At 37.8% G+C, this 144179-nt stretch overlaps 3 protein-coding genes and 1 long non-coding RNA gene across 11 annotated transcripts; 2 read left to right on the forward strand and 2 right to left on the reverse strand.

Annotated features, from left to right (window-relative positions):
- Positions 1 to 2387: 2387 nt before the first annotated feature.
- On the forward strand, positions 2388 to 19637 carry FAM98B (family with sequence similarity 98 member B). The gene is made up of 8 exons (XM_053979875.1): positions 2388 to 2684; positions 3412 to 3560; positions 4339 to 4473; positions 5173 to 5351; positions 11927 to 12007; positions 12389 to 12505; positions 14848 to 15015; positions 16453 to 19637. Exons 1-8 carry the CDS (start codon positions 2620 to 2622, stop codon positions 16825 to 16827), a joined length of 1269 nt encoding a protein of 422 aa, XP_053835850.1. The 5' UTR covers positions 2388 to 2619; the 3' UTR covers positions 16828 to 19637.
- Positions 19638 to 21297: 1660 nt separating this feature from the next.
- RASGRP1 (RAS guanyl releasing protein 1) lies at positions 21298 to 59025 on the reverse strand. The gene is made up of 17 exons (XM_053981204.1): positions 58992 to 59025; positions 56562 to 56731; positions 43007 to 43112; positions 40826 to 40888; positions 39600 to 39731; positions 38376 to 38529; positions 34817 to 34990; positions 33968 to 34084; positions 31985 to 32260; positions 30710 to 30790; positions 29951 to 30055; positions 28838 to 28947; positions 28045 to 28189; positions 27326 to 27362; positions 26626 to 26772; positions 25072 to 25442; positions 21298 to 23679 (listed from the first exon to the last, which is right to left on the reverse strand). The coding sequence occupies exons 1-17, from the start codon at positions 59021 to 59023 to the stop codon at positions 23542 to 23544; spliced, it is 2358 nt and encodes a 785-aa protein (XP_053837179.1). The 5' UTR covers positions 59024 to 59025; the 3' UTR covers positions 21298 to 23541.
- A 30109-nt stretch (positions 59026 to 89134) lies between these two features.
- On the reverse strand, positions 89135 to 94479 carry LOC128808783 (uncharacterized). Its single transcript, XR_008437531.1, has 3 exons — positions 94164 to 94479; positions 91255 to 91359; positions 89135 to 90452 (listed from the first exon to the last, which is right to left on the reverse strand). It is a non-coding gene; the product is annotated as an uncharacterized LOC128808783 (long non-coding RNA).
- A 406-nt stretch (positions 94480 to 94885) lies between these two features.
- LOC128808781 (neuroendocrine protein 7B2-like) lies at positions 94886 to 136411 on the forward strand. Of its 8 annotated transcripts, XM_053980318.1 has the most exons (14): positions 94886 to 95014; positions 97368 to 97438; positions 97762 to 97858; positions 98393 to 98643; positions 99113 to 99273; positions 99379 to 99525; positions 100549 to 100623; positions 101260 to 101427; positions 102653 to 102788; positions 110107 to 110339; positions 124144 to 124293; positions 127214 to 127326; positions 132028 to 132081; positions 135725 to 136411. In XM_053980318.1, exons 1-14 carry the CDS (start codon positions 94886 to 94888, stop codon positions 135818 to 135820), a joined length of 1881 nt encoding a protein of 626 aa, XP_053836293.1. In that variant the 3' UTR covers positions 135821 to 136411. The 8 variants fall into 8 exon arrangements, with proteins under 8 accessions (XP_053836293.1, XP_053836285.1, XP_053836286.1 ...); XM_053980310.1 differs by lacking the exons at positions 110107 to 110339; positions 124144 to 124293; positions 127214 to 127326; positions 132028 to 132081; positions 135725 to 136411 and adding exons at positions 103103 to 103211; positions 104004 to 104151; positions 104571 to 107248; XM_053980311.1 differs by lacking the exons at positions 100549 to 100623; positions 110107 to 110339; positions 124144 to 124293; ... (1 more) ...; positions 132028 to 132081; positions 135725 to 136411 and adding exons at positions 103103 to 103211; positions 104004 to 104151; positions 104571 to 107248.
- The last annotated feature ends 7768 nt before the right edge of the window (positions 136412 to 144179 follow it).

Genomic DNA, 144179 nt, shown 5'->3' on the forward strand with positions numbered 1-144179 from the left:
TGGCAGTTCAGTGAAAAAGAAATTCTGACAAAAACTGAAAAGCTCTAGGGCACTGGTGAACTAGCTAAAGTCGCATAGGCCTCCTGTTGGAAAATAATGGCTGTGGAGTGGCGAGTCCTCTTCTTTTGGTGTTCTCAATTGTGTGCTTGTGGTTTGATGTTTATGTTTGTATATTGCAAAGGGCATGGGGCAAAGGTAAAATCCACACCCATGGGCATAGATGGTTACAAAATGTGTTTTAGCCAGTGTTCTCATGATTCTTTTTTCCTTCCCCAGAGATAGGAAACTCAGGAATGGATACAGAGAAAGCTGTGGACTGCATGAATGGTAACACTGTGAGAGGAGCATAAGTATACAATCACAACCAAAATCGTCGTTCAATTGTGGGTGTCAAGAGACAGTTTGGGAAACTCAGACTTGTCCTCCCTCATACACAGAACAGCTCTAGTACACAGAAAAGATGATTTTTCAAGAATACCCTGTGGAATTAAAACAGTGACTGATAGACATGCTTGGCTATCATATATATATGTATAAGCAATGCTATCAAAAGACAGTGGGAGAAATTACTAATTTAGGTGTTTTCCTATAACATAATTTAGCACAATACTTTTATTAGGAATATTTACAGCAAAACACACTGCTGCCATCTACTTGTACCACACAGTATCTCTTAAACTACCAGGTTTCTTTTTGGTTTTGATAATGTTTTGCTAGTTTCACTTCCAGTTGTTCCCAGTACTTTGTCTTAGCCTGCATTATTGACTGATATGAAAATTTCCCAGTTTTGGAGAACTGTACAGTGATGAATCACTCTGGGTGACATAGAGGTACAGCTTTAAAAAAGAAAGGAAAAGAGAAGTGGCTATTTCTGTGCAGTTCTGCATATCTTGTTTTCTCATTCTACAAATTGGACGTTAATGTTTAAAAAGGAGCAAGAGTTCATATTCTGAATCTCTGCTCTCAGATGCATGCTCCTTCATTTAGAGAAATTATGTTAGCCCATTGGAAACAAAAGCTAATCAAAGATCTGTCACATGGTACAAGCCAGCTGAGAGCTGTGAAAGAGGTTGCTGAGGTACTGGCACTGATGTACACATATGGTCAACTTAAGTGTGTCAGCCCTCTGTGCGTGTAGGAGGATGTCATAGCTGTCCTGATTCTCGCTTTTTAAAGTTTAGCACTCAATAAAGCCACATTCTGTTAAACAGAAATAATTCAAAATAGTTGCTTCAAAAAATGTAGAGATTTCACACATTAAGAACATCTATGCTGTAATTACTTCCATCCAATTTAATGCCTTTCTGGTCCTCATCACAGATTTAGCCACTGGATTTTTCTGAAGGTCCATATAAGAAAACACTGGTTTAAAAAGGTCAAAAGGGCTGTTGTGGTTTTACATCACCTGGCAACCAAGTAACATGCAACCATTCACTTGCTCCCTCCTTCTCTCCCTCTGGGAAGAGATTCCAAAAAATGGAAAGACACGTAGGTTAAAAAGGAAAGAGCAAAGGCTAGAAAACTTGTGAGTTGAGGTAAAAGACAGTTTAATACCTAAATCAGAAGTTGTGCATGCAAGCAAAGCAAAACAAGGAATTAAGTCACTGCATCCCATGAGCCCACTGGGAATGTTCAGCCATCCCCAGGACAAGAGTTAGTTGGGAAGACAAATGCCATCATCTCCAACTCCAAATACCCCCCCTTTATTCCTTTTTTCCCCAGTTTTATATACTGATCATGATGCCCCATGGCCTGGAATATCCCTTTCATAGTTGGGGTCAGCTGTCCTGGCTGGGCCCCTTTCCAGCACCAGCAGTCCCTTCACAGGTGGGGTACTATGAGAGTACGAGAAGCAGAAAACACCTTGGCTCTGAAAGCACTGCTCAGCAATAACGAAAACATCTCTATATTATCAACACTGCTTTCAGCACTACCCCGAAGCACAGTCCCATACTAGTCACAGTGGAGAGAGCTCCCTCCACCTCAGCCAAAACCAGCGCAGCACGGCTGAGACGCCACCCCACAGTGGAAAAATCTACAGGTGCCCGGGAGATACGGCCTGCACCATCTCAGGCAGAATGGCTCAATTTGAGAGGTCACAGAAATAACGCAGAAGTCCAGGCCTCAAAACCTGCTTTTTGAACCATGTCCCAGAGGGGAGCTTGGGTAAGGGCGGCAGAGCTGGCTGCCCTGGCATGAGCCATGTCCGGAGCCTCAAAGGGTGGCTGTGGTCGCTCCCGATCGTGTATTTCTCCAGGCGGCTGGTACCCGGTGGAGCGGGGTAGGCGACTCCAGCGGCCAGGAGTTTGGGGCCAAATCCGGAGCACAGCCGCAGGGCCAGGACGAGACGAGCCTCGCCGGGGAAGGGTGAGAGAGCCCGGGCGCTCTCCAGCACGGGCGGAAAGGCAGAGCCGGGCTGTACGGAAGGGTCACCCCCAGGCACAGGCTGGGGCTGGCCCCGAGGCGCTCAGCGGCCCCTCGGAGCCGCCGAGGGAGGGGCGGGGGCAGCCCGGGGCCTCCCCCCGGCCGGGGCTGCCGTGCGGCGGCAGCGGAACGCGGCGGCGGGCGCGGGTTGCGGAGGGCCGCTTTGAGGCGGGCACCGCGCGGCGCGGCGCCGGCATGAGGGAGCTGCTGCCGGGCCCGGGGATGGAGAGCGACATCTTGGACGCGCTGGAGGCCTTGGGGTAACCGGGGAGCAACGGCGGCTCCCCCTGCGAGGGGCGAGAGGCCGCCGCAGCCGCGGGCGAAAGGCCTGGCCGGAGGCGGGAGCGAAGGGGAGCGCGGGATCGGCAGAGGAACGGGCCCCGCGTTGCGGTGGGGCCGGGCCTCGGCCGGGAACGGGGTCACGGCGTGGGCGGTGGGCTCGCCCTGGCTGTAGTGCGGGGAGGGCAGAGGAGCCCGGGCGCTCCGTGGGGTGCAGCGGCCGTGGTCGGCACTGGGGCGGCCGCTGGAGGCTGGCGGGGCAGCACCTCGTTCTTTGGTGCCTGGCCACCTCCCGCGATGTGCTTCGGATAGTACGGGACAAAAACTGTGCGAAATTTAATTTTCAGTTATGTTATTCGCAGTAGTCCAGGGCAGCCAGTTGTTACTGGTAGGAGGAAATTTGGCTAAACACTTAATACTTGAGTTCTTCTCTGTCAGGCGTGTTCTGAGAGATCAAAGTCTGTTTTCACATAAACATGTGAAAATGTCTGTCTCATATTTTATGACAAACTGTTTTGTTTATAAATGGTCAATAACTTTTGGTGTGTTTAAAAAAAAGAAGTCTGAATTATTCCTTGACAAAAGTAATATAGAAGGATTAATTCGTTTAAGTGTAGTTACTAACCAGCTTACAGTAAAATAATTTGAAAATACGTATATTTTATGTTATGCTTACTTCTTATTACTAATGTTTATCTATCTGTGCAGGTACACGGGTGCCCTGTTGGAGGAGGAGACTCTGAAAAAAGCAGCAGAAAATGGATTGTCTTCACCTGAATTTTTTGAGCTTTGCATTTGGTTGGGTTCCCAGATAAAGTCACTTTGTAATATGGAAGAAAGCATCACTGCAACAGATGGTATATGAGTGTTAATTTAGTATTTGTTCAGCGGATTTAGACCCATACTGTTCAGCTAATAGTGAAATTACAGTGTTGAAGTTTACAAGAAAGCTGAAAGGTAGCCAAACTCAGGCTGATATTTGTATGTATGTGGCTCTTAGATTAAGGTCTTCTGTTCTGAAGACTGTTTCAAAAGGGGAAAAGAAGGTGATTTGGGGTGGTTTTAGATATACATAAATGTCAAAAGTACATTCATGCCTGCAGTCATACTTTGATGGCAGTGCTGGGTGTTTTCCGCCTGTTGGTCCAACGCAGTGTTCCACTCAGCACCGTGTGTGGATATGTGAAGCGCTTGGTAGCGCTGCCTGATTAGTTCTGTGAGGGCTGGAATTTGGATGAGATTTTATATTACTTAAATTTTCGTCAAAACAGTAGTGGGACTAAAACCGATCATTGAAAATAATGGATTCATGACTCCTGTCACTTCTTCATCAGAAAATTAGTTACATTGACATGCTGTTTAGTGACATAAACTGTTCACTTCCTACTGATGGTCATTTGTGTTCATGTCTTCACAGACTGCTGTAGCATTACCTCATTCAAACCATGAGTACAAAATACTATTAGAAGGCATTATTTTTCTGTATGTAGGACTTTTTTAAGAAAAATGTTACTGGGGCGGTAGGTGGTTAATCTTTGGGCTGTTGAAATCTGCAACAGAAGTGTACGTTAAAAAAATTAGATTGCAGTTTGATGTTTCTGTAAAAAGCCATTAATTGTGCATTTATTTCCATAGGTGTAAAAGATATAGAGAGCTTCCAGCTTGAAATTAGTGGCTTTCTGAGAGAAATGGCTTGTCCATATTCGTCACTGGTGTCTGGAGACATCAAAGACAGATTAAGAGAGAAAGAAGATTGTCTTAAACTCCTTTGTGAGTAATAATAATTTTTCCCATTTATAATGCAGTATTTTATGTGCATGCTTTATCATAACTGAATGATTTACACTGAAGAGTTCTTTATTTGTTTTTAAGTTGATGTGTACAGTCATTACACACTAGCTGAGCATGCATCAGCTCACTTGTGTAAAGTGAAAAATAGAGCAGCATGAGAAGGCTGTTTAGCAGAAACTAAAATTTCTTTTAAAAGTATGGTGCAACCTACTGAAGCCTCCTGATCCCTCTCTTGATCCAGTTGTTCCAGCTCACCTAAACTGAGACCTTGTTTCCTGTGTTTGTGAGAGGTTTCAGGGCAGCTTGAACATAAATGCTGCGCAATTTGAAGGTGCTGAAAGCAGAATTGAGAGAAGGAACATCTAAGTCTAAGTTGGACTTGGAAAAAGGAGTGGTAGCAGGAACCAGTGTGGAAATATGAAATTAGCCAAGGAACTTGGGATCTGATGGCAGAAGGGAGTTGAACAGTTAAATGCAGTGTGTAGACTGAAGATAGGAAGTCAAGTGAGAGGAAATTGAGGTAAATAGGAAGCCTACTGACCTATTCAGGAGAGAACTGAGAAAGTCTCCCTTTATCACAGTTTTCTTACAAATATAAGATATTGTAGTTGTACTGAGAATGTGGATGCAGAAATGCTTGTGTCTTTAAATCTGCTGTTATGATGCTTTTCTCTCTAGTATTTCTAAGTACAGAACTTCAGGCTTTAAAGATACTGCAGAGCAAGAAAATTAAAGGCTCTCATTTGGAAAAGCACAATGAAATTATTCAGGAAGTGCAAGCTATTTGTGATGCACTGGGTCTGCCAAACTCCTCATCTTCTGGTATTCCTCCCTTGTTAACCAGCGTGGAACAAAAGGTATGGGCTTTTACCTCTTCTCACTATTGCTAAACTGTAAACACTGTCTCTGTAAGCGTTCATCATAGAGTTAAGGGCCCAGCAGTCTCACCCATAAAAACCCTCTCTGGCAAGTGCAAAAGAATTTTAATTCTGAAAGCCAGCTTATTGTTTTAAGTTAAACTGTTTTAGTTATGAGGTGAAGTATTTCAGCATTTCCCTGAGGTTGCAATGTACCTGATCAGACATATTTTGCTGTGCAAGTTTAAGGTATAAGTTTTCTTCTTACCCATTCAAGTGTGCTGTAGCAAGCAGAAAACTTTGGGTAATAACTTATTGTGCATTTATATACCTGTAGTCATTTCTGGAATGTATTTAAATTTAATATCCAAAACTTAAATTAGTCATTTTTAGTTTATTAATTTCTTAATTGCATACGTGGATTTGTTGGTGGTATTACCTTAGTTGCAGAAGAGGATGAAAATGCCCGAATTGCCAGTATTCAGTGAATAAGCCAACTTAAACCTTAGTCAGCAAGATAGTTCTTTCTGTTGTGTCCCTCCAGGTTGTAACTCATTTTACTGATGTGATCCTTAATCTGATTTCCTTACTGCAGAATGTAAATAGGCTTTTGGGGTGGAATTTATCTTCTCTGTCAGACAGCTAAAAGTTTTGCTCTTCATCTCTCTCTAGTGTTTGGGGAAAGAATGACTGATCCCCTCTGCAGGGTAGAATAACAACTCCTTCTGCTTCTGAGTCTTTGAATTTAATAGTTTGATATTATTGTGCTTGTTTTTTTCATTCTTCCTCATCAACAAGTGGACAGTTGAACATTCAGAGATTTTGGGGAGAGGGCCTGTTACTTGTGTGATTTTCTTACATCTATCTTCAGTGTAAACAAGACAAAACCTTTAATAGGTTAATTCATAGAAGGCATCACCCAGGTGCAAGTGGAACTGCCTATTCCTACCCTATAACTGTGCTTGATCTGTTTAGTTCAAAGGAAGTCTTTACGTTCAGTAAATATTTTTGAAGGGATGAAGAAACAATTCTAGCACTGTTTTGGGAATGAAAATATTGGAGTTACAGCTGTTGACTAATGGCCTGATTGTGCTGATCTCCCTAAGTGTTAGCTGTGTTTACATCTATGTGTGTTTCATAGGCTGCAGCTATGGCCTGTGACCTTCCTTGCTCAACTCCTTGCTTCACTTCTCAGGTGCAGATTGAGTTTCATCCCATTATAGGGACAGGACTCCAGTTCTGCCATTGTGGGACAGCAAGACCAGACCTGGAGCACCAGTTCCTTCATACACACACAGTGATATAGAACATTTTCTTTGAATTGTTGGACACATGGTATCTGCCACCTTTTGCAAAGTCTGACATTTCCTATCAGACAGCATCACAGGCTTGAATTGTGCATAGTGTTGCCATCCCAATTTGTATAAACTATTACACTTCCAGAAGTACTAAAATGAGCAGAATCTTAAAAGTGTTGTATCTTTGATTTTGGTTGGTTGTTTTCTTTATTAATGCTGCCTGGACTATTTTCCAGTAGTTTTCGGGTCTGTCAGTTCCATAGTGGTTATACCACTTGTACTCACTTCAGAGTGTAGAAAGGTGGCAAAACTAGTTCATTCATCTTCTGTGACTCCAAATAGTGTAATTTGTTCTCTGTGTGTTTCATCCCTTATGAACAAAGGATTTTTTTCTTACTTTGCAGTAGATTTTGTAGAATTTCTGTGATGTGTTTACTTGTCCTTCATCCATTACTTTAATATAGGACAAGTTTGGAGTTATTTTGATAGATGACAGCGTTAGAGACCTAAACTTATAGGTTTAGCTGTTTTAGAAAGGTAGTGCCACCAACTGAAGTTCATTGGCTTTGTAAACATTTTTTTAAGAGCACCATTTTATTACTTTTTTTTAATATGAACACAGAAATTCACTTGAAATTATTTATTTTTCCAAATACTTTTTGGCTTTTGATTTAATTAGATTCTGCATAAAATTGCACTGTTGATGTTTAGTATTATATAATTCGTAATACAGAGTTACATACTGATCTAGTATTTTTATTTAGTGTATCTGCACATGTATCTGCAGCATTTCAACATGTCTACTCTTTGTCTCTGTCTAGCATCTTCAGCATTGTCAGTAGCTGTGGGAGTAGTTCTGAGAATAGTTTGGCTGTGCAGCAGCAACCTACCAAAGGCCAGATCACACACTTTATTTTGGTATGGAACATTAGAACATTTGTTGTTTTAAGTGATTTTCCAGTTTATTTAAGAGATTAGTATAAAATCAGGATTGCTTTCTTCATTCAAAATGAGTTTTATAGTAGCTCCAACTTTGAATGTACAATCATAGCAAGTATTTTTTGCATCTCCTGTAATTACCTAGGGTTGTGGTTATCAATATACCTAAGAAAATGAGAGATAAATTGACAGTATTGCAGCCTTCTATCACTAAGTATATCTTGTTTTATTATACAGTACTGAAAAACTAATAGTAATTTTTAAGTTGTTTAAGATGCTGTTCCCTTGTAAAGTATATTTACAAAAGGGAAATCTAGGAGTCAGTCTGAAATTTAGTGCCAAAACCTCCAAAAATTCTAAATGAACATTGATGAAAGATTCAGAAAAGTTCATGCCAGTGTTGTGCTTTGTAACTGGTGCTTACATCTGGCTGTTTTCCAGTCAAGATAATGTGAATTTCACGTCTCATTACAAAGTGACATTCTAATACTGTTTATTTGAAAAAAACTTTTAATGTGATATTATTCAAAAGACTTCTGAACTTTTTTTGCCCACATTATTAAAAGTACTCTGCTACTTTTCATATATCATTGGAATGAAAAGAAACTACAAAGGGCTTCTGAACAAACTAAGTCAAAATTAAGCTAACAATAACACTTAAGTGAAATGTGAGAAGAATATTTTTTTAAAATATTTGGGTAGAAATCCTAGAATTTATTATTATTTAAATTAATGTGTTTCATTTGTTGATCTGTAGTAATTTTACAGATCTAATGGTGCCTGGACAGTAAGGATTAATGTAACTGCAGGGAGCAAGACTAAAGAGTTGTCCTGTTCACCAGATATCAAGGTCAAACAAAAATGTTTTTAATGTTAGATAAATACTGGATTTATCTGCAGGTATATGAAAGACAGGCTTAAAAATATTTTGTGCTTAAGATTTTAGGTGATCTCTCTACAACTGTACAGTACACCTTACGACTAATTAAGGCAACAGTCTTTCCTCAAAGTGTTGCTATTTTAAATTAATAACATGACACCTTTCCACAGGTCAGATTTTTTCAAAATCTTGAAAAACTCTGGAGGTACATAGTGCATATATGATGTTGTTCTGTGCAAATGGTGTTAAATGTAAAAATTACTGCTCTGTTTTGACAGAAGATGAGGATATCTAATAAATACATTGAACATGGTAATGAAATGGAAGCTATTTTTTTTCCGTTGTACAAAATTACAAAACAAATGAAAAATGTCACTTTCAATAAGGACACACTTTGTTAACAGTAGACTAACTATTAATTTTATGCAGCAGGTTTGAATTTGGTATTTTTGTCTCAGATCCAATGGCTTATTTGTTTTCATTTTATATTTAGAGACTGTATGAACTCCCAAAGCAATCCCATAATTTTTTAGTGTTACCAAGGTCATTGATTACACTGTATGTCAAATAGTCAAATGTACTTGTCTACATCTAGTTTTAATTATTTGGTTTTATTTTTACACCAGAATGTAAAAACATTGGGATAATTTGGCTATTACAATTTGTTTTGTGTGTTTCTTTGAGTGTGTTTTCACTACTCTTTTATCAGGGCACTACAGTTGGTTTTGTTCCCACTTATATGTGCAGACTTCTTTCTGGGTTGTGGTGAGTTTTTTAAACTCCTGCATATGCTTCTCAATCCAGGGCAACTATCATGTGTGGGAATATGGGTTATAGCATAGATTCTCACATCCATTGTGTTCTTATCCTCTGGCAGACTGTTGTGTGTCAGAGTTCCTGTGCTCATACCTCTGTCATCAGTCATGGCTGGACAATGTATTCTGCAGCTGTAAGGCAGCTCAGCTTACTTCACCATTATAGCTGTAGGATTTCCCCATGAGCCCTGCTGATGGGAGTGAGGAGTAAGTAGAGATTCACTAATCTGAATATGACTTTACAGTGTGTCAAAAACATAGACCAGTTCATGAGTGTAGACCAGTTCTTCAGTGAAGAGATTCCTCCTTAACTGTTACTGATTAGTAAAGCTGTGCTGGGTAAAAACTATGTAGGTTGTTCTCTTTAACTTGGAAAGAAAACATTGCAGAAATCTGGGGGCAATTCCTTGTCAGTAAAGGATTATTTCATTTAGCTTCTCTTGTTTCTTCTAGTTTTGATTTTCATTGATTATCTTCCTTAATTTTTCTCTCTAAACTTCCTTTCACTTTACAGTTCATGGAAATCAGGAGTATGCAGCAGTAATTGACTTGTGATGGCAGAATGTCTGGCTTTTGTATATGGAGCCCAGTGTTGTGTTTACCTCCTAGTTGTTCTTACAGCTGCAGACTTAAAATAATTCTAATCTCTAGGTACTATTCAGCATCACTGGCTTTCAGATCTTCTTTCACACTCTAACTGTAAATTACATTGAGGTTTTTGTTTCAGCAGCTGGTCTCATTTTGATAGACTCTCTCTCAAACTTTGAGGTAATATTTCTGACCTCAGTGATATATGAATAGACACTTCCTGCTCAATAGAATTTTTAATTTGTCTGCTGTTCATTCCTTCTTCTATACTAATTACTGATCTGTTTGTCTCTTGTTCTCATACTGATCTTACTCTATTGTTGGTTATAACTTTCGATTTTGATCTTCAAACATTTAGTTAAAGTCAAACACAGTTTGTTCTTAGGTGCATTTCCATTTTGGAGTGGAATACGGCACCCTGTACATGCTCAGTAAAACAAACTGGCTACATGCAGAAGACAGACAACCTTGGAGTGTTTTTTGTAAAGAAAAAGGTTATAGAGAAGCAAGAATTATCAGAGAATGAGGAGTATTGGGGTCAGTATGGTACATGGAACTGAACTTCACCCCTTATTGTAACCTCTTTTGATATGAGTGGAATATAATAACAGGGAATATTACACTAATTAGATTGACACTTTTCAGATACTGCTAGGCTGTCTTTTCTGATAGAGTCAAAACAGTGTTTTCCCTTAATTTGTTCACTGCACAATATATTTACCTCAGTCTTTTTCTCAGATATTGTGGTTTTAACCTGCCAGAATGCTGCCTAGCAGTGATGTAAAAAGAAAGAACAAAAACGTTGGTTTTCACAGAAAATTTGAGATCAGGTATTTTTCTTCATATATGCAAAAAAAAAAATTGAGATAATTATAAAAATCTTGCCATATGAGAGTTGATTTTCTATGTATTTCTTTTAAAAATTAAGTAGGTGCTCCAGAATTTGGTTTTTGACTTACGGAATTTTTTTTCATAGCAGTCATTAGAGATGATATTTCTGTAACATGTGAAGCTCAAAAGTGAGCTTTGAACCATGCCTTTTTGAGAAATGTAATGTAAATGCCTGTGTGCCTGCATGAAGTCTTATAATCCTTGCAAATGTATCTAATGGCTGTTCCCAGTTACAGGTTTTACTGTAGATCATGCACTACCTTAATCCTTCCTTTGACATATAAAAGAAAATAAATTCTAGTTTTACTCATTTTGCTTGGTTCCCCATGGTTACTTACTAAAGCAAATAAAGATGTAGTTCTCTCCATCAGACTGTACAAAACTTGCAGGAACAATAATATGCATGCAGTCAACTCCAGCTGAAAAATCAGTTGGATTATGTTCAAGCTATGTACAAGTGTTGTGGGCATTCATGGTAATGATTTTAGAAGAGCTTTGCCAAAGGAAGTTCACTCAAGAAGAGGAGGTAGAGATTTTTTGTAAGGAGAGAGGAGAATGCAGTGGTGTTTGGAAGGTAGAGAGAGCATATTTCATCTCTAATTATTGAGGGCAAGAACTAGTGGAAAGAAGAATGAGCAAATTTGATTTGGAGTGAATGCAAAAGTTTTAAAAATAATGTTAGCTGGAACCAGGTATAGAATTAGAATAAAATTAGTGAGAAAGAATGACTGCATGCCTGTCATATCTCCTGCCTTACTTAATAACACCCATCACCAGATTTTTTGTAGCCCAGTGTAACATTTGGCAACACAACTCCAAACTTCCAATTGTTGTCATTGCAAAACTTAATAATATCTAAAATTAGTAATTTAGCTAGTCCTACTTCCTGCACTTGATAAATTTGCTATATAACTATTGTTCTGTTAATGGGAGGACAAGTGATGTGCCATAAAATATTTTTGTGTAGAAGCTGGTCATCTTATAAAAATATTCAGGAAATCTTTTGTAGTGGGTCATAAGCTAGAAGTGTTTCTGTTTTCGTGAGTCTGCTAAAACAAATGTGATGTGTTTGATCTTCTGAGTAGCAAAATGAGATTGTAACAAATCTTGCTGAAATAAATCTAAATATTATTTGTATTCTGAGATGTATGTGTTTTTTTTCAGGTGAAGGACATTCTCTCAAAAGTTAAAAATAACCATGTGGGGAAATCACTGCTGACAAAACCTCTGAACTCTGACCAAATGGTAAAGAAAAGTTTCTTAATTTCTTTTCAGTATTTAACAGGATGGTCAAAATAAATGGACATGGCTTCATTTAACTTTGCCTTTTTACAGTCACTGTTCTATTGCTGAATATTAATACTAAAATTCAATTGCTAAATACTAACAGTGATAATCAGATACTTCCAGAATTGACATTATAAAACAGACCTTGTGTTGATTCATCCATTGTTCATTTTCAAATAATTTTGTGCATGCATACTACCATAGCATTGCATAAATGCTATGTAGGTTATAGTGGTCACCTCAGGATAGACATCTTAGTTGATGGATGGGGTTAAGTTTGAATTGACCTCTATAACTTTATATATTTGTCTGTTTGAATTTTGTATTGTAACACTGTAGGAAAGATTGGAAAAAATCAATGATGCTCTTTGTAGTGAGTACGAGTGTCGACGGCGGATGTTGATGAAGAGGCTCGATGTGACTGTGCAGTCTTTTGGCTGGTCTGATAGAGCAAAGGTAAACTTGATGTATTTTTTGCTTCCTGTAGGTGGGAGTCTGCTACTGTTCCCCAAGTCTTCCTACAGAATATGCATGCCATGGAAGTACACAAATACACTTCCATCACTGTTATCTTTTTTCCAGCCTGTTCTCATCTCAAGTTGTAATATTCAAATCCTAGGTATTGAGGAAGGGGATGAATTTAACAAGGTGGCACAGTCCATCCTTTGTGACTGTTACAGCTTCAGAATTAGAAATTCTAGCATCCTTTGTTGGGGTTTCTCACTTTAATTAAAGTTTCCATCTCCCTATTTTCTTTATCTAACACCCTCCAATGAATAAACTAGGAGGGAGCCTCTGCACCTCATGCAGATGCAAAAGTAAGACAAACACTGGGCTTCAACATAGATTGGGTGTTCATAAAGTCTGAGAGGTTACAGTGACTGCCCCCTATCTTGGATTAAGTGCTACTAGATGAAGAGCTGTTTGGTTGAACAGGTTATTTGAATAGTAGCTTGCATGAGAAAATCACACTTGCACAAGTTGCTTGTATTCCTTCAGGTCACTAAAAATTCCAAAGCACTCCTCTGTATTTGTTCTGCTGGTATTGCTTTAATTGTGATAATTTCATTTGCATTTTTTCCTAGAACTCTGTATATTGAAAAAAATAGTCACAGTATTTCCAAGCTGGAAATATATCTTGTTTGTATCCCAAAGAGTAGGAAGATAAGACACACAAAGTTTGTCATTTGATGAAAGCACATGTGAGAAGCTGGAGGCAGATGGTTTTGTTCATTAGCAGCAAGAACAGCTTTGCTTCCAAAGGTTTCTTTAGAAAGCTTAAGACGAATAAATCATAAAACTTGGAAAGCTTACTGAAAGTATGGATTGTTACAAGTCTTTCTGATGTCACAATTTGTCATTGACACATGCAGAATCAACTACATGTAGTTCACTAAGTATCACTGGAGCACGTCAGTCTAGGTGCTGCTGTGCTGCGTTGGAATAGCTCACTGTTTTATTTCTGAAGGGGTTGTGAATGCTTTTATGCTGCAGGAAAGGAAAAGGGGGGCATTTAGCTCAGACAAGCCAGGAGATGTCCCTACTTTAATAACTTCCTTACAGCTGTACCAATACAATTATGTATCTTCAAATTTAAAGTATACTTCTAAAATGTGGTTGATGTGACTGATGACTAACTTAAGCAGACTAAAACTTTGTCACTTGCTATTGTTCCATTCAAACAGTGTGAAAAACAATGAATGCCCTTTTGAAATAGAACAATAGTTTAAAGAGATTTTTGATGATAAAGTGGTCAGATGATTCATTTTCCTGTCTTATAAAGACTGTTGATGTGAAATATATGCAGTTACAGAAATAACCAGGTTACATACTAATTCAAAATAACATACTGTTTTAAATCTCTTTTTTTCCCCCTATTTCTCTTGAAGGATGTTCATAACTTCTTTGAGAATGTTTTGGGGATTGAAAATGTTCTGGCATTGATATAAAGTAGAGATTTTTAATTTTTTTTCGGCCAAGAGACAAGCTGTTATCTCTTTAACATTTGTTTGCTTGCTTTTTTTCCCCCACCATTAAATAGATACTGATACGTTTCTCTGCTTTTGATGGTGTGGCATCTTGGGAATTTTTGGGGGTTTTTTGTAACTTGTTCAGCCTCCAGGAGGGCTAAGTTTGCAGACTGAAATGGGTTCACAGATGATGGAGTAATTACCTAGCAGAACAGTCTTGTAAAGGTTCAGCATGTATTGTCCAGTCTAGCCAATATCAAATGTTTTATTTCACTCTGAAGGTTATTCTAGATTTTCCCTGAAAGTATATTTATTTTTGGAAAAAATGTAATGTTGTCCCCTTCTCAGTCTCACTTTTTCATGACTTGCATAAGTCTTTTGCTGCATTGATATATTTTCAGGTTTTTTCCACAAATTTACCTTATGTTGAAGCTGCTCTGTTTTCATCGTGTTTAGAAGCAATCTGTTGAATATGGTTATGTAAAGCTCTTGAGAGAACAGTGTGGACTCCTTCAGTTTTAGTCTGTAGACATGTTGGAAGGCATTAAAGAATCTGTTTGATGCCAGTGGATAGAGGACTTTCTTTTGTACTGGTGCTAAGTTTCAGCATCAATTAAACATAATTAGCAGCACTTTCTGTGTAATAGCTCCACCAACAGGAAGAGAACTGGTGATAACTGGCACAATGTTTTGTAATATAGTTTGTGTTTTCAGAAGCTACACCTTGTGTTCAGAATGAAACTTACTGAGACCAGCACATGGGTTATAGTAAGTCTGTTAGCGTGTTTGGTACCTGGCAAGTAAGTTGTGTTTGATGTTACCCTTTAGGTAAAAACAGATGAAATAGCACGGATCTATCAGCCCAAGCGCTATGCGCTGTCTCCAAAGTCCACCATCACATTAGCTCATCTTCTTGCTGCTCGCGAGGATTTGTCCAAGATCATAAGAACAAGTAGCGGGTCAACACGGGAGAAGACTGCCTGTGCTATCAACAAGGTACGCTTTTCTGGCATGTGCTAAATGGGCATGGGCATTTCCAGACCTCTCAAAAGCAATTCTGGAATTCCACTGGTTTTGCTTGGTACCTTCATTTCATTTTTTCCATTGAAGAAAGGAAGGTTTGCAGTATTCCAGTAAACATTGCATAAAGTCCTTTTTTTTATCTTCCTAGACAGTCAGTCATGCAACATGATGAAACAGTGTAGATGAGGGGGGAAAGTGGGGCGTGTGTGTGTGTGTAAATGACCTCTTGAGTTCAGTGGAACTGCACGCCTCAAGGATACCTGTAAGTATTTGTGGTATGAGTTCCTGAGCTACCTTGCCAGGATATTACTGTTTGGTTTGTAAACCCACATCTCTAGTTCATCAGTGTGTTATAAATCACAAAAGTTTCTGTAGAAATGTCATTTTACTGCAAAGTAAAATTTTCTGGTTTGGCTGCAGTAATGAATCAACATTGTGCTGCTTTCTTGTATGTGATAAAAGCTCAAGCTTGAGAGTAGTGACATGAGTTTCACCATTCAAAGCGGTGACTAAACCTGATTTTATTGATCCTGTGGTTACAGATTTTTCTAATGCTTTTTGCCTCATTTAGATACCCTTTCATATGTTTTGATCCTTAACACTCTGAAATTTCTTCATTGTAGGATCTCAGAGAAAGGTGTGTTTTTTTTTTTTCTTGAGAGGATTTAGTTGGAATGTCTGGGACTGATCAGGGAATGTTAACATTGATCACACAGAGTTTAGGAAATACAAAAGCAACAACAAAAAGACCTACTTGGCTACATCTTTGCTCTTCAAAGATGTTTGTTTTGTTTGTCCAGTTCAGTTTCTCTTTTTATACACTGAGTAATACCTGCCGTAGTCAAGATGCCTTTTTTTTTCCTTTTCTTGGAAGTGTTACTGCAGCATATTTTGTTTATTCTGGCTCTTTACTGAGTGTCAGTAGTTTCTAATGTTAGGCAAATTGGTGTAACTTTGAGAACTGCACATCAGTTTGTCAGTTGTTTTTATTTGTTGGCTGATTAGGTTTGAACTTGAACTTTGAAATTTAAGTAGAAGAACCACATCATAAGGGGTCTTTTCTGTATGAATATATATGTGTATTTGTATATGTTATATATGAAGTGTATATATTGCTTATTGCAATACTACACGTGTGCAGTGTTCTTCATAAAAAATTCACAAAAGTAGTATGAGCCAGCTAGCTGCAGTTATTTCTGTTTTAGAGATGAAAAATGAGAACATTTTCAGAGTTCTGTTGTGGTGTTACAAGGACAGGAGATAGTGATTCTGCTGTCAAGCACTGCACTGAGGGGCCAAATTTCCTGAAAACAGCAGGCAGCATTTCTCTGTTCCCAGGAGAAAATCCTGTGTCTCTTCAAGTTATTACTACTGTTTTTAACTGTGAAAATGACCTATTTTCCCATACAGGTTCTGATGGGTAGAGTCCCTGACCGTGGAGGCAGACCAACAGAAATTGAACCACCTCCTCCTGAAATGCCTCCATGGCAAAAAAGACAAGAAGGTGGTGGAAGAGGTGGCTGGGGGGGTGGTGGTGGTGGTGGAAGAGGTAACTGGGGGGGTGGAGGGGGTAGAGGAGGAGGAGGTGGAGGTTTCAGAGGTGGTGGAAGAGGTGGGGGTGGCTTCCAGGGTGGGGGTGGCTTCCAAGGTGGAGGTGGCTTCCAAGGTGGAGGTGGCTTCCAAGGTGGAGGTGGCTTCCAAGGTGGCAGGGGAGGTTATGGTGGCAGGGGAGGCTATGGTGATCCCTATGGTGGAAGGGGAGGGGGAGGATACCGAAGATACTAAAGTACTGTACATCTTAACAGAGCAACTGGCAGAATATAGTGGTGGTGTTTACTGGTACTAGGAATTTAGATATGTTGACTTGGGTTTAGGTTAGAATTAAGTATGACCATATGAGTAATTTCATTAGACCAACTGATGTTCTCACTGAGTTCCTTTAGTTAACTGAAGTTTTATATTAAAATCTGATTACTGAAGTCCTTGGTTTTCGTACTGCTTATATGGTGTTTTTTATTATGTCATTTTATTTAAAATAAGTCTCAGAAAACTGAATAAAACCCTTTCTAAACAAACAAAAATATATTAATGGTCAGGCCTCTAATTATTGCATGTTGTATGTCTAACCTCCTCTTCCAAAATGTTGTGTAGAAAAAACAAAGTAGGCTTAAGAACTGAATGAAACCACTTTTAAAAGACTCAAGAATGCTGCTTTCAGGCTTGTTCTCTTCATGTCATTGTTCTTCATTCATAGTTTTCATGAAAATGAATTCATTAATTCATTCATGTAAATGAATTTTAATTTCAAATGTTAAAATCCTTAAGGCTTTGGTCAAAATTATTCAATTAGATTTGATTATTCTTGCAGAATTGCACATTATAGTAATATTATGAATTAATACTCTGCACAAATTAATCAAATCAGGTTGTTTTTTGTGTTCATAATGTATCAGACACTCTTTAATGGTCAGAGCATGTACTGTAGTCATCATAGAGAGTTTTGAGTGTGTCTTATTTTCATTTTACCTGTTTTCCATTGTGGATGTTTCATTAAAAAATTTTAAAATCAGATTGGGCAGAAAAGCTGCAGACATCATTTCTGGTATGAATTCATGTGTATATCCTTATGTATCAGCATTGAGACACAAAGTTTGAATAAGCTGAGCTTTATAAGAAAGAACATGACATTTCTTCTCACCTTTTTTCCTTTCCCCTTGTTTTTTTTTAAATTACTCTCTTCTCCCTTGCCTTTTCTCAGTGATTTCCCTCTCTGCCAACCTAAAAGAAGCCCTGTCTTGACATGGTGTGGGTGCCTTCTCCGTCACATACACTGTTTGTCTAGAAGGAGTTAGCTGACATACCATCATGGCTGTAAATATATGTAGACAGGAATTAAGTCTAGAGCTGTCACTTCAAGAAGTCAGTTCCTGCTGCCCAGTATCTTTTAGATCTCCCACGTTGTGAGGCCGCTCCTGAGAACAGAGGTAGAAAGGGGATGCTGCCTGAGTTGGTTCTCATGACAGCGTTTATCAGGGTCAGGTCACTACAGAGAGATTCAGGAAGGCATCTGATTAACCTGCTGTGTCTGATGATTAAATAGCACAGCAGACTTGAAGTACTTGTAATTGTAGACATAACTGCAGGTTGAACTTTAGGATTTGATTTTGGATTTATGTTCATCAGTTACAAGTTCTTTCTGCACAAATTTCCTATTGGCGTCCATTGATATGCTTTAAAGATGTTTTTTACCTTTGTGCACATACATATCAGGTCTTGTTTCATTGGTAACTTCATGCATGAATGTAAAGTTCTGTTCCAAATCAAATTACTATCTTTCAAAAGTTTTTCTTCTGTTATTTCCTCTCTCATCAGTTTGATTGAGAATGCTGCTTCTAATGTGATATGTATGGCTTTACCTGGGCTTTAGGGTCGCAGCAGGTGCCTGACAAAAAGCAGCAGAAGTTTTGCTTGCTAGAATGTGTTAGCTGGAATGTGAACTTTTGCAATAATGGCTTCATATCACCCAACTGCTAGCACTGTAGTTCCTTTGCCAATTTTTTTCTATGCTTCTTACTAGCCTAAGCTCTTGGCAGCCTCTGCAGTCATTATGGAGAGACCCCTCATGGGTCACGTGGGAGCACAGTACTGGTTCTCTTGATTCTGAGCTTGGTTTTGCATAATGCTCTGGAATAGCTCCCAAACCAATGACATACCAAATGAGACTGCTGGCCTTGGAGCAAAGTGTTGCTCAGCAAAGGAGTAGAGAGCAGCTTTTTAACAACCAAAGCCTTAAGATTAAATTCTGTTTGTTCATCCCAATGTTACTTTTTGCTACAAATAATCAGCAGTCAAGCATGTGGCTTCATCCAGGAACTACACTGGAAAAAACAAATGACTTGCCTATGCTTAAAGGTTTCATTAGTCTTAGGATGCAAGATTGCAGCAGTTTAGTTAGATTGTTGTAACTGCAGATGTGGATGTGCCTTGGTGTTTTTACACTCATCAGTCTATCCTGTTTGTTAATAGGCAGGACAGTTCTGAATGAAGTAAATCATCAAGTGAAGTAGGTACATGCCCCCTTCAATTCTAACAGTTAAATTATTTCAGTGTCATATTTCAGTTATGTGTATGTAGACCATGTAAAATATGGCAATACAAATAGGGTGGAGATTTTCTTTTTTTAATCTGGCCATTTCAGTTTTTCTTAAATAACTTTAAAATGTGAAGCCAGTAGTTAAAAAATAAAGTAAGCACCGCCATATGTCATGGACGTATCCTTTGCTGTCCTTTTGTCAGAATGTATGCTTTTAATTTCTTAAACAATGCAATAACACCATGAAAGTAATTGATTTAAACCTCACGTTTTGTCTTGAAAAAAAAAGTACTTTCGAAAATTCTGTTGTAAGTAAAAGATTTTCATATATATGTTTGTGAGCATTTTTGTGTTTATTCGCACTTAAAGAATACCTAAGTTAATATTGTTTTGTTTGTTGAAGATCTAAAAAAAAAGGTTGGGTATTTTTTTCAGGAATTGAGAGAGACACTTTTGTCAACAGCTGTAAACACTGAGGAATAAAGTACTGTATTTGAAATTATTTGCATCATCTCTGTGTATTGTGATTTGGATCCACTATCATATGTTCCTCCTTTGTTTGTAAGAAAGAATTCCTGCTGGTGATTTACAATAGTGGTGAAACTTACTTTTCATGGTAATGGAAATAACATGTATTTTGACCAAAACGGAGAAGGCAATAGATAACTTTATAGAAAAATTTTAACAGGCAAGGTATGTCACAAGTCTGGGATTTTGTCTGGGATTACTAAGGAATCTCAGTTACATTTTATCTTACTGAAAAAAAAATTTAAAAGCATAGTGATCCATATGGTCACTGCTTTTGTCTTTATGTAAACTAAGGAAATATCCTCCAATTACTTCTCAAGTTTTATTTTATTACTTTCTATAATTATGAGAAAAATCACAACTTGTTTTGCAAGACTGTAGAGCAGATTTGCCATACAAATAGGAGGTTCACCTCTTGTTGTCTTTCCTCACATGACTGAAGATAACTGGATGGATGCCCATTTCCCCATACAAAAACCAATTCAGGATATGGTATTTTGAAGTTTACTATAAGGTAAATAGCAAGTCTTTAGGGAGCTACAGTTACACCTGTGCAATAGGCAGACATTAGCAGATACAACAGAAGCCTTACTTAAACTTGGCTACTGTGCTGTGAAATCTTTTCAGAATTAGCATTCTTAACAAAAGTGAGAGAATATGATAACAAAGACAGGTGCTTTGTAATGCTTGGAATAGTGAGTAGCAACACAGTGTTTGTACAGCGTCAACTAAAATACCAAACAAATAATCTTCAAATTCCTAGCTTACTAAGTTTTCCCAGGTACCATTCCAAGGCTCAGAGAAGGTGAAGCTGGTCTAGACACTGGTACTAGGTTAATGCTGCAGAAGGGTCTTAGATGACAGTCAAGGAAGATGAGTATAGGTTGTATAGATTTCTCTGAGATAAAAAATCAGAGGCAGCATGAAATGCAATTTTAATATTTTTCTATTATAAATATTAAACCAAAGTCTTACTATTTATATAAAATCTTTACAATCTGTACACTTTTTCAATCTTCTCAGATAACATTAAACTTTTCCAAGTTGCCATAGAGATCAGTTACAACAAAACAATAGATGCTGCTAGAACAAAAACATATTTCCAAAACATATATGAGAGAATCTAAAAGCAATTGTATTTAACCTGAATATGAACAGTAGCCCTGCCATGTAAATTATGATACTACTCAATCTATTTACTTTAAACAATCAGAATTCACGCTTAAAAAATAAATGGGGAATGGTGCTTGTTCTTTCTGCCTTCTTGTAAGTAGAGCTGGACCTAGAGAAGGAAGAGGTGAGTGTTTCCATTTGACTTAGCCATGACAAGGTAAATTTCAGTATCACTGTTTGATAATGTGACTTCTAAACAGCACTTTTAATTGTGTCTCTTTTTCCTAACATAAAGGAACTTGAAGATTAACACAAAGGCAAGTGATTCTTTCTGGGTAGCATTGTCAGTTTTAACAGTTTCCCTGTAGTCAGGTTCCACTGTTAAGCCTTTCATGCAAGAAAAAGAAAGTCCCAAAAGAAAAGAAGGGACTAACAGCACTTTAGGGGGGAAAAAAGAAAAGGAAAAAAAAAAGGGGGGGGGGGGGTTGGGTGGGGAGGAAGGAGATAACTTAGGGGCTTTAGGCAAATAGAGAACCTGAAGGTACTTGGAGAGCTCTGAAGTTATCCGGGTATCAGTTGACTTCTTTGAAGCAGGAAGTTTTCAGCACATGTGAAGCACTGCACAGTTGTTCTGAAAGACATTCCTGCAAACAGCTCCCTTTTAAATCTTTCAGATTGAACAAGCAAACTCCACAGAGAAACATTAAGTTAGCACTTAGGACTGTACAAATCTCTATAATTCAGTTTGGAGTATTAAGTACTTAGTTATACAGTAGCTTTTGGGCCAGCTGCTGATATTAGGGAATTTTCCTTTTAACTGTGAGGTTCATGAGTTCCACATTCTGTCATAGACAAAGTATATGTATATACACAAATTCTATTCAATCCAGAGTTTAGACCACCAGTGAGCACTTACCTTAGTTGTACAACAAGATTTATGAGGCTTAGCTGCTCCTCTGGGGTATCTTTTAAATAAGTGAAAATATATTCAACTTTTATCTTGTTTAATAGTTGTAGAAACATTTATTTGCTATATGTCTACTAGAAATACACCTTTCTGTAGTTCCCTGAATAGAGGACAAAATCAGGAAGTTCACAGAAAACGGGCGAACCAAGTTTGCAGACATGACCTAACAGCCATTCTGATTGCTTCACTGACCAAAGTGCAATTCCATGTTACTTGTTAATGATTCAGGTTTAGTGTATGAGTTTAAAAAGCTGCAGAGTCTTCAGAGCTGTTTTTTCTATGCATTTCAGTTATTTACAGTAATGTTACAGAAAATCTACAACTACTACTCTTTCCCTCCATTTGTTTTTTATTATACATGGAGTTGCAAGCACAATCCAATTTCCAAACTAAATTTTGAATCACTAAACTGGCAAGTATGTTCAAATTAACTTTATAAATAAAGCATTTGTATAATTGATAATGACTGTAAATTGTGGATGGAATGTTTATTTATGCCACTTTGAACACAAAGCACATATACTATTGTCATTGACTAAATTTCAATCTGTAATGGAACTGGTAACTTAGAGGTGTTGAGCATTAAGTGGACTTTGTTTATGATGTCTGTATGCGTGATGACAAATATACAACTCTTAAGTGTACAGATTCTCTTGGAATGCAAATGCAATGTTCAAATAGGCTATTTTGACAAATAGATTTATCAGTAACTTGAAAGACTGTTTTATTTTCTGTTAACAATATATACACTTTGTGTCTTTAAGTTACCTCCCTTGCACCTTTTACTATACAAAATTTACAGACATAGGAGCACACTCATCTTGACTCTTTATGTAAAGTGCATGTGAAATCTAGGAGAGAGAAAATGGAGAAATCTTGTTAGGAGCTCTGAAATACAGTAGCTGTTGCACAGGGATTGCTGTACAGTTTCCCTCATAATATGGCTCTAAAGTTTGTGCTCAACAATGGCACCTACTTTGATGTGAGAGAAATATAATCAACCTTGTCCCATATCTACTGTATGGACAACTTGTTTTAAGGATAAGAAGTTACCCTTAAGCCAAATAAGTAGAATTAAATGTTCCAAGTCATGGCATGGAAGCAGTATTCAATGTCAAGTCTCTATAGTCTCACTTCTGTTACTTTAATAAAGGTAAGTGTTTGAGCAGCAGAACTTCTAAAGCTCTGAAAAATGTTTTAAAAATTGTCAGTTTATCTTAAACTGTATGGATCAATCAAATAGCTTAGCTACTTACTTTAATTTTCTTATTAATTTTTGGAATTAAATGTGACCATTCACTTCATGTTTTTAATTGATTTCAGCTCCAAGAAGGAATTGTTTTTCTTAACGTAGTTTTTCTACAGTTTCATTACTCAGCTTTAAGAAACGTTTGTATAAAACTGAGTTTGGGGCAAATTTGAGGTGACCCAGTCTTATGAATAGCTACTTTGTCAGAACATTTGTACAGTAAGGTGTGCTGCTGGCAGCCAAGTCACTGGGAAATCAATATGGTCTTCAACATGAATAGAGACTTCAGCAACACTTTCACTCCTTTTAAAAGCAAACCTAGAAGATACTACTTTCATTTCACAGATAATGCTAAATTTCCTTACAAGGTAGAAATTATTTTATACATTTGGGAGTGCATGTTTAAAAGGGAAATGTGTTGAGTGAAGAGAACATTTCCACTTAATATCCTTCAGATTCTCTCTCCAGTTCACTTCGTAAGCAGCTTTATCACAGTCCCTCTTTCAGTCTTACATTCTTCCATTCCATAGAAGATTTTCCTCTCATCTGCTAGGAGCAGTCTCTGTGTTGTAGACTGTCATCAACTACATGGTTTCTTTTCTGGATTGTGAGAGATTCAATTGTTTTGTGTGCCTGTTCCAGTTGTATCTTTAAACCTTCATTGTCTGCCTTTAGAATATTCCTTTCCTAAACAAACAAGAAAAAAAATAAAGAATTGTATTTTACAGTGCAATTGTTTGGGGACCATCTCGTTGAATATGGTTGGCTGCCATAAAAATAAATTGGTGTAGCTCTCATCAGAACCAGTAACTTATCTGAATATTTCCACAGTCCCTGTTCTACCCTTTGTGTACACTGTGACAACTTTCCATCAGCTGGTATCTGAGTCATGTCCACAACCTGCACTTATCCACCCTCCACTGCACCTCTCATAACAACAGTAGTCTGGGGAAACAAAAACACAGGTCATACATTACCTCTCTACTGCTGCAGAAATTGATGTACCAGAAGCCATTCATTCATAACATCATCTGCTGTTTAGTAATTGAGGTTGGAAAGAGGGAGCAAGGGCAAGTGTAAGTTACAGGGCTCACATGAATGGGGCATTTTAAAAAATGCATTTTTACAAGTTACATCCATGCTTCACATCCTTCTTGTACTGAATTGAAAGGGAAGTGGTTTGTACTGGAAGATTGTCTTAATCTTGGTCTTAATAAACCATTCATCTTTGAGAAAACATGAGTTCACTTTATCAGCACCAAGGGATATTTTGAAAGTGATAGTCATTATTCAAAAATTAGAGTGTGGTTCTGTGGTCTTCACAGAATAGTGATAAATACTGAGTAAAAAGTATGAAAATAAGTCTTTGTTCCTCATAATTATAGCTGGATCCATCCATTAGTTACACCTTTGGAATTGTAATAGTCTCAATTTTAGCTCGATCCGTCCATTAGTTTTACCTTTGGAATTGTAACAGTCTCTTCAATCTCTTTGGAGAGGTGTTTGTACAAACCTGAATTTGCCATGTTTGAGGTGACACAATCCTATGAAAAGCTATTTTGTCAGAACATTCTAGAGTAACTTGAGACACAACAGGGCTGATGCAGGTGAAATCTAGCAAGGAGCATCATGTCTGTTCACAGCAAAATTTCTTGGTGGTGCTTACACTTATCAGTTGAACAAAAGCAGAGCTCCCTACCCTCTCAGCCCCTTATATTCTGTCACTTGGGGGAGCAGAGCCCACCAAAATCAGGAAGAAATTCAGAACTATGTTCCTCATTTTATGAAGTAACATTCTGCCCTGAGTGATTGGATTATGTTCACATTCTAGAACAGACAGGGATCAGTATGATCATAATACCTATAGCCCTATACCAGCACTAAAATTTATCATTTAAATGAAGCATTTCTGGAAATGGCTAAGACTTTATGATGTCATTCATGGATTGTTTAATTGCAATTAAATTGGCAATCACTGGAGTGATTAAAGTGACACCTTTCCACCCAGCCACTCCCCCACACATCAACCACTTGACCGTACTCTTGTGTAAAACAGAATTTGTTCCATCATGTATGTACCTGCTCAAGTTCCTGGTATGAGGGTTTACAGCTGTGATGCTCCTCCTTGATTTTCTGGCTGGAGTCCTTGTTTTCCCATTTAACAAATGCCTTTCTGCGGCCTAGGATTGGGCTTGGAAATGTGGATGCTGGAGCTGCCTGGAGATAAGGATTTTCTGGCATCCTGTGTTCTTTCTTCTCTCTCCGCTTACGAGATACATCACCAGCCAGCAGTACAGGATCAGTCTGTGTACTTTTATGAATCACAGCTGGTTTCAGCCTCACTGAGATTTTCTGAGCTGAGGAACCCATGAGCATAATGGTTCGATCCTTGCTGTCTTCACTGTGCTCCACTACATCTCCATTAGGAAAGGTGAATGATCCTTCTTGTCCTTTAAAATATATATGGTAAATTAAGGTAAGATCTTCTCCAAGAAAAGGAGAAACAGGAGGCATTGTAGTTAAACATGATTTTAATAAATGAAACATTTATTCCTTACTGACTTTGCTCTCCAAAATAGGTGTCATTAGAAGTTTCTCAATGTTGTGGCCCTTGAAACAACTCTTAGCCCTGTTTCAGTAACACAAATATGGATCAGTAAGAAGAAAACAGGTGTGGCATCAAGGTCAGCTTGAGAAAAACTTTGATAGGGGTAAGAGGTGGTTATTATGTAGTGCTGCAGTCATTTCAGACACAGCCACAGAGATGCACATAGTATCAAGAGAAATGGGCTGCACTGAGCTCTACGTGTGTGCTAATAGGAAGCCTAAGGTGGAATCCAGCAGTATGAGTCTTAAATATAACAAAAAGGATTGATAATCAAAGTGGCAGGAAGCAGCTTTGAAGAACATTAAATACAGGCAAAGAGCAGGAAAGAAATTCAAAGAAAGTGAATATGCAAAGAGTTGGAACATCAAAATAAAAACAGAAGTAGCCTGGTGTTTTTCAAGGACAACATTCCTTCTTTGGAAGCCTATACAACAATACACAGTAAGAAAATTTTATACAGTTTGTTTGATATGAGGAGAAAAGAACAGAGAGGTGTAGATTTTTCATTTCCATTTCTGTGGAAGATGGACAGGAGTTAGAGATTCAGCTACTGAAGTGGAAAAAATAAAGACAATTAGCTGTTGGTTTTGCTAGCACACAGATACATAGGAAAATTGTCTTTATAAACTCCACATTAAAATTGGAATTGTAACAGTGCAGTAGTCAATGTTACAGCTTGCTAAAAATCAAGACTTGCTTGTTATAAGGTGAGAGAATTAAGGAAGCCTGTTAGCTCTTCATCTAGCTCTCATGAGAGTCTGGCAGATTTACTCATTTTTTGGTGGAATTTGTGCACTATACATTGTGTAGTGTGACAAGAGATCTCCTGGAAAGGGAGTCCATCCTTAGTCTAGAGCAGGAATGGTGTTACTTGATACAAGCTAATATACACTTGTTTCTAGTTTCTCTGTAGAAAAAAACACTGCAGTTAACTCACAAAACCTAAAAGGATGCTGTACAACAGCTTTAAAAGAAAAAGGAGCAAAGAAAGGAAAGATTATCTGCATATTTTGATCTTTTCTCACCATGGAATTGTTCTTTAACTCCTACTGGGCAGAGGCTTGAAGCAAGAGCAGATGTTGGGCTGCTGTCTGCAACTGAAGTTTTGGGTCTTCTCTTGCACTCTATCACAACCAGGTCTTTGCATTGCTTGTGACAGTTCATCCCACAGTCTGCAAGCAAAACAACATTTATGTGATTCAGTGGCTCTGGTGTAGCATCTAAGGTAGCTCTGCCACTACTGCCTTCCTGGTGTTCTCTACATGCATTACCTGTAACAACATAGATCTGTAAAACAACATCCCTTTGCTATACATGCCTAAAACTCCTTTCCATTATGAAAGTACAAAATGGCACCATTCAGTCACAAAAGTGCTCTGACTATAGGAACTGCAGAGAAAGCCGATACCTGTATGAGGAAGAAAACTGCAAAATAGATGTTAGGAATGTGCTGCACTATAGTCACAGAATGGTGATATTTGTCTCCAAGGGTCTGTTCCCAAACCCTCTGAATTCAGTCATGTATTGCAAAGCATTAGAGCTGTCAGTTACAAGTTCCTTCATCTCTGCATTTCTTCTGTCATACTATTCTTGCATCAGTCTTGTCCTCCCTGGGAGGACCTCAAATGGGTCAGTAGATACAGCCATGGATCTCAGGATGATCACAGGTTTTTGTTATTCCCTATCAATTATGGATTAAAATTAACAAAGTATAAAGTACTTTACCTTTGCATCTGTATCCTTGTTTAATGACTCCCCATAGCTGAAATTCAAACAAACAAAAAGCCTACATATTAATATATTTTTCTGCATGTTTGATAGCCCCAGATAAAAAATACACTAAAAGCTCCACTCTTTTCTAAGATTTGAGCATTTGCAGAATATCTTGTTTTCCTACACTTCTAATCATAATGTCAAAATAGAACTATTTACCCCTTTAGCAGAAGGTAAATAGCATATTTTATGTGTCTCAATGACAAACAAAATATCATGAGCTAGTCTACTGAATACATCAGCAGATGTGGCAGTTTCTCGAGAAGCTGTGGAGCTGGAGTAGATGGAGAATTCCTGTCTCAGCTGAATGGAAGACTGGTAGGACAGTCAGTTTTATTAAACCTTCTGTGCCACAGGCAGAGGCATCTGATGTCTGTATCAGGACATGAATCCTAGCAGCCCCAAGAAGTGGAAGGCTCTGCATTTGGAAGTCTTGCCTGAGACTGTTTTGGGTGACATAACCAAACCCCACAAAGTATGAACCATGTTTAAACATATTGGCACTGCCAAGCAGGGAGTGAAGGGTACCTTAAACATATACAGAGGCAGAAGTCTGGTGTTCACTGATGTTTTATATAGATCCATTTCTGTATATGACACAAGGCAATTATGAGATAAAAAAGGCATAATTCCAAAGAAAGTTAACATAATGTACTAAAAAGTAAGCTTACAAATCCAGCACAGTTGTCGCAGAAAGTGGGCCTTAAGTAAGTGGTCTCTTGGAAGTTGTGAGCAAAGCCAAGTCCTAATTTGGAATAGATTGAGCTAGCCCTCATAAAGTAAGCTGTTATTTCATCCCTGCTAATCAGACCTTCCCTGGAAATAAACAAGAAAAGTTGTTTGTGAGACATAGATTTTGTTAAATGCATAAGGAGAATTAAACATCTTTTTCTTCACATTTTATAATAGCAGAAGTTTAATGCACAAAAAACTACAATGATCTCAGTAATCTTGCCAATTGCTTCCAAAGTATACAGAAGCTTATCTACACATTTAAACTGCAAACTGACAGGAAAAATGGAATATCTGCGTATGTGATGCAACTTCAAAACTATATCATAGTAAACCTCTGAAAAATCACTACTGTACTTTTCCATGCTCTAATATGTTAAGAATAATGTTCCTGATTTTATCAAAATATACATTTTCCAATTCTCTATTTTTAAGGGACAGCTTTATCATAGGAAAATTCTTTAGCAGAATATACTGGATATAATTTGAAAAATTGTTATTTTTCTGTTGTCTGTTTTTCTTTCTAAACTAGCTTGGATACCACTGCTGTAAGCCCAATGAAGATGTCATTCACAACACATTTAGAAGTTGCTTTTGTCAGTTATGTTTTCACTTCTGTCTGTGCCTGAAGAGGATGTTTTTAACACCCTAATGAAAAAATACAATTTAAACACAAAACCCCCTAAATCTCTCCCAAAACAGATGCTACAAAGTTGATAAGCAGGTACTCACCAGTCCTTAGCCATTACACAAAATGAGAATGGGAAACTGGCAGCAATCTTTTCAAATTCTTCCTGGGAAATGTATCCATCCTGATCATGGTCATAATTTTTGAAGACAGACTGCACAAGGGAATAGCATAATAGTTTATAATGAGGATGGTCTGAATTACCACTTCAGAAAGCCTCCACATTATTTATGGATTTCATCACCCATCTTCTCCCAGTGTCTATTAAACAATGCAACAGGCTAATTGCATTTTTTGCTTGAGACTAAAAAAGCATTATGATTTCTTGATTTGCAGCAAAACATAGGTAAGCCAACACAGGCTGGACGAAAAGCTTCACAACACAATGACAGCTGTTTTTAACTTCTGCTTTCAGACCATTCTGTCCAGGCCCACATATACAACTTGTACTAATGCTCTCAATTAGTGCTCTCAATGGTGGTTTCTGTAGCCAAATCAGTGTAGCTGCCTAGATTATTTTATCAGGTCAGTGTTATGAGAAAATCAGTTATAGGACAGAATTGTCAGGCAGACACCTGTTTCCACTTGTGGAACGTATTACTGTTTGTCATTGGCCACAAGGCAAGGAGCACATCCAGAATAAATTTAGAAATATATTCCAAAACAGCGTGTATCAAAGGATACCTCACAATATTAAAAGTCCTTAGAAAGAAAAAAGATGAAGCAGGCAAGCAAAGATGAACTATTTACATCTCTACCTCTATCAGTTTTGGAATCAATCACCTTACTTAGTAGTTTCCCATAAAGCAGGAGACCCAAAAGAAAAAGCAATTGCTGCTTGTAACAAAGCCACTGAAGGCCTCCTGTCAGACTGCATCGGTAATACGATGTTGGAGACCCTGGTAGAAATGGACTCCCTGGCTCCCTGAAAGAGTGACACTGCAAGTACACTAACCAGCATTCACACCTCCTGCTGGCCATTTACCCACTGAAGGAATTTCCATCTGTCCCTCACAGCTGCTGCTGCTGCTGTTTACAGGTAGGCAAAAGTATCTGTTTGTGAGGACAGAAGTCCCATTCCTATATTTCCTCATACCCTGAGATTAAGGCTATAAACATTTACAATAATATGAAGTACACTGGCCAACCTTACTTACATCTACCATCCTCTGAACGTGTTTGCTGATGGTTTTTGGATCAGGTTTTGGGGCCACTCCTGAGGCCCAGTCTGCAACTACTGGTGGTTTGGAAGGTGTCATAGGCTAAAAAAAAAATTGGAAGTACCACATTAGTACCACATGAAAAGATTTTCAGTAGTACACTTCTTCCATTCGTGACAGTGGACTATGTAACACAGGATTGTAGAAATGACCTGTTGGACCCAACATCGTTCTTTGGATAATTACATGGTGCTTAAGCTCTTTCTTGAATTGTTCAAAAGAGCAGTCATTCCTTAAATTGTCACAGTTCACTGACAGCCCTGTAAAATCACCATCTTTTCCATATTAATAAAACAGGAACAAAAATACCACATAACACTCATGGGTTTCATCATTTGAATCATATAAGAATTCTCCATTTGAATAAAGTTGAAAAAAGTATCAACTGCCAAGATTAAGACTGATGTCATGCCTCTACACAGCAACTTCATTTGTCTTTATGTTCATATTATAAAACCTGATATGGTGTAAACTCTGCCATATATTCTATCTTAGATTTTATCATCAACCAAACAATTTGTGCTTTAATAGATTTCACTCAGTGTACAAAGCTAAAGTGTTTTCAATTTAGCATATAATAAAATAAAATAATAAATTGAATGCAGAAGATAAACATTTCTTTTAAAAAATCCTGGTTTTAAAATACAATCACACATAAAAGCCCTCCTTTTGCTAAGAATCTGTAAAGGCCCTTACAGCAGCTCGGTGACTTCGTGGCTCTCGTGCATACGAAAGTTCATAAATTTCATCTTCTGTGTAGTAAAGATCAAGGGACAGCTGAAAACAAACACATTAGTTTAATCCCAGAACAGTCATTACTACTTTATAAACTTGCTGCTGGAGTGTGCTCATATTTTTTGGTGCATTATTTTGTTATTTAGATTACACCTAGAAAAAATGAACTTAAGCTGCACAGGTCTTCACAGTGATTTGAAATGTGTCCAATTCTACATTACAGACTGTTATTGCCATTATTTGGAAACCTGTAACATGGAGTACTGGGAGTTCAGAAGCTCCTGCATTGAAATGAAGTATTTCTTCTCATTTATATCCCGTCATATATTCCTGCATGAAATTATGACAAAGTTCTACATATTTGTAATAGCTGTTTTTATAAAACATTATTTAGAAGAAAAAAATACTCAGAATAATTTCAAACAAAACATTTAAAAGGAATAGCAGGAAGAAGTAAAAAGTTCACCATTTCAATGCATAGCTGTATTTCAGGCTCTGGGCATGTGTGCTTAATCTCACACAAAGGTGCTCCCAGACAGAACAAATAACCTCAGGCACATAAGCATTTTTATCTATTAGCTTTTTCCTGAAACAGGGCTTGTAACCAGAAAGTGGAAGCGGACTATCTGGTTTTTCCAAGATGAGATACTTGTTAAGGCCAAACAACACTGAGAAACAAGAAAGGAAGATTTACTCTTTTAATAGAAGGTAGTATTTTAACTTACTAGGAGAAGCCAAAACTATAGTTTTAAGAATGTCCTAGGTAGTATCAATTTTTAAGTAGTATGGCATTGACTAGGTAGGACTGGGAGTGAAATACATCAACTATATTTGATTAATGTTTATGTCAGACAGTTTCTTAAGTACCAGAAGAGACTTGGTTAGAAATGCAGTATCTTGAGGGACTGAACTTTTATGTGATTTTGTTCTCAGCACAAGGAATCTTCCTTACTGACAGTACAGAGAGTAATACTGTACTGTAGTGAAGCAGAAATAAACATTTCCTTCCCTTATAGAAATAATTTGAAGCATATTGCTGAACTGGCACCTCTACCTTTGCTGCCACTTAAATCATCACCAATCTTTTCTTTTCTATTCCTATACATTTCCCCTTTGGAGAAAAAATTACAATCTTATGTATTCATAATTAATTAATTAATTGAATTCTCAATTTAGTTATTTGATAGGTATATGACATTTTTAATTGGATGTATTTATCTTATCTAACACACTTACTGTAAGCAAGTGAACAAGGTCCATATTAGCCTCCAGGGGAAGTGGCATTTCCTGGAGTTGTATCAGCTCATCTATGTGGTTATAGAGAGAATACAGTTTGTATACATTAATTTTTTTGTCCTCCAAGTAGTCTGGCATGCCCTCATAAAGGGATATCAAGTCTTTCAGGTGGACCCCAAGGATTGGGATCTTAAAGTTACTGCACTCGTTATAGGCACGTCGGTAACTATCATAATTTCTGTAAGACGAAAGCAATTCTGTCATTTCATTAAACACCTAAAAATAAAAAGAAAACCAAAAAATCAGTGCTGGTTACTGTTTCTGTTTTTGTCATACAGCACAAGAACTTCCCATGTCATTGTTAAGGAATTTACTCACAACTCTTGAAAAAAAATTTAAAACTTCGAATGAAATCTAGGTATTCTAGATTTTCTGTACCCATAAATTAGGTACTACTATGTAATTACAGATGGTTAATATACAGCCTAATCTATAATGCTGGTCTCCTTACACTCCCCTTTTAGTCAAATGAAAAGAAATATGATTCTCTCGAATCAGGGGGGTCTGTATGCAGTTAATGTGTAAGTATAGCACAAGCTCTCTGACATTCATAAGAATAGCCATCTTGACATTAAAATGTGGAATGCATTCTCTGACTCTCAGGAGACCAGCTGGAATTGCTGGAGAGGTCCTGGCAATGAAACCCTGTGCTGTGCCATGATCCCACTGTGGTGTGATCAGAAGTCATACTATGGTTCAAGGCAGCATACCTGTCTTTCTAAGAATATTTTTTGTATGGAAATGAATTAGAAACAGTATATTGAGTTTTTTAAAGGCCAAATTAATCTTCAGTCTAGCAGTATAAATATTTCCCTTGTTTAAAATTATACAGGTACAAAGTTGACTCATTAACATAACAAAATCAATAGACTAATGTTTTCTCAGGGAAATTCTTGTCAAAGTTCTCCATTTGTAACCTTTACTAACTGTTTGATGTAGTTAAACCTCAAAGTGTGTTTTCAAGTCAATAATTACCAGCCTTTTATTATGTGCTTTCTATTAGCACCTGTATATAATTTCTTGAAACAAAAAGTTATTCAAATGATGTGCACACATGCAGTCCTTAAAATGACAAAATTCGAAAAACATGTTTCTAAAATAAGCTTTCTAACTGATTTTATAGATTGTGATAGTTGTAACCATTTCCAGTGCGAGGTCACACTTCAGGTCTTTACTCCAAGTATGCACTGTTCATTTAGGTTGATCATACTGTGATCAAAAGAGGCTCATTAGGTACCTTCACGGACTCTTTCAGGCCCCAAAAGATGAAAGTATCTTATTCTCTTAAGAGGTCTCTTAAGAATCCACATGAATGCTTAAGAAGCATTGCTAAAAAAGTATGCCTTCCTTCCCTTTTTAATAGCTTTCATTGGTATTTCACAAGAATTTAACTGGAAATTAAAATAGATTCCTAACAGTCCACTATGCTATGTGGCTAAATTTGTTAAAGTCTAAATTAAATAAAACCTGTCAAATGGAAAGATCAGATGAATAAAATCAGTCCTTTCACTCAAAGTGCAGAGCTCTGTGCTAGCATTTTACAGATTAAGGATGATCTATGCTACTACAGAAGATAATAGTTTTGTTTTCAAGTGTTCTAGGATCCAAGTCTCTATTTTCATGTTTGAATATTATTCTGTACTACTGCATGTAAGTGAAAATGCAGCTCATCACATCTGAGACTAAAGGAGAAAACATAGAGAATCTATACAAGTCTTGAGAAAAGGTGGGGTTGCAAGAAGTGTAGGAGTAACTGGTGATGTAGAGTAGAGGTAAAATAATAAATAAAAATCCTTCAAAACCAAAGAAATTTTTGTTCTGTCTTTCCATCTTATCCAACAAAAAAGGGTTACTTTTAGTGTGTGCAGTGACAAAAAAGTTAAAGGTTCCCGTACTTGTAAAACTTAGAGAAGCAATACTAACCTTAATTACATCATGAGGAACACATGAGCTTGTTTCCTTGAGCCTGGAAATGGAACTGTGACAGAGACCTCCTATCACTGCCATTAATGTGTTGAAATTCTGCAGCTGGTGGAGCTTCTGTGTTCATATTAAAAAAAACCAAAAAAACCAAACAAACAGTATAATTTAAAGGTTTAGGTTGTTCAATGTGCACACCCAAATTTTATTATCCTCTATTGTCTTCCTCCAAAGTCTTACAAGTTCATGCCATTTGACTTCATGTATTTTGGTGACGAGTTGTGTTTTTACTGGGTGTAACATGAACTTACTCTACTGTTATTAAATCAAATATTAAATTTTCAGATACAGTAAGTCTTCAAAGTACCTCCTCAGTACTTCCCCCTCTTCCCACAGTCTACCACAAGTAAGAAACACTGCCTATTATCTTGGTTATGACTGCAGTTTAATTAGTATGCAAAGAACGCAAATAGGACCATAGCTCTCCTTTTACCCAGAAAGGTGTTTCTGGTGGAATGCTTCTAATTACAGCCAAAGCCATGAGAGTTGCTCATGCTTTGGAAAGCTTCACAGTCACAGCTGGGAATCTCACATGCTGATTCAAAAGCAAGCCTAGTTTTACAGTGAAAATAACTTCTTCAGAATGAACATGAGAAAGTCCTGGTGCTGTGACACTGTAATATCTGAACACTTGGTAAGACAGCACACTCACACAAATGTGGTGTGTATGAACCAGGAGACCAGTGCCAACACTCCCAGCTCACCCTACAGTAGTAGGATGGGAAGAGCAGACAAAAGGGCTGCATCAGAGAAAGACAAAATAAACACCAAACATGCTAGATTTTAACTGACCTGTGCAACATGAATAAACTTGATGAACACTTCAGCCCGAAGCTGTGGTGTTGGTCTGCTGAGAACCATTAGCTGCACCCACTGAGAGATACCATTGCAAAGAGAAATTGATCTTTCCATTGTTGGGTTCTCTTTCACACAACTATTCACAATGTAGTTCTGATAATCTGAGAACTTAAACAAAAAAAGCTTAAATGAAAATTCATGTAGTTTCATATGCCTCATGATCTGTGTGTGGACAGAGATCTGCTTTGCAAATGAAATATAAACTATATCTTTTATACCTGAACTATCCATAAAACTGAAATATTTCCTTTGTAAAAGCTTTGTTAAGTTCAAAGCAGGGGCTTCCACTAATTGAATTAACTGAAAGCTTCTTTTTGCCATATCTCAGAAGTCTTGGCTCTTATAAATCCCAGGAGGAGTAGAACTGGGGCTTTCCTCCCAGCCTCAGTGGCTTCATAGATTCATTGACTTCTATTGGGAAGGTTAAACAGAACTTAAATTATAATCTAATAACTCAGTAATAATTTAAGGGAGTTCAGTGGTCAGTTTATGTATTCTGTAGCTGGGGCACACTTCTGAATTAAGCTACACCAATACAAAAAGCAAGTTCAGTGGGATTAATACGAAACTGAGTTAAGACCATTAAGAGTGAGGGCTGCAGATTCCTTAATACTTTTAATACAGCTTGTGAGAATCTCTTATTTAATGAAGACAATCTAAAATTTTTCAGTAGATACCTGTAACACACTTGTTTTTAAGTCATTCTTAGATTAAGATTAAAGAGAAGGAACAATTTGCTTTTGTTGATGCAATCTTTATCCATTCTGTTGATTTATCCATTAACAAAAATAAACAAAAATTTGAATCATCAGAAAATGTGACATGGGATTACATGGGATTACATCCATTCTTTACTATGACCATTAACATTTTACCAAAAACACTCATAGCTGTAAGAGACATACATTCCTTTCCACGGGAATATGTGAAATAGCATTGATCTTTAAGCAAAGGTCAGGCTGTTGTTTGTTTCTTACTCTCCCTCTCTCACCTTCTTGCAACTTTATACATTTTTTCCATCTGTTTAATAAGAATTATTAGCACTTTAAAAGCAGATGACAGCAGACACCTCTAGGTTTGTCCTTATTAAATTAAAAATTGAAGAAATATTACTAATAAGTAGAGCTGTCCCTGAGATTACATAGTACTTACTTTTCAATTACTCTTTGAATTTTGAACCCAGCCAGGTTTGGCTGGGCTTTCTGAAATTTAAGCAACTACTTTATACAGATAGATAATTTTTAAATATCTGACTACATATGATTATATGTACATTATATGTATATTATTATATGTACATTATATGTATATTATATGATACATATAATTATGAACTTCACAGCAGTTTCAGTACAACTATGAATCAGTTAATTTTTTTTCTCAGCAGTCATCTCCTTTGGAAAAGTGTTTTGGTTTTTTTTTTTTTTTTTGTTTTTTTTTTTTTGTTTTTTTTTTTTTGGTTTTTTGTTTTTTTTGTTTTTTTTTAATGCTGAAGAAATTAATCTCTAAAATGCTTCTTGAAAGTTTTGACTTAATTGTGGTACACAAATTTATTGAGGTCAACTATAACAAGCTTGTTAGTGGCAGATATGCTGAAGTAGTTTAGCTATTTAAATATTGCAAGAGTCTGTTATTGTGATGACTAACTTAAGAGCCTCAACAGGAATCCAGAATCCAGATTCTTACAAAAGATTGTGGCCTCCCTGTACTTTATGACTAGAGATTAAAATACTTTCCAAGCACCAGCATACCTCCAGTCATTACTCTGTGAACACCACTCCTTGCATTTTAATTTGCTGCAAGATGGGTGGTATCTCATGGAAGATTTTGCTGTATGCTGTGTATGTGATCAAATATTCCCTTCTGACTTTCAAATGCCCAAGCCTTTAAATAGTTATTCCAGGGACTAATAACACAGCTGGTCATTTTCAATCTTTCTCCTGGTACATGATGCCATATTAGAATAATGAAAGGATTTTGCAGCTTAGCACATCATGAACATATTCTGCAAAGATTTAATTAATATAACTAATCATTAATTACATATTATTTTCTGACCCAAAGTCTTGGTAAGCTCAATTTACACAAAAACATATGCAGGTACCCTGCACATAAAATGCATATATGTATGTAACTGTTGGAACTCCATGACACATCTGACACTCTGACTAAAACCATACTTGTTATACTCATTAATTACCTTACATCTGCACAGAGGTTTTGAAAATGGTAAGTTATATAAGCTTTGCATATTATTACTGCCTACAGGCAGCAATCTGTGCATGACTTCAGTTCTACAGCTTTTTGAGTTTAACGCAAAACAGTCACGTACTGTCAGCTCAAAACAAAGTACATAAAAACACGACTGAAATCTTCCACCATCTAGTGAGAGCCCCTTTTCTTGCAAAGGTTCAGTTTCATATTGTAGTGTTACCAAAAAACCCTCCAAAAACAACTAAATAACAAGCAACAGCAAAAAGAAAACAACAAAAAACCACTGAAAAAACCACTTTGCTTTTAGTCTTATTATCACATAGACTTTGCAACCTTCCTAGATTTTGGTCCCTAACATTCACTTTTCCGTGTGTAAACTGTATCAGGTATGAAAAGAGGCAATGTTGTAGCATACAATGATGCAAGTGAAGCCAAGGTGCATAGGGAAGTTTGTATCTTATCAGCTACAAACATTACTGAGAAAATAAATCAAAGGAAAGAAAAAATATCTTAGATAAATCCTTAAAAATTGTTTGTGTATATGAAAGCTTGTATAATAAAATATGCTTAACACCCTTACATTAAAAATGGCATTTTCTAAAGTGCTTTCTTATCTCTGGTCTTTATTTTGTTATGCACAATCAAAAAGGCAAGCAGAGTCCAGTGGCCATCTTCAGTGCAGTCCATTAATCACTGCACAGGATTGCTGCACGGTTCACTACAGAAGCTTAGCACTATAGGAGAATATTCCAAGTTTCCTTCATCCCATTTCAGACTGATTACTGATTTGAGTCAAAGGATGCTGCCTGTTCTTGTGCCCAATGACATCCCTTGTTCTAACAAAACGAGCTTCTTTGAAAGGTTTTCTCCTCTTCCTTCCAACTGATCTTGCCCCAGCTCTCCCACAGTTGACATTGTTAACTGTGACATTAACATTGACATTGTTAGAACAATGACATCCCTTGTTCTAACAAAACGAGCTTCTTTGAAAGGTTTTCTCCTCTTCCTTCCAACTGATCTTGCCCCAGCTCTCCCACAGTTGAGGTTCATTCTCTTACTCTCATATGGTTGTAGCAGAAGGGTAGTTACTCAGAATCTAAGTTACACTGGCCACCTTCAATACTAGTAAAATAAAAGAGTCTGGAAACAGACTCAGCATGTCCAACATCTTGTATGGCAGAGTTAATCTTGTACTACTACCTCTCTGCCATATTTCCTGTCTTTCCCATATTTGCTTAATATAAATAAATAATCACATAAATAAATAAAAATAACTTACTGATATTCTTCTGAAAGACTTAAACTCAAGATAGGTAAGGTGGTCTGACAGCTCCTCTGGCTCAAGGTGATCAAAAAGAAGTGAGACCTTCCGTTTCTTACTGGTGTTGGCCTTTACACGCTGTGTCAGCTTTCTAGACCAATCCCTAGAATTTCTTTTAAAACACAATTACTCCAAGTTATTTACTGAAGAGCAAAATTTTCCTCTTTCCCTAAGTCAGAAGTGACATTGTTTTCATGCCTTACTGCAGTAAAAAGTGAATTATTTGAATTTCAAAACAGCAAACTCCTTTCATGCATTAGAGATTATATGACAAAATATTATTGTTAGTCTTTATTGTATTGATGTAGCACTTTAAGTACAATACAACTGTCTTACTAAACAGCATGAGAGTCTATATAATTTCTGCAATCAGTTCTACATTTTCAGAATAGCTGTCTGTAACTTTGTCTTCATTGAACACATCCAGCGCTCCTCCATTTAATAATCCTCAGATTTCCTTGAGCAACCCCTGAGTATGAACTGTCCCTCTTTGCTATTGACCCATAGAGTAATAAAATTTATTTCAATTTGAAATGCTAAATATCCTCTTTCATAACCAGATCCAAAATGTATGCTAAATTCTGCTCTGCTTTAGCCTGTGCATTTCCAAAGTACAAATTGACACTTGTTTTGTCAGTTGTACTGCTCCACAGAACTATCTCACTCTCATGTAACAGGCAAACATGTCTTCCCAAGAAAGAGCTGTGATGTACAGCTCTAGGATTTATTCTTGCCACAGCAAGTATTTTATAACCAAAATCATCTAAACAATATCAAGAGTCATACAACATAATAAACCATATCCTCACTTACCTTTGTTGCTAAAATATAAACACACTTTTTTTACCTCATTTGTTATTCAATCAAATTTTATTCTCTTTTTCAGTGATTTCAAATGATCTTGCAAAACCATTGGCCATCTACAAATTTTCTAAGTTCCCTGGACAAGGTAAAACCTAGCTGTCAAGGAGAATCAGCCCAAAGTCTACACTGCAACTAAACTCAATCTAAGCCATTCCTGAAAGGCATTATGTTCCACTACATAATGTATATTTCATCTGTATGAAGTATAAATTCTTGTAAGGATAGCTAACATATGACTTATGAGAGACATTATATTGAAATAAAGGAAATTCAGAGCAAAAGTTTGTTTCCAGAATATATTGAGACTTCAACACTCACATTTGAGATGTGTCAATTAGACGACAATGTAACTCCTCACCATTAGCTCGAACCACTTCTTGAAATTCCTCCATAGCTGTGGATAGTTTAGAGTCCATTTTGAACATAATCCAGAATTCTGTAATCCAATACCTATTAAAATAAAAAACACACACACAAAAAAAAAAAAAAAGTTTTGATTTAGTTAGGCTGAAATTTAGTATGACCCTGTATGGCTTGTGGAATGTTCCTTTGGTCCTTTGGTCAGTTCAGGTCAGCTGTTCCAGCTGTGTCCCAGCCTCAAGCTCACCTCCAGCCCACACTCTGGCAGGAGCAGATGTGAAACAGAAGGCACTGATGCTGTGCAATCAATGTTCAGCAAGAGGTAAAACAATGCTGAGTTTTACTCACAGATTCAACACACAGCATTATAGAGGCTGCTATGAAGAAAGTTGACTCCATCCCAGACAGACACAGTACCCAGCACTATACATGTAAAAACCTGTGCATGTTGGAAAAATTGAAATGCACATTCTTATGGATGCACGTATGTATGAATTTGCCTGGAAGCAAAAATGTTACCAGATCTCGCACAGTACTAAAGCATGCTGACATAACCAATAATAATCTGCTCTGAAATAATAAAATCATCACAATTTAAAACAAATTCTACTTTCTTGTTACTAATAATTTCCCCCTTTGTGTTAAAAAGTGGTATCCTCAATTTATTAGAGCTGAATATTTTCCCTCTCTTCTGTTTTCTCTAAACTGAGATATCAAACTTTATTATACTTAATAGGTAAAAATTAGAGTGTTCCAGGACCATTGCAAGTAGAATTACTAAGGAGAATTACCTACCAAATGCAATAGAGCTTTTCTTAGTATAAAAATATCTGCAATATCCCACTTAATTTTTAATAGACCTATATAATAATATTAGACACACTTCTATAATTTCCTGAGCACTGTCAATTTTCACAGATGTTTAAGATACAGATTCATATAGACTCAGTTCAAAATTGTGACCTGACAACTCTTGCACTGATTTAAAGAGATCTGCTAAAAGCAGACCTCTGCTAAAAGTTGGACCTCTTTGTATAGAGCTTCTAAAGTGAATATTGACAAGATGAAGCAGAATACCTGTTTCTCTTTTTAATGTCAATTTAAGATATGCAAAAACACACATATTTGTCATATGGACAACTGCAGACTAATGACTAATAGCTACCAGCCACGAATATACTTACCTCACAAAATAGCAGATCTTCACACACAGCATGGAAGAGTTATTTTCTAAAGCATTAAGATAGGTAGAAAACTGTTAAGGAAAACCACATCCATTCACATATGATGTAAAATGTAACATGCTTGATACTTCCCAACCTGTAAGCAATAACAATCATCCCGCTGATGGCAAATATTTTACCAGATTAGGGTTTTACATAAGTATATACAATGTATATTCCAAGGTTTTTACCAAAGTTTATTGCAACTATGACTACTATGAGTAATATTGATGCTGTTGCCAGAGTACTGAGTAGTGTTAACCAGTGAAGGGATTCTTTTTTCTACATGTTTCTTTGCAACATGCCTCATAGTTTCTCATAAAACTTGTGCACAGACACGTCATTAAAATTTGAAATATTCCTACCAAATGTATCAATCAATGCATTTATGAAGCAATCCTTTTCAGCTAATTCACTGGAGATAAAAAAAAAATAAAAGCTTTTTTCTTTTAAACATAACCAGTTGTAGACAATGGCAGAACAAAATGTAAATGCCTCTCCATAGTAACTTCACCTTTCTAGCTATACAACAGTTTTCATTTAATTTGCTCTGGCAGCTGAAAGAAACAACCATATTTTTAGTCTATTAACTCCTTAAAACATGTTTTGATATTGTAGCCAATGTCTGTTGAAGACATGGAAAATCCATTTTGAAAAATGTATTATGCATATCTTGATTGTTCTGATGGAGATGACACACATATTTTTGAGGCCTGAAAAGCATAATTTAATGAAAATACCTTGTGGATCCACTCACAATCTGATTGCAATTAACAGCAGCCTAAATCTACCACAGTTGAGGGGATACGCCATTCACCCTTTCAGCATGCTTACGCTACGCTGACTACAGAACTGGTGAAGTCTGAGTAAGTTCCCAAATATTTTTAAGGGCCCCCCTCTGAATGACTAGAATTAGATGACTTACAAAGAACTTGTAACCACCTGAAATCACTCCCATAATTTAGGGAATGGGAAATGGTGCAACTGGAACACTTGCAAGGTTTTGCAAAATACAAGAGCTCAGACTCAAGACCTGATCCATTCAAAACTGTCTTTAACTTTCATTGTCTTTACAGGGAGCTACACACAGAGTTAAGAGCCAAGCTTGCAAAATATGCAAGCCTAATAAAACTTTGAATTGCTTTTCTGGTTGTAGAAAACATCCCATCTCAGAAAGAAGATGCAAGAACTGACTTGTTCCATTTTCCAAGAGCTCAGAAGCCTAAGTGAAATGCAACACTACACCACAGCTGCAGCTTAGCATACTTGATCCAACATCTGCCATTAGATAAGCAGCAGAACAGTCCTGTTACAGACAGACAGTCAATGCTCCAGTAAAGCTCTGTTGTCAAGGATGCTGCTTGTAAATGCCTGGAAGATACAGAGTTTGAGGAAAGAAAAGATTATTAAATTGAATTGTACCAAAATTGGATGGATATTCTTAGCATGACAGGTCTCCGTCCTGTACTGTGCTCATCTAATTAGGAGTAAACATTTTGTAAAGCTAACAAAGAACAGGTAACATATTCCACAATTAAAAATTCCAAAGAAAGGCTAGTATTGTGAATATGATCTCGTAGCTACGTTGTGAAAAATCTAGTGAGCCAGAAACACGTGTATGAGTCCAGGCAGTCAACTCAAAATGGGAACAAATAGAAAGGAAAAGCTTATGAATTATTTCAGCAATTTTGAGCGTGTGTGAGAGAAATCATTTTCATTGAAAATTTTCACACCCTGATGATACAGTTTTGTTCTTTGCTCTTTGACTTGATAGTGGACAGAGAGAGAAACAGATTTGGAACTTAGCCCCAGGTTCACAGTATCTAATTGAGGTGCCTACATTCATCTAACACCTGCTAGATATTCCCTCCACAGCCAACAGAGGGTGATTTATCCTACTTAAAACCTGACTTTGAGTTTCATCTTTTCCTCTGTGTATAACAAGCTAAACCCGACAAACAAAAAATGCCAACCCTAAACCAAACAAAAGCACACCATACAACCAAAAACTGTAAAGAACAAGTATACAGTTTAATTAGTGGAATACTAATACATCCATAGATTAAATATCCTCTACTTACCATCTCAAACTTGTCAGGCTATCAAGTTACCTTAAAAGCAGGTGAAGATTACAAAGGATATAGATCAACGAGTTTCTGAAGCATGTCTGCAGAGGAGATGAAAAACTGATGCATGGCCAGAATTATTTTTAGCAGCTGGTTGTTTTGACATGCATTTCCTTCTAAATCTAAAAAAACAAAAAGCATTATTCATATTGAAATATTGCTATACCTTCATAAACAATTTGCAACAGGCCTTTTCAGAATCCTAATTCTAATCAGGTCTGTTCATGTACGCTATTTCAAAGATAGCAGTAATTCACTAATTTAAGGATTGCATCATTTTTCTGGTGAGAGCCATATAACAACTACTATATTTTACTACTGTGTTTGGAAGACCCATAAAAACTAAGAAAACAAAAAAAAGGTAAACAAAAAAGCGGATCTGTCTCAAAAGTAATCAGAATATCCAGATAATTATACATAATGATCTAAGCCCAGCAATGCACTTAAATGCTTCGCTTTAGGCATATGAATATAAACTTGGAAACAAATCATTGAACTGCAGAGCAAAGTAGTTCAGTTACTGATCCATCTCAGCCAGTCATTGCTATGACTACACTTATCAAACAGAACAGCAATATTCTCAAGTGTTCATGGGCCCTTTATGGTGAGCCGTAACACCAAAGTGCACACACAGAATAGGATCACAGACGTACATGGAATGAGATACAACGTATGCTAGAAACCCAGAGGTTAACCTGTGCATACTCCCTGTGCTGGACCTAAATGTACTGCACATCAACTTGAACTATGCATTACAGGGATTTCAGCAGAGGAAGGGCTTTAGACTACATCTGTCTTCTTGTGTTTGTTTTTTTTTTTTTTTTTCCCATATGTCAAAAAGACCAAGGGCATGAAATGTAGCAGAACACTTTAAAAAGTTTCCACTTCTGCAACAAACAGTAGTGAAAGTGTTTGTAAATATTAACTGACAAGGTTCTCCCACAGCCAGTCATAACAGAACCTAACTAGTTTGAATTGGAATTTGACGCCCTTTCTAATACAAAAGAAAATGTATCTTCTTGAATAATTTAAAATAGATTAAACTCTGTGGGAATAAATGTAGTTATCTCTTTAAAAAGCAGTAGCAGGAACAAGATAGAGAAGCAAAACACAATATGGCAAAATGGAAGAGGGATGTGAAACAGCAGATTTCCAGCATATGAAATGACATCTACTGCTAGGGAAGGCAGGGAGAAGGTACTTTAATTTGCACATCACCAAAATGGAACATTAAACAGAGCCTATTTGCAAAACAAGATAATCCACATTAGTTACTGGGCGAGAATTTCTATGCCCTTCTACAGGAAGATACCAAATGTATCCACCTTCAGTGATATGGGCAAGGGGAAAGCCTGCCTGTCCTACAGCCCATGAATGAGAGCAATATAGACCCCAAGTAACAGGAAGTTCTTGATCTGCCTTTTGGCTTATGCTACAAGTTCTGTTTTACAGCATGAACCAAAGTTTGTGTTACTTGTTTGTGTTCACACATAATTTCATTCCTTGCTGAAGGATATACTTCCTTACAGAAGGAATAGTGACGGATATAATATATCGTCTGAGATATAAACTGCCTAGGTATTACAGCATGAGCACTGAGGGCAAACCAGCAAGTTATTCAGCTAGAGAAGTGCGAAATTTGCAGAGGAAGGCTGGGACATCAAGAATAAATACTTAATCAGGCCTTCAGTATTTGGCACTTGAGTGGTACCCTTTGAGCATCTTCATGAAGAGTAAAATTATTTTAGGCCTTACACACAGAGGCCTGTATCAGTTTTCTTCCTTTGACAAAACTTGGTGTTCTGCCAGAAGCTCCATCCACTAGCTCCCGTTGAATCAGGAAAACAGTTCCGTATATGCTTAACTTGGAAGCCAAGTGGATATGTGCGCACATAGTCTATAAGAATATACAGCTTCTTGTAAGTGCTCAATATAGATCATTTCCAGACAACAAAGACAAAAGATAACATTCTCTCTCCCTTAGCACTTTCATTGTGTGCATTCTTTGCATTGCATTTCATTGTGTGCAAAATCCTCTGCTGTGACGTAACATAGGTATCACTTGGCCACAGGCTCCCATTTGAATTTTTGTTTTCTAGAAGGTCTCTCTTCCATTTAGCTTTTTTCATGTCACAAAGGTACAGAGAAAAACAGTATATTCTGCCTACTATTAGTCATTAAGTCAACACATTTATGGTGTTTTCTTGAATAATGAAAGTGCATTTATGCTTCACCACATCCAGACCTAATTATCTTGCAACAGAGATACACTTCATTACAATGGCATGTTATTATTTTGCACACATTAAAGCAATACTAGGTTTGGGGCTATCTGTTCTCTCATCCAACTAAAAATCTCACCTTCACAAAAAAAACCCCATTGTATTTGTGGTGGCTTAAAAAACAAAATAAATACTCTGCAAAAAGAAATCTAAATGTTCCCAGTAGAGTTGAGCACTGAACAGCAAGCCTGCATGGAACTGTACCAGCCCACAATTCACAATGGTAAAGCATCTTTGTGCAAATGCAAATGTGCAAATGCCAGTAAGAGGGCTGTCCTGACTGTGCTGCAAGCTGCCTCTGCAGCATTCTCCTGAACCCCCAGCAGTTTGTTTTAAAACTCCTTTTCATTTCCGTTTGTATACCTGCTTCTAACCACACGGCCTACCAAGCGAAACCACTGAGTGAATACTAACTAAAGTGGGATGGGTGTGCTTCAGTTAGTCAATTTACATTAGAGAAAGCTGCAAATTACTGCATAAACCTTAGCTTTGTCTCACTGCAGCAAAATACAAATAACCAACTCATTATTTGTTCCATGTTTTTCTCCTGTAAATTCCCTTATTGTATTAAGATTTTTAGTAAATATACTCTGAAACAAAAAAGAAAGCAGAAGTTGAATATACTTTTCCAGTGTTTAACTCCATGATTCAAAGCACAATGACAATTAATGATAAGTATTTTATGATCCATGTAGTAGCATAAAGCCACTAATAACTACAATTACAAAAGTTCCATTTCTTATGTGAAACTCAGAACACACAAAGGTAAGAACCTTCTAAATTAGGCCATTAGCCACTCTATTGCATGATCCAATGAGTATCTTGTAATCTGTGATTTAGAAATAGCTTAAGTATCTCTAGGTCCTTGAATGCTTTAGAGAAACAAATTACTCAAAAGTCAGTATGTAAGGCTTTAAGAGCAAACTACCTGCTTTTCACCAGATCCTGATGGCCACAAGCCTGTGGTAAATATACTTAACAGAAATAATATGTTCAGTAGAGAACATCGCTGTACTGAGACCTTCTTCTGATGCACGAGAGCAATGATAAGGCAGTAGTAAGAATGCCAAGGATGTCTTAACCAAACTGAATTTTGCAGGAAAGAAAAGTTAGCTTTTCTAGGTCTAAGAGGTCTTTATTTCATAAGCACCATCTTTATTTCATAAAGATACAGTTCCAACTGTATCACCTAGAGTACAATTTGAAATGAATCAGAAGTGAATCACAGAGCACTGACATCACATGATCAGTGACTAAGCTACTAAGAACACGAATAACTTCTTGTAAACTCCCTTAAGTCTTCCAGTGGTTATCAAAATGTAGCACCAAAAACAATGCAGTGCAAGAAAGTATCAAGCAATTGCCAGAAGTTAAGTGCAAAGCTGAAAGTCGTGGGTTGCTATTCTGATGTGCCACATAGAATTCTTCAGGACTTCTGCAATTTTTTTTTTTTTCTAGTAGTTTAAAGAACATGGTGTGGGGATGGTGCTATAAATGTCTGCAAAGATTATTAAGTCAACATGTGATCTGAAAACTGAGGGAACTTATGTTCTTAAGGTCTCAAGGTTTCAAAGACCTTGATATAACACACAGACATGTAAGAAATATGCAGATACATGTGGGAGTACATGGTAGGGTTTAGTGACTGAAATTAAATAGCCATAAGTCAATGCATCTGCCCCACATGTGAGGTGCAGTACTGCAAGATAACTTTAAAATGGCTAGAAGCAACCAAAACTAAATAAAATATTTCATAAGTATTTTACAGATACTGCCTGGAAATTCCCTTTACAAAGAGGAAACAGTGCGTTCCCCTTCAGCTTAACACTTAGGCAACCCATAGTAGCCTTCTTACTCCAAGCTTACTATTTCTGTGTTGGAACTTGATACCCTGTAACAGAGCTAGTCATTTAACTCTCTTCATTAAATTGAATACATTTGCCCAGAATCTGATTCATAAGAAGTCACCATTCTCCTTATCAGTTATGACAACATTATTGAGGGTCAGCAAGCAGATTTAACTTAAACTAATTTTTTAATGACAGCTGAATGCTTAGTTGATGGCAGATATCAGGGCTAGGAGCCAATATCTTGTATTCTGTTGCTCCAATACAGAAATAACGTTCCCAAAACCATGCTTCAGAACCAGTTTAATTTGTTCTTAAAATTCTACAGTTATGAGGACTTCACAGCTTTTGTAGGTGTCTTATTCCAATGCCTGAGTTTCTCTATTATTTAAGAGTTATCCTTTCTGTCTAAACAAATATTTCAGGCAACTTTGGCTGCTTAAGCCCAGACTCCAGCAGATGGAAAAAAAAATCTTTTTCTTAACAATATATTTTCTCTGTTTAAGGGTTGCATCCCTCATCTATTTTCTGAGCTAAGGAATACCAAATTTGTAATTTTTTTTATTCCTCAGAAGCAAGGTTTTCTAGCTCTCTGGCCAACTTTGATGTTGTTTTCTGGACCCTTTGTAGCTTGCACCATTAAGAAGAAAACCTGAATATAGTATACTACAGAGGAGATCTTAGCACCAGAGTTAGCACTCTTAATATCCTTCACATAATATCTTTATATCTTAGCACTCCTAATATCCTTCACATAATATCTTTACATACACCTACATTTTAATGTAAGTAAATGTATAATGTTTTCATACAGAAAATATGAAAGTATGCACATCCCTCTATGCACACACTTAAGAGTTTCTGCAGTGATACAACATCATTTTTGTAATTAATACAATTTTCAGTTTTAAAGTCCATTTTCACAATGAGATGCTTTTCTGCAGACATGCTGTATATTAAGGACTTTACCATACTGTTTTTACAACTGATTACTCTAAGTAGAACTTTGTACTCATCCTTAGTGAATTTTTCTTCATTTCAAATCATTATCTTAAGTGCTTAGTATCTTTCAGAAATAATATAACTTAATAAGAATATCCTTGCAAAGATGACACAGTAATTTGGTAATAAAATGCATTTTTTAGTTTTAGCTGCAGCAGAAAGCAGGTGGAATATTGAGCTCTCCAGCTTACATTTAATTCTGTACAGGATGATGGCATTCCCCCTCATGCCACAAGAGTTACATGATGTTTAGCAGACAGCACCAAAAACCTCAGGGAATTGCATCAAAGTTTTGCGTTCGTTTGTTTGTGTCTTTTTAAATTGCATTGTCCATATATGCTTGTAACTATTGAGTTTTACTTAAATTTATTTGCACGTGTAATTGACCTTAGGAAGAAAAACTCCAAAACTAAACTTAGAAGAAATCAGTATTTTCCTGAAAGCTACTTTGTGTTCAATCCTGCACAATCTCTAAACGAGCCAAGTTAATTAAAAAATTAGAGGAGACCCTGTAAAGTTGGTGTTTCTTCAAGTCTACTCCCTTTAAACTCCCTACAGAATAGAGGAGGAGGGAACCCACTCCTGTTCCTCCAAATACTCATAAACAATGCAGAGATATCCAAGACAAAAGTGAGGATAATATGCATCCAAAAAGAATAATAACACTGTTTTGTGTGAGGGTGGGGAACATTAGGGGAGAGAAATCTCTAGGGAAAATCATTGCCCTCTCTCAGAAGCACCTTTTGGAAAGCTACATCTTGCAGAAAGAGCTCTAGGTGGGTAATTCTTTGAAATGAAAACAAGGAGATAAAAGCTCTTGTCAAAGGGAAATGGGGTGATTTTCAGAAATTAAAATGTACTTTGAGAGAAACCAAATGCAATGTGGGTGGAAAGCATTCCATTAGCCTTGGAAATTCACTTGAGGTACATAGAAGAAGACAATAAGTTTGCACACACGGATGCTAACTACACGTCCTTCTACAGCATATTTAAAATATTGATTTTAGCAAATTTAGGTGCCAACTTTTAAATCAAATACTCTTTTCCTCTAAAGCCTACAAAACATAATTTGAGCATTCAAGACTTCTTCCAAAGCTTTAAGTCATGATGCTGGAGCCATGTGATTTTTTTGAGCTACGGGCAACTCCTGAATAATTCAAGTGTAATGCTTGGCAACAGAGCAGTGCTAGCGTAGGCACTGATGGAGAGGAAAAAACAGACTCCCAGAACAGAACCAGGAACTTCTGAGGCCAGTGTCCCTGTCTGACCACTAGATGTGAGCTTAACCCTTACTCTGCAGTGTTTTACAACAGGCTTCCCTCTAAGGGCGTGATTGATCCTGGGGCAGTTAGTCATCACATCCAAGGAAGCATGAAGCCTGTCCCACCCAAAGGTTCAAACTGCAACAGCCTAGTAGACACCAAGCTGCTTGCCTCTCAAGGGCTTGAAGAAGTTGCAGATCCCTTGGGTCCCACTCCCTGACCTTGATTTTCAATAGTGCTACATGCTTCAGCTTTAATATTCCTCACTTATCATTTCACTTACGTACCTAAGCTTCCTAGTCTTTGCTTTAACTTCTAGGTATATTTCTGTAACTGGGATTTACAGACTATGGCAAACTAATCTCTAACCCAGCATGGGGATGCCTTCTCCTACTGCCCCAGCAGTGAGGAGGCTGGAGGGACAGACAGAACAGCTGACCCCAGCTGACCAAAGGGATATTTCAGGTCATAGCATGTAATGCTTAGCATTTAAAAGCAGGCTGCAAGTTTGTCAGGGCTGCTGTTGCTTGGGAACTGTCTGGATATCTGCTGATTGGTGATGGGCAATTAGAATATTTTGCATTGCTAAATAATAGTTATACTGATTTTTCTTGAAGTTATATTTAGATGCATGAAGATAGAACTTGCAGTCATAACCCTGTAGTAAATACAAGTAAATAAGAGACTGCTTTATAAAGAAGAAAGTCTAAGTTTTCTTCATTTTGTTTTATTTCTTACTTCTTGGCTTTGGAAAATTATATTGAAAAAAGTAAAGTCAAATTTGCTAAATAGAACTCTATTATATATATATATATATATATATATATATATATATATATATATATAAATATATAAAGTTCCTTCTCTTTAGGAAATTTTTTTTCACAGATATCAGGTTAAAGAAGAAATCATTTTCATTTTGGTACAACCACAATTAACTTTAATAGTTAGCTAAACAGCACTTAGAATTCTCCAAAGCAGTAACTACTTTTCTCTTCCCACAATGTCATGCATTCTACAGAGCAGTAATGACTCTTCTGTTCCCACAATGTCATTAATTGATCATTAACATAGTTTCTGTTGCCAAGCAATAGTAAGGTTTCTGCACTGTATTTGACCAAATAGCACTCAGATTACTTAACACACACTGATCAACAGCATTTTCACACAGAACAGCATCGTGAATAAAACTTAACTACTTGGGGGGTGGGGGATTGGAGACCTCAACGTTCTGCCCAGGCTTCAAGAGCAAGGGATAGAACCTGCAAGATTGTGCAGCATGAGACAAAAACAAATGATTGTTCAGGCAAACCCGAGAGGAAAAAAGCAAATGGCCATAGTTGCATTCTGTGGGTGTGTATATGCCTTGAGAGAATTTATTGCCTTTGAATCAGAATTCTATATAAGAATTTGTTATATAGTAAATTTGATAAAAGGATAAACAGTAATTGAACAGTAATTGAACTGTGATTGTTTTAGTAGTTAATTGTATGTTTGAACTAGACCGGAAGAACGTATTTGTGTTCAAAGTAGAGTGAGTTTTTCCAGGTAACTGATATGGGAAAAATGGGATAGTTTTCATTTTTTCTGTATTTTAGAGGAGAAAATTCATACAGCTTTAAAGAGGGAACTCTAACTTTCCTGCTTTGTTGTGTGTAAGATGGATGCAATATGTATCTGACTCTCAAAGAATTGCTAAGTCTCAATATGTTTTTTGCATTATATTGATATGAGCAATATAAAAACATTATCAGTCCACATAACTACACAACTCACTAGTTATTTTTTATTCCAGAAAATGTGAACTATGATTACCTTTTAGGTAGCTTATACCTAAGAGGCCACCAGGACCAGCACCTTTGTGAGATTTTTAGTTTCTATCAAAACAATTCCATGGCATCTTTCATCCAAATTAGTCTGGATGTAGTTTCCAGTGTTTCTAAGGTTTGTTTACAAACATGTCACTTTATTACATGTTGAGGCGACAAGCTAGTTTAGCACGGATCAAACACTGCAGAACAACTTAAGATCACAACTTACTCCTAGACTTAGCTGTCTATGACTACTATGACCATTAGAAGTTGCAAATTGCATTAGTTTCACATGAATTCTATTAAAAACATTGCTGATCTTTGAAGTTGTAATTTTCCACTTCCTTTAAGTCCTCCATGGGTTAAAACTGACATATATGTATAAACAAGTAGTTCCATTGCAAACAGTTTCTCGTGGATGAGATTTCACATGGAATTATGCTACATGGTAGCAGAAATATTTTTGTTGCTTTCCTAAAGCCCTTTACTTACATCTCTTTAAAGAAACCAAACACAGGGACACTGTACTGTGACATGCATTTGAAGATGATACTTCTTGATTTCTTTTAAACTAAAGTGTCTGAACTGTAGGATAAGCATAAGTAATCCATATAGTACAGTAAACATACTTCCAGCACTCAAATGTAAGAGGCAAAGAGTAAGATCTTGTACTCTGAGGTTAAGGACAAAAACTCCTTCATAACAATAACATCTTGAGCTCTTACAGAATTCTCAGCTTTTAAATGATGCTCAGATTTTTTTAGCAAGACGTGTTTGAATAAATGATGGCTTTCAAGTGCACTCTTGCAATTGTTTGTTAGGTAATTCTAGGTGACATTTCAGGACTTTACTACAGACATAACAAGGAGATATCAAATTGGCACTATGTTGAAGACACGTGTTGTCCTGATTGCAATAGAGTCTTTCAACACTTGTAAAAACAATTTAAACAAATGTTTTGTGTGAGCAAGGAAAAGGCCCTCTGACCCTACATGGTTTATGAGCTTGAATGCATGTTAAAATAGCTCATTGGATCTTTGAAAGGTATGTCTGTTTAAACTTTACTTTAAAAAAGTAGATTTATAAGATAAAAATAGAGGTAGTCAAAGAAAAGAAAGAGAGACCTCTTACTGTGCACTAACCTATTGTGAAGTTACAAAAAAAAAAAAAAAATCCTAGATTAGAAATTGACTTCACAACACATATTCAGAATTTCAAGTTCACAGTAGCAGGAGGATACCCTAGGGTGATAAATGTCATGAACGTTCAGCAGATAAAATTAAAAAAATAGGTATCCAGTGAAGGGAACACTGCTAATACATTTTTCCTCTCTGATCTGTAACACTTTCTGAACAAAATATATGTTATTCATTTATGTAGTGTCACAAAGATTACTATAAGAACTAGACATAAAATTATGGCTGTGCTACTAAGCATATGCTTCCTGTGTTCTACTGACCTGCCAGCAAACTAGACCCTACTGTGTTGGTTTCAACAACAAAGTGATCGACTAAGTGCCTTTACAACTAGCAACAAAATAGGAGACAAAGCCATATTGACTTTCAGAGAACTGTCTGCCAGTAAAAAGCACATTTTCTGAGGCATTTTGTGTGATACATAATGAAAAAAAATGGATGCAGGGGGTTAAAGTCACTGTTCTAAGTAAAATTCCACTCCAGAATCACAGTCACTAGTGAAGATTTCCTCCAGAATAAATTATCTCCCTCCTGAAGCCAGATCAGATCCTGGGCCAAGATCTATGAACTACTTCTTTGCTTCCCTGAACCTACAACTTCGGCCATTTTGTTGCCAATGGAAAATCTACTTTTAATTATCCCTTTATGAGCTTTTTGTTCAGGATTAATATCTCTGATGTAGAGGTTGCACTGAATCTAACCTTTCTGCATATACCGTCTTTTCTAGTTTTTTTTTAATCATTTTACCCTACCTCCTGCTCTTCCTCTCTTTCCTTCTTTATTTCTTTCTCTTTTCCTCCCCTTCTTTTCTAGGCAATCACATGTGATGCATTTATTTGTGCTCTACAATTCTTCTTGTCAATCCAGATCATAGCAGTAACACCATCCTGTAGCTACTTATAATGTTGGGAGGTCTTCTGAGACACTTTTTGGAGCATGTTTTGAATTACTGTCCTGTATAACCAAATCTCTTCTCTTAAAACTAGTGAGAGTGGTTTCAAGTCTCTACAGATCTTCTCCTAAGAAAGGACCAATATTCTTTTCTAAGACACTTCCAAACTTCAATCTCTCATCATACTATTTTTTCCCCAAACTCTTGCCTTTACTTTGATCCTTGCTTTTTTGTTGCCTTTACTTTTGGCAACTCATTTACAGGAGGATTCATCTTTGTCAGCCTGATTCAAACTTCCATGGGACTTGAAGAAACCTCTACTTTCAGCATCTCCTCATCACGCTGTTGAATAAACACTGGTATGATGCTACATTTTCAGATGTAGTGACTACCTACGTGATTTCAAAATACCCCTTAAGACCCTCATTGTTTCTGTTGCTAAGGCACACACCTGTCATTCATCAGTCCAATCTAAAATAGACCAAGTTTGAGAGAGGTGAAAGAGCACAAACACTAATCACCCCAAAGTAGGAATTTAAGTTAACTGCACTGACTAAGCTTTTGGATTAACTTGGCTCTCCTGATAAAGTCTTTAATCTTGGAATCCATTTACAATACTGCAGGGAAGTTTAGTCGTCTTACTTTTAATTTCAATTTAGCACATTGTCTTCCTCCTTTCTTCTCCTAATCCATGTTGTAAGATAAATTACAACAATCAATACAACAAGAATCTATACAAACTTACAGCTTGTGTTCTTCACAGCTGTGTGTATTGATTCTTAATACCTTCTTGGTTAGACCTTCTTGTGATATTCTCTGCATACACAGCAAAAGGCTGCCAGCTTCTCCTTACACACCATTGTTGACAGGAGCCTCTCTTACACATTGTTTGCTTTCTCCAAGTGTGTGTAATTGAGTCCAGGAATATAAACTCAGCTACATCCATTACAGAGGAATTGTATTTGTACACATAACTTCAGCAAGTGCAGTGTAATGCTAACAAGATGCAGTATATATTCTGAAACATGACACATCATCATCTCTATCTACTGCCTCTTGTTCTCCTTAAGACTAGACAGCAAATAAATCAACAGCTTTTTCCAGAATGTAAACTTCAAATGTACAATGTCTTGGGGGGTTTCTGTACTTTAAACATTTAAATGAAACTTGCTCAAATCATAATGACTTTATAGAATAATATACAAAATATTATAGGTCAGCATATCCAAGACTGAAGATATAATCTCAGCCTAAACAGAACTATTAGCATAGAGGTTAGAAGATTTCAGTACTACGCATGGAAAGAAATTTGCTCAATCATTCAGATTCCTTGTAATTATTCTGCAGCGATGCTTTTTTTCCCACCATTTTGCTCCCTGCCCCCAACCCTCTTCAAAATCTCAGATTAAAGATTTTTTCATCTCTTCCTTTATTGGCACAATAACGTGAATGAATTTTGCACTGGTTTTGGGGATAGCTAAAAGTGCCTTCTTTAATGAACTTCATTATGCAGGTTATTTAGTGTTGTAACAGTTGTATTTTTAGTCAAATACCTTAATGGGAAATTCCAACATAGCATAAGAACATGCATAATTTCATAGAAGATGTAAAAATACAGACACTACTGTGAATTGTCCAGTTAAGGGTCTAAACCTCTGTAGCACACATGATTTTAGCAGTCCTTAGTGAGTTATAATGATGTTCACTGATGCACTACAATTCACCTTGTTCGACTTTTGTACAGCTTGTCAAGGGTCAAGAAAACCCTATCTAGTGGATTACAGCAAATTTTCTATCCAAAGTGTGAAACCCTTAAGAAAGATTCACATGCATACATAGCTGAACTGCACAGGTACGCTTGCTTTTCTTCATTACCTTAGTCCTTTTCATATACTGATGCTCAGGAATCTGAGAACACCTAAGCATGTCTATATTGCTATAGACATGCCAAAAATAATCTTCTACTTAGGGTTTCACCTGCACTACTTTAAATCAATCACTTTAATAACTATACTAGATTTTCATAATGTTTCATTTATATTACTGTTTTTTCATAAACATGTGGAGACATTAATATTGGTCAAGTAGTCACAATATTACAGCTACCTGAAGGTCTTATGTTTTAGATATCTTATTTCCCTCCTATTGAACTGAAACTTACAAAAATATCAATCAATATTTTTTGAGGAATTAGGGATTTATAGAAGCTCAGTATCTTCACAATAATGAATTGGAAAAGAAGCAAAAAAGAAACAAGGCATTACTGACAATTACATGTTTCACCAGCATTTCTCAGACATGCATTTCTCTGCACATGCTGATTAGAAGGCTTTAAAGTTAAAAAAAAAATTGTTTTAAACAAGTGTGAAAGATTAGTCACTGTTTACACAGTATTTATGCACTGTACCAGTAGACCAGCACAATGTGTTACTATTTAACTATATAGATAATTATTTTAGAGCTGAGTGGGTGTGTTCAAGGACTACTTCTGAAACTAAGACTTTCCCACATATACTTTGGGAGTAGCTCAAAGCGCTGAAAGACTCAGGATTAACAAACAACTGTGCTACTTATAAGCAAATTATTCAGAATCACTTTAAGTGTCTTCAGTAATAACATTGGAATAATATTGAATATAAATACGTTTACTAATGAGAAAGTTGGAAAAGGGAACTAGGGGTACACAGCTTAGGCAATGGTTACACTTGAAATACTCTATATTTCAATTCTTATTGTAAAAGGACAAATAGATAATTGATAAGTTAAAAACATGCAGTTGTAATCTCTGTTTGGATTCTCTTTTATAAAGAAACAACTTTAAATCTATACTGTTAATGCAAAAAGCAATCCAGTGTTTTCTCACCTAGCTTAAAAATAGCCCTTCTTGTTTATAAATGTTTAATATGAACATGATGCTTACATGCATTATGAGAATGTTATTGCAATATGCAAAAATATAATGATAACTTGTTGAAGTTCACAAAATTGGTACTTGAAGGGACAACAAAAGTATTCTTAGAAGCGTAGATTATTGGAATTTGTCCAGAAAAAGCAATAGTTACTCTAATCTCTCAGCATATATTACACACATCTGCATAAACATATTCATCAACCAAAACCACAATCAGCTGTAGCACAGACAATTCTCAGTTAACACCTTTCTACTCCACCAATAAATCAATTTAATTCCCTACTAAGGGATTTAAACATAGCTAACAGAAACATATTAACAGACATAGAAACAAATTAATATGACTCTAAAAACCTCCAGGCACTCACCAAAAGACTGAATGCAGGTCTCAAGAAGGTCTTCTAAAGTGGCTCCTTTGGCTAGGTGCCCCAACGGCACCATCATGACCTGAGTATGATTTGAGAGGCTGTGACAGTGGCTGGTCTGCTGCAGCTCCAGTGCTGATTCAGGGGCAGTGCTACATGCTTGGGCAGGTTGCCTAGAAGAAAGCACAATAGTGAAGTAAATACAAGATAGAGTGGCAAATTTTACACTGCATGGGAAAGGAGGAGAGATTTAAAGGACAATTAATTAGGGTGCTGAAAGACATAACCCTCCCACTTGATATGTACACCCAAGGGACTGCTCAGTAAGTGACTTTTTTCCTGCTAAATGTCAGTTGCAGACCACATGGTTATAGAGCTCCCTGAATGATCTGTCAGGATTATCAAAAATCTTGTCCCTTTGTTGGAGAGTATGCAATAACCTACCACCAGATGTTTATGTGTCCATCAAATGTAAAGGAGAAAAAAAAAATATTACACACATTGGAAAACACCAAACTAGCTTTATTAATTTAATTTGAAAAATCACTGTTAAGTAAAAAAAATATCAGCACAACCTAATAGAGGAGTATTTCACAATCAAAACAAATATATTAATTTGCATCTATTCAATACTATTATTTCCTAGGTTGTTTTAAAATACTATACATGACCAAATAAATGTATTTAATAACAATGGTAAATGAGACCAAAATAAAGCACATATCTAATTTTAGTCTTGTATTTTGCCCATATAATACTTTCTACTTCAAGAACATGTATGTTTATGGATAATATTAAAGGCAATTTGTTGCTTGCACACAAGCTCATATTTCTGTATCAAATAGCAAATTGGAACAATATCGTATTAATGAAAAGTGATGAAATATATTTGCCTGCAAATACCAGGAACCACTGCAAAATCTGACTTGAGAGCATAACCATACAGCTCACAAAAGAACAAGTACTGCCATTTCAATGAAACTTGGGTTTATTTCAGGGACTGCTGAAGTTCAGGGATTCTTTGGGTTTATTTCAGACACTCCACAGCCTTCCTAAACAAGTGACTCCAGTGTCTTTAAGGTGCTATCTTAAGCTTTCACATAACTTTTCTTGGAACACTATGCAAGACTCTATTAATCAGCTGACAGTCCCAGGAAGAAAAGGCATAGAAATTCCTCCACTGTGTGTATTACATACAGATAGTAGAAGCAAATTCATAGACATCCCCGAATAGGTACTCCCGCATGAAGTTAAAAAAAATGCATGCCTTAAGAAGACAGACTGCACCCTACCTCATCCCTGTGAAAGTCCAGCCTCATCCTTACCTTTCCGTCTCACTTGAATGCTGGGGAAGCCACAAAACTGACCACGGTGTCATTTACAGCCCAACTATTTCAATAGTTTGAAATTCAGGAAAATACACGCCTGACCCTTCAGAGGCAGTAATCGTCACTGACTGAGCTCCTCCGTAGTCAGGCTGACAGTAGCTGACATGCAAATGTTCTCTTCCCTTCCCCCTTTTTCTCAATTTCCCTCTTAGCTTTGTGATCTGACTTCCTGTTCTCATATAAAAAGAATAAGAGCCTGATCAGCTTTCAGTGTTTTCTTTCTACAAGCTTAAGCCCCTCTCCTAGTTTTATTCCAGTGCCTCTTCAGGGCAGAGGATCCCAGCAAGTAGTAACAAAGTAAGAGTTAAGGCAGAAGATATTTCAGGCTTTGGCAACATCCAGGAGAAAACCTTAAGTTTCCACACCTGAAAAAAGTTTACAGTTATACTGTGGCCGCCTTGGACATGCTGGACAGGCAAAGCTTAGCCGGTGGCACCTCTGGTTATTCCTTAGAACAGATCCTCTCGCAGCAGTCACCCGACACGACAAACAAATGAAAGCGGGACTGAGGTGCAGCGGGGGACGCCCACCCTGCATTTCCACTGTACGCTCTTGGCGGTGGGGAGGACATCACAACTAAGTGACCGTGCTCTCGCTGACTGACCCCGGCGCAGGTGCCGCTGCCCCGGCGGGGCGGTGCCAGCCGCGTTCCGGGCCCCTCGCCAGGCGGCCCGGCCGTGCCGCAGGTAACCGAGCCTGGGCGGGCGCCGCGCCGCCCCTCCCGCTCAGCCGACACCGTAACGTGAGGCTCCTCCACCCCGCGCTGACCCGCCTGCTCGGCCACACTGGCATCCCAAAGGGTGAAACAAAATCCTCTCCCGCACACCCCCTCCCGCGCTTCTCTCCTCTCCCTGTCCCGCTCGGGAGGGCCCCGGCCGGCCCCCGCAGTACCACCGCCGTGCCCCGCCAGCCCCGCCGCGGGGAGAGCCGCGCCCGCCCCACCGCCCCAGCGGGCGCCGCACGCTCTCAGGCGTGACACCGAGCCCGGTGCCCTCCGCCGCGGGGAGAGGAGCGATGGGGGCATAAAGCAGCACGGCAAACTCACTGGTTTTCTCTCCTCTTGCCTAAGGTCCCCATGCCGGTTCCAGCCGCAGCTCCGCCGCCCGGCTGGCTCTGCCAGCAGCGCAGGGAGCGGCGCTGCGCGGGGCGGAGGAGGCCGGGCGGAGCGGCGCGGCCCCGAGCATCGCCTCCTCCCTCCCGCCTCGCCGCTCTCCCGCTCCCGTCTCGCCTCGGGAGGAGTCTGAAACCGATTCAAGTAGGGCAGCGACGGCGGCGGCGGCCGCCACCCGTGACGAGCGCTGGCGGAGATGTTATCGGCAGGAGGAAGTACTGAGCTGGGGCTGCTCTTCTCTGAAGCCGCCGGCTTTACTAGGTACCCACACGCGCTCTCAGCGCCCAGCTCTGAAGCCGCCACAACTTTTTTCCACGGCACCACCTAGGCACGGCAGGGCAGGACCTGCCCTCTCCTTCTCCCTGAGCAGGCTGCTTCCGAGCCGCCGGGGCTCACGCGTGGCTGAGCCGCGCCGGCGGAGTTCGCCCGGGCGCGGCTGGAGCGAGGGGCGAGCGGCCGGGCCGGCCCCTCCGCACCGGCCCCGGTGGGTGGGCGGGCGCCTGGCTCACGGGGAGGTGCCCGGGCTCACCAAGTGAGCCTCTGTGCCACGCTGAGGTGGAGGCACTAAACCGAGGTGGCCGCGTTGATGATTGCCATTTTAAAGGCTTATCCGGCACCTTACGCTGTCCAGTTTAATGCAGAGCAAGGAAAGGGGTTCCAGTGTTTTTCATGGTTCTTGTATCACGATTAGGAGTTTATCAGAGCTCTTCCAACTCAATGTTGTCAACTTTTCTGCTTCTGAGAAGAAATGGCCAGGCAAGAAATCTGAAAGGCCAAAGTCACCCTGTATCTTGTAAAAGAAATTTGCCCAAATGGTCTTTTTTTTTTGAGAAATACACACAACAGAGCACTACAAAATACAGGGTCCCAGAGATGCTGCATTATCAAGACCTTGTTTTAGAGCTCAGTTTATGTTTTTAAATATTACTTAGTCATCATAATGCCAATGTGCCTCACACCAAGATTCAGATTTCATAAACTGGTTCTTTAATTCTAAGACTGACAAGCTTCAGATATTCAAAGTAATCTTCTGCCAACAATCAGGGGACATTTGAGGTTTCCAAAATGATCAGTTTTGCTCACTGGCTTTTCTCAGAGGCAGTGATAAATACCATCATCACAACAGGGACTGGGGCAACTTGACTTTTGTTTTGCTGAAGAATTTCAGGTAAAAAGAAAAACCCTACATGTTCCTGAAAATAACATTCAGTAGGTGCCATTCTTTTAAGTAAGTTGTAAGCTCATTCCTAGCATAGAGCTTGAAGGTCACTGTGGTTTAAGAAACACAAATACATTAATGTTATATCCGAGGTCACATATCATATGCTTCGTGGCAGTTGCGTTATTAAGCCAATCTCTTGGCTGAATTGTACTTCAGAGAAGTACATCCCAGACACCTTTCCTTTTTCTTTAACACATTTTCCTTGAGAAGTTCACATGCATGCACACATACACAAATAGACGGAGGTTTGATAGAAAGAGTACTTTCTGGCTTTGTGGCCTGAAAGTAATCCGTAAGTAAATCTTACAGTACACAATCCCATACAAATATTCAGTTTTAATTTATATGCCCAGACAGCAGCTCTGACATATTGATCCTTGAATGTGACATTCTTCAGATGTAATAGTCTCCTGGTATAAAGTAGATTCATGCTTGGTTTGTGTTCTCAGAGGATCAGAGATATGCTCGATGGAAAAGCAAGGTATTTCTTCTATTCCCAGACCTCCACTCAGTAGTCAATTGCTTTAAAGTATAACTTATGATACTAAGGCACCACGCTAACAGAGCTGCAAGATGCCAATGCCTAGGTCAGACCATATTACTCCCAAGGGAACATGACCAATACCATCTCGGTATTTTTGTACTCATGTGCTCAGATTCCTGGAAGATTTTGCAACAATAATAACTTATAAATTTGGTTTTAACTATTAAAACCAAGTGAACTTGGTTTTTTCTTACTGGTTTTTTCTTAATTGTTTTTTTTCTTACTGCCTCAGCTCAAGCTGGATCTTTGGAGTTCAGTTGTTGTTCAAGATACACCTTTTTCCCTCCAAATTACTGCAAGACCACAAACATAGCTTGGCCTTGAATCAGAGTAAAAGTAATTTTCTGAAAGCTGTGCTTTAAAATCTATTTTAAGCTTATTCAGTTTGCTATTTTTCCTGGGTCCATACCTGCATTTTACAATGGGCCAACTAGTGGAGCATGTGCTACCATACAGTGGGTTGAATACAAAATCCAGGCAAAAAATAAATTCAGATAACCTAAATAAAAATTATAAATGTTCTGCCATAAAGTACTAATTATTTAAATCATTTCATCACCCACTCATATTAGCTCAACTGCTGCCACAACCAAACAGCGGCATGAGAGGAAGACCACACATTTTTCCAGTAGCATTTACTTAGACCTATTTAACATAGGTCATGGCAAAAGCACAACCTCATTCTGAAAGCTCTTCGGTGTCCTTGTGGTGTGGATCATGAATGAGAAGGATCCTTGGCACTGACAGAAGATCTGATATGTGGCAGGGTCAGTAGACAGCATTAGAGAGGCAAGCCAGATAATATAGTGTAGGAAGCAATTCCAGAAAAAAAAGCTTGCTAACATAATTAGGAAGAAGAACAGAAAATAGAAACCTTAGAAGAGTCACTGTATGAAAAGTCAACATCTTTGCAAAATCTGATGTAAACTAGCTAGTAATCAAGTCATTGGATTTGATAAATTGTCCTCAGTGAGAGCCTGCTAGCAATTGCACACGAAAAACTTCACCTGAGCTGTGATATGTCAAAGGTGTGGCTGTCCTGTGGTGTCTGCCCTGTTTAAGGTATCATCTAAATGTACTTCTCTGTTTTATTAAAGTTTGTAGATCTTAAAACTCTCAAAACTGTTGGTGTGAGTGTTGATTTCTGTTGTAGATAGTAGGGCGGTTCTAGTGTTTGTTCCAAGCCTGGGTTATCCCTTTTGATCAGAATGATCTAGGCTTTGGGAACGTTCATCAATTTATCAAATATTTCCGTTTTTGGAAAGTTGCAGAGTTAGCGAAGGTTTTGGTCTGATAACCCCATTGAGGTTATCAGACCTTGGGTAATTCTCTCACTACTCTATACTGACATTTCTTCTGTAAAGCTTGCTTCAGTTAATCATTGACATCCAGCAGTCAGCTTTTAGTTGAACAAGATGAAAGAGAGACACAACCAGAATTCATGAAAGCAGAAAAGGAATAGTTTAGAGAAACTGCCAGAACCTAGAGTAGAGCATGGAATACTTGGACTTGCTGGTTTTTGATTTTGCCAGAGCATTTTTTGGGTTATTTGCCAGCCATGGATTCCCCACCATTCTCAGTGAACACTCAGGCTGGTGGTTACAGCCACTCAAATGCCAAAGGTCTGTGGGATGGATTGAATGAGTCCAGTCCTAGCAATGACCTGTGTAGGTGTAAACATGCTGCCACTTTATGGAATATCTGTGGGTCTTAGTCTTGGAAATTATAGGCTAGACATAGATTGTGGGTAAAGGCAATAACTTTTATCAGACCAACTGGCACAATTAAAAAGCTACAAAATTTTGAGTAGATTTAACAAGAGTTTCTGTAGAGAATCTCAGAATCAAAAATAGGAAAAAACAATAATAGGAAATAAATACGGAAAAAAAACTCTCACTGTCCTTCACAAGAATGAGTGATAAAGTCTTTTTTTTTTTTTTTTTTATATGCAGTTGTGTTTGTAAATATTTATCCAATTGCTTGGTAATATACTCTGAAAAGAATTGCATATGTGCTTGTCAAAGTGTTCACTTATTCCAGGAATGCACATGAGCACATGGTTTGCAACACAAATTAGAGCTTTTCTCATTCAGTCCAGGAAATTTGAAACTGATAGATGAATAAATGCATCAGGCAGTGCATATAGTACTCCAATTTCATCAGTACTCTGATTAGGATTCTGGGTAGAGACAAATCACCCCCAAAACAGCCAAATTCCTCTTCCCTTTTTCTTCTGTTCAGATAAATCTTACAATATGAAGTGAGCTAGCACAATAAAATTTAGATATTTGTAATTTTTAATAGCTTAGATGTTCCTTCTGTGTGCACTCTGGACTCCCTCATAGATTTAAAAGTCAGCAGGGAGTCTAAAATTTACTTTAAGAACTATGCCTAACTTTACCATTAGGTATATGTACAGATAACGTGCAAGCCACTGATTGGTAACAGTCTTGCCCTATCAGCTATGTATAATTGAAACTTAGATTTTATTGTTGCTTTTAATCAAGAAAACCTTAAACAAAAGTGGACTAAAATTAATTCTAGTAAAATTTAGAAAAAGTAATGAATATATATCTTGATAATATATAAAAGCATCAAGAGGTCTGGTGAGTTAGGAAATGTTAATAACTGGTGGCATTCTTCTGAGTAGATTCACACTAATTTGTGTGGCTGTTAGGCTCAGTTCCCCAGCCTTTCTACTGATTCAAGATTTTGATATTTTGCTATTTAGGAGAATGCTGAATTACAGTAACCATTGATCATCTGCCTATAAGGATCATCTGCCTACCTTACATGAATTTCAGAAGCAGCACAGAGCGGGGCAATATGCAGTGAAATGTCATGATATTGCAAACTGAAATCTGTAATCTGTATCAATAAAATCACATTTAATTACAGCATCAGAAAAAGAAAAAAAATATTTACTACAACTAAGTGCAACAACATTGTCATCACAACTTTTATTTCCCTCCTGTTGCCCATAGCAAAGTAGCTTTCTTTTCTTTATGATCTTTCAGAATAAACATATTTGGCCAGTTTTGATTTGGTTGCTTACATGTGCATACAGTTTACCTACTGATTTTGATAAGAATAACACAAAACACCTTATTTCTTAAAATACATCTGTATAAAGTATGGATAGATAAGGTGAAAACCAGCTGGTACGCTTGAAATAACTGTCCAGAAACTCAAGATACAGAAAGGAAAAGCATAACAATACTACTAAGAATGCTTCTTTTTGGTTCACCATCTGATTTAAGAGACCAAAGTAGCTACTTAAACAGGATGTAGATAACATCATCCCAAACTCCCTTTGTAAACATTTTCCAAGGGGACAGTGATTAGCTACTTCCTTTACAGGATATTTCTTGGTCAGCAGTGAGAGGCCATCATGCTCTAGAAATATACTAAGTGTATTGTTTAAACATTTTAAAATTGGTTTCATAGTTAAATTGTTGCGGATATAGCAGTCCCTTTGAAAGTAGAACAGGATGAAAGTTGGGCTCACAGAAGTGTTTGGGTTAGTTTTTTTTGACATAATGTTTACTTAAATTTTTCCTAAAATTATGCTGGTCCTTCAAGTTGGAAAGAAATGTAGACATGGTTTCCATGTGCTTTTTTTCTGGCAGAGCTGCTTCAAAATTTCCAAACTGAGTGGAAAAGATTTAATTTTGCTGCTGCAGTGTTCAAGGTCAGTGATAGTAATTTTGCCCTTGTTATTTGCAGTGACAAAGTCAGTGGCAGGGACTGTGTGAACAAGTAGGAGTGACAGCTCCTGCTGACCATGAGGTGAGAAGAAATAAGGAGTAGTCATAGGGGTTTCACAGGACATGGGTGTGATAAGTGGTGTTTTTCTGCCCTTTCTGATTTCATCTGCAGGGCAGGAACATTTTCCAAGGGGAGCTCACCTTGAAATGCAAGGTTGTGCTGATTTGAACTAAGCACTGAATTGAATGCTGAAAATGTAATTGGACATGATATGCCACATAGATAAGGCCCATTCTTCTCTACTGAGGGACTCTCCTGTTCCATCACTTTAAAGGAAAAGTTCTTTGCTCTTCTCACCAGGGTTTGCTTGCCCCTCTCTCTGTTTCTCTGGTATGCTCATTATGTGGGTCAAATGGAGAAGAAAGGGAGAGGATAGGGAAGGAAGAGCATCGTCCCTCCAACCCATTCCAGCCATTCATCGAGCCCCTGGTTCTGCAGGATCAGAAGGAAGCAGAACCTGACTAAGAACGTGTGGTTACAGGTAACAGTGGCTGCCAAGGGCTGGCTCTCTTCTGCTGTTATTGCTACAAGAACTTAACAGTGAGTTGACAGTTATTTAAAAGGAAAAAGTAATCTTAGTGTGGGCTGCAAACGGTAAATTTACCATCCATGTGTGTGCATGAAGGGAAAGATTAAGCTCTTCAAGACTCCATCCTTCCTTCATGTGTTCTCTTCCTTCATGTGTTCTCTTGCTCTCAGTAACTTTCTATACTTATGGCTAGATCTGGAAGCTCTTTTTTCCACTTGCCCAGGAGGAAGGGTGGTAGACTGAGTAATTTAATTGATGCCATTTAAGTTGAAGAGAGCTGATATTTCATAATATATTTGGAGCTGTGTAGAAAAAATCCTGAGGTTTTTTCAAAGCTGTTTACAAAACTTGTTACCCATCACAGTACTTTGTTGAACTTCTGTGTTGTCCCTGAAAAATATCATCAAGTTAGGGCAATAGGGTCAGTCTCTATAGGTGTTACAGTTATGGTGAAAATACCTTGAAGAGGTGGGGGAGCAAAACTGTTCTCAGACCCTTCACAGGAAAATACTTAACAGTCTTTTGTTGACACCATCAAACTTATAATTACAGGAAGGGAATGTAAAACCTGCTCCTCAGTTTCGTAGATTTAATAGACACTTTGAAATAAATGCTGTTGGGAACAGGATCAAGAAAATTAATGCAATAACGAAAATTTTAAGTAAGCAGAGAGAAAATGGATATTGGTGGTCTATTGTGGCTAGATGTGAAATGAATAGAGGGCAATACCAATTACTTAGACCTAAAATGATGCAAATTTTTCTGAACTCCTCAGATCCTTTCCTTTTTCCAGCTTTATACCTCCTTACCTTTTCAACTTTAAGGCAATGTGTATTGTTTCCTGCTTTAAAGGACTGCTCAGAATAGCAATATTGTTAAGTATTACTGTCACTTTTCTGGATTAGAAGCCCTATCCATTTTTTGCTTCAGTTTTAATCTGGGAGAGTAGCTGTAGCAGTACTGAACAAATGTAATGGTGAATATATACCATGATCAGTGTTCAGCAGCATATAAATAATTGAATCATTTGAAGGTATTTAGACAGCAATTCAGCAAACTCAGTGTATTCACATCTAAATGCAAAATGCCAAACAGGGAGCTGAAAATTCATATGCTGAAAATTAATCTTGTTTAAGATACATCCCTATTTATTAAGAGCTCCTCTAGGGGCAATATTAAGGGGTCCTTGTAAAGCCCTAGCCCAAGCATAGTTAGGTTCAGGAACTTAGTCTCTAATTATAGGTGTCTCTGAATATCTGCCTTGGAAAACAATGCACAATTGTCAAGATATGCCAAAAACCTTCGGTGCTCATATTTCTGCTTGTCAGTCTACAAGAGGGTTAGGCGAAGTATCCAAAGCTTTTTGTAGCCTCAATTAGAAGGTCTTTCAAATTTGTTAGTTTGCAGCTTTTTATTTTTCTCAATCAATCATCTGTGAAAAAGGTGAGAGTACCTTTCTCTATCCCAGCTGAAACCAGGACAAACACTTCTGAAAGCTTCTTAAATCCTGTGGTATAAACATGGACAGTGAAGTCTTTGGACAACTTGAAAATAATACAGTAGTGAAAGTTAGAGTTTCTGTTTCTGTCTCAAGAGTGATAGTTTGTGTGTGTTCTCTCTACCTATCTACCTGTCCTATTTTATCACTTCTTTGGAATTTTGAAAGGAAGAACTGCTAATGTTTGCTCAGGATGACTCACAGGTTAAAAAAATGTGTACTATTTCTTTGTCAGATACAAGCATTTTAAAATTTGTATTTAAACTTAGTATTATCTTTAAAAGTTCAGAAAACAAAGAGGAGGGAAAAACATTGGCAGTAAACTGTGTGACTAATGAGTCAGAGTAACTGAACTAGTGTTCATAATGCAGATAGGTTTATCTTGCCTTTAAGAGCATGCCACACATTACTATTCTCAGTATCAGTTACAGAATATTATTTAAGACTGTAGACCAAAAAAAATTAATTTGTAGTTCCCTAGTAGAAAATGACAATAAAGAAATTGTGCTTAGATGGACATGTCAGATTCTATCAATATTCAATATTTTAAATGGTGCAAAGTATTTGTATTCAGATAAGAAAGTTGTTCAAGTTCTTTTGTCTCAGTCTATGGTTGTGACAATGAAAAAAGTGTTCAAACTTTTAAACAGAATAGGACTATAGAGCCTTTGGCTTTTTTTGCAGGGTAAGTGTCAAAAAACAGATAGTAACACACTGTAGGGATAGTTGCTGTTTGGGTTTCACAACCTTATACCTCTTTAACCTAGCTTTGATGATTCCTCAGGCACCCAGTGGGAAGCAAGCACATGCCATACTGACTTTACAACATTGTTCATCACCACTAGAAGTCAGGCAACTGTGTAGATGTGCTAGACCATCTAATTTTCATGCAAAATTCCAAGATCATGCTGTACTAATCATTGTAGTGATGTTCAGAGAAGCAGACATAATTTTAATATTTGACACACTTCCATAGGAAGTTGTTCCTCTGGCACTGTGTAGATTGCAGAACATGCTTAGGTATACCATACAGAACTGGAGAGTTATTTAATTGTTTTTTTCTTTTGTTTTTGTGTTTTATTTTAATTGCCTGTATTTACTTATATACAGTATGAATTACTTTGCAGCCACCTTTGCGGGCGTTGTTTGTAGGCCTCAACTACTTTCTTCATGTACCTTATTTTCCTGTTCCTTGAACTCTAATCTCAGTGGTTTTGGAAACAGTAGGGATAAGAGGAAATTCAGGAAGTCACTCTAGCTATTGAACAAGCTTATCTCAATCGTGAGCCTTTTCTTTTTCATTTTTGTGCCATTTATGTATAGATCAGAACACATTGTTTTGGGGTTTTTTTAAGTTTTTGTTTACCTGTTGCGCAAATACCTCCTTTTCTTTTTTATTTCTTTGTATCGTATCTGGCTCTGGCTGTCACAAGACAAATTATTTTTAAAAAAGCAATAATTGAAATCTCTTTACAGTTGGTTTATGGAATATGTTTTGAAAAACAGCAAAATATTTCCAGTATACAAAGTCCTTGTGCTACCTTTTGAGTGATCAAACACTATGCTTTTTTGTAAGCTTAATTCTTTCAATATTTTTCATACTTAGAAAAATTGCTTAAAGGAATCTTCTAACCTGAAGCTGCTTAACTTTGCTAAATTTTTGTCAGTTTATTTTATTACCACCATATGGTGGTAATTTTTGATATTCTGACAATTTTAGTATAGTTAATCACACCAAATCTGGGGTAATAAAGGAACTACCAACATGGCCATTTTACTAATTAACAACTGTTCAGCAGGCTTGATATCCTATTCCATAGAGTATTTTGTCTTTCAGAATCTTTAGATTCAGGTTAAAAATCTTAATATCCTGACATAGCTGCTTCCTCAATCTGGTGGCATCTAAGCTCTGTTTCTGGTCAGGCTAGTAAGCCCCCAACAATCAAAATCCGTTGGCTATTTGTTCCTCTGGACATGTTGCTTCAATCTCCCTTTCCCAAGGAAGTGTTCTGGTAGTTGGCAGTGTTCATGTTTGTTGTGTGCATTCCCTGTGCACACAAGGGGTTTTAGTTATTGCACAGGAGAGTGAGAGCATCTTATCCTATAACCTGGCATTTGATAAGATAAGATTTTAATTTTTACAAACAGCGGAAGGTATTGAACTTAGGCATCTCATAGAATGATATCATGAGTGTCAGAGCATTCTCTATGAGTGACAGCATCTCCATTAGGGCTCCCAGTATCTCAGCCATTGAATTTAAATACATTACAAAACCAGACTGTTAACTTGCCCTTTGAAGGGAGTCTGTCTTCAGAACAAATTGCATAACCTCAAATTAAAGGAAATGCCTCCTTCCAACATGACCTCTCCTGCACCTCAAATGATGTTTTAGGATATAATCTACCAGAAAGAATGATCACTAATTGTGTTTGTTTGCTCCCAGCTCAGAATGCCGTCTATGGTCAATCTGAGTAACTTTAGGTTCTAGATTCTATTCCATGGCCAAGCACCTAAAGTGTCTTGTTACTGCTCATAAATGTTAGCCAACTCTGTGTTTCATGGCTAAGAAAAAGAAAGCTGTGGAAGAGCAAAATGCTGATTTTAATGTAAGAAGCTGATGCAAGTATCTTAACTAAGCCAGACTTTCTCTTTAAAATATTTTGCCATAATCCAAGAAACACGTCTTAAGCGTTCTGTTGACTTATGCTTCCATCTTTCCTTGATTACATCACTTTTTCACATTGCAGTTGTATTGCTAGTGTTTGAAAGTACTACCCTTTTAAAATGTGCAATCACAGTGATTGCACAACTAGCTGTACTCATTACTATAGCAACAAGAATAAAAAGGTTCCCTAGCCCATCCCATGTAAATGGTCTCTCACTGCATTTTATTCTCATGCTGAATGAATGTGTATGACACAATGGAAATTATGTGCTTTGGTTTGGTTGAAGGCTGCTTACAATGAGGCAGGGGGAACTGAATTGTACTGGAACCTTTATTTTAAAAGGGGAAATAAAATTTCTGACCTGCTCTGGAGTACTCAAATGAAACACATGCACCTGCTCTTTAGCTTCCATCACACACTCCTGGCAGGGGATCTCACCAGCAGGACAGGGAGCAGTGATGTAAAGAAGCAAGTTGCAGCATGAGACACATGCTCAAAAAGTATATTCTAATGTTAGAACTTCAATCATTGCCTTCCTTGAGCCCTGGTGAGGCCTTGTCTATGCTGATATTTTTTATTAGCTCTTGCCTCATTTTGGCATCTGAGATCACTAACATAAATATTCTCCATCATGACCATAGCTTCATCCCCGTTTTCATCTGTTTCCTCTTTCTTCCTTTAAGTATAGCAGTGAAGCTCTCTGCTGCCATCAGTTCTACCCTCTGATGGAAAATCTGGAAATCTGATACCATCCATCCATGAGCAGTTATTCAAGTTCACTGTTTTATTATGAATAATACTGTATTTGGCTTTCTTCCTTTAAGCCTCTGTTCATAATGTAGCACTCTTTTATGAGGTTTCATTTTGTTGTTGGGTTTTTAATTAATGAAGTTTTTAATACAGAGGAAAACTCTAAAACATAACTGAAGAAGGTGCATGGTTCTGTTAATATAAAAACTAAAGTAATATGATTTCTGTCATGTGAATTTTCCTGCTATCAGGCTGGCACCTACGACTGTCCCCCTATTTTCACAACATTTATATAACATTACCTTTGAGACCAAGACTTTGGAATTACGTTATCTGTGAGACCAATACTTTTCTGTAAAGTACTTTGTACTGTACCAATTTGCTACAGTTTACAGGTTCAAAAGTTACTACCAGGACATGTGTGCAGCCACCCATACACACCCACCGCGATTGCACAAGTTTCATTTCCTTAGCAAACCAGACTGAAAACAAGACACAAAACAGCGAACTCAGAACTGTTTCTCCTAATCCAGTATAATATCCACATTCTAGCAAGTGAAAAAAACAGAGTATTTAGTTTCCCCTCTAAGCCACACGTGTAAAAAGTAGCTTCGTTCCCTGCATATTTGGCTTAAATGCAGGAAATCCTTTGTTTGCTATTAGTCAGTTGTGTAATTTTGGTCAAATTCTCATCTCCCTCATCTCACTTCCCTTTTTGCCTGTTTAGAAACAGTATGGTCAAGCAGGAACAAGCACTTTGTCCATGTCTTTACAGTACTTAGCATGCTGATGCCCATGAAAGTCTTCAAAAATTAATTCATAGAGCAATATTCCTTTTGTTCATTTTTGTATAATTAACCAAAACAGAAACAATATTCAGTTACCAAAACACAAAAAAATAGAGCTGTTCACAGCTAACTTTCTGAAATCTTCCGGCAGATTAGAGGAGATTTGTTTATCGACTGGCCAAATTTAAGCTCATACAACTTTTTCTGGATAATTTAAAAGAAAAAAATATATCAAAGAAGCTGCTTCTTCTTAAGAACTAATCTAGATGACTAGTTTCTTCTGCTCTTAAGTACCCTTTCTAAGGATTCTTTTCTTAAGCCATCATTTATTGGACTATTTAGAATATGCCAGGATCCTAGGAAGGAAGGATTACTGTCTTTTTTTTTTTTTTTTCCCTAAATTGAGATTAAAAACTACATTGAGAAATTCTATCTGGTTTTGATGTTACTGGTGGTGCAAGTGTTGATAACTGAAGTAAAATTTTTCATTTCAAAAGAAATACAAAAGCCTAGCTTACTCAGTACCATACTACCAACAGATCAAGGGATGGGTTCTGTGATAGAGTAGTAAGGGCACACCACACCCTACACCCAGTTACAGCAGAAAAAGGGACAGGTTTTCATTCACACTGCTTCTCTGAGATGCTGTTTACCTCTGCTTTTCTTTCAGCACAGACTAAAACTATGGATTTGTGCCTTAGGTTTAACATCTATAAATATGGGTTCTGAACTGTTAAAAAGCTGTTCGTGATTTTGCCATAACTGTTGTAGTCTCATTTTGCATGAGAAATGTGAGCTGTGCTTTGGACTAATACAGCAATGATGCCACAGAGCCTGTGCAAGTTATGAGGGACAGTCAGTGAAACTTGAGCTTGGTTTGGATTAGATGTCCATCATTCTCTGTTTATGTTAAACCAGCAAAAAGTTTTATATTGACAGTCACCTTCTTCCTCCAATTACTTTAAGGTCTCTTTCTTTTGCACAGTGTTAGCAAAGACCAATTTCTCTTTCATGCACTATTTTTAGGAATTTCCAATGTTCAAAAACTTCTGATAATTTTTCCTATCTGATTGATAACTAATCAAAAGCTGTTCCTGATTAATAATTGGAATTTAAGAAAAAAACTTTGACAATGAGATACAACCAGCATACACAGTGTCAATTAACAGCCAATTACTAAACAATTCTTCTAAGCTGGTATTAACTGATGCTGCATGCAAATTAGCACAGAAGAGAGGAGCAATGAGTACAGTTAAACTGAGGCTTAAGGCCTGGAATAATGAGAAGCAAATACGTTGTCTGTGCTAGGAATATGAGAACTGTCATTCTAGAGTGCATCAATGCTCTTTCCTTTCAACCTTGAATCTTGCATTTTCATCATGTGTACTTGCAGGCTTCATTGTAGGCTATTTTGTACTTAGACTGCTGCTTAGGAAAGAATCCCAAGGAGCTGGAGTCCAAGCTTGTGATGAGTGCAACAGTACTACCATGAAACAGGACTTCTTCAGATCCTCTAAATGGAAAAAAAAATCACTTTGGGTATTCATTCTATTTCCACTTTTTTTTTTTTTTTCAAGTGTCATGTGATCTTTGAAGCAGCACATTGTGCAAGTTTTGTGCACTAACTACAGAACAGTCTGTTCTTAGAAAATGGATAATGCCTCACCAAAGAGCTGAAGTATCAGGAAACTGGTCTCAGGAAAGGCATTTAAAATATCTTAGACAGATGTTTTCTGTCAGTTAGATGCATGACACTGGTACCCACAAACCTGTACATGAAGCAGAGAAGACTCTTCTTCAGGTCTTGGGCAGGATAAAAGAGATACAATGTATGTTTTCAGGACAAATCCTTACACCTGAGATAAGTGAAGTAGATGTGTAAAAATCTTCAGATGAGAAATATGGGAAATAACCTGAAAACACAGAAAATATTATTTAACATTCTTATGGAAAAAAACACCCCACAGATATTTACCCTTCCTTATCAGCAAATTTATGAAAAAAAAAATTTACTAAGCTTTGCACATTTATAAAATCTAGCTCATATCTTACTGATTCTGCCATTTATTAAACATTCATCATTACACTTACATCATATCTAAAAATGACTCATGCACTTTTATGTAGAATTTCAATAACATCCTGGTTGCTAGGCTACATGTGATCACTCTGACATATAAAGTACCTCTCAGAAATGGATTTTTTTAAGTATATAATGATCAAATTTGAAGAATTTGTTTATTCAAGTATTTCTGCCAGTAATTAGGCCAAACAGCATGACATTTTATGCCTTTAAATAAATATTTAGTTGCATTGCACACGATGTGTAACAGATGCATGTGACCTTTTTTTTTTCCATTTCAGAAAACAACTTTTTATTTCTGCTGTATTCATGTGAAAGTGTAGTTTCTTGGGTGATTTTCCTTGGCTTGTTTTTTCCCCTACTGTCCATGTCTGTCAACATTATTGCTTGTCTCTAATTGTTTTTTTTATCTTTGCTTCAAGCTCCTCCTAGCTTTTTCTGAGGACCAGTCAAAAAATCACCTCAAATATGCATATGGATTTTGATACATGCTTCTATGTCCTCATCATAGAAATACAGGCTTGTTTATGCACATGGCACCGAGTTTGTCCCTGCATTAACGGCCTCCTGGCAGAGACTGGGGAGATTCCCTGGTGCTGCCACTCCTCCATTAGTCCAACCTTCTCCAGAATTTGTGCTTGTGACAACATCTGAGCTTTGAGACCAGAGCTATCTCTGCCACACCAGTATTCAAATTTAATTTGTATCTGGAAAAACCTGTGGGAAAAGAGCAGTAAACCTGCAAAGTTGTGGGGTTGGTGTATGAGAACAACAGAGCTCATGCTTTCTGTAAGACCAGAGGTCGATTAAATTAATTACCTTTTTTGGTTCTATTGCAAAATCAAAACAATCAGAAAGTACATTCCTTCTGTGTCAATCCAAAATACTTTTTTTCTTCTAGCGAAACATTTTTCTTAGTATGGATTCACAAAAAATACTTCATTGTAATTTTATTCATTTGTTCTATGTAGCATTGGAAACATTTGTTCTTTTCAATTTTTTTTAAAATTTCATTCAGGCTTGATTTTTCAAAATGAAAGATCAAAAAATATTTCATCACTTATGAAACAAAATATTTTGCCCAAAGAATAGCAAAAAAAAAGAGATTTCCATTTTTCTGCCTCAGCATTTTCAGATTCACCTATTGTTAGTACAGTAGAAAAATATATTTTTTTTAATTAAAAAAACCAAAACCTAGATTTATATAAATGCTTATTTTGTTCTGTAGGTAAGCATGCATCAATAGACAGTGTGTACCTAAATAAGAAAATATTATTTCTGCAGGACTCCTGCCTGATGACTGTACCTCCAGTGCACGTGATAATTAGTGCTCGCCAATTATTGAGAGGTCAATACTGTGAGAGGGAAAAGTGGCATTAAAAGGGAAAGTGCTGTTACGTGCTGTTATTACTGGACCTCTTAGAGGGTCAGTCTTCAAACAACACTTGTTTTGTCATTTCATTAAACAGCTTAGTTGGGAGATACAGGAGTGTGATAATGGAGTTTGCTGACAGCAAAACGTGTCTCACTAGCACAGAAGGTGGCTGCAATGTCCAGGAAGACCTGCATGACTGTAAGAACTGGAATCATATATCAGGGACAAAATTAATTAATATCAAGTACAAGCATTTTTTGGGACTAATACTGAGAGTTTCTGTTAATTTGTGAGCTTACTGACAGGAAACAGCTGTGGTGGGGACACAGAGGTTGATCACAGAATGATTTATGAGTCACTGGTATGACATGGCTGTAGGAGGGAAGTGTACCAGGTGACACTGGCTACAGCAGTGTTAGAAAGCAGTTGTGTTATTTGATGGGCAGGAGCAGGAGCTATCTCATCTGCAATAGCTCTAGGCATTCAAGCTCCAGAAAGATGATTTCACAGTGAAACAAATGCTACAGAAGGAGGTGTGCCATTTCTCTGCTCTAATCCAATCTGTCATAAAATCCTTGTTCATTTAGCTGAATATATGACATTTCATTCTAAAAAAAAAAAACCAAACAAACAACAACAAAAAAAACCAAACAAACAAAAACAAAACAAAAAAAAATAGCAGGAAAACAGAAATTTTCCATGATGTAGACTAAGAATTAGAAGTTTCTGGCAAAATGGTCAGTAAAATATGGAGAAGAATGGGTGAATGGGTTAATGGGTTATAGGTTTTCCTACGGTGGGCAAGCAATTCAGTAATCCTTAAGATCAATTTGGAACATTTAGGAAAATAATTAGATTATGTGTAACTGCAACTGCAAGTTTAGCAGCCTATACCATAAATTAGGTCTGATAGTTGTATGGTCCTCTAAGGAGTTTCCCATTTCCTGCAGTATACTGCTCCATGACTTATTTACAGTTTATTGCAGTCTGCACTGAATACAGGAATTAGTTTCTAGTTTACAAATAAATTTATTTCTAGTTTCTAGTTAACAAATAAATTTAGTAAAAGTTGAAAGAAAACCTGTTCATGTTGTGATAAAGAAAACCAAAGTGTAAGAATAAAATGCAAAGAGTTAAATCAAATCATGTTGCATGTCCCATGTAAGATATCTATAATCTTGTTTCCCAAATATTTAGAAATATTTAGAAATTTGTCTGACCACTGTTGCATGTTGGCTTGGTTCAGTCAGGGATCTTATTAATGTTAGTTAGGTTGGTTCTCTATATCCCTATTTTCCCCTATTTTTTGACATGTCACTCAGACATGTCAGTCTTCTCACCTTCTTCATGAAAGTTCTGTAGCAATCACCCCACCTTTGCAATGCTATTCATCCCAGACGCTGTACCCACCTCTGTTATGTTCCCATAGGTTGTTATGATCCATGTCACTCCCCTGTCGTGTGCCCTCATAGGGCGAGGGGGGGTTTCCACCCCTGTCTGCCCACCCCCTACTTAACCGAATGCTTTCTTTGTCCCGTCCCATTTTGCCTTACACCGCGCTGGGAGCGGTCGCTCCAACCATCGCTGCGACCACGCATGGAATAAAAGCTCTCAGTTTCGCAGGCAAAGTGTCCTTCTCTTGTCCTGTCTCTTGACCACTGCTTGGGGAGAGAAAAGAGTTTAACTGTGAAGTGCAGTTTGGTAAAAGTGGATGTAATCATTACATAATCACCAGACGAAACAAGTTTTAATCAGGGCAAGAAAATCCACACCATCACCTTGGAAAATTTAACAATGTCTGACAAGATTGATTATAAGTTGATCCTATTATTTAATCTTTTCAGTCTACAAGACTGAAATGACCCTAGACCCTACAAAGGTCTAGACCCTACAAAGGTCTAGAACGTAGACCACAGGATATATTTTTGCTCGATTTTACTCTCAAAGTATCTTGGTGAAATTTACAGAAATACCCAGCTAGTAGAAAACAGTAGCATGAAGAATTTCAGCCCAAATATTTGCAATTTGCTAGTTAAAAACAAGAAAAAAATAATTTCTTCATATGGAAAATCATAAGGATTAGAGCACTTACAAAATGCTAACCCTATAAGCATTGCACTTATTATCCTGTTAAAAAAAAAAAAAAAAAAAAGGCAGGAATATTGTTTTTCAGCTGTGGTTTTACTCTGCCCTTACATGCTTTGCTTTGATTTTGACACTGCTTGTGTAGGTGCTTCTAAAAATTGTGACCCAGTAGGTGCCTTCTAAATGGGCTTCTGAAAAACCTTTGTGCCTGACAGGTTGTGATTTTTTAAAATCTGACAAAATGAGAGCATTAACCTCATTACCAAATATGAGTTTCTTCAACTTTCTTTCTCAGTCACATGCAAGTAGTTTCTGTTTAGTCAGAATTCCTGAACAGTCAAACCTGAACTTTTCTCACACTAAGGTGCTGTAGGTTGCACAGGTGCATTTGAGAAGTTTTCTTTCAGATGTTCATTGAAGTCTTAGATTTGAGCCAGAATTCATATGTTCCTGCATTTCATGTTACATTACTCTACCAAACTCACCTGCCATATGTTTTAACCAGAAGGGTCATTTTTTGATACCATTCCTTTTGAAGAGAAGGTAAAAATTGGCCATTTTAGTGAATGAACTAATTACAGTAAAAGCACATCTTTCTTTTTTACATGCTTCATTTAGGTATGAAAGGCAAGTGAAAATTTACATTTCTTGGATAGATAGACTCTACCTTTCTGATTGTATGGCATGTAACACCCAACAAACCAGACTAGATATCCTTAAAATAAATCCTACAATTGAGAGTTATATTTAACTCATGGAACAAATTAGTTGAGGGAGAGAAAGGAGTAAATCTCTGTGTAGAGAAGACAAAACTGCATATTATTGAAAAAGCTGCCAAGACTTGCTCATCGAATGCAAAATTTATCCTATTAGAAATATTGCTTTAGTTTCACTTCTTTCTCTTCCATGCTCTCATTCTCCTTTCAGAGTAGTAATTTATTTGCTGTCTTTTAAGAATTTAACTCTGTACCTTGTAATCTCCATGAATCACTGCTCACTTTTCACTTAGCCACCTAAGAATAAAAATAACACTTAAAATTCTAAAATTCAGTTAAAAAATCAGACTTAAATTCTAGCCTACTGTCTAGACTAATCATCTGCATTCTGATTACCACACCTCTGTATACACAAGCATTCAGATGAAAGACCAGGGCTGTGGACCATAACCAATTAGATACATCTTCTGCTGAGTGCATGAGATAATGCACAGGGCTAAATATTCGTTTCCTACAGGGTGTCAAAAACTAAGAAGAGAGCAGACTAGATTATGTATTCTCCTATTTATATCTACTTTTACCCTCAAGAGAAAAATTGAATGTATACGTATGAAACAGAAAAAGCCCTTTAAGTGAGAGATTAGGTTGCCCTGTGTTCAATATTTAATTACATATTCAAGAGACAGTTTCCACTATAGAAAGAAGCAATTTTCAGAGATTACTACAGATAAATACATAAAGTTATAGATGTTATTAGCCATGTTTCTGAGATTTGTAATTCTTGATTAAAGAAGAAGCTATGTCACTGAGCATTGACCCAAAGAAAAATACATATCCTTGGGCTCTGAGGAGATCTTAAATAGATGTTCCCTTTACAGTCTGAGTATATGTTGTAACTAAAATGAAAAGAAAGAAAAAGAACAAGAAGTTCTGTAAAGAAACATCAAAGGCCATTAGAGAAAGAGCTTTTAAAAAGAAGACACTAGCATATGGAAAATAATCAGGCACTGCTATATAGAGAAGAATAATTTTGAAAGTAATAGAACGCTCAAAAATGGGTAAAACTTGCCTATGAGGTGTTTTGTCCTTAGTTAAAGTTATTTTTAAAAGGTTTACCAAAGGAAAACCTATCTAAATACTATTGTCAATGGAAAAGAACATTTATTTTTAATATATTGCACAGATAGTTAATGTCTGGTTATTGATGGCTGAAAAAAAATATATATAGATAAAAATAGTTCAGTGGATCAACCATTTTAATACATTTTAATAAAACCACCAGAAACTCTGTGTGGCTTTGAAAATAAGAGAACATTTTAATTAAATGGAAACATTCGTTGGCAAAAGAATGGCACTTAGCTGTATCTCTTTAATGAGTTATTTTTGCATTTAATAACTTAGACCATTTACCACTGAGACTGATGATTTTTTAAGGTTGTTGTTAACCAGTGTTCTTCTCCATTTAACCTTGTTAAATCTTTAAATAGATATCCTTGTATTTCTCCTTGATGCTAAAAATGGCTTCCCTGACAACATACCATTTAGTTAATTTTTAGGTATTGAAAGTTTAAAGTGGCATGAAATGCACAGGGTCATTCTGAACCTGTCCAAACTGTTACAAATTGCTGTCTGAAATCTGGACTCATTTTGTGATGCACATCCTTCCTTTTAGAAGTGCCTTCTCTAGTAAGTGATCAGGAGCACGACTTCACCCAGTCATCCAGCATTTCAGCATAGTAAGGATGATGCAAAACATAAACAGCAGGGCAGATTTAAAACTAAAGGGCCCATTAGGCTCTTCCTTCCTGTAGGCTCTTTGGAAAATTCACTTATGAGAAATATCAAATCAGGCATACAATGCTTTATATATAGCACACCACAGTTTGTTTTAGTCTAATTCCTAATCTATACCATCAGCTTACCATGTTACAAGTAGGCTAATGTATAGCTATAATTAATTGCATTCATCATGGAGGAATAAATTAAAATACTAAACTTGGGAAGTGTATAATCCAGAGTTAGTATGATTGTCAATCTGGACATTATTATCTCAAATGTTAATAGATACATGATCAATTAATTGCTTTAAAAAAAGTTTTTTAAATTGAGGCACCATTTTGAAGGTATTTACAGACATTACCAAATTTTAATTTTGTACCATTTTTCATTATGAACATTTGAGAATATTTGAAACTGTAAACAAATGCTAATAAAATATGCCAAAGCATGCAGAAATACAAATATAAAGAGAAAGTTCCTAGTTTATTTTTCTCAGTTCTGATTTTTTTTTTGAATTGCTGTTTTAAGGCTGCTCAGAATATTTGCCAAGGGATCAACAACTCATGTTTTACTGAAGGAAAGAAGTTATATATAAAAATAACTAGTATGTAGGTCATGCTGGAGACCAAATGTACCTCATTGGATTGATTAGAATTGATATTTTACAAGTACCTGGTCTGAACAAAGGAAAGAACCTAATTTGTTTTTAAAACATTTGCATGTTTTTTGTCCAGGTGACATATGACTGGTGAGATGAAAGACTGCTTTGTTCTTCACAAAAGTTGTCCAAGTCACTGAATAGAATGAATATCATGTCCTTTTGATAGATCATGTCTTCATCTCACCTTCACCTTGATGAGAAAACATGGAACAAATTTGGACAAACGGCATGGGAACCAGAAGCCGCGACTGCGTTGGCCATGCCACATTGAGCAAGCCCAGCAAAATCTTGTTTGACTTGGAAGCAAACACTAGAAATCAGAGAAAGGTATCTCATAGAAATAAGAGAGAAAGATATATCAGTACCAGTGGCCACAAGACCAGAATGCTAACAGCTAGGAATGAGTTGAACTCCTCCCTGCTTTTTGTTGGTTGCTTTTTTCCTCTCTGAAAACAGGTTTAGGTTGTTTTTTTTGGGGGGAGGGGGGCGGGACCAACTGTGTGAATTATGAACATTTTTCATTTATGTTTCAAGAGAAATTTCTGTCTATATTGTCTTATGCCAAGTTTATGGTACATCTCCCTGGAACAGTATGCCAGTGCTATGTTTTCAGAGCCTGGCTAATTGAAAACTTCCCAAGCTCTTGAACAGGAGTGACACACACAGAGCAGAAGAATCCCTTGGCTAGAACAGGGTTGACACGCTGTGTTGACACAAATTGATTCACTTCCAACTCAAAAAACAGGTAAATTCTTCATCTTAGTTAAGAGTTTGCAGAACAAGAACTCTCATATTGTAAACTTCTCAGATATTGCCTGAAATGATTACATTTCTGAGAGTGGGCTCTCATACTTTGACAACACTGGGTGGCATTATACAATATGGGACATTATAAAGTAATAGAATATGTACACAGATTTTTACAAGTTTATCATCTGCTGCCCTTCCAACCCTCAGGCTGTTAAAATACTGTGAGGAACTCACAATTAGCTCAGGTACACATACTTGTGCAGCAGTTTGAGCACACAGACAGACCTGATGACTTTATGCTTCCCCTCAAAGGAAGTGTTCATGTCTTTGTATATAATTAGCTCCACTATGAATTAGACCTTAGAAGAGAAAGACTTGGTTCTCTTGTTAGACTTGTGGTTCACGGGGGGAGGTGTGTGGGGGGGATGGGGTTGGTAGTGAGGTAGAAGAGAGGATTTTGCACTTAGTCATAAACTGGGAGCAACTAAAACCATTAGTATAAACTGGCCCTGTGTGGGATTCTGGGATTCCATTACCAGCACAGAAGGAGATACAAAGAAAGTGGTTTCAGAGAAATGTCACAGGGTGGAAATTTCATTCCTTTCCAAGCTCTGAACCTAGGAGTTTTTTCCATTAGGGAACAAGAAAGAAGAATAGCAAATTTCCATGCAGAGAAACACCCCCCATGCATCGAATAACACAGTTAGACAGAGATGTGAACTACATTCCTGATGATGAGTGATATTTATTTTCCTGACAGTTATGTGATATTTTATAATGTCTGTCAAGAACTTTGGCATTAAATTCTACTGAAGAGGCACATAGGCAAGTTCAGTACAAACACCTGTATTTGAGGAAATTAATTATTTTTTTAGGAAATCAATTGAGTTATTATCTTGATAATCTGGAAAACAAGCTTAGAACTAAAATCACTTCCCTGTCTTTTATTTTTATCTCAGTGGTTTTACCTCATGTACTTTTGATGCTTGTTTCTCCTCTTGTTGTATAAAGTACAGCATAACTGGAAGGACCCACTTGACTAAAGTGTATCTGACAAGTCTTGATATATCTGATTTTTCAGCAAGTAATACACAGCAAAACAAAAAAAACCTTCACAGTCTTACATTTTCAGTGGTAGTTAGCTAAAAATAGAGACAAGTAGCTATTCAAGTTGCAAGCTGGTTTTAATAGGATGCTATTAAGCCAGAAGGATTTTAATGGGGTTGCTGATAATTTACAATTTAATTAGGCTCATAATCAATAAAAATAAGGAAATAGAGCGAGTCATTATAATAATGGAAGAGAAATGTTTTCATATCCACAGACAGGAGTTTTGAAAATCTTTAAATTAGTGAAATCAAAGCATTTAAAACTTTAATCTACAACTGGATTTTGTTTTTAAAAGTAGCAGTCACTGTGGTTATTGCAACTTTGCCCACACTTGATTGGAAAATCCAGGTCTCTGGGGTGCTTGTTAGTGGCTACATGAGTTATTCTTAGTTCTGACTATTGCTGTGCCTCAGGTCCCACATGTTTTGAAATTATCAGTCAAAATGGCATTTAAATTCAAACAGCTCCTAAAACATTATGGGACTTCTTTTAAATATTAAATACTATTCCCACCAACTTTATGGAATCCATTTAACTTAAGGGCACAGGTCTCAGTAGCAGAAGTTAAACTGGAACAGTCTGACTGTGCTGACACATGAGCCTGCAAGCAGTGTGTCCTTGTGGCCAAGAGGGCCAATGGGATCCTGAGCTGCATTAGGAAGGGCATGGCCAGCAGGTCAAGGGAGGGGATCCTGCCCCTCTGCTCAGCCCTGGTGAGCCTCACCTGGAGTGCTGTGTCCAGTTCTGGGCTCCTCAGGACAAGAGAGACAGGGAGCTCCTGGAGCAGAAGCCATGTGCCCCCAGCATGGGTCTGTATTTCAGAGGTGCAGGAAGCGCAGGTGGGTGGAAAGCCAGGACCAGCAAGCCATGGTGATAACTCTGCTTGGCTTCCCGTGCTCAAACCCTTCACCCACAGACAGGTTTCAAGCACATCTTGAGGAGGAGAGGGAGGCAGCTTGGCAACATGACTGCCTTACAACCCTGGCATGGTGCAAAATTCCTGGGGATTGGATTTGGAGTCCTTTTGTGTGGAGAGTTAAAAGGTCTGGGTTTAAGGAGATTCTATCATATGTCACACAGGCCTAGAAGCACTGAACACAGTATTGCTTACATACTTTTAGAAACTAACATAACAAAGTTGTTTTCTGAGCAGGTACTTTTAAGGTTTTAAAGTCTAAAATATTTTCATTAATTAATTTTAATGATGGGAAGATCTGAGCTTAAATTAGACATTAAATACACTGAAAATATATCGTGGAAAAATGAGTAGAAAACTAGGAGTCACCATCAATGGAAAATGAAAAAAAAAAATCAATTAATTTATTTTTGTTTAAGAAAAACCCAAACCACACAAAACCAATCTGTTAAGGACCACAAGTTACCTGTTGCTTTCTTCATGTTGCTCTTTTCATAGTCAGTCATGTAACAGACATTAGCCTGGCATCATGGGTTTGAATCTCAGTAACAGACTTGAAGAGAGTGGGAAGGATTTTATTTTTTTCAAAAAAACAGCAGGTGGAAAGTGACTTGGTAAAGATGACAGCTGACTAAAAAAAACACCAAAAAAAGCAGCTGCCTACTCTTTACCCAAATGCCTACTCTTTGGAGCAGGTGAAACTGAACAGTTTGACAGTAAAGGGAGCTTGTTTTCCTTCATGCTCTATCGTCTCACCCAGCAGTATTAGCAGCACACATCAGCCAGCCTGTCTTCAACAAAGAACATGCTAAACATTTATAAGTTGTTCAGCCGGCGTCAGATACGCTGCACTGCACTGACTGCTGAAAGCCGAGGACCTCTCCAGACGTGCCTTTTGTTTTACAATTAGCTTATGGTTTCTAAAGCAGGAAGTCAGCTTCAGGGGTGGTAGTTTTTCTGCAGCTAAGATAATCAACATAGGAATTGTCTGATCTTCATAGGTTTTTCAGCAGATATTTTTGCGCAGTCGATGGATAGAGTTAAGTATGTCTGAAACTACATGAAAATATATAGCTATAAATCAATGAATGTAGAAACTACTAATGATAATTTCTTCACACTCCAACATTGTTTTTTTCAATCTGTATGCTTTAATTTTGTCTTGAATATTTGTATATTTATGAATTATTGAAACCAAACAGAAGAAATAGTATGCTTATGCAGTAACTTTGCTTTCTTTTGTCCTGGTTTCAGCTGGAGCAGAGCTCATTTTCTCCTCAGTAGCCGATGCAGTGCTGTGTTTTGGACTCAGTAGGAGAATAATGTGAATAAAACACTGATATTTTGGCTGTTGCTAAGTCGTACTTACCCTAAGTCAAGGACTTCCCACTCTGTTCTGCACTGATGTGGCCTCACCTTGAGTCCCATCTGCAGATTTGGTCACTGCAATATAAGAAAGACATTAAGCTATTAGAGAGAATCCAGGAGAGGTCAACAAAGATGGTGCAGGGCCTTAAAGGACAGCCATATGGCTCAGGTCACTTGGCTTGCTCAGCCTGGAGAGGATCCCTGAGAGGGGACCTCACTGCAGTCTGCAACTTCCTCATGAGAGGAAGAGGAGGGGCAGGCACTGATCTCTTCTCTTTGGTGACAGTGACAGGACCCGAGGGAATGGCCTGAAGTTGTGTCAGGGGAAGTTTACGTTGGATATTAGGGAAACCTTTCCCCAGAGGGTGGTTGGTCACTGAAATGGGCTTCCCAGGGAAGTGGTCACAGCACTGAGCCTGACAGAGTTCAAGAAACTTTTGAAGAATGCTCTCAGGCACATGGAGTGACTCTTGGGGATGGTGCTGTGCAGGGACAGCAGCTGGACTTGATGATCCCTGTGGGTCCCTTCCAACTCAGCATATTTTGTGATTCTGGACTTTTCGGTGTTTCATCCTCTGCCAGTGAGAAGACACACGAAAGCTGGGAGGGAGCATAGCTGGGACAGCTGCCCAAAGAGATATTCCATAACGTAAAAAGCTATGCCCAATATATAAACTGGAGGGAATTACCTGGAAGGGGGTCAGTCATGGTTCAGGAATGGGCTGGGCATTGGTCAACACATGGTGAGAGATTGTATTGTCAGCACTTGCCTTTCTTGTGTTTTATCTCCCTCTCTCCTTTTAATTTACTATTATTATTATTATTCCTTTGTTTCCATTAATAAACTGCTCTTATGTCAATCCCTGAGTTCTATTCTCTTTTCTTTCCTGATTCTCCTCCCCATGCCATCCGTGGGGGGAAGGGGAAGTGAGCGAGTGGCTGTGTGGTGCTTTGTTGCTGACTGAGGCTAAACCATGAACACAAACAGGGGAAGTTTTGCTTCACTGAGGATTACACAATGTAGGTTATTTAAATAAGTATCTGACTGGTAAAAAAAAAAAATCCTACAGCAGTCCTACAGCTGTGACACTGGAGCTGGTGAATGCCAGTCTTCCATTCCTGACAAAATTTTTTCCAAGAGCATTTGTAATTCATAGCCTGTTTCTGTTGGAAATGTCTCACTCTCCTTTTCTCTACCTCCTTCTGCCGAAAACAAATACCACAATACAAAAAGTGCTGTATATCATTATTTTGTTTTATTCCTTTTTTATTATTTCTTATTTATTTTTGAAGGAAATATGGATTATAACCTTTTACTTGATAGAATACAGGACTCACAAGATACTGAGGCAACTTAAGAGTAAATTAAAATTGGATGTAACGTGGGAAGCTAGGATGACACGTAGTGTTTTCACCTTGACAGCCTTTCACTGGAGGTGGCACAGTAAAAGATCTTGACACATCTTGACATCAGCATGAATGCCTTCAAGTGGAAGGCAGGTAATTGTTTTCAATGCAGTAAGAATCTAAACTGATCAGTAGTCATGAGACAAAAAAAAAAAAAAAAAAGAAGAGTTTCTGTATTTCCTAGATGAGTGCTGATCTTATGTATATTTTTAGAGGGAAAGTAGCTAAAAATAAAAAAATATTAAAATAACACGCATAAAAATAGCTATATATATAATTAGAACTGCTTTTCCTAGTAGAGTAAAGAGTGGAAAAAGTCCAGTCTGACAATTTGAAATTTTGAAATATTTGGAAATGTCATTATAAACACGGTGCAAAATTCCAGAGATCACAAAGAATGGAAGAAATTTAAGTATATACCAGTAGGTTCTATTTGCATGTTTCATTAGCTGTCTCATTAAGCTTTTCTGGTCTTTTTTCTTCTGAGTTTTTGCCTTCTCATTCTTAATGTACTTAGCCTTTTTCAGTTTTCTGAAATAACTGAAAGTAATAGATGAGCAGACAAGTCTAATATTTTAAAAGAAACAGTTTTCATACATGAAATTTCAAGTTTATTTTGTGGGGATTGCTGACTATGTTGCATTAAAACTTTTGGTTATCATTTACCTAAGGTGAAGAGACAGATAACACAGTTAAAACAAACATAATGTAATATTTAGGTAATAAAGCCAGAAGAACATATAATGAGACATAATAAAGAAAAGATTAACTACTGAACAGCACTTAGCTGGGAAGTGCAGTTTCCAAAGCCTGCAGGCTCACACACTGAAGCTACATACACGTGTCAGGACGGGAGGCTGCAGAGCCATGGGCCCGTGGTGCTGCCCCTGAGCGACAGAATCTGTGCCCCGAGCCTGGGACACAAGTGACCACACCAGACAAACCTGCACTGCAGAGATCCAGTTCACACAGTCCCACACAGAAAGCTGGCCTGAGCTTCTCTGCACTCAAAACATGCCGAGCCTGTAAAACAGATAAAGATCCACCCACAAATAATAGAAAGGTATCTATATGTGTAAGAGTTTTCAGAATTGTGACTCTGTAAGTAACGTGATTGTTTCAAAACTACATTTACACACACCCCTTATGACAGTGAGATATCAATGCTTTTTTTTAAAGTTACTGTAATGAAAATAGGAGTAATAAATGTGACCGTGCTACTGCCAGCTACACTAGTATTGCATGTTTGTGTGTGGTTTTCTCTAAAAGTTTGTCAGTAGACAAATAATTCAGATCCAAAAATGGGTGGTAAAGAAGTTATATTGTGGTCTCTTAAACAGTTGCCATTGTCTAAATTGACATCGGGTTTTACTCCATATCTACTAACCAACCCCTACCCCTAAAAATGTACGTGGTGCATTGGCTGAATAGTTTGTGCGAGCTTATTTGAAGATATGCTCTCTTTGCTGACTTGGTCGCCAGTATGAGCTGGACTCCATAGCCATTGGAGGTCTTTGTACTTTATATTATAAAGGTAACAGGATCAGGCCTTATATGAGTAAGGTTTGTCTGAGTCACACAGTACCACTTCTTCTACTCAGTTAGAATCACTGATGCTTTAGGAAAAAAGAGGTATGTGGTTAATGGGACTGAATTCCAAGAGATCTGGACTCTATATTTAGCTTAGCAATTGATCTTCCTAGACAAGCCGTATCATTGACCTGTGCCTCTTCTACCTAATAATACCCCCACTGTCTTGGATTCCAAGCTTTTCCTAATAGATCCTATTTCTTATTGGATTTACTTAGCAGCTATCATAGGGAGACTAAAATGCTAAGTCCAGCAGGCACATTTGTAATATAAATGTGTTAAAAGAAAGGGAAGGGGGGAAAAAAGAAGTAACAAAAATAACAGTGAAAATTCTTTTTCCTATGCAATTATCTTTTCTACTGTAGGAAAGAAAATTAAGTGAATTTATACAAAGAAATTTGATGAAGATAACTCCAAAGATGGGCACTGGGGCATCATAACAACCCCACAATGAAAAATTGTGTAACTCATGAGTGTAGGATGAGTAGGGGCAAAACTAAGAAAGGAAACCATGTGTATGCTCTTCAAGGTAAATTAGCTTAAAACCACACACCAGGTTGCTGTTCCTAGGCCAAGGAACACACTTAGACATGCACAGAAGAGCCCTCCAGTGACACGTACCTCACTGTACAGTCTGTGAAACTTAACAATTTTATGTAGAGATTGTATTTCTTCAAATACTCTCCCTGTTGGAATATTTAAACAGCTTATTTCTGCCTCACTACACACATGAAAATCCCATTGCATAAGAGAAATAGAGAAAAGAGTTAAAGGAAGGGAATCTGTGGCTTCTGTTCTCTGCTGTTTTCCAGTAAAGTTCTCTTCTGAATTGGCAGAAGAAATTTAGTTACTGCTTGTTTTTGCCTAACTCAGCTCTACCCCTAGAGAAAGCAGCACAACCCTCAAGCCTGCACTGATTCCTAAAACTACACACATTCCATTGCAAAATGATCTGTTGCATCCTGCGTTTGGGTTCAGATTAGGGGTTCTGATCTGTGTTAGTTAGCTGATTCTGTGTACCCCCTGTGCACCCCCTGCGTTCCCCCCACCACGGTGGCCCACTCCAGGTCACTTACCATTGGAGCTCACCATGCCAGTCCTGTAACCACCACCCTGTCCACTCCGGAGAGTTCGGTGTCTGTTACTCTGTTCCCGCAACCCCGTTCGCCCCGGAGCCCTGTGTCCGCCCCTGTCGCGTCCCCGTTGGGCGCCGTGGTCCACGTCACTCCTCTGTAGCCTGTCCCCAGTGGGCGAGGGGGGCTTCCACCTCCCTCGGCCCACCCCCTATAAAACCCCGTGTGTTCCTTTGTTCGGGGCCATTTTGTCCACACGGCGCTGGGGAGCGAGTCGCGGCTCTCCACCGCAGCTCCCCGTGGCAAATAAAAGCTCTCCAGCCAACCACGTGAACGGAGTGGACAATTCCTTCCCTCTTTGTCTTGCCCCTCGTGCAGGCAATAGAACGCGGCCAGCCCACACCGGTGCGCTGAACAAAGCAGCGCCCGGAGCAAGCGGCAGCCCCGGGTCCTGCCAAGAAGCAGCGCCCTTGCTGGGCACTCTGGAGCTGCCCGGGACCGGGAAAAACAACGCAAAGCTGCAATAATCTAGTGATCATTCTACCTAGCAGTGCATTACATGTGTAATTTGTTAAAATTCTAAGGCTATTGTGACAGTACTTTGATACTACTGATGTGTAGTGATGAACAATTCTCTTGTAACATTTAAATCCTTTAGCACTCTTCAAACATTCAGAAAACCACAGGACATTAATTGTGTAGGCATTGCTTTAAGCTTAAAAACCTTTTTATGCAAGAAATTAAGTCTTCATCGAGAAAATAACTGTTGAAATCTTAATACCTCTCAGTGACAGCCACATTTGAAGAGCAATTTTATAGCATAATGATCCTTGTTGCATAATTTGGACAGACTTTTGTTCTCATTTTAATTTCCCATACACTGCTTGCTTTACCATCTTTCCTTCCCACACCGATTAAAAGGGAGAGATCAAAAGTCAGAAGAGAAAAAACATCAAGTTTGGGCCTGGAGTTAAACTTCTAAAGGCTTCAGCACAGTTCCTACTTCAGACATGCTATGGCGTATCTGACTAAAGAGTTGGGTGCTTTATAGAAGACTTGGGCAGCTGCATTCCACCTGAGATCCCACTGCAGACACAAGTCCAACAGAGCAACTTTAAACCCCCACTCACCTTCTACCCAGGACTAGAACTAGAATATCTAAACTTCCTGTTCTTTGATTTTTATGTTCATGAGGCATCTAAAATGTGAACCTAGCCAAATGATTTGCCAGAAGAAGAGACATTTTTCTTTCTATTTTACCTCATATTGAAGGTTGTCTGAAACTAGAAAAGAAACAAGACTAGAAATTAGTTCCTTATTCTAAACCTTGCTCCAGTAAAGATCTGATAAGTTACTTTCTTCTGAAAATAAGTCTATAGGACTGGGTAGACTATAAAATGGAGTTTCAGATTCTTGCTTTATTATCAGCTGGAGGAGACATTTAAATCAATCTTTCATACAATTTCATAACAGTTACAGACTTTTCCAAGGAATGCAATATTAACTTTTTTGTGCCAAAAAGAATCAATCACACATAATTCTCCCATTAGAAATAATGTCTAACAATCACTTTTTACCCTTAAAATACAAATTGCTGGATTGTGATATACAACATGGTCACATTAGAGAATTTAAGTGATTTCTTTAAACTCTATGACAATCTGTGAAAATTTATGTGTTGCCATAAATAAGTAAATATATAAAAAGGCATCATATCCTTCTGGAAAACTTGTGACAAGTTTGTGACACAAGACATGTTTAGTGTCTTATCTAACTTTTCTCTTGGGGTCTGCCCAAATCAGTGCCTTTGTACTTGCAACAAACAGGACTTCAGCAGGTGAACCAAGCCCTATATATAGTTTTTGAAGCACTTTTGATCTCAAGTATTCTATAAATGTGGAGCAATATAAGAATAATTTTAATTTCCTTTCCACATGCAGAATTATACCAGTCTGAAGCTTTTATCTCCTCCCAAGGAAATTTTATTAACCTTTAAACTCTAAAATCATAGGTCTTCAGAATGAATGTCTTCTCTCAGTAATGCATCCTCAGCATGTTTACCTCAATGGATCAAAACCACATCTCTTCAGACAAGAAGCCTCTACTGGGTTTGCATGGCAAGGTTTTGGCACCAGGGGGCTACAAGGAAGGTTTCTGTGAGAAGCTGCTAGAAACTTCGCCCATGTCTGACAGAACCAATGCCAATCAGCTCCAAGATGGAACTGCCTCCAGCTGAGTTCATCAGGACAGCTGTAATGCCTCTGGGATAACATATTTAAGATGGGTGAAAAAACTGCTGCAGAGCAGTAGCTGGAGACAGGACTAAGAATACATAAAGGAAACAGCTCCACAGACACCATGGTCAGTGAAGAAGCAGGGAAGGCAGTGCTTCAGGCACTGGGAAATCTCCCAGTAGCCCATGTGAAGACCACATTGAGGCAAACAGTCCATCTGTTGCTGCTGTCCATGGTGCAACAGATGTCCACCTCCAGCTGATGAAGGACTCCATGCCAGAGCTGGTGGATGGCCAGAGGAGGTAGAAGTCCACACTGCAGCAGGGTCCTGGCAGGATCTGTGGCCCCATGGAAGGAGAAGCCCTAGCCAGAGCAGGTTTGCTGGCAGGACTTGCAATCCTGAGATGAAAGGTATGCTGTATACTGCTGTACTTTGAGAGCTGTTCCAAAATCTCATTGGAAAAACTTATTTGACCATAGCACTAACGAATGTAAAAAAACAAATTCAATTAATACTTTTCACAAAACCAAAACGTTTTAGAATATTTCAAACATAATACTGATGATTTGTAGCATGTAAATATTCAAACCTGAATAACTTAGCTTTCATAATCTGTTCCCAAGAAATATGTATATGGAACAAGTTCAGATGTAGAATTAACAATTTGTACAATTAAAACTAAAGTTTTAAGATTGTTGTATCTGGTTTCCTGCTGTAGTCTCTTAAAAAAACATGAAATAATAGGAGGGTAAATTCATAACCCAAATAAAACATGGGTTAAATAGAAGTATTGTATCCTCAAACCATGGTTCAGAGGAAATTCTCTCTAACCTTATTTTCTCACTTCAAATATACTTTAAATACTTTCCCTTACAATATTCTTCATTTGGAAATAGTTTTCATCAAGTTAGTCACAGAAGTAAGTGATATATTTAACCTTAAATATTGATGGTATTCAGGTGTCCAGATTGTTTTACTTCTGACATAATTCAGAATTGTTGCAAGTAGGGACATCATTGCATAAGATGAAGTCATCTTTCAGCACTTTCAGTCTTGGGCAAAATTTTTTACTGAAAACAAGATAAAGCAGCAGGGCAAGTGGGAGATGGAAAATGAACATAACTAACGTAAGCGCGGGCTGAGCAACATGAAAAGATGACAAGCGGGAACTGGAGTAAGTAATTCCTCATTAAGAGAGAAAGCCAGGAAGAGACAGGAACGAGTAAGGATGTTCAGAATGAACTGTACTAGCAGTGAGACTCTGAGGACATAAATGATTGAACCTCCTTTGTGCAGCTACTTCTCCTGAATGGTACGGCTTGGCTTTCTCCTCACATGGTCTTTATTTTTCATAATCTGCCCTTATAGTCCTTCTTCCCTCAGCTTGTCTGGAAGAAGGAAGACAAAAGAAGTCATTGTACTGCTAGAATGTGGGATACTTACACTTCCTTCCACAGAGTTCTGAGTTTGTTCAGGGAGGGGGTACTCTGGAGTAAGGTCCATTTTTCATACTCCTCATGTTACCCTGCTCTTGGGAGAAGCTTGGTTTTGCTTCCTCTGGCTGTTTTTCAGGTTGATTTGACCACTAACTGTTCTAAGTGGTGACTGAAATGAGAATGTTAGTATGCATTTAACTTCTCTTTCAAAGCTGTCATTTCTGTAGTAACTTCCAAAATTCACAAAATACCACACTAAATGTAGGTGCTAACGTTTTAGGGTTTTTTTTTCCAAAATGTAACCATATACCTATATATGAATAATGAAAAAAAGTGTCTGTGTGTGAATGCAAACATTTATGTATAACAAGTAAAAAGGAATATGAGCCTGACCCACCTGATGATGAAAGAGAATGATGTAATTTACTTCACTCAAGACATGATTTCACCCATAGCTGCATAAAATTAGAACTATTTAAAATTCCAGAAGCTTGGCATGTCAATTCTGAGACAATTTGGGGCAGGGGCAGGACAAGGGGAAAATGTCTGTCCTGGTTTAGGGCAAATTTTTAGTAGGAAATTTCTGAAGTGGTCTCCTCTAGAAAGTAAATTCAAGCAGCCCCTCCTACAAGCAGTTTGGGAAACATTTCCTTGGAGAAAAGTGAAAAAGCCTATTTATTTAACAAGAAAAGTACTCACAAACACGGAAAAAAAATGAATAATATTAAACAATGGAACCTCTCCTTGTTCTGAAGAGATGGCAAATTCAGAAAGTCCTTCTTGTGGGCTGTAGTTCTGCTCACCCAGTCTGTTATCAGTCCCTCCTGTGCTGGGAATTGCCGCGTCCTGGCCCCCGTGGGCCATAGGTGGGAGCTCCTGGTGTTTTTCTGTGGTTTCAGTCCAGAGCAGGTTGGAATAGCTCCAGGAAAAAAGACACAGTTTTGGGGAAACTTTCCTTGCTGCAACTAATGAGGAAAACCAGCAAGAGCCAAAGAAAAACTCCCTGTTTCTCTCTCGCTCTCTGTGCTGCAGAAACACACACCGAGAGAGCTGAAGCTCCTATTTTTATGGTTTTAAATACGGCCATCTCAGACATCCCACCACTTCTCCTTCTCCCCCCTTCACTCTCAGATCTAGTTTAAAAGCACAGAACTCAACATCCAGCATAAGCAGAACAGACAATTGGGGATACAAGCATCATAAAGTCACCCCAGGACAATGCCAAATAGCTGTTTATTTTTCCTAACTTGATTTCAAATGGGTGTAATAGATTTGAGTTGGGATGCTACAACTGGTTGCAAAACCATAGTTCTTATTTGCAAAGTAATTTTTCATGCTCCAGTCTCTACCTGCAAATAAAACAGAAACATGCCAAAATAGTCAACTAAAGAATATTAAAATATTTGACAAATGGTGTTGACAAAATTTGGATAACACTGTCACTTTAAATATCTCCTGCAAAAGGCAAAAAAATTACCCACACCACCTCTTTTAGTAAAAATAATGTAGTACATACTATCATAACCTGTTTCTTCTTAAGTGAATGATGAACAGAAAACACTCAGTATGGAAAGTTCTGATATATTTATCCAGTCACAGCTCCCTCTTGTGTAATTCATCATTACTACAAAATACTAAATTGGAATAGAGATTGTTTAAATTAAATTTTATGGTAGCTATTTACTTGATTCCTTTACTTTTATTTTTCTCATATTTAGAGAAATTTAGTGATATTTTAGAGTTGAAATTTTGTATTTTCATGCCCTTTCAATGCCAGGACAGATAATAATGCTTACATTAAGGTTACACTAAAACAACATTTAGAGGAATATTAATTTTGTACAATGACATAATTTTGACATCCTTAATCAAAATCATGGGGGGTTACTTAAGAAAACTTGTATCTAACGTGCTTTTTATTACTGCTGCTAAGTCTTTCTTCTATATAATTTGTAAGAGGGTATACATTTCGCTGACATTTGGAAAAATTCTAGCTATTCTCATTTTATTCTCTAGCTTTTGTGTCCCTAAGTGCTCAGAGCACTGTAATGAGCTTGTTATCATTCTGTGTCTAAGCTTTGTGGTAATCTTAGTCTTTCTCTCAGTGAAGTAAGACTCGCTTTAGAACTAGTAACAGAACCTTATAAAGGAAAAGCTGGAAAGCTTAATTTTGGTACAGTGCTTTTTGCTCACTACACAGAAAGACTGCATTTGGTTAACTGTAGTGCTTTTGGCACTTGAAGAGTTACTTCAGAACGGAGTATTCAGTATTCAGAATAGAATAAAAACTCAAAAAACAAACAAACCCCAAAAAACAAAACAAAACAAAAAAGAAACCAACCAAACAAAAAAACAAACAAAAAAACAAACAAAAAAAAACAAAAAAAAAAACAAAAAAAAAAAACCAAAACAAAACAAAAAAAACAACAACAACAAAAAAAACAACCAAGGAAAAAAGGAAGCAGTTCTTCCTATAATAACAGGGTGCAAAGCCCAGAATGACTCTGCTGCAGGAGGTGTCTGAGTTCACTGTACCGAACGGGCAAGGGAACCCAAATTTAGAAAGTACAAGCCAAACTTGGTGCTAATGGTTCAAGTGTCACTTAAATCGTGGAGTGTGGCTTTGTCAGCAGAAAATGATGGAAATAATGGATCACCTCGGGCAGACCTGCACAGAACTCGGGTAGTGCAGGGGAAAGCAATCACAATGACGGAAGCAAATGGGAAGAACCTCAAGGTTTTTTCTGTGCTGGTACCTGACATTCCCTGGCTATCAGGTGGAAGAGTCCAGTTTACCCCCAGAACTGCTGTGGGCAGCTGTTTTTATTTGAAGCTTATTTTCAGAGAGACGCTTGTTTCCGAGTGACCAACCAACTGAACCATCCCCAAACTCGGCACCGCTGGACACCTGTGGAGGAAAGGGGCGGGCACGTGTGTGGGCTGAGGCAGATGGGGGGACGCAGGGATGACAGAGACGGGGGGACGCAGGGATGACAGAGATGGGGGGACGCAGGGATGACAGAGATGGGGGGACGCAGGGATGACAGAGACGGGGGGACGGAGGGATTACAGAGACGGGGGGACGCAGGGATGACAGAGATGAGGGGGCGCAGGGATGACAGAGATGGGGGACGCAGGGATGACAGAGATGGGGGACGCAGGGATGAGGGCGCTCCCACAGTTCCGCCCCTCCCGGCCCTTAGGCAGCCAGCGCGATCGCCAGCGAGCGGCGCGCGGGGGCCTTGGCTGGGTCGGCTCAGAGGCGGCGCACGGAGGCAGGCGCGGCGGACAGCCCTGCGCGGCCGTTGGGCGGCCGGGGCCTGATTTCGAACGGCGAGCGGCCCAATCAGAGGCGCGGGCGGGGCCGCGCGCTGGGTTTGAGCCGGGCGGTGAGCGGCGCCGCGATGGCGCCCGGCGGGGTCTGAGGGGCGGCGGCGCCGGGCTGGGCCGGGCGAGAGAGAGGGTGGGGGGCGCAGGGATGGCGGAGCAGAGGCGGAGGCTGGTGCGGATGGCGGTGCTGGAGGAGCTCCGGGCTTCGTACGGGATCAAGGTGAAGAGTGGGAGCTGCCTGGTGGCGGCCAAGACACCGGGAGCTGCACCGGCGGAGGTGAGCGGGGCGGGGGAGCCCAGAGGGCTCCGCTTCCCGGGCCGGGCAGAGCCAAAGCTCGCACGGGTCCGGCGGCTGGTCCTGTCGCCGGCAGCGCTGGTTCCGGCAGCAGTGCCCTTCCCGTAATGCAGCGCCTCCTGCCAGCCCCTCACATGGCATCACCTCCTGTAATGGAGAAAAGAGCTTTTTTCCCCTTTCCTTCGTCCTGCAAGTGCTCCAGGGAACCATTATATAGCCGTGTTGTGATTCAGGAAGGCAATGGCTCCGTGGCGCTGGGTGCCCCCGCCCCCGGCAGTTTGGCACTCGCGTGTTGCCGGGCGGGCCAGATGGCGGAGGAGCTGTGTTCCTCTTTTGTCCGGGCGCTTGCTGGCCACCGAAACACGCACGGTCGCCTCTGATCCGTGCCAGAGCACTTTATGCTTCACTGTGATTGATGTCACTCACCACAGAATTCAAATCTTATTAATTATATTATTTCTTGGAATATAGCTATGGTGTTGTTTCTAAAAGTTGTGTGTCTTTTACTTGATTTCTTAGATTTTTGGGTTTTTTGAAGGGCTTTATTTGCATAGTTTCTTAGTATAAGGCATGACTAAGTATTTTGGCACAGACAGCTCTTGCCTTAATTTGCCAGTGGTCCAGCAATGAAATCTCATTGCCTTAAATATCTGATTTTAATTTGACGAAGGAAAAAAACTGACATATTAAAATGGATGCCAGCACTGAGATCCATTAGAGAATATTGATCTTCTGCTAGACTCTTTAATTTGTAAAATGTGGACCATGGTCAAGTCGTAAACAAGATCTCTGTGCAACTGGTATGGCACAGAGCTGAACATCCTCAGACTGAGCTTTCTGTAAGACTGAGAATGCATCACACAATGCTGCAGTAATCCTTGGTCAGTATAAACTAAAGAAGTTGGGAAGACATGCTTGAGCTGGGTTGTTTGGAAAGGGTGAAAACAAGGGTAAAGTTAGAATTAGTTTTTTTCCCCTTGTCTGTGTCAAATATGTGGTTTTAGACTTTTCTTTCCTTTTCCATTTGAAGGGAAGATAATAAGACCTGTGAACAATATGTCTTGATAAAAGCTGACTTTGTTGCTGTCTGTAGTGCTTAAATTGTATGCAAGGAAGAAAATGTGTACTTAACTACTGAGCAAGGTAGGAAAAGCTACAGAAAAACTTTTGTTTTGCCAAAGGATGTCTTATTTCTGTTCTGAGGGAACAGACATAATTTTATTAGCTTTATTATTTATTAAGACGAAATTAAACCACAACTTCTGATACTTCAGACAAAACCTAGTGAAGTGAGCATATCGGTTAGGAATTCTAAATATTGAATTCTGAACTACTGGAATTTTCTAGTATGTAATCTTGTACATACAGAAAAAAATGTTCTGACTTGGAGTTCATTTTCTTTTTGTAGCTTTAGTAGCAACCTGGAACACAATGACAGATGTGTTGCTTCTCTTTCCTGACTCTGTTATGTTTGTTTTCTGTAGGACAGATTAGATTGGGTGCAATGGGTTAGTTACTGATTAACTGTTTTCCTAACATGGACAGCAGTTGAATTTCAGCTATAAATGACTAAGTTTGCATTCAGCTCTAAGAACAAGTTGGGTGTAATCCCAGTCCTCTTCTGGTTGGGAGACGGACTGGCTTGCATGTTTTGTAAACATGAATATAAAAAAATAAAGTAGAAGTTGTAGGATGTAGAAATTGTTGATGCTGTAGATGAACATCAGTAGTAATGACTGATGATATTTACTTATTTTCTAACATGTAACATACTCTAATGTCTTCCTATAAGGCAGTAGAGATCAGTTTTTTAAGAGCAAGTGCTAAATATGAGGTTCAGAACAGTTGTCTAGATTGTTCTGTTGAGTTTAATCCTTCCCGAAAGAGCAATCTTGAGTATCTGAAATGAAAAAAAAAATTATTTTAAAAAAAGTTACTTAAATTGTCTTGTGTTGATTTTTAAGAAAAATAGGATATAGTCAATTTGAAAAACTAACATGAGATTCCCAACAATCTGGTTCATAGACACTTTACTTATTGACGAGTCGTATAAGAAAACCAACTTCTTGTAAAATAAGAAGTGTAAAACGCACTTCAGAAAAGCTTTCAACTTTTTCACAATCGTCTAGGGTGTTACCTGAAAGTAGAATCAGTTTTGGATCTCTGGAGATGACAGTACTTTTCCAGACAATACCTCTTATCTGTCTTATCTGAAAGACTTTGTTTTTTGTCTTAACTGCTCTTATGTCTACTTGTGGAATGTGTGCTTCTTTGTAATATGTAGTTGATAATTATATCAACTTTCAAATGACATGATTTGAATTTTGTATTTCAGGGTAAAATCTTTGGAATATCTTTTCATGCGTTGCCACAGTCACTTGTGCCAGAATATGGTTATATTCCAAGGTAAATTAACAATGTATTTTTAGATTTTGTGCTTACTTTGCTCTCTTTATGGTATTGAACCCCTGTCAGAAGAAGGAATGTAATATTTGTTCCATGCCTGCTAGAGCTTCAGGCGGTTATAAGAATAGTTCCAGGTGGAAAAGGAGGGATGCATAAGTTGGACCGGGAATTCAGTGCTCTTATTCAGTTGTATTTCTTTATACTCTTGTCATTGGGAGAAATTATTCTATATACTAAGTTTTACAAGAAATGATGAAATATTTTTTGTGGAAAAAACCCAAGCTTTATTCTGAGCATCAGAACTGTTATTGTTCTTTTCTCAGCTTTCTTGTTGATACATGTGAATATTTGGAAGAACACGTTCATACTGAGGGACTCTTCAGAAAGTCTGGATCTCTTGTTCGCTTAAAAGCCTTAAAGGTATTCTCTAAAGCTGCTTTTTTTTTTCCTTAATAAGCTGCATTTTCACTTGGGCATGTTTTAATTTTTGGACTCTTTTCATTCATATTCAAGTTTTAATTCTGGAAGTAGATTGGTAACATTGCCTGCTCTAGAAATGATGGGAGATCTAGTCCAGAAGCTGACATGCTTCCCCCTTTTTTTTTCTTTTTCTTTTAAATATTTTGCCTTCCAGGTGATGCGAATAGTTTGGGACTGAGCAAACTCATTAGCAACTGTGCACACTGGATGCTATGAGGGTATTTGTTTGGCAGTGTTCTCCTGGAGAAGGGAAGATGGGGAAAACTCTAAATTAGTACACATGGTCTGACAACTTTGCCTATGTCTCATTGTATATAGTGTAGTTGAATAAAACATGACAAGGCTGAAACTAACAATGGGGAAGGTATGGCTGGCTGTTGTGACAGACAGTAGGGCTACAGCACTACTGCCTAAATTTAGAAATCTGACAATATGTTGAAGACTTTAAATTGTGTTTCTTATGAAAACTTTCAGAGCAAACTGGATCAAGGTGGAAACTGCCTCTCAGCTGCACTGCCATGTGATGTTGCAGGGCTTCTCAAACAGTTCTTTAGAGAGCTGCCAGAACCCATCCTTCCGCCTAACCTGCAGGAAGGCCTATTCAAAGCTCAGCAGCTTGGAAATCAGAAGAAAACTGCAACTGTGCTGCTGTCCTGTTTGATGGCTGACAGAACAATTGCAGCTTTGAGATACTTTTTCAACTTTCTGAGAACTGTGTCATTGAGGTCAGTGTAAAGGGTGTGTTTGTAAACAGCTCTGAATTCCCTTAACTGCTTCTCTGTCCAGGCAAGTGCTGTAACTTTCTGTGAGTGGTTTGCCATTTTAAACTTTCATAGCTGCAGATATTCACTTAATTCAGTCATAGTCTTTTATTTCATAAATCCAAGGTTTTCTTGATGAAAATTTAATAAGCTGACACTTGACTTTATTCAAACTTTGTTCATCAGAATTACCATAATTTGATACCTTGCATTCCCTAAAATTGGGGGGGATCTAGAACTTCTTGATTTCAGTAACATAGTTGTGCAATTATCTGGCTTGGAATACATAAATCTATACATCAATTTTGTTATATAAGCATTCCAGTGAATGCGTCCATTTTTATTTTTTAGCTGTATTTGTCTTATTTAGTCTTTTCTTTCTCCACTGTTTATATTCTGATACTTTGAATTAAAAAAGCTTTTTCTTGTTAAGATCCAATGAAAACAAAATGGATAGCAGTAATCTGGCAGTGATTTTTGCTCCCAACCTCTTGCACTCGAATGAAAATGAAAAGATGTCCACTAGTACAGAAAAAAAAATTCGCTTGCAAGCTGCTGTTGTGGAAACACTTATTGACCATGCAGCAGAAATCGGTAAGATGATGAACGCTTATCAACATGTCTCAATGCACCAACCTGTGTACAGCTTTTCTTTTCAACTTTTAAGAATCATTAAAAAAAGATATTTAACTATTCCAGGACAAGTACCAGAATTTATCTTGGAAAAGATTCCTTCAATGTTGGGTGTTGATGTCTTTCAATCTACTCCCTCACTGTGGGGCCAGGAAGACAGTGAAAATGAATCTCCCAATGAATGTAAGAGGAGGAAGCACCGAAGTGTTGGGGGTAGGTATGTTTTGTGAAACTTTCAAAACCAAAAACAGAATTGAGACTTCAGGTATTCTGACCCTAAGCATTTGCTTCTTCCACACGCAGAACAGATAGATGTCTTCAAAACTGGTTGGGTTTGATTTGAAAAAATGTATATAAGACTTCAGTAATCATATTACTGTATATTTACCCAGAGTATTCTAGTCTGTCTACTAAAGAATCTATTTTGGATTTGTGTAGCCAAATTGATATTCTGGCTTTTTGTTGAGTCTGCTTCAAATCCTGTTGCAGAAGGCTAAAGGGTTTGTTTATTTGCTGTTGTTGCTAATTTTGACATGGTACTTTAATATATACTTTGAGAAATCAGGTCATGAGAAACCAGGGATGCAAATGGCAAGTGTGTTTCGAATTATCGTAGCTAATTTGTGTTTTGAAGTGTAAACCTGAATTGGGTATTATTGGATACTGTGTGCTCTGGTATCATGGATCTGGGAATCTGTGAGAGGATTTTTCAGTTTTCAACAAGGTTTAGTTGGGTTTTTTTGCCAGACATGGGCAATCAAATGGAATATTCTGAGTTCTGCACTCTCTTAGAGGAAGTACTATGGAACATGTATGCTTGACTTCATTCAAATCCACTGCAAAAGAATCTTTTATGGTATGGCTATAAAAACATAGGTATTTATTTAGCTCATGTAACATGACAGTAGTTGAAATTAAGGCTATATGACTGTATGTTATGCCATGGCATGTTTTTTTTGTGTATTGTACTTCTCTGCTCTGTTTGTTGGGTTTTTTGGTTGGTTTTTTAAAATAATTTTTATTTTAAGGAAAATAGATTTTTTCAGCTGTTTTGAAAGCGATAAAAACTATGTTGGTGGGAAGATCTGGGTTATGATATTCTGTACATAAAACAACATTTAAACTGATTTGCTTTCTTTCTCCCTGAAAAAAAAGTACAAGTTAAATGTGAGTTGAAAATAGAGCAAGACAGGCTTCACATTTAAATTTGATTGCTCGGTGTGTCTTGCGTTTCAGATATTGTTAGTGGAGCATTGAATAAATTTAAATCTAACAGAACACCCTCCACTACACCTCAACAAGACAGAAGCGGTAGGTACTGGTGTATTTGTACGGAGTAAAGCCCATGCAGTATCTTCTGGATTTGTTAACTATATTCAATTTTTTTTTTTAACAAAAGAATTAGAATTTAGTTGAAGTTAATTAAATTGGTTGAAATGGAATATAGACACATATTAATTGAGGATACTGCATTTACTGTAATTCTTGGAGCAGCTGCAATCACTGCAGTAGTGGGCTGTGTGGTTTAGCTCTGTGGGGATTACCCAACCAAACTTGTGCTTTTTAGCTAATGAACCACTAAGGCTTCAGTGCAGTAGTGCAGCATTTTATTATCCTTGGAATGAATCTGCAAGGACTAAAATTCTTTCACGCTCACTGTCTCTAAAACTTTCAGCAGATGACTATACATTTACTTCCTCCTAATACCTATATTGTTTTATTGATCTGTGGGTTTGAATTTTCCTTTCTGGTACTCTAAACTTGCAAAAAACCCAACAAAATAAAAAAATTGAACCCTCAGCTATACTGATTGCTTTGCCTGTTCGAAATGCATGCACTTTAGCTAAGCTTTTGCAACCAATTTTTTTCAGAGTTAAAAAAAAAAACCCCAAAACAACCTCTCCAACAGTTAAGCTATTACTGCAAATTTGATTTTCTTAATTTCAGTCCTCTCATCAGTGACTCCAGTGGTTCTTACTCCAAGTACCAAGCGGAAGCTTCCAGCTGATTGCTCTCAGGGCTTGTCCAGCAAGAAGAGACGCTCTTTTAAGCATAATTTTGCCTTTGAGTTTTTACCAAGTAGCATATTTAACAGCAGCTCAACACCAGCATCAGGTACAGTGCCATCACTTTTTCTTTGCTGCTTGAAGTGATTGTTGGCAGCTCTTAATTTAAGAGTGGAGCCGTTTGTTCTTGTTAGTCTGTCACTGATGCTTATTGCTGAAGTGTTCCTTGCACTACCTCCCCATCTTGGTAAATAGTGTATGTTTATGTTCATTGGTGACTCACGTGACATGGACTGAGCAAGAGCCAAATTCTCTTGCTTGTTTTTTTGTTCTGTTAATCTCTCATTCTTGCAATCCTGATGTCCTTTTACCTTTTTTACTCTCTATGATCACTCAGGTTATACTCCTGTTTCTTTCTTGGTGCACAAATCCATGCTTCCAACCTTTTGAAAGTTGTAGCTTTCTATGTCCTAAATGCTTAAATAGCTGATCCTAGCTCTATGAGAAATGTAATTATTGCTTTTATAAAGCTTCTTTCTTGTGTCCTATCACCTCTTGTTTTTCCTCTAGATGTTACATCTCAAAACTCTAGAGAAAATTTTACTTTTGTTTGACAATGCTTTAGTACCATTTTATTCTACTAGAGGGCTTCCAACCATCAGGCTATTCTGAGAATCCTGTTTTATATTTATTTCATTCTTTAATGTGCTGCCAACTAAAATTAGAGTGGAAGGATATTTCTAGATTGGCTGTTTTGCTTGATTTTTTTTTTCCCCCCCCTTCAAATGAGTGTTATAAAACTTAGTGCTTTTCTTATTAAATCATTTCATGTTCTCCATAAAATTCTAGTTTCTATGGATAAGCAAAACAAAAGTAATGACATTTTTAAAGATAGCAGTGATGCATGTGTTTCATAAAATGTCCAGTAGTAAAAAAAAGGCAACTATTTTCTTCATTGTTGTTTCAGCTGTTCTGGCTAGGTATGTAAAAAAAGCACACTGCAAATAATAATGAGACTGTGTCTATTTTTTTCTTCTTGAGCTCTTAAATTTGAGGAACTGATCTGATTATAATAGTGTGGAAACGTATTTGAGGTAGTGATATCTGTAGCATGTAATTAATTGCAGTCCAGCCACTTTTATGGATGCTACAAGCAACAGCTTTGTTTAATTTTAAGGTGGAAATCAAAGTAATTTCAAGCCAGCACTGTACAAAATAAGCAAAAAAAAATGTGTGGTTTAAAAACCTGTTCTTTATTGCTTTAACTTGCAAGTTTTTATCTGAAAAAAATGTGACTATTTTAAGTTCATAGAAATACAATTTCGTCCCTGTAGTTCAGTTTGAAGCAAGTCCTTGTGTGTGTCTTGAGTCGTCACAAACCTCACTATCTCCTTCAACCATGGGTGAAAATAATGTGTCCAGTACGGGGAATAGAAGAAGTAAAAGACTTGCAAGCAAAAAACTATACAGGTAATTAACTCTCAAAACCTAAAGATAAATTGGAGAGATCTGTCTAGACCCCTTGAATAATTACCTCAATCTGCCTCTAAAATTATTGGTTTTGGTAAATTTTTATAGTAATCTTAAAACCACCAGATCTTCTGATGTTGCAAAATTAAGCTCAAAACAAAATAGGATCTGGTATAGCTTTCTGTGCTTATTAAAGAAGGTGGGCAAGAAGGCAATAAAATAAGTAAAATTGAAGGAAATAACTGTAAATAAATGTCAGGATGTTTTTGTTGTCCTGAAGAGTTTATGTCCCTTCCTCCCTTGTGTCCTTCCAGAGCTGAATCAGGAAAGACAGGTTGTTTTTCTCCAAAGATAAGCCGAAAAGAAATGGTTCGTAGATCTTTACGCTTGAAATTTGGTTTGGGGAAAAGCAACAGAGAAATGGTAAGTACCCAGTCCTCTTGTTAGAGTGTAGATTTTAATCCAAAGTTTGGGCATTGCTTTTCAGGAGCAGGAAGGATGTATTTTGTAATGGAGGGATCCCAGTGTTAATTGAACCTGCTTCTGTCAAGTACAAGAAGCTTGAGGTTTATGTGCATAGCAGTAACAGATCAGCTTGTACTGCGTTTGGCTGGCATGGGACAAGATGCTGAGGGAGGGAGCAGCTGACTTGAATTGACCAAGAAGCAATTCCATGCCATGTAATGTTAAGCTCACCAGTAAAACTGGGATGGGGATAATTTATGGAAAGTAGCCACTGCGCAGAGGCTTGCTGAGAACTGGCCTGAATGTTTTAAGTGATGACCTTTGCATCCTGTGTGGGTTTGGATTTTTTTGCCTGTGGTGTTGGTGTGTCTCTTTTCCTTTTCATCTTTCCAATTCTCTCCCTCATCCTGTTGGGGAATGGGGAAAGGGAGCATGTGGCTGGATGGGAGCTTGCCTGCTTGTTGGGATCAACCCACCATGCTTGTGATCAGTGGGTCTCACAGTTCCTGAGTGTCTGACCTGGCAGAGCCTGTGCACAGAGTCACTCTGTTCACAGTGTGATTAAGTCTGTCTGACTGCAGGGAGGCTGTTCGCCACCTAGGTCTGCAGAGAATCAAGGCAAGAGGAAGTATGGCCAAGAAAAGCCTGCTGTGGCTGATTTGTGTAGCGGTTTGCTGAAGCTTCCTCAGTAAATGAGATTCCAAATTGCAAGTTTATATAAAAGCAATTAACACTTTTTGTTTGTTCAAGAATATTGTATCAGGATGTGCAGCTGGCAATAGATCAGAAAATATTGGAAGGCGTCTTGCAAGTCAGCAATGTTTGGAAAGCAGAACTGAATGTGCAAGAAGAGATGTGCTCTTCAGCCCCTATGTCAATGAAAAATTCCCTAAGAAAGGTGATTGCCTAACTAAATATACTAGATGGGGAAACCATTTTTTACTTTGCAAAAGCAACTTTATAGATAAAAGTATAAAAGCAATTGGATTAAAAGTATGCTTCTAGCATACTTTTACAAGTCAAAAATCATATATATAAGTCAAAAATCACTTGTATGTTAATGGCTTGTTGGGAAAAAGAATTGGTTTAGAACAAACCTGTTGTGTTTCTAGTGTATTTTAGTAGCTCTCTTAGTTAACTGAGAGGAGATACACAATTTCACTTAATACTATAACCTTTTTTTACATTTCTGAAATTTAAGGGCAAAATGGCGTCTTTAAATTCAGTGCTGCTTTGATAATTATTTTTAGTAAGAATTTTGTCTATAGTTATTAAAATCACAATAAATTATTCCTAAACACTGGTATTTATTTTAAGGTTCAAGGAATGTAAGCAAGTCAGAAGAAAACTTGCTGACTCCAAAATGTCACAATAAAGTAGTTCACCGAATGTCATGGAATAGTCCTGCTGTTACGGATTCTCAGGTGGTCAGCAAGAATGAGCAAATTCTGCCTGGACACTCTGAAATGGGAGTCAGCTCTTCAGAATCTGTTTTGGTATTTGGAAAGACACCGGTTATTCCAGATGAATTCAGATCTGCAACTGTAAGCAAACAAGACAACAACTTGGAACTTGTGCTGTGTGAAGATGAAAGTAGTTCAACTACAGAAACATTACTGAAAGTTAGGGAAGCCTTCTCTGCATCTGGGAGTATTCTTCACAATTTGATAGGTGATAAAAAATCATCCCTCTCAGTTGTAGCAAGTGAAATATTAAATGAAACTCCGTGTCCCTCAGGGCTCAGTTCAGCGAAAGAATTGTTAGTGGAAGAAGTTTCTGAAAATCTAGCAAATGTAAAATCCAGAGAGCTGTTGCACCAATTTAATCCATCTTCTGCTGCTGATAAACAGCAATCAAAAAAAGCAGAAATTGACGTTTTGGAGAAAAGAAACTTCAAAACTTCTATTGAGATTGAACTTCAGGTCCCAAAACCAGATATAAAAAAAGTAAAAGAACTTCCTATGCCTCAGGTACTAACCAAGGAAGATAAGTTTACTGTTGAGAACAGTTCAACAAAAGATGACTTACACAAATCAGATTTCTCTGGAAGAAAAGAGGAAATAGAATTAATACACTCAGAAACAGCTGAAAGCTGTATGGTAAAGTGCTGTAATTTGGAAGAGGGTACTGCTAAACCTTCTTTGGCAGGACAGCTGCCTACTTCACAGTTGCCTAAATCACAAAACGAAATGAGCAACCAATACTTGAAAGCTGAAAATTTGGATAAAGTTTTATCTAAAACATCGACTGTTTCTGACCATGGGAAGGTTTCTGACCACATACAGTGGTTCAACCAGCTTTCATTAAATGATCCAAATTCTGCAAGCAAAATGAAACCGCCTCTGAAGTTTCAACGCACTCCAGTTAGACAGTCTGTAAGAAGAATGAATTCCCTTTTGGAGGCTAACAGACAATCTGTAAGCTCTCAGACGGTTAAATCAAGTGGTGTTGGTTCACCACTTGTTAAATCTTTGAGCTATGATTCTGCCCTATTCCCCTGCACAGAAAAGCCCTCAAAGAATTCCATGCTTTTGCCACGCAGGAGCGAAAGCACACGTGACCAAGTTTCTGTAGCTCATAAGCAGCTAGACTTAGCATCCAAATCATGGTACAGGCCATTAAATCCATCAGACAAGCCTGATGGTTCTGTCAGAACTGTTGGAATCCATGAACAAAAAGCAACTGTTCATCCATCAAAGTCCGTTCTAGAAGATCTAACCAATCATGAAATGGTTAAATCCAGTTTGAAAGTTAATGCAAATATAAGTGTTCCAGGTGCTGCCCCAGAAAAATCTGTGATTGCAAGAAGTGCTTCAGGAAAAGAAAGAGTTCGTTATAGAGGCTCTCCAAAGAATCCAATATCTGAAGTAAAACTGCTACCAACTGCCAAGCCAGTAGACTTATAAGACCAAATGTGATGGCTAAATGGGTTCTTTGTAACTTGGTTAACCTTTGGAAAAATCTAAATTTGTATTATTTTTTTCTAGTAATTTTTATTTGTAATATTTCATTTGTTTTAAATGAATGAGTTGTGAAGATGTACAAATAGCAATTTGTTTCATGTTGAGGTTTTCTTCATTTACTGAAACTTCTGTAAATGCTAGTCAGTTCAAGTAAATTAATTTGACTTAAAAAACAAAAATAATCTGTTAATCTATAAATAATCTAACACAAATGTTTGTGTTAGATCTCAGGTTTTGATTATCTCAGAGTCTAAAAACATGCTGCATCTCCCACAACTGTTTTGGCAGTATTTAGATTAAGTATCAAGTTCAAAAACAATTTCTCAACTATTTAAAACAAATTTAACAGACATATGAAAGGAAGTGTTTTGATGCTGACTATTAGTAGTTAAATTTATTTACTTTTGTAGTTTTAAGTGTATTGTAGCACCCCTTGATACTACTAAGTTGAACCTCATATGAGCTGTATTTCTTTTGAGACAATGTTTTTAATTTTTGTTGGAGTAAATTGGGAGCGTATTTTACTTGTTTAGTAGGTAAATGTCAAAATATAATCCATGTGTGCACACACAGAGGAGAATTATTAGAACACGTGGAAAATAAATGTGCAGTTTATTCAAGAATTGAAAGGTCTTAAAACTTCATCCAGTGTTGTGTTCTGCAGTAGGTACCAAGTATTTTCACTTATGAGTAATAAAATGTTTTATCTTAATATGAGAGGGGAGTTTTAACTTATTTTTAGAGCTGTAGAATTATGTTAACGAAGTGGTGCAGAAGCTGAGTTGAGATGCTGAAAGTGTTGCAAGAGACGAATGTAAGAAGCCATGGTGTGTTAAAGGTTGATTTGCACAAGCAAATGTTTACATCTTTTGGAACGAAAACTGTTTGTCTTTCATTAGTTGTAAAATTATTTGAGTAAACACTTGAAACTGTTCATTAGCTTTTTATATGTGTGAATTGCTTATTGGCAAAATGTTAGAGCTGAAGCACTGGATACTTTTGGTTTTAATAAAACCATTGTTTTTTCCCTTTTCTGAGCTTGTTCTTCTATAATGACTTGGAAAGTTAGATTATGCTGTTATATGCAGACTGTAGACACCAAAATTAGTAAGTCTGAAAATACTGAAGCCAGAAATAAATCTGTTCTGGCTGTCCTTTTTGTTTATCTTAGCTATGTATTGGTAATTCTCACAACTAGCAAAAGGCATGATGCAGCATAGTTTATCAGCAGTAGTCTTCTGAACTTTTTAAAATGATATGTTAGTCAAAAGAATAGTTTTTTTTCTGTGGAAATCTGCCTCACTCTTGCTACGTTGCTGTAAAATCTAATACCAGGCAGCCAGCCATGCGAAGATCTTAACCAGATTGCTTGCTGGGGTAGTTAAGAATGGGAAGCTTCAGTTTCATGAAGTAAAGGAGTGAATAAGGCAGTTCACCACCATCCAAAGAGGAAGCTGCTTCTCTTGGCAACATGCTTTTACCCTCTGCCTTTAGCTATTGAGATCCCTCAATGGGCTGAGCAGGCACCAGGGCACCATGTTTTGAATCATCTCACTGAGGTAAGTAAGGATCAGCAAAACAACTTCCAGCTGTCATGGCTGATGCAAGGGGGTGGGAGCTGGAAATAGGACAAAAGGAGAATGTCAGGAAGAAAATGAGGTCTTGACTTCTGTAATAGTGAGGTGTTACGCTGATTTTTGTTTACAAGACTAAGACATGTGATTGTCAAAGCTGCATTAGCATTCAAAATATTTGGTACATATTAACAATGTGTCTGTCCTATGTGGAGCAGTAAGCTACTTTTGATCATCCATGCAAGCTAGTCTTGAAACATCTAAATTTGGCTTCTTAGGGGGAATTTGGTAGGGCCCTGACAAAGAAACCTGTACCAGAAAAAAAATTCTTAAAGTTTAGGTTCTGTTTTGCAGAACAGTTTGGACATACAGCCCTTTATATGAAGTTGATTATGTTTTGCAGAAAAAAATGCTAGATGCCAAGTGGAAGTCCCTGCTGCTAAATCCTGCAAGTTACACCTTGCATAATGTATGAGACCAGCCAAAAAAAAAAATCTACATGTGCAAGTGTATTTCATGGGACTGTTGTGGTTTATGGGGTATAATCTCAGTTTTTCTGTGGATAGCTATACTTAAACTGGGATATGATGCATTCCCCTCAGTAACAATGAAGGTGTGATACACAGAATAACCTTTAGAAACTACCGTTTTGTCAAGTGCTTGTAGGATGAGAGACTTCATTTAGCAAGATACTTTTGTAGCTATCTTCTTGGTAACCTCTGCTCTGGATGATGTGTCTACATTTGCTTAATCTGGGGCCATTTACCTGCAAGTCCTTGGAGATGGTTGCTGTGTTGCTACCCTGTGAACCTGCAGTTAGGTAACACTATAATCCTGTAAGTAAAGCACTGATGTATTATTCTGGAGACAGAAATCACAGCGGGAAGATGGATACTCTCCCAGGAATATGTAATACCTTACTTCTGTCACTCTTAATGCATCAAAACCCTTCAGTTTCATTTTCAGACTGTTAAGTTAAAAAGGGAGGTTTTTAATATCCCCCCGAGCTTTGTGTCTCTCTGGGACAAAGCCCCACAGGAGCGCTCGGTCGCGGCGGGTACCCGCGGGCAGCTCCCTCCCGGCCGTGGCTGCGCAAGGAGGATGCGCGGCCGCGGCGCCGCCGCCCCGCCGAGCCGCGCTGGGAGCGGGAGGTGAGCGGGGCGCTCCGGCCCGGGGGCTCCGTGCTGCTACCGAGGTGCCCGGGAGAAGGGAAGGGATCACGGCCCAGCTGTCCAGGGGCCGGCGGTGCGGGGGGCGGCGGGGATGCTCTGTGAAAAGCAGATTTTTCCCCCGAAGAGGAGGCTGCAGAGGCCGATGGAGCGGGAGGGCTGCGGGAGGAGCGTGGCGTGGTGGGGGAGCCGCGCACAGGCGTAGCGGGGAATATTCCCAGCATTGGGGTTTTCAGCCATTTTTGCCTCAAAAACCTTTCCAGGTACCTTGCGCCGGAGGCTGGAGCATTGGAGCATCTTTAAACGTCTGGCGTGAAGAAATCAGGCAGCTGTCCGTGTGTTAAGGAATAAAAGGGGAACTCGAGGGGGTTTTGTTTTTCTAGGGGACTGGAAGTGATGCATTTTAATCAGTCTCTGGTGTGAGAGGGAAAGGAGCTTTAAGAAAGCAAGCATTCTGATTAAAATTCAGCCTATCAGAGGGCAGTAAGGGGTACTTGCGTGTTATGGGTTTTTTTGTTGTTGGGTTGGGGGGGGCTTCCTAATTAAACCACAGCCATTTAATGAGAGAGATTCAAGGAAACAAATGAAACCGATTTGCTTCAGGTGGGAAAGCCGGTGCATATGATATCGGAAGCCTTTTGTCTTCAGATGCAAACAAAATGTATCCAGGTTGTTCGGCAGTCTCGTATTGTTGATTTTTCAGGCAATACAGGAATAGAGCCTGGAAAACACAGTTCCTGGATGAAGAGTTCTTGGCTTTTAGACCAGAGCTTTATAAATAGCATAATAAACATGGAGGGGGTGGATGGTGGAGTGGATGATGTATTCTTGTCAAATGAAAAAGTGGATTCGTTTTGTTTGCACTGACTGTTAATGTTATGGGAAAATGCAAATCAGCAAATTGGTATTGCAGTTAGCTGCTTAATATTTCTTTTAGAAGAGAAGAACATATCCACCCTATTCCCTTCCTGGCTCCCCCCACCCAGTCTCCAGCTGGCTGGAGTACCAGCAGCCCCTAGAACCTGTGGTAGTAAACTGTTAAGTCCAATAGTAGGATCAGTTGTTATTTCCACCACATGTATAGGACTTCCCCCCGCCCCCCCCCCCCCTATAATTTATAATCAAATTCCTTTCTTTTTTTTGACAGGATGAAAGTGGCTGCCACTATGATAACTACCTTGCTTTGCAACATGGTATTTCTGCTGGCATTTGGATTGGCTTCAGCTTTTAGCCACAGCCCTCGGACACCTGACAGGGTTACTGAAGCAGATATTCAGAGGCTGCTCCATGGGGTTATGGAGCAACTGGGCATTGCCAGACCCCGGGTAGAATATCCAGCACACCAGGCTACAAATCTTGTTGGTCCACAGAGCATTGAAGGTAGTTAATTTCTAATTTGACTTATGATTAATTTTTTAGTATGCTTTGGTAATAACTAATGTTTTTTTATAGATACAGAAAGAATATCCTGAGCTTAATGTCATAGATTTCTTCACCATGTTGTTGCTTGATCTTTGTTTTAAAATCACCATCCACCTTACACCTTCCTTAATGTAGTGTTTTTGGCAGGAGTAGTGGAGTTTTTTAATGTACAGGCTTTGCAGAAAAAGTTATGTTGTCTTGGCATTGTCTGATTTCTAATGCCTCAGAACAATGGGTTTGTTAAATTATTCCTGAATATTATGTATAAATATATTACACATGTTTTTCACATGAAACAGATATTAACTCTAGAGTCCAAATTCCATGGATTTTTAGAAATATTTGCAAACTAGAAGAGATTAAGTGTTTGTGGTGCCATGTAAGAAAAAGGGATAAACCTTATACTGGGGATGGTCCTCTCCCTGTGTCCACAAGTAGCACCTCAAAACCATGTTGCAGGAATGAATGCTCTGGGCTCAGCTTTAATTTTTTTGGCCTGTACCCTCTGATCTCACACTGTGTAAGTTTTCCTTGGAATCAACCTTTTATAGCTATGTAAATAATTTGAAATATGTGTCTCAAATGTTAGGATATTGGGATAATGTTTCAGTGTGTTGCTATTTTAACAGAACAAACCAGCTTTTGTTTTGGCTTAACAGAAAGAAATTGAAGGTATGAAACTCCAAATATTATTGTTTATATGTGAACATCAAAACAGGGCAGAACCCCTCAACCTTCCTCTCAGAATTAAATCAGTCTGACACAGTGCAATAAGGCCCCACAGTTCATAAGTCTGTGTTCCCTATTTTGTCCTCATTCTGGTCAACAGGCTGTCCTAGCCAAACAGATACAATTGCTTTCATAGAGGCTGAGGGAGGATTTAAGCTGAATAGGTGTTTCTACCAGATAATTGCAGACTTAATGTATATATATATTTCAAAGAAACTTTGATGGACACATTTTTCTGCAGACTTAAATAATAGAAACTAAGTTTAAAGAGTATCATTTGATCTGTACCCTTTTCTCCTTTATGAATGTTCATACATAAAGAAACTGGGACAGATGGTAGAAATGAGTAATTTTACTCTCCATTTGCCTCTTTTCCCTAGATGTTTTTTAAAGAGAAACCTTATGCAAATCTGAATCTCTGGCAAATATTTAATCTCAGCTGTTTGCTGTTACTTTCTAATTACAGCATTAGCAAAATCAGATGATGCATCTCTTCATATAAGTATCAAAAGTTTTCTAGTGTTTGTGAGATTGAAGTAATGCTAGTTTTCCAGTCATCTGTACAGTCTTACACAAACAGCAGGTTGGACAAACGTTTTCTGTTTCTCCTTTTTTTTTTTTAATTAAAAAATCCATCTGTGTATGTTATAGAGTAAAACTGAAAGATGATAAATCCAATCAATGTATCATATTTAACTTCTCCTCTTGCTCAAATGAGGAAATGAGCATGACTTTTTTTTTTTTTTTTTCCAAGCCTACCGTGGATATTTAACCATTTATTTAAAAATTTCTGCAAGAGCACCATGGTCTTGTGGGGTAAACATTATTAGTCAGTGTAGAAATAGGCCAGAAAATCAGACCTTTGTACCAATGTTGCTTTTTATAGAGTATTCTGTGTTAAGTTTTTCAGGTAGTAATCTCTTACTCTTTCTTTGGTTTCTTATGGTGATGTGTGTATCTATCTGTAGATAGATATGAATCTAGTTTTGACTATAGACCATCTGAAAAAATAAGCCTATATGTTTTTAGATAATGTCTGTACAAGGTTTCACATTCTGAAGAATTCACCTATGGACTTTCCATTGTATATTCACACTTTTAGCACTGGCTAATAATTCTGTGTACAAGTGCTTAAAAAATTCAATATGATAATAGAAAGGGAAACTAAGGGAGAAGGAAAGAAAGAGGTTTTAGAATTATTGTGTCACAGCAAAACAGGGTATTCATCATAAATACCATCATGGCAAAGTGGTAATTCACCAACTGCTCTTCTGAACTACTCCTCTGTCTTCATTGGGATTTTTTGCCTGAAAGTAATGGACAGTAAAGTTGGGTATGAAAGGCTTATTATTTATCAGAAATTCTGAGCTGCCAGAAGTGTTGACTTCCAACCACTTTTCAGACTGCAGGTTTCGGTGACCAATGTAAAAATTTTAAAACCAGGTTCATTTCATGCCTGCATTCTCATCATTAAGGCCCTGACTGGACTGCTCTGGGGTGCATTTGTTTCTCATTTTGACTAGATACTGCATCTCAGCATAAAAACAGCCCTCTGTCAATTAGACCTTAATAAATTTAGTCTGTTCCTACAAAAAAATTGTTTTACTTAACAAAGGGTTTTGGTCAGAAATATCCCCAGCAGCACAGACCTGCAGCAGTGCTGATAGCTGTCATTGCCATCAGCTTCAGCTGAGCCACAGCTCCAGGGGTACCACTGACTTTCAAAAGGTCAAGAATTCACCCATTGGATGTGTACATTTGCAAGCAACATACTGTCAGGAAAAATTAATTTTTATGGCTTTGGAATTTGGAAGCAAATTTAGGCTGCCATAATATAAACAGGTTTACTCTAGCAACCTGATTATAATGAAATGTTTTCAAATTTGAGTGATTATTATTGTAACATTTTCCATGTTATTATTATTTCCATGAATAAGAGCTTAATAATTTAATACACAACAAAAATATTATTGGTGTTAGTTCATAAGCAGTTCCTGATCACACTCATTTTCCATCTCAGCTTTCTAAATTTTTTCTGGTGTTAATCATTCTATTTTTACTTTAAAATGCTAAAAACCAGAGGGTGGATGTGTTGCAAGGAACTATACATGATCATTTCCATCCTTACTTTCACACCCACCCTATCCCTTTCCCCCTGAAAAAGTTTAGGGCTGACTCGGCTGCAGAAAGTGCAGTCACAAACATATTCTATACCAAAGAAAACTAAAAAAAGGACACTCTTCAGAAAATATATTTAGTAGCATATTCTCTCTTTTTGAAGTGACCAGATAGTTTTCCTGTTGATAAATTAAAAAAAATAAAAAATACAGCTTTCTTGTTGATGGATTAAAAAAAAAATTACAGCTTGTTAATTGAAAGAAATTTCTGCCTTTTCTTATGTTGAAATCTATAAACATGTAGCTTTTTTTTTTTTTTAAACCCTTAACTTTGCATGTGTCAATTTACTGTTACTTCAGGTTGCTAAAATAGGAGTTGTGTCTAGAAAATGCCTGATAGAAAGTTTAATGTACCGGGAAATGACGGTGAAGTTCGGGAGGCGCAGAGGCGGCGTGAGCTCTCTTCCTTTGCTAGGGCTCTGCTAGGTAAATGGAATAGGACAAATATGTCCCAGAAATGGGACTTTGCTGCCTGATTCCCTGTGCTCGTGTACTGCAGCCAGAAGATGGTGCATGGCACAGCAGTGTGGCAGGAGCCAAACAGATCCTGCATGATGAGAGTCAAGTAAAAATGTTTTTAGTACCTGACAGGAGTTTCTTGGGAGCAGCTGTTTTTTGCTTGCCACTTAATAGATTTCTCTTTCTGTACATCCCCTGATTCCAAAATGTAATAAACTTGTATTAACTAGTCTAATTTCTCTAATAATATTCACTCTCATTGTGAATTCATCTTATCAGAAAGCTATGCTGGGATCACTTTGCAGCATCTATAAAAAGACTGGAAAACATAGAAAATCAAAATAGGAATTTTTAATGAGTAGCTGTGTTTCTGTACTTATCATTCAGTTTATCACTAAAATAATATGCAAGCCTTACTGGGCTATAGTCAAGCTTTTTATAGATAAGAAGGAGGCTGCAGCTATGTTAAAAGAAAACAAAATAATAAAATAAAGAAATGCATTCAACATTGCAAAAAACACAGAGGTTAATTTTTCTGTCTGGTAGGGTATTTATGAAGTAAGAGACCACACATTTTTTTTCCTTTCCTTGCATGCTTACAATTTTGTGCCATTATTTAAGGTTTTGGGGTTTTTTTTATATTGTTTTTGTTATTGTTTGGTTTACAGTTGTTTTCCTTTTTCTGAGGAGTGAAAGGGAATGAGCATATAATGTAAATTTTAGGCTTATTATACCCTGCATAGGACAACAGTAAAAATCTCACTTAAACACATGGGGGCAGCAGTAGCTCATCTTGAGCAGTTTATAGCACTTAACTTCTTAATTGGAAATAGGAAGTCCCATTTTCCTTCTGCAAATATCATTGCCTACCATAAATTCAGTACAACAGAAAGTCTCTTGTGTGGTTTTTTTTTGTTTGTGTTTGATTTAGTTGTTTTTATTTCTTAAAACCACCCAAACGAAATAATTGTTGATAAAGATGCTGGCATGACAGCCCAGAGTCTGAAGTCTTCAGTCTGCAGAAGAGGCATAATGCTGTCAACCTCAGTGACAACAATAAATGATGTCTCTTAAATTGTGATTGTTTGCAGGTATAATACAATGCCTCTTAGGGAGGCTATTGATTCTCCTGCAGAGACTCCTCATAGCTACTGGAAACAGGCTGGGGTTTATTTGATTATTTTGAAAGGAAATAAGTATGTTTATTGTTTTAGAAAAATATAATTACTGTGTGTCATATTGAGATGATAAAATTCAAGAGAGTCTGGAACATTATGCAAATATGTCTACTAACAACTGGTAATCAGTGCCTTGACAGCACGGCCCTTGTACAAATAATACTCTACAGCAAACCTACTGTCCATAAAATTATGGACAGTAATTTACATTTACATTTATAGGATTGAAATAATGTCCCTTGTACAAATAATACTCTACAGCAAACCTAGTGTCTATAAAACTATGCAGATTACTCATTCATGTTAATAGTGTCTATTTTGTTTACATTTTACTAATAAGAAAATTAAAGGTTTTCTTATTAGTGAATAAGTGAATTACTTTGCTGTCTGTCCTGTCCTGCAAGACAAGTACTTTTTTCCTACAAGAACAGTAAAATCTTTGTATTAGAAAGTTGCAAAAACTTTTGCTGATGAATTCCCTCACTAAACCAGTGCAGAAATGACCTTTGCACTCAGTCACTTTCGGGCTAACGTGCTATGCTTACACCCCAATATATTTGGACTTCCTTGGGTGACTACGAGTAGTAATTGTGCAATATCTGGGGGTCAGCAAACACAGCAGTGTGATGGCTGCACCCTCTTTGCTGCAGTTTAGGTGCTCTGTGCCAGAGTCTGTGCCAGCATCCGGGGGGAGCAGTGTCAGAATGTGGGGCTGGCTGCACAGGGCTGAACTGGGGCAGACCTCCCACAGCCAGAGAGGCTGATTTGTTTATTGTTGTGGTTTTTGGTTTGTTGGTTGTTTTTTTTTTTTTTTTTTTTTTTTTTTTTAATTATCTAAGTAGCATAGCCCAGAAAATATGATTTCAAAATTTTGCATGGACATCTCAAATTTTTAAGATAAAATGAAAGTGGCAAACCTACAGTTTTTTATACAACAATATGTAAATATCTAGATTTGTATAGATTTGACTAAAAATACCTAGTTTATTCAACAAATTGTAGTGTTAAGTGTAACCAGAATTTGAGTATCAGGCAGTGATGCATGTCATAAGAGAGATGCCTTAGGATGCTAATTTCTGAATTTAAAAGCTAATGATGGTGCCAAATGACAACAGTGGCTTGCAATGAATTTTCTTTATCTGAGTGATATGGCACAGGTCTGTGAAGAAACTGCACATAAAATGTTTGCACCTCTAACTCCACAAACAGGAAAATGATGAGGTTGTGTGACTTTATTTTTATTAAGGAAGAATCTTTGAAATTTGGCCTGTAATATCCTTGATTCCACATGAATTTATAAGCCATGACCAGCAGTGAGTAAGAAAGCCAAGCTGGTATTTGTGCTGCTGCGTGGAGGTCATACCAGGTTACCTCAATGTGTTTCACAACTTTCCCTCTTGAGGAGCAAGGGCAGGATCCAGCAAAGGCAGTAGGTGTTACCACTATGAACTCTGCCATGACTGAACTTCAGGAGCTGCCCTTCCTCGATGCCCCAGAGCTGCAGGAGGGTGCAGGTGCTACTCCTGTGCTCTCAGTGTGGCTGGGAACATGCAGGGGAATTTCTCAAATCTAGTGTGCTTGTCAGAGAAGTCAGTCAATGGAGCACAAAAGAAGAAAATAGTATTAATCCACATTTCTCTCTAGATCTGTTATTTGCAGGTGGATCTGACTGAGGAATCTATTTAGATTTGAGGCTTTGAAACCTTTTCTTAAAACATCCTCCTCTTGTGATTGCAGGAGAGTGTGCAGGCATCACATACCTCTGCTGAGGAACCAAGAACACAAAGTGACTCCAACTCTTAAAACCTCCTACTAACCACTGTTATGTGGTACAGACTACTGCTGCTAATCATAAAGTCATCTTTAAAAGATGCCACCAAAGGAGAACGAATCCCATCTCAGGCAGCTTTTGGAAAGGAAAGATGGCAGGTCTGTAGGGATTTAGAATAAAGTAGCTTGTCATCTACCTAAAAATAATTAATCAATTACAATGGGATTTGTAACCACAATTATTTTTTGTACATGTTAGTAGAGGGAAAAATCCAGTAGGAGAGGAAAGAAACCTGAAGAGGAGAGGGAATATGATAGCTTCTGTATTGTCTGATGCTTTATAGTAACTGTATTTTCTACTATTGGCAGAAGGTATAGAGAATTTTAATATGAATCTATAAAATTACATCTACCATTGGAATATGATCCCAAAGTATTTTCAAAAGTCTGTCAGTGAAGGTTGGCCAAATTATGATGAGCTCTTGTTTTTAAAGATTTTTTTTTTTCTCTGCTTGTCTCTCATGCAGAGACCGAGGGGAGACCTCATTGCAATTACAGCTTCCTCATGAGGGGAAGAGGAGGGACAGGCACTGATTTTTCTTCTGTGGTGACCAGTGACAGGGCTCAAGGTAATGGCCTGAGGTTGTCAATAGGTTGGACATTAGGGAAAAGATACTTCACCCAGAAGGTGGCTGGTCACTGGAACAGGCTCCCCAGGGCAGTGGTCACAGCCCCAAAACTGACAGAGTTCCAGAAGCTTCTGAACAATGCACTCGGGCACAGGGTGCGACTCTTGGGGATGGTGCTGTGCAGAGTAAGGAGTTGGACTTGATGATCCCTGTGGGTTCCTTCCAGCTCTACATGTTCTGTGATTCTGTGAGCATGCCAGGATTTATACCTTTCTGCATTTTTCCTCAAAATCAGTTGCATTTCCCATGCTCCCACCTGAATTTTAAATTAACTTGAAGTAAGAAAATACTTTTACATTTACTTGGTTCTATGAAGAGACATTTTAGAAATCTAGAGAACAGGAGTCTCCTACTCTTCTTGATTTTTGTGTTGTGCCAGGTGATAGGATCTCTGTCACTCTCCAAAGGTTTTCAGAGCTCTTCTCCCTGTGCTTGCCATGGTGTGTGTGCTCAGCAGTAGGGATGAATAAGAAGAGTCCCAGCAGCACTCAGCTGCAGGGATGAATGAGAAGAAGAATGTTGTCAGCTGCAGAAGCTGGTTCTTCCCCTTGGGGTGCTTTAATACATCAAGTTAGCTGATCTGAGCCTCTTTTGCAGCACCAAAGAGCAGCACTGTGCCAGGTCTTACCTGCCAGGGCTCTTCATCTTCCCACTCTATTGCATCTTTGTTGTGTGCCAGTGCTTTTATACAAGTGCAAAAGAATGATGTCATCTTGACTGGGGTGGCTTTGCATGGCAAGGCTCTGCTTTTGGAGTTCTGAGCCAATACTGGCTGACCAGGGCAGAGGCTGGGGCCTTCTAGCTCCATACTGGGAATGCTCACAAGGAGGACGTTTGAGGCAGCTGGGAAATCTGCCTTGTAGCAGCTGTCAGACAGGCATGGGAAGGTTTTAAACCTGCTGTTGAACCAGCTGGGACTTGGAGCCATCTGCATGGAAAATTGAATGGAGTAAATATGAATGGGGAAATGAACATGAAAATTTTGTGAAGTTCAGTGGCAAAGAAGAGACAAAAACGTGGATGTTCTGGATGTTTCTGGTGCATCCAGGCTTCACATGACAGGAGTGAAAGGAGTCTTTTTCTCTGAATGTGTTGACACTGATGGAGCATTTGGACTTCTTGTGCAGCTGGTGTCAAGTGAATAAAGTGCCAGTGAGTAAAGTGTTAAAGTACTTCACTGGCACATTTACATTTATAGGATTGAAATAATGTCCCATCCCTCATGGGATAAAGGAGGTCACTGTTTTCCTTTTGCTGCCTTGTTTCCCAGAACCACAGGCTGCACACATGGTCAATAGTGAGGTTGTGCTGTGGCAGTGACAGGAGGGTGCAATTTGCTGGCTTTGTTTTGGTTTTTTTCACTCTGCTGCTGTGTGGTGGCTGCAAGGCAAGGTGGCAGAGGGGCCCCTGTCTGTGTGCTGCATGATGCATTGTGTGTGTCACACTGTGTGTGACCCTTCCTGTGCTGTGTGTGACACTGTGTGTCAGCTTCTTCACGTGGTGAAGTGCAAAAGCCACTGCTCAGCGGAAGGACAAGTTTAATATTAGAGGACTGTTCAACCGAGGCAGGCATAAGAGTTTTCTTTTTTTCTGCTTTGTCAGCAAGTGGCTGCTGGATTTTTTTTTGTTGTGTATACAATTTGAATACTAATGACATATAAGCCACTGTTATAAAATTATTGTGAGAGGCATGGGCATTATTTTGGTCCTAACTATTTTACAATAAGAGCCTTTAATATCTTAAATATTTGTACTGTTTGTAATTAAAATATTGGATACAACTGAATTCTTTGCTGAAAGCAAGGGCAGTAATTGTGTGATGTGTGTGCTTAAGGCTTTAGAAAAAAACTGCCCCTCTGCAGAGAAATAGAAAATTAGTCTTTTAGTTTTAAGAAACTTTGTGTCATTAAGGAGACGACAAGCCAACTTTGGAATGCCCGAGCATGTATAGCTGTAGTGTTTTTGTGTTTCTTGAGGCATGCTCTTGAATGGTTAAGGAAGTTGGCTAGGTTTGCATTTTTCCATTCTTTGTTCTCCTATGCTTCTTCTCCTTCCCTATTCTCTTATTTAGCAGCTTCTATGGAATAGACGCAGAATGTCTCATCTCAAAATGTGATCATTTATATTTTTTTTCAGTTCTCACTTCCTATGCTTAATCAAGTTCAGCAAGCAGGATAAGACTCTAGGATGAAGCTAGCAGAACTATAATTACAGCATTGGGGCAGTAAAGCCCTTCAAAGTGTTAGAAAGGGTAAGGAAAATGTAAATGCATTTTCTGCATTCAGGATTTTTTGAGAATTTACACGGTAGATGATCCCGCAGATAATAAAAGAAAAGAAAAAGTAAGTTTGTGGAGGGTGTCCCAGTTTAACATATAATAGCACTGGGAAGCATTCTGTCAAATGTGCCTTCCATTGGGGAGATGTTCCTTTTGAATCTGACAATGACATAACAAATGTGGTTACAGCAAGGTGACTGGGGATGAAAGTGCAAGATAGTATGGGAAGCTGTCACTGTGAAAAGAAAACGATCTATCTCTGATTTCTTTAGGAGACACTGTAAACAATCTTGAAGATTTTTCCCAGTGATAAGAACAAATAGTCCAAATTAACAAAAGATTTTGCTAAGTAGGAAGAATGGTATTACATCTCTGATTAATATGTATTTTCTCAAATGGGATAAGCTATACCAGGCTTCCCTTGCAGCTCATGTGTGCTTGGAGTTTGTACAGGTTGAGATAAGAGATGTGATTTTGCTTAGGGAGAAGATCCCCCTGTGAATCTGTGAGGGGCTTGGACACTCTGAGGTACCTAGTATGACTCGCTAAGTAAAGGGCTTTAACTTGGGATTTGGGATTTATTTACTCACAACACATACTCATGATCCTTCCTATTTCATATCTCCATGCTAAGATTGGCCAGACTACCTCTTTTCTGAATTTGTAATTGAGAAAACTCTATCTTCACTATGACATGGGAAATGGTTTTAATGAGACTGAAAGGCAAATTTGTCCTCTTGTTTCTCTTTATATGTTCTGCAAAAATTTTTCACTTTTGAAAATCCATTCTCATTGACTTTCTTAAACTGATTCTTCTGGGGGACAGCTCTGCCTATTTGTATTTGATATGGAGGATTGCTTTCCACAGATTTGTTCTCACTGTGCTTTTCACTACTGATAGATGGGTAGCAGCAGCTGAAACTTCAGTAGACTAACAGCATTTCCACTGGGTGTGTTTGATCAGGGAAAGATTCAATACTTGCAAGAAATTAGTTGCTCTTTATGTTTTTTATGTTTCTTTTCCTTTTTTTTTTTTTTTTTCCTCCAAGAATGGAGTGGTTATGTTGTCTGCATGGGTGGGACAGTATTGCTCTTACAAAGAAATGATCTGAAATGTATGCACTTTAAACTTTTCATCATTCCAAGGATCTCTAACTGAAATCAGCTGATAAAATACTTTTCCAGTATTATAATAATGGTGAGAGGCATTGTTTCTTTTTGTTTTCCACCCTGCAACAGTTTAAGACTAGCATTAGATGAATACAAATATGCATACATTTTAAATGAAATTCAAAGCTTACTTAAGACAATGCTGATCTTATCCCAAGAGATCTAAACCTCTAGTTTATCCTGCAGGAATGTGAAATACCTAATAATAAATGCTCACAAAAATCCTACACATGCAAGGGAGCTGATTGTTTTGGAGTATTTTCTTTGCTAGTATGCGCCACAGAAAGGCCTGTTCATATAAGTAAGGAGATATGGAAAAAAGCATAGATTTATCTAGATCATCCTTTCTCAGTGCAAGTAGTCTGTACTACTCTGGATTTTTGGTAGTCCTAGTTTGAATAATTTAACAATGATGTCTCTCATGATTCCTTCGGATAGGAAATTATGAAAAGTTTCTCAGTATTGTGTTACTCTGTCTTTTTCTTTCAGGCTCTGCCTCAAGGTTCAAGAAACTGATCTTCTGCTATTTTTGTAGCTGACTGTATATGTTTGTGTCCCAATATTTTGACTTGGTAGCTGCAGTGTGTTTAATCCTAATATGTTTCTTTAAATCAGTAATGTTATAACACCAAAACTAATCCAACTAATGAGAGTTATTGTACATAATACCCCAACTCCGTATATTCATAGCATTTCATTTTTATTATTGTAGTCTTTGCTGAGTGCACTATTTATCAGAGTTTATAAGGAATGAGCTTTGCTGATGTTATTAAATCACTCAAGTGTGCTAAATTATGGCACCAGAGCAGGTGCTATTGTCTGCAGCTCTTTTGGAAAGAAAGGAAAAACCCTCAAATGATCCTGGACATTTATACCTTAAGGAAACAATCCTTTATATTAATATAAAAAAATTGGTTTGTACTCAGTCAAGGGAATTCTTGGCAGTCGGTTTAAACTTACATGTATATATAGCACACTGGAGCCTGCTAAGTACCTCTGTTTTCTTTATGGATGGAGCTTTGGTGCCAAGAGGTCTGCACCACATGCAAGCACAGATAGGCTTCTATCTGATGGATTGTCCCATGGTGAGCCCCATTGTATACAGGATGTTCAAACACGTATTGATTACGTGGTTTCGTAGTTTACAGCAGAATCATAACCTGATGCTTTTAAGTACATATATGTAATCAATCTTCATGTGAAGGAACTCAGGACAAAAGAAGTATTTTATGCTATATATTAGACATTAGATTAAATTACATTAGATTAAATGTATGTTATGCTTTTTTTTAACCTCATCACCATAGAATTATTGCGTTACAAGTGTGATCTTTGTGTGGGCTATGGACTAAAGGTATAATAAAATTCAGTGGGGATAATGCTGTTCTGGTTTTAGAACCAGGTCTCGTGGTCAGCTACAAGTGAAATTCCCATATAACAGAGATACAATTTTTTTTATGGAGGTAATTTTATGTTTTGTTACATATCTGTAAATCTTTTCTGCAACACTGCATTACAGAATAAGAGACTTGTATTTGAGGGGGAAAATTAGCACAGTGATTAGATTTTAGTCCATTGTGCAAATAAAATGGAAATATATGTGCTTATAAACTAATTTGCTTTACTATAATGCCAACATCCAACTGGTCATCTGCAAAATTAGTTTGCAAAATTTGCCTCAACTGCCACTTCTAAATGTAGAAATGAATACAAAATTTGAATTTTGTATTTGAGTGCCTTCTGTTAGCAATTTTTGCAAGTGATTAAGTTAGCTCACAATGTTTGGCTGTATAAAAGATGATTTAGGCTAGTAATATTTATTTGTAATTTGGGACAGGAGTATTTGAATGATTCTTTTGGAGCAACTTTCATGTTCAAAGACTTTAATCACATCTTCTGGAATTACGAAAAATAAATAAATTTTAAATAGGAATATTTGGTGATAACATGGTGATTTTGCTATTTACCCAAGCAGTTGTGTCTGCATTCACTCTTTAGCTCATATTTTCCAATTGTTCAAATTCCTTTTCCTCTCAATTCATTGTTAGTAGAATTTATATGTTGACTGTATGTTGTTATCCCTCCTTATATAGGGCTTAAAAAAAATTACTTTGCCATCACACAACCATCTCCATTGCTGCAGTGTGTGTGGTGGCTGTCTTTGTCAGGGAAAAACAACATGCTTGAAACTAATGTTTTATGTCTGAAATTCAAAATAGTAGTGTACAATAATATTTTAAAAACTCCACAAGCAGTTGGGGTTTAGCCTGCGGATGCATTTGGCCAGTAAGGCATGCATAAAAGATCTGGGATAGATAATTTTTTGTAGAGAGGCACAGAGAGAGAGAGTGGCCTGAGCTTGGTTCCCAAATCTTCAGTGGAAAACCCTACTTGTCAAAAGCAGGGCACCCAGCTGAGGGGTGTGTGAGGTGGCCACAGCACAGCAGTTTTGGGTGCAGTTGCCCAAGCACAAACACATCACTGTGTTCTCTGCCACTCGGTTACAAAACCTGCTGCACACTGCTGCTGTAACCCTGCAGTGATGCTGCTCTGGGTCCCACAGGGAAAAGATAATCTTGTATGTGAAAGTGTGAAGTCACTGCTGGGATGCTTTGTAACACACCGACTACTGTGGAGGTATATGTGAACAAGAATTCCCATCAACAACAGGGACTCTTCACCACTTTTCATCATTGCAACAGGAAATGCAAATTTACATTGAAGAATTGGTTTCATTTAAAAATATTTTTTCTAAGTGTACACAACCAAATTTGCAAGAATACCCTGGGTCCCTAAGGACCTTAATATCTTAAGCCCCTTTGGGACTTTATTTATTAATGTATTTCTAGGCTGTGCAGGTAGTATTTCTTTCTACAGTGTCATTAATATTGTCTTCCTGCCATGATGCTGTCTTGCCATATCTTCTATTGTTAGTTGCCATAATGAACAGTAATAGTATCAGTGACTGAAGATGATTGCACTTTAGATGTATCAGGTTTCATTTTTTTTCCTTCACATTTTCTTGCCTAAAACTTTCATAGATAAGGGAAAAAAACCCCAACCATACGACTAATAATATGTGGCTGATTTTGTTTCCTAGTTTCATTTTTAATTATCTAAGTTACTGGATTTAGGTCACATGATCATGTTTCTAAAAGAGATGCTTGAAATCTAAACTTGGATTTGTCTCTAAAACAATTATTTATAGAGAGAGAGATTATATTTTAAATTGAAGTGTAGATTACTTGCACCAGCTAAAGTACTTGCACTTTTAGTCTTGTGAAACGACTGTGCATAAATTTTCTTTGCTAGGTGGTGCGCATGAGGGTCTCCAGCACTTGGGTCCTTATGGCAATATCCCAAACATCGTGGCTGAGCTAACAGGAGATAATATACCAAAGGATTTCAGTGAAGATCAAGGATATCCTGACCCTCCAAATCCCTGCCCTATTGGAAAAACAGGTAATTCAGCTGTAGCCTTTGTACCTCTGTCTTCACTGTACATCTTCCTGTCTTTCAGCACCGTACAACCTGTGATCGGAAATGAGGGGTTTTTTTCATTCTATGCCCCAGAAAAAGAGCTGTTGAGAAATTTGGTGTTTTAGTGTTTCAGATGAGCTTTTCTTTGTATGTTCTTTTTAAGAATATGTGCATATCCTGTATTGCTGTGTGCTGCTGGAGAAGGTGGAAGAAATCATCTTGATCTCAGAGTAGAAGATAGTGAGATTTATGAGAGCATCATGTTCCTAAGGGAGTTCATTTTTAAGCTGGCCCCTGAAAAAAGTTATTCTGTACAGATGAGATTTACCCTTATTTTAGAGACTTTCACTGTGCCAAGAGGAATGAAACTGTCTGCCCTGATCCCCAACCCAGACCATGAGTCAACGTTTAAGATACCTTTGCTCCAAACCATGTGTCTTTACAGCTCACTGAGGATGCATCTATGCCAAGGAATGGAGAGCTGCATGGCTGTACCCCACGGCATTGCAGGCAGGCTGGCTCTGGCAGCGGGGCAGCGCAGCCTTGGAGAGCCAGAGCTGTGCCGGGGACATGCAGGGTGTCCCCCAGGCTGCAACTGCAGGCACCGAGCCAGGTGGGGATGGTGACTAAGGGCCACTAAAGCAGCCCTGCATATGCATGATACACACATACCCTGAGAGAATGGGTCTCCTTCCTGTTACTTGAGCCAAGGAATGACTTCCAGAACTGAAAGCAGTAGTAAAACACCCATTGGCTGCCTTGGGACCTGGAACTGGGAATGAGTGCTCTATTTTTCTCTCATTTTTTATTTGTGACCTAAGAGATACTTTCAGAATGTTTTCTGTTTAGTCTTCTTTTATGTTATTTGGATAATGCAGAACAGTTGTCAGTATTCTTATTTAAAATGTTCTAACTAGCTTAGAATTAATAAAAAATAATATTTGTTATGAAAAGTTTTTTTCACTGTGTTTTTGCATTTCATTCAAAAATTTGACAAAATTTCAAGTAGTGCTCCCTTACTGTTTTCTATTACAGCCCATTTGGTGATGATGCCTTCATCTCTTCTGGAATAATACCTCTTCTTCCAATTTGTTCACTATAGCTGTAGTCTTACAAGTTGCAAATGATGGGTTTAGATTTTCTCACACACACAAGCACACACATGGACTTTCTATCTTCCGTGCTTCCCCATTACACTTCCGTTCATGATTAGATAAATAAATTAAAAACATGGCACCCAGGGAAATGCCTTTGAAAATCCCTCCAATTTTTCTGTCTTAGGTGAAATAAAAGTTGTTAGCTAAGCTAATACAGTCAGATCTGAACAGAGGGGGAATTTGCAGAGAAGTGCTGCCTGTTCAGATAAATGGCTCTGTCATAGGTATGCTGTGAGTGAAGATAGTATCTGCTAGGATTAGAGTAAAATGTTTTTCAGAGCCTTAAATGGAAATTCAAGTGGTGACTGTATTATGCATACAAATTACCAGAGGCCTTCCTCAATCAGGTCTGTGGATTTGCTTAATGGAAAACAATTTTTCCAGTCACTGTCTACATATGCACATTCCACAGCAGGAATACATAAGCCCAAAGCATTTGAGTTGAAGACTTTTGAATTAGCAGTCATAGAGGACACCCATGTGTCCAGCTGCCCTTTGTGTTTTCTACCAAAAGACACAAATGCTCTGAGGTGTACCACACTTCTGTTGTCATCTGTTTCTCTCTTGATATAACCTTGTCCCTGATGAAACTGAAATTATTTCTTTATGTTTTAATAATTTCTGAGTTACTTAACCAGTATGAAGACTTTTCCCCCGTTTTCTATTAGCAATTTAATTTTTTCCCAATCCCAACAAGAAAAGAGAGAAAGCTGGATCTGTTGAACTAAGAATAACCTCCTCAGGTCATTGAATCAACTCAGTTTTAAGTTAAGTCTTTACTGCTTCCCACATCTGAGGGAAAAAAATAATCCATCTGCAAATCTTTTTACATGATGACACACAAGGACAGAAGGGAAAGTCCACAGGTGTGTGCTCTGGAGTGCCTTTGTTCTGGCAGATGCAGCTGTTTGAATGCCCATCATCATGCCCTGGCTGGTAGGATCTCCTTGGGTATGTCTGAGAGGAACTTGGACAGCAAGCTCCCCATGCTGGCTAAGCAGTGGGAGCTCCAGGAGCAGACTCTATCCAAAAAGTTACTCTGGCCTCAAGTTACTGAACCTTTGCTTAAGCTAAAGATGACTTATTTTGGTAAAAAGACCCTAAGCTGATTTTTAAAAGGATATTATCTTGATGTGACACTGTCTACAAACCATCCATTGTGGCTAAGGGAGGTTTCTGATTAATCAGATTAGCTACCAACCTACAGAAATGTTTTCATCATAAAACTTCTCCTACATAGCATTTTTATGAGATCGTACAATGCAGAAATGATTTTCAGCTGGTTTGAACAAAGTAGCAAACCAGAAATGGAGCTCCAGGAAGTACTCAGTGAAAGAAATTCTGTCTTTGCTCACAGCACTGTTTTACCATGACCTTCAAAAGTATTGCCTTACCAATTTCTAAAATGACTTGTGAACATTTAAAAGAGAAAAATAATATCTCTTCCGAATCAGAAGAGGATGCAATTCTAGGTAAAATCAAGTGAAATAATTTAAAGAAAAACATAAAGGAGAGAAAGAGCTTAGAAACTAAACTCCTTCAGTTTTCATTAAGTTGTGAGGGTTTTTTTTTTAATAAGTACATTCTGACAAATTTGTTTCAAAAGAAAAAACCTCGTATTTTCTAGTCATCCAGTTCTTTATGTTTTTTTTTAATTGCATTATTGCATTTAAGAAGTTTGCTGACTAATGTGGCACATATTGTGTATTTCAAAGCTACTAAGCACTCAATGCTTTCTTTTGCAGTTGATGATGGGTGTCTAGAAAACACCCCAGACACAGCAGAGTTCAGCAGGGAATACCAACTGCACCAACACCTTTTTGATCCAGAGCATGACTATCCCAATAGGGGCAAGTGGGTGAGTACATACTTCTTGCTTATTTTTGTTACATGTGAAGCTGGGTATTGTCTGCTACGTAGCACACTATGAAACCACGAGGACAATATCATCCTTAATGCTGGAAAAATTATCACCATAAGGGAAACTTCTCAAAAAAGGTGAACTTGCCCTGAAAAATAGAAATAGTGCTTGTGATTTATAAACGCCCCAAAAAAACAGAAAGTAGAATTCCTTGTTCTGTTTGCCTGTCCCAAAGCATGACAGCTTGATAAATACAAAAAGCCACATTTCAAACTACGGTGAACATGTAGCCAAAATTAGTGCAGATCTTCAGATTTCAAAACATAATCTGAAAGAATATCCAGGTTTAGTGACTATTCACTGTTCAGCTACATATATAAAAAATAGAAAGAGAATACAGATAGACAGAGTTCAGCAGCTTAAAACACCTTAAAAATGTAGGATCAGACAAGGATTGCCTTAAGGAATCCTCCCTACTTTAAGGATTTTGGAGGACTTGATGCTGCTTCTTCCTCTAGTCAGGTTATGTGTTGTATCCTATTGAAAACCTATTTGACACATCACTTATAATAAACACAGTGAGCTACACTGAGAGCAAAAATCTTGCTCTGAGCATACAAGGACTTTAATAACTGCAGCTAGACTATTTCTGCAGGCTAGAGGCTCCAAAGAAAGCTCTGCCACTTAATCTTGGATTACATCAGTTAAAATGTCCAATCCCAAATCCATTTTCAGGCGCCAGGAAAACAATAACAATGATCATAATTTATGCTTGTAGAGCAAATAATGAAATCTCATTTTACATTGTTATAACACTTCACTTAAGATTGCACTAAACCAGTGCTCTGTAAGCATATATCGATAAATGGACATGTTTGGCAGTCTCTTCTCCTGCTGTAATTTTGAGACAATGATTCATCTTCATAATCAAACCAGTGTAAGATTTATAGTCTTAATTACTTATGTGAGTGCTAAATTTCTGGAGAGAATCATGCCAAAAATCCAAATTTTGGAAACTTGTTGCATGCTAAGTAATTACCATCAAAGGTTTTCATTTAAAAAACACCAGATGGTGAACGTTCTTATTTATGCCAGATAAGGCTGTTAGTTTTCTTATTATTCATGACTACTTTACTTTCATAATACCATTCTGAAGACTACAAAGGCATTTCTGTAAATCTTTGGCTTATAGCAATATTTCAGAATCAAGCATACATACTATGTTGTCATCAGCAACATATATACTTAATAAATGATAGTAAATCATTAGTGAATCCTGGGCTTTTTTGTATCTCCATCCATCACTACTAATTCAGGAGAAAAAGTTGCTCATGTATAGATTAAAACACTTTTAGGTACTAAACAGTAATAATATCTAGCTGCAGCTTAGCCAACTCCAGATCTTTTTAATTAGAGATAAAACAGCTGGTCATGTGCATGAGTAAATATTCTGCTGAGATCCAGGAGAACAACCCTGATCATCTCCTAATTGCATATTACTGCATGGTAAAAATATAAATACAGTGATATCTTTTTGTGGCTGGAGTTTTTATTTTTAATTGTCTGGAAAAAATGGGTAAGCACTCTAAAAATTAGCTGTTTGCTTATAAAGCAGAGCTGAAGTAGATCAGATCTTTTAGGGCACTCACTGTTGTCTGCATTAAGTTGTAAATGACCAACACAGGTGGCTGTGGGCTGCCTAGTGGGTAACTGAGCATCCTCACCCTCCCACTGCCCCCAGCACCTAAAATTCCCTCTGCCTACAACAGTTTGTTCCTGCTTCTCCTGTTGAAGAGCCTAGGACCAGATGCCATGGGGCAGTGATGGCTGTGTGCTCACAGACTGTGTTTCCACCAGCTGTTGCCAGCTGAGTGGGCACCAGGCTGACATCACCAGCTGCAGCTCCTGCAGCCAGTGTCTGCTGGACACATGGAGGCTGGCATGTGCTGCCAACTCTTGGGGGAGCTTCTCCCCAGCCTTTTCCTACCACTGTGTTGTTGATGAAGTATTAGAGTTCCCAGTGACTTGTCCTTTCCAGGAACCAACATGCATTCCTCAGTGTAACCACAGAAAAACTCAGATTACATTAGCAGGTCAGGAAAAAAGGACCTGCTTGTCCTACTGGGACAGAAACAGGTTGGTTGGTTTGTTTTGGTCATAGACTATCATGCTTGCAAAGCTGTGGGACCTCTGCAGTATCCTGTGAATAACACACATTTTATAAGGGTCAAGCAAGTCTAGAAGCTGTCTCATGCAGCAAAGTGTACCGTTATGCAGAAGCTAAATATTATGTGTAAATACTGCTAATACATCTGCAGATACAAATATATAAATCATAATAAATATATACTTGGTTAGGAGTGGGAAGAAAGGAGAAGAATTTTCTGTCTTTGGGACAACTCCCCATGAATCAATATGCTGGCCTGTGAGAAATCTCAGGAACAGACTCTGTTTATAGAGCAAGATCCACAGCTTATACTCTCCTCCCCTCTCCTCATATGGGGAAAACATAGAGGGGACAGTGGAAATAGTAGGATTAGTGAATTTGGAGTTTTCTATCCTTGTGTACAACTATAGTTTCTAAGATTTCAGATTTTTTTTCCCCAGTTCAGATTTTTCTTATAGGACTCAGACACTTTTCTGAGTGTGCCTTTCTTGCATCTTGCAAATTGGCTCTTTGGATGGTTTGAAGAAGTGTTGTTGGCATCCAGAAACACTTGCACAAAGATAATTTACAATATATGATTTACAATCAAATCTAAAAACAGCTTACACATTTTGTTGGTTTAAAGCATTTTAACCTCTGATTTTTTGCCCACCCAAATCCCAACTCTAATCCAAGTAGCCAAGGAAATTCCAGGAGTGAGGGAAAAGTAGAAAATCAGATGCAGCATGTCTTTACATGAGGTGTATCTTTAACTGAAGAAAACTCTGTGCCTTCATCCTTAACAGCCTCTCAGTGAAGAATGAACACTTCATGGGCAGATTTTGGTGGATGATGAGGTCAGGCCATTACACAGTGGAACATATTTTCAGAATTGCTATTATCATACCGGTATGTTCTTAGCTCATGCTCCACAACCATATTTACTTTGTACTCCAAATAATGCTACAGGAGTACTTAGGGCCTTAAAACATTCTCAAACAGACTGAACAAAATATTGTTTCCTTGAGCAGGGACTGTTCAATTGTAAGAAATTTTTCAGAATGACAGAAATGCTAGTTCTAGTAGTCCATAAAATTAGGGGTTTTTTTTCAGAAACACCCTTTTTCCTCTCATGAAAGTACAAGGTCAATACTTTGCAAAGAGAGGCCTTGATGGTGCTTTGTTTTTTAAGTAGAATAATTCACGCATCCTTGAGTTTCTTTAAAATGTTAAATTTAAGTTTTCCTGAAGTAAGCTTGCATAAATGACTAGCCAAGAATGTCCCCCTTGGCCAACTTCATCTCTGTTCCCTTTTGGAACAGCTCAGACAAAATAACTGAGGTTGGACAAGAGATAGGCCTTGTGAATTTGAGGTTTAATGAACACAAGAAGTACAAAACAGACAATTTTGGCAGATTTCATTGTAACACTTGAAAATGTTTGTTTTTTCTCATATCAAGGCTGCAGAGAGAGTTAGACGTGTTTGGTGAATTTGTCTTGTGCTAGAATTACACTTTCTATTTATATAATCAATGTTAGGTCAGTTGTTTATAGCAGAATTAATGGCCTTGTTTATATAGTCTTCTGCTTTTATACATATAATTCTTCTCTCCTTCCATTTTCAGGTTAGGGTTTGGTTTTGGTTTTCTTCATAACACAGAATTGAAACAAAATGTGTTGAACATGTGTGTGTTATTCCAGACTTTATTAGAATTCACTACTCATAAGAAATACAACAATATGTGGATGCACTTATGTAAACTATGGTCAGAGGGGGTTTTTTGTGTTGGTTTTGTTTTTTTTTTTTTTTTTTCATTTTCTTTTCTCATCATCATAACTTTCTCTTCTGCCAAGATGTTTCTGGCAGTTTTTAAAAGGTTTGCCATTAAAAATGTTATAGACCAAATGGTTTTTAGAAGCTTTATTGAGGGCACTACTTAAACAAAGGAAGAGTTGGCGCTGAACTCCTTTCAGCAGAACTTTGCACTGGGAAGTGTTGATATCTGGAAGGGAATAAGCAAAGACAACAAAACAGTAGGAATGATGCCTATTTCTGTTTTTAAAAGGAATTAGAAAAATTCCCTTGTAAAGCAATTTTTTTTCTGCTTCTGCTCTTGTGTCACCTCAAATGTATAGAAAGATATACCAAAGGCAAGACTCCTGCTCCCTCTCCCTCACATTCTTATTTTTCTTTTTCCTTCTGCCTTTTCTTAAAAAAAAAATATATATATATATATATATTTATATATTTATACCATGTATCACATGATGTGGAACATCCAGACTATACAGCACATGCTTGAAGCAGTTATTGCCTGAACATGGGGGATAACATAGTGGAAAATTACTGGCTTTTAAATTGTTGATAAGGCTGTGACTGCTCCTGAAGAACTGCAAATCTTAGTAGGAAGACACAAATATTTATTTGTGGTTTGTTTCTCCCATAAAACTACACACTCTAGACTTGATAATATTTAATAGAAGAAGTAGTATTTTAAAAGAAGAGTGTAATGGATTTGATGGATGTGTTGGGTTTTTTTTTTCCTTTCCAGAGCAAGAGTTTACTCTTTGAGAAAATCAATGGTGGTCCAAAAAGAAGAAAGAGGGTAACTATCAGAATATTTCATAGCCCCTATATAATCTAGAGACCTAATAAAAATTAAAACCATATTGTTGAAATTAAGAGATAGTCTAATGCATTCATTTTGTACTTTAGATTATGTGTAAAGTCAGGGACTCTCCGTGATAAACTGTTATAGCTGGCCTCAGGACTGGACACTGGGTACAAGACTTATTTCTCAAAATAGACTCTTCCCTTCAGAAGATACACTTAAGTGTAGAACATTATAAAACCTCATATTGTCTGTCTTTTAAAATTGATCCTATTTGCTTAAAACCATTTAAAATTATTTAAATATCTCTAAAACAGAATTTGAAATTTCCTACTAAAAATATTAGTAAATTTAATTACCATTATCTATGTGTGTGAATATATTTTTGGGTGTAAATAGCACTAGAGGTGGTTCTCTATCTCATCTACCTTGGAACTCCTGAACTCCTGAAGATGAAACTCCTATCCCTGTGGCCCACTTACTTGAAAGACAAAGATGAAAAGGTTTTCACTGTTCTGCTCCTGTAACAAGGAAGGCAACCCACACAGAGAGATTCTGCATAGTCTGCCTCGTTACTCCCTCTTTTTTGGTACTGTCAGCCTGTCTTTTATTAAAAAAAAAAAAAAAAGTTTTAGGAAGAGTCTATATCTTTAGCTTTGCTGCTGGTGTATTATATTTACAAAAAGGAAAAGTCTAGCTCTCTGCCAGAAAGTAGCTTTTCAAAATATGACAGCAGATTTTATATTGTAAATGAAGTAAATATAATTTAAAATAACAACCATAAGCAAAGATGATTTATTTTTTTATTAACTCTCAAACTTTAAGTCTTTGCTTGAAAGGGAGAAGATGAGTTGATTTTTTTCCTGATTCAGACATCACTGGCAGTTGGCACTTCAACCATAGGTTAATGATCTGACCTGAGCTTAGTATCTGCTTCATGCTTACATTTGATTTTGTGTTTGTTAGTTGAAAAGTAAAAAAGGGTAGTCACCTGACTTTAATTTTTAAGTAAGTAGAATTTACTCTGGAAATAGTTCAGCAGAATATTTATTAATAGCTAGAACAGCATGTTAAAGTGGAATTCATGCAACATATACATGAGGGGAAAAAAAGAAAAAAAGAACATTTTCTTTCTGTGAGCTGACTGACATAATTGGATACAAAACAAGTACTAGCTGGAGGCACTTGACAGTTATGTGGCCAGGGGTAGCCCAGAATTTTGAAGGTGAATTTCTTTACAGTAGACTTATTCTCTTAGCACCAACATGTCACTTAAGGCTAAATTCACTAGAATTTAAATTATTTTAGGGTAATACTGTAATGATTTAATGAACAATCCAAATTTTCACTTTATCAGCAGAAGAGAAACCTAGAACTGTCAGCAGCAGAGTGTGTTTTTTTTTAGAAATCAAGAAGTCCACTGGATTCCCCTCCTGCCTTTTGTGCTCCCTGCCACTCCTCCATGCCTTTCTGCACATAGTTTTGGGATCTGGCAACAGATTGATTTTTTTGCATCTGAACTTCCCCATCTGAGGTTAAAACAAGTCCTGTGTAACAGTGTACGTAGTAACCCTGCTGTGTCTCTCCAGGGCTGTAGTGAAACAGTCGCAGAGGCACTACTGGAGTCTAAAAAACACATCTTCTAAGCACGTGTGTCTATTCATATATTTATGTGTACCTCTGCAAGCACACGTGCAAGCCTGCATACACGTAATCGGTGTGTATGGCAAAGGCATGTATTCACCATTTCCTGCTGTGTTCGCTTCTCTGCAGCACTTGCACTGCAAGACAAGGAGGTTCACAGTGACATCTAATTTTAACTAGCAGTTCTCCCCTTTTTTAAAATTCTATGCTTGCAAACAGCCCTGTCCAGAAGTGTCAGGACCAATTCTGTGATCACTAAGTTGCCGTGGGCTCAGAGCTGTGTACAGAGGTGCTCAGGAGCTTGCATTACTTTGAATTGTGCACAGCTGCATAGGACTAAACATATTTTAGTCAAATCAGCCAAAGTATTTTGCATTATGTTTTGTGTTTTCTTTTGTTGGTTAAGAAGGATTCAAAATTTTATGTAGTTTCATTCTCTTAAACTTTATTTCAAAAAGTAGCAAGCAAGTACCATTCCAAAAAAAAAAAAAGACCAATTAATCTTCCTAGGAATCTGCACATAATTCCTAGAAGTTTATGCAACGGTTGAATTTCACTAAATTAACATTAAACAGAACTCCTTTAAACAAACACAAACAAATCATTTACATATGTCTTATTTCTAACAATTTTGAGCATTGGAATTAGTTTATTTTCAAAGATTTTTCCACATTCATTTTTGGTTCTTAATATTTTCATGTTTTCACTTGCAGCAGGCAAAACACCCAAAACCCAACAGAAGTAAGCAAAAGGGCTGCTCTGTGCTATGACTAAGTAATAATGATAGCATCCACAAATCTGGAGAAACCCAAGGGCTTAAATTTGAAGACAGATGAGCCCCAAATGTTTTCCGGAAATCTGACAAATACTTGGGATAGCTGAAAATAAATATTTCATGCCCATTATGAATGCCTTTTTAAAAATTATTATTAAGTTTTGGTGAAAGAAGCAGAGAAATGTCTCAAGAAAAGTAATTTCTGTGACACACAGTCAGCCTGACAAGAATCAAGAGATACTGGAAAATTTGCATTCCTCTGAAGTTTGTGATTAGGCAAACAGTTTTTATTAGCATCAAAAACCTTCATGTTAGAATTTTTGACTGTATCTATGTGAAGGAAACAATATACACTTGAATTTTGCTTACACTGACACTGTAACAGGCCAGAAAGCAAGTGTAAATGATACTTAATACTGAAGCTCCACTGAACTGCTTGCCACTTTGCAAATACAGTAAATACATTTGACTCCACTGATATAGATAAAATTCAAGCATAGGCTTTCTCCAAGCAGTTTTGAGACAGGATCTGTTCATCTTCAGACTCACGTTGTGCTGTTTGCATGGTGCAAAGTGAAGTTCAACCCTCTCCAGGAATCTTCTTTCCAGCATTCCCCTGTTCTGGCAGTGCTATGAGAGCCATTTTCTGTGCCAAAACCTTGTTTGGCTCTGCTTCTTTGCCAGCAGTTTTTTATCTCAGCATCAAGAGAGGAAGCAAGGAGGGGCTTCCTGGAGAGGAGACAGGCTGAACAAAAGGCTTTGGTCAAACTGGAATTGTGGTCTCTAATTTGTATCCCAGCATAATGTCCACTAGGGACTAGTGATTTAAGCTAAAGCTTACCTCTACTTTAACAAGTTCTGTCCTGCCTCAAGAATTAGGGAGTTAGAATTGCTGCTGCTTCTCTGCTGAGCTGAGGAAAGGAGGAGTGGAGCAAGAAGGTAGTGTTTAATTGAAATTGTTCTATATTCCTGATAGTCCTCCTTTACTTGTATTCCTTTCACTGGATTGATTTAAATTTTTGCACAAAAAAAAAAAAAAAAAAAAAAAGAAGAAACAAAACACTGGTTGACTTCTAGATTTAATGCCTGGAAGCAGTTTTTTCCCAAGTCCATAAATATTTGACAGATAAGAAATACATAAATATGTTCACTAATTCTAGTTACCTTTTATCTGTTTCCCTGTTTCTAATAAGTTTAAATAATTTTAAATTTTTTCAGAGTGTGAACCCCTATCTTCAAGGACAGCGACTGGATAATGTTGTAGCAAAGAAGTCTGTTCCACAATTTCCAGATGAAGACAAAGGTCCTAAATAAGTACAATAAAAATGAAAAATAAAAACTCATGCCATCCTCCTGTAGATCATGATATTGCTTATATATAATCATCTATTAAAATCCTTGTGAATGGCAGCATGCTTATTATTTATATAATTGTAGATGAAAAACAGCTGTATTTATAACAGCATGTTCTCCTAGATGATAAAAATATGGTTCTGCTTTTTGTTAAGTTATGGTAAAAGGACATTTCTCTTGTTTTTATTTTAGTCATGGAGCAAACTTTAAAAATGTTAATCATTTTTGATAGCTAATGTGAGGTAAATGGTCTTAATGAAAAACTTGTAAATAGGAAGATAAAAAAATGCCAAGTCTGACTCCAACATCTTAAATGTTACTATGTTTGACACATGAAAATTATAGTTTTATGTTTTGTTCACAAATATTGTTACTTAGCAAAGACAAAGTATTTATTTTACGCAGAGAATTTTGGCTTTTGGTCCATTTTAATAAACATTTAAGCAATCTACAAGGTTTGCAAAGTGACATTTTCCAAAATATTTCAGAGGCTCATTTGTCTGTGTTATTGCTGTGCAAATTTAAAAATTAAAGAACTGCTTTTTGACTGTATTCACTGAAATATTTTTCTGTTAGTTTTAATCATTCCATGTCCACAGCTTTCCTGAACACTTGAACATCTTCCTTCCTTATCAATAGAAGTGTTATGTGAAAATTAATCTCCCCTGCTGTTCTTTGTCTTAGTAACTGCAGCATTTGTGCATTATAGTGTTGTTAAATTATAAGTAAAGATGGAGACATTTGTCTGTATTAATAAGGTTGTGTCAACAACCTCTGAATCTAAATCCAGGATGTGAAGGTGATTACAGTTGATCTTCTGAAAGAATATGCTACTCTAATACCACTCATAGCTATCATTGCTCTTGAAGTTGTTCTGGGAAGCTTAAATTGCCTTTTTGCCCCTAGGATGGATTGAAGAACATTATATTCCAGGGTTCTCCCTTTCTGAAAGATGAGAACACACCTGAATATTTCAAACCATGTGAATGGACCGCTGGAATTATGGAAAACAGCATTAGCTTACAGCTGACATTACAAATAATATCAGGGAAATTGTAGGGGGGAAAAAAAGTAGTTTCTTTTCCCATCCTATAGAAAGATACAGGGAAATAATGATGACCTCTTAGTAAAAAGAAAGCAAATAAGAAATTAAGGTTCCTAGCTATATAAAGTTAACAGGATGGCACAAATACAACTGATGTTGGCATTTGCTTTTTTTGTCCTGTCACTTAGTTATTTGTAATAAGTTATGTATGTAGAGAATTGGCCCTCTCATGCCATATATGGGTGGATTGCAAAATTCTAACATTTTGGAATGGACTATCATGTCTTTCATCATATTTCCATTTTAAAAAAAATCTTGAAGAGAAAAATGAATAGTATGTCATAAAGTGGAGTTTATACTCACACAAGACACAAAAATGAGGAATTTCGATGACTCACAGAGGTCCTTTGGCTTCCAGTGGCTGGAACAGGATGGGAGCAATCTAGCTGTTCATGTGACAGAACTTGTATTCTCTGCGTCTTAAGCTTACTCTTTTCATCTGCACTCCTGCTTAGTCTTCACACAGGTATTGAAAGCTTCAAAGCGACAAAGATTGCTCCAAAGCTAACAAAGAGTTAGTATCATGGCATAAATATCATGGCATAAATCTGACATTAAAACATACTGATGCCCAGTGGCCCAGAGTGTGTGAAATGGTCATTCCTTCCAGCTAACCCTGCTGCCAGCCACTGGTGGAGCTACAAGGCTTCCAGGCATTTGGAGGCTAGACTGCCATTCCTAAGAAATTGCTGTTTCTTCAGATCCTTGACTGTTCCATTGATACTTCTAAAGTAATCTGAGTTGCTTACATTCTGTCCTTATAGCTCCAGTAAAATCCATTTGAATCACAAAAATGAAACAACCATGATGGCAATTTATTTCATTTTTTAAGCTCTTTTTAAGGACAAGTGCAAAATAAAAGGTCTGTGCAGTAAATAGGGGGCTTGAAAAGGGAAGGGCAAAGAAGCATTGCTTGCTTAATAGTATCAATAATCCCACATGTAATTTTGTGAAGCACTCCAGGTCACTCCAACCCTGTGTGGGGATGTGAAATCCAGCACTGCAGACTGGCCAGAACAGGGATACCTGGCAGGCTGCCTGCGGACTGCCTGCCACCAGAGAAGCTGCCCTCTTGTGTATGATAGATCTACACAGTGCAGGCAAAGGAAAAAGATCACAATTCAGACCTGGTTTATCCTTAAATACAAGCAAAGGAAGAAAAAAAATCTTTACACTGCACAAAACAATGATGTGTCTTACAGGAACCGTCTGCTGGAGCAAGTCAAGTGTGTGGTGGTGAGCAGCTGTCTGCTGAGTTAATTGGGCAGCTTGAGTGTTTCACCAGGAAGACTTAGCAGTACTATTGTGAAATTTTAATAAAATATAAGTATTGCACCATGATAATAAGATTAATTATTCTAATTTCAGTTTCATGGCAGAGCTGTCATTTGGTACTGGAATTGGCTAGTCCCATATAGATTAAAAAAAAAAAAAAAAAAAAAAAAAAAAAAAAGAAAAAAACAAGCAAAAATCCTTGTCCCTCCTACTGTTCCAACAACAGTCCAAACATCTATATGTAGTTTTTTTAAACAGAATAATCACAGTGCCCATCTTTCAGAATCAATGAATAAAGATACCACCTAGCCCACCTCACTCAGAGTTCACCAAACCAATATTTACAAGAATGTAAAGAGCTGCACAGGTGTAATTGCCCTTTTACCTTTATGATGCATGTGAATTAAGGAGCATGTATATTGATACTGTTGTTTAGAATTTTCATCAAATTAAAACCTCTTAGAGTATTTTAAAATTTGCAAGTGTGTTAATTACCTCTAACGCATTAGAGACACAATGTGCTTGAAGGAAGCTATACAAAATAAAGTGTATTGCCCTGAAACATTGGTTTTGTCTGGTAAAGAAGTATTTATTACTCTTAAAAAAAAGCACTGTGTAACTGATGAAAGTATTTGATTTGTGACACAAAACTTATTCTGGTGTGTGCAAACACACACATTAATACACTTTTGAAAACATAGTACAATCTGATAATAAACTCATTAGTAAAGAATATAATGGTGTTAACTCACAGAAGAAAATAATATAAATATGCTTATGAATTGCTAAGGAGGTGAAATAATGATGTACTTCTAATTACTGGCACATTTGCATTCACCAAATGCAATAAAACCATGACGCAGCAGCTCAGGGGCAATCCAAGGAAGATGGGTACTAGTTCCCTGATGTCGGAGTTCTGAGAGTCACTTCCAGGATTGCAAGTAAAGCTGACCTGAAGCTTATTTTATCAAAATGTGATGAAGCCCACCTTATCTGTTAAACTAAGGAAGGGCACAGGCAGAAAGATGACTACCAAGTCCATTACGTTTTTTGCTTTGTTGCCAACAGAGTAACACTTAAGCCCCTTCGTTTCCAAATGTCCGTCGCTGGGGAAGAAGACAGTAGCTTTTTCATGATGAAGAGGAAACTTGCCTTCAAATCAGGCCTCTAAACAGTAGCTCTGTGGAAGTGTTGAAAAGGCTTTGCTTTCATTTTCATGGTGTACAAAAAACTAATTTCTGAACATTTAATTTTTTTGGGAAAAGCCCATAAAACCACATCAACCCAAAACAAACTTGGAATCTTCTGGCCTGCTGGTAAGCTCACTAAACCAGTTCTCACCTCAACTTGTAATGTGATACAATTTTTATGCAATTACTTCTTTTTTTTGATGCAAATAGACAATGCCTGGATCTGTAGGACAGAGACCTTAAAGACAACTTTTCAGTTTTATGAAGTCACACATTCAGATTTTTGGAAAGAGACGGGCAAGGTAGAGAGATTCAGAAGATGCTACCACAATACCACAAAAATTTAAGATGTCTAAGGAAAGGACAGTTCCACATGATCCACAAAGGAGATGAGTATATTCACTGTTTTATTACCCAAGTGTCACTATCTATAGGAATTGTTACTTCTCCATCCAAGCCAGAAACTATCAAGGCTATCAGGGAGAGGACATTATCTCCAGCTTTAGACACCTGAATCCAATATTTCAGGCTAATGGAACTGACAATTAGATTGAATTATATTTCTGCCATGCTTGATACAAATAGGATGCCAGTGTGATATGCCCTAAAGAGAAGACAGCAACAACAAAAACCAACAGAAAATGTTGACTCCACTGACATATGCATACACTTAAAAATTCAGTTTTGTTTGAAGGCATGCAATTACCTTCAATACTCTTTAAAAAGAATCATATTCAGGAATTATCTCCAAGAAGAAGTGTACTTTTTAAATAAAGAATTACTGTGTCCCTTAAAACGTCTGTCCTGCCTAGGGTCAATGGCAGATTCCAACCATGAGCAAAGAACAAGTTCCCTTGAAGGGCTCAGCCACTGACAGTGATCTGCTTACATGCAAACTAAATAAAAATTAAGAACAATTGCAGGCAAAGGGTGTGGAATTGCCATCATGAAGGTCCCTGTCACTCACAAATGTGGCTGACTACCATAGGATTGGGAACTAAGCCAAGATTTTCAAATAGAAGAGAATGAAAAGGTCAAATGAACCATTTTCCAAGTACACTCATGGCCTAGGTCTACCAAGCTCAAGCCTTTTGCTGTTAGGTGAAGAGTGGCATTGAGCACCAGTTTACCATCCTAGTTTACCACGAGAAGGAAGTATGTAGTTTCAGTTGTCATGTTTGCTTTATTTATGATGACAACTGCTTTGCTGTGATTACGTGAGTCCTGATGGTTGGGAGAGCTGCTAACCACATGTTCAACATCAAAAACGAGTGTCATAGCAGTAGCATTATCAAATGGAACTTAAAGAGCTTTAAAAAATCCCATTTTATTAATGAGGTCTGTATTTGTATGTGGGACTGCCACATACAAAGGTAGCCATGGTAGGAATTGAGAATAGTTTCAGGCTTTAAAGATTAGGTAGACCTGAATCACCTCGTTTCATTTTATTCTGTAGTTCCTGTTACTAAAAGACACAGAATGCAGCTCCTAATCCAATACATTGTTGTCTTTTACATTTAATCACTGTGTTTCTTCATCCTACTCTGTTCTCCAAGAAAAACAGTGGTGCAAGTCAGTGGCTAAATTTCATGGTAAACTGAGTGAGGCAAAGGAGGAAGCACAGAAAAAAAAATATGTGCTACTTGTTACTAGTCTCAAACTTTCCCTCCTTCCATAACCAGTGTCATTCAGCTAGAGACCATTAAATGTCTAAACACTGTCTCCTTTTACTCCAGATCTTTGTTCTGTACCTAACCACCATATGACAGTGTTACTTTCTTGGGAATCACTGAAGATCTCCATTACAGATGATAAGGAGTTTTGGGTCTGGGCATATTTGCTAGATCACAGAACATGCATGTCGCTTTGATGCTGAATTCAGACATCTTTTAACTAATCCTTTATTCTGAGAAACACAAAAAAACCCCAAACCCTAGCAGTTATTTCAGTGCAATATATATATTCTAATGCTCCAATGTTCTCTAAAAGTGGCTAAAATTCAAGTGGGATAGCCTGTAGGGGAAATGCAGTTCTGATTTGATTCCTCAACTCAATAGAGAACATCTTTCTACACTGGAAATATAAAATACCACACTGTGACATTTTATATTTCTAAATGGACAAAACAGACTCATGAAAGAGCAGGTTAGGCCATCCAGAGGAGCACTCATAATTCACCATTGGTTATTTTTTCCCTTTCTTAACGCTGCAGCAGTGAGTAAGAGAATTGCAAAACTTTGATTCCAACAAGTAATGCAATGTCTGTAAGATTTATGGACTTGAAAGCTGTGTTATGGCACTTGAGGAAACCTATTTTTAATGCTGCATAAACCATTGATCAAATTAAAAAAAAAAAAAAAGAAAAAAAAAGAAGAAATTAGTTAAATTCTTTAAAAGTCGATGTTATAACAGATAAGCACGGCTGTTGTAGTTCATGCATAGACCCTGGCTATTGCTGAATTCCCAGAGCCTATGACTGAGCTGACACAGGACTCTGTGCATGCCTGGGTAATGTATGTGTGCACAGGTAGAAAAGCAGAAAAGTATGTCCTGCTTCTGATTATAGCTTCATCCTGCTAATCCCACAGTGTCTCTAGCTTTGCTGCAGCCTTTCTGGGGCCTACTGCGCTGAAGTTATGGTGTCTTGGAGGAACTTGCAGGGACTCTCTTGAGTGTGAAGTTATCCAGCAGGCAAGAAATATGTGCCATAGTGATACACATTTCTTTCAATTTAAAATACATCAATTAGTAGTTGAGGCTATTTTCTAATTTCTAACCACATTGACTATTTTCTGCTGTGTTTTTACATTCTCAGCAGCAACTTTTAAACCTTTAAAAGAAAAGAACTATCCACAAAATTGAAGATAAGACCCTTATAAACCTATCCCAAAATATAAGCTGCTTATAAAAAATACTTTGTGTCTATTTTGTTGTGCATCTGGAGGTTCTTGATCTGGAGGTTTACAAAACTGGGAATAATTTCCAATTAAAAGATGGATGAACAGTTGCAAAAAAGGTAAGTGCTGGCTTCAATAAAGGCCTAAAGTACCCACAGTTTGACTTGTGTCCAATGCAAATACCAAAGCCCAAGCACATGCTCCTCAAACCTTGCCTCTCTTTCCTGATTCCTCAGGCAGCTAAAGGGTATACACAGCTGTGCTTTCCTGTAATGATGTACCTCAGGTGCCTGAACTCTTACTTCTGTACATGCCTAGGACTGTTTGAGACTCGGTGAACCTGCACAGCTCTACACCTATCTCAGTCCTAAACCCAGCCTGAATCCACAGACTTGGCAATTCTTCCCCTATACTCCCTGAGGGAACAAGCCTGGCAACTGCTCATCTCACACATGTCTACAGGACCAGACATTGCACGAAATACCACAGCAGACATAGACAGTTAATGAAAAAAAACAAAAAGTGTCTGTAAGAATTATGGCAAAAGAATCAAAGCTCTAATGACACCAGAGAAGGCAATCAAGAATGAACACAAATTTGTCACCTAGTGCTTCATATGACAGGCTGAATATAAGGAAGAACAGAGTAACTGGGCTCTAGCTAGTCCTCAAGGACTGTTTGGGTAGCTAGGCAGACACCTGATAAAAATACAAGAGTAGTCCAAGAGATGGCAAAACCAAGCCAACCAGCCACCCCCACCTTCCTGAGTAGATGGCTAATTTTGGCTCCTTGTCTTGATTTAATTATTTTCTGAATTGTTGCACAGCTTCCCCAGGGGAAGTGCAGGTTTCACACAAACAGGCTGCAGCCTCATGGCTAAGAGGCTGCACCTCTGGAGGTGCTGGTTTGAATGCCTCCAGTGAGTAGACAGACACCACCATCACCTTCTCTTTTCTGATTCCTGAAACACTACCAGACTCCTTTAACTACTTTTTATGTATTGTTTTTTTTTTCCTTCAGGAAAGATGTATTTAGCTGCTACCCAAGTTCTTGGAAGAATGTTACATTTAGCAAGACTTGGAAACTAGCAAGAGTTCATTTGCTGGATTGTGCATTCTTTATTCTAGTAACTTCAAAAATATCTTTAGATCATTTTGCATCTGTTGAAAAGGAAGCATTTAAAAACTCCACTTCCTTACTCACTACTAGAATTCCAGTGACAAATTTAATCTTGCAATAATTGCAATGTATGGGATTTGCTGACCAAGAACTCCAAGGAGCCTATGGGACCCTATTAGTGTTCCTAACATGACATCTCTTTTTAGCAAGATGTGCCATATTATAAGCATTTTCAGCACTGAAGTTAAGGCACAATCTTTTTATCCACACCAGCATGACTAATTCCCTTCAAGGTGATTTCAGGTGGAATTTGCCCTATTAAAATACACACATCCAAGTATTGAAGGGTTTTTCAAAGCTTTTACATAAGCTGGTGGCAGTGTACTCAAAGCAAGAGGGATCTGGACTCCAAATCAAACAAATAATTTGATTGCAAAGACTAAGCCATATAAGTACTTGGTTTTACAAAATACTTCTCTAAATTAGAAACAAACAAATCACCTTTGGTTATGGTGGGGTTTTTTTCACCTGGGAAGGTGATTACAGGTGATTACAGCAGTCACCTCCCCTCCTAATGCACAGAGGCTTTCTAAATAAGCTGTCCGATCTCCACAAGATAAAAAAATGCTTTCTGCATCCAGATAGCCTGTGCCTTCATCTGGAATCATCTCAATTACTGACTGCATCAAGGTAAAAACCACTGTACTTTGTCTCTTGTAAGTTTTTACATCATA

This window comes from Vidua macroura, chromosome 6 (assembly GCF_024509145.1).
Source record: "Vidua macroura isolate BioBank_ID:100142 chromosome 6, ASM2450914v1, whole genome shotgun sequence".
NCBI lineage: Eukaryota > Metazoa > Chordata > Aves > Passeriformes > Viduidae > Vidua > Vidua macroura.

Coding starts and splice junctions, on each gene's coding strand:
- LOC128808781 (XM_053980310.1), top strand. CDS start 94,886: ATGGCGGAGCAGAGGCGGAGGCTGGTGCGGATGGCGGTGCTGGAGGAG. Junction 102,789..103,102: donor GCAAGCAAAAAACTATACAG/GTAATTAACTCT, acceptor GTGTCCTTCCAG/AGCTGAATCAGGAAAGACAG. Junction 103,212..104,003: donor GGAAAAGCAACAGAGAAATG/GTAAGTACCCAG, acceptor TGTTTGTTCAAG/AATATTGTATCAGGATGTGC.
- FAM98B (XM_053979875.1), top strand. CDS start 2,620: ATGAGGGAGCTGCTGCCGGGCCCGGGGATGGAGAGCGACATCTTGGAC. Junction 5,352..11,926: donor TAACCAGCGTGGAACAAAAG/GTATGGGCTTTT, acceptor GTTTTTTTTCAG/GTGAAGGACATTCTCTCAAA. Junction 12,506..14,847: donor GCTGGTCTGATAGAGCAAAG/GTAAACTTGATG, acceptor GTTACCCTTTAG/GTAAAAACAGATGAAATAGC.
- RASGRP1 (XM_053981204.1), bottom strand. CDS start 59,023: ATGGGGACCTTAGGCAAGAGGAGAGAAAACCA. Junction 40,889..43,006: donor CTTCAGAAACTCGTTGATCT/ATATCCTTTGTA, acceptor ACAGTTTTCTAC/CTATCTTAATGCTTTAGAAA. Junction 30,791..31,984: donor ACCTTGTTCACTTGCTTACA/GTAAGTGTGTTA, acceptor GTTTGTTTTCAG/CTGTCCCTTGATCTTTACTA.